The sequence below is a fragment of the Cyprinodon tularosa genome, unplaced genomic scaffold (assembly GCF_016077235.1).
Source record: "Cyprinodon tularosa strain WSP-4 unplaced genomic scaffold, ASM1607723v1 ctg64, whole genome shotgun sequence".
Lineage (NCBI taxonomy): Eukaryota > Metazoa > Chordata > Actinopteri > Cyprinodontiformes > Cyprinodontidae > Cyprinodon > Cyprinodon tularosa.
The window spans coordinates 21,159-165,337 of NW_024039385.1; the positions used below are offsets into that span (position 1 = coordinate 21,159).

At 40.3% G+C, this 144,179-nt stretch overlaps 4 protein-coding genes across 8 annotated transcripts in view; 2 read left to right on the plus strand and 2 right to left on the minus strand.

Annotated features, from left to right (window-relative positions):
* Window positions 1-16,975: 16,975 nt before the first annotated feature.
* hmbox1b (homeobox containing 1 b) lies at window positions 16,976-44,067 on the plus strand. 2 transcript variants are annotated; one of them, XM_038308571.1, is made up of 10 exons: window positions 16,976-17,255; window positions 21,779-22,432; window positions 33,778-33,863; window positions 35,661-35,771; window positions 38,400-38,553; window positions 38,682-38,764; window positions 40,496-40,591; window positions 40,710-40,801; window positions 41,070-41,153; window positions 42,430-44,067. In XM_038308571.1, exons 2-10 carry the CDS (start codon window positions 21,780-21,782, stop codon window positions 42,571-42,573), a joined length of 1,503 nt encoding a protein of 500 aa, XP_038164499.1. In that variant the 5' UTR covers window positions 16,976-17,255; window position 21,779; the 3' UTR covers window positions 42,574-44,067. The 2 variants fall into 2 exon arrangements, with proteins under 2 accessions (XP_038164499.1, XP_038164498.1); XM_038308570.1 differs by having other exon boundaries at window positions 16,977-17,255; window positions 40,707-40,801.
* A 3,178-nt stretch (window positions 44,068-47,245) lies between these two features.
* Window positions 47,246-91,123, minus strand: LOC119798900 (kinesin-like protein KIF13B). Of its 4 annotated transcripts, XM_038308569.1 has the most exons (42): window positions 90,833-91,123; window positions 90,582-90,667; window positions 80,539-80,632; window positions 72,851-72,863; window positions 72,713-72,773; window positions 72,343-72,435; window positions 71,491-71,671; window positions 71,288-71,375; window positions 71,065-71,199; window positions 70,864-70,976; window positions 70,596-70,707; window positions 68,819-69,031; window positions 68,634-68,744; window positions 68,403-68,537; window positions 68,201-68,328; window positions 65,997-66,083; window positions 65,698-65,888; window positions 65,240-65,444; window positions 64,999-65,161; window positions 64,419-64,565; window positions 64,202-64,348; window positions 62,919-63,032; window positions 62,663-62,836; window positions 62,427-62,584; window positions 62,220-62,352; window positions 62,007-62,144; window positions 61,902-61,931; window positions 61,726-61,825; window positions 59,744-59,870; window positions 59,249-59,304; window positions 59,038-59,156; window positions 58,781-58,957; window positions 58,605-58,697; window positions 57,693-57,845; window positions 57,421-57,498; window positions 55,466-55,525; window positions 53,272-53,365; window positions 53,110-53,189; window positions 51,109-51,162; window positions 50,499-50,564; window positions 47,708-48,893; window positions 47,246-47,615 (listed from the first exon to the last, which is right to left on the minus strand). In XM_038308569.1, exons 2-42 carry the CDS (start codon window positions 90,649-90,651, stop codon window positions 47,371-47,373), a joined length of 5,922 nt encoding a protein of 1,973 aa, XP_038164497.1. In that variant the 5' UTR covers window positions 90,652-90,667; window positions 90,833-91,123; the 3' UTR covers window positions 47,246-47,370. The 4 variants fall into 4 exon arrangements, with proteins under 4 accessions (XP_038164497.1, XP_038164495.1, XP_038164494.1 ...); XM_038308567.1 differs by lacking the exon at window positions 51,109-51,162 and having other exon boundaries at window positions 47,708-48,881; window positions 50,499-50,570; window positions 90,582-90,664; window positions 90,833-91,121; XM_038308566.1 differs by lacking the exon at window positions 51,109-51,162 and having other exon boundaries at window positions 47,708-48,881; window positions 50,499-50,570; window positions 90,833-91,121.
* A 3,137-nt stretch (window positions 91,124-94,260) lies between these two features.
* Window positions 94,261-135,218, plus strand: elp3 (elongator acetyltransferase complex subunit 3). The gene is made up of 15 exons (XM_038308584.1): window positions 94,261-94,282; window positions 94,505-94,604; window positions 95,974-96,112; window positions 101,533-101,603; window positions 101,772-101,835; window positions 101,964-102,032; window positions 105,358-105,512; window positions 117,134-117,295; window positions 117,380-117,506; window positions 129,585-129,778; window positions 131,062-131,152; window positions 132,037-132,102; window positions 132,183-132,410; window positions 132,494-132,575; window positions 134,499-135,218. Exons 1-15 carry the CDS (start codon window positions 94,261-94,263, stop codon window positions 134,588-134,590), a joined length of 1,662 nt encoding a protein of 553 aa, XP_038164512.1. The 3' UTR covers window positions 134,591-135,218.
* Window positions 135,219-141,557: 6,339 nt separating this feature from the next.
* si:ch211-63o20.7 (uncharacterized protein LOC566836 homolog) overlaps window positions 141,558-144,179 on the minus strand; it is a 19,707-nt gene continuing 17,085 nt past the window's right edge. The window contains 2 exon segments of the mRNA XM_038308526.1: window positions 141,558-142,338; window positions 142,340-142,440. Of these exon segments, the coding sequence (XP_038164454.1) occupies window positions 142,201-142,338; window positions 142,340-142,440 (239 nt within the window). The 3' untranslated portion in view covers window positions 141,558-142,200.

The window sequence follows — 144,179 nt, forward strand, 5'->3', positions numbered from 1 at the left end:
AAGAGACTTATGAAATACTCTGCATATTTTACTGCCTGATACGGGTTTTTACGTTCTGGACAAAGAGAAGCCAGTCTGACCTTCTCAGGCCACGACTTTGAAATGTGAATCCTGGGTTGCATTTCATCCTTAGTGAAAGCTAACATATTTGTCTGGTATAAATCTAAATCCCAGTCCTTGACAGGCTTGATAGCGAGAGGCTCTGTCCAGGGACCCGTCAGGCCGAGCTGTCAGCACTGGACGACACAAATCCATGCTTTGTAGCAGTTTCTTGTCTCCACAAAGACAGACGGAGATTAGCGACGCTGGTGCCACAGGGCTCCACAGGATCCACCGGCGTCTTCGTCCCTTTGGCTCCACATCAAAGAAAGCTGCGCCGCGGTTTGAATTATAGACAGCAAGTGTGCAGTCATGCTTCACGCGGCATCCCAGCTCCCAACGCGATTAACCCGGAGCAGGGCGGGATAAATTACTAAACCAACAGCTAAGATGTCAGCAGCAGAACAAGAGGTCACTGGTTTCGTCATGGTTTTTGACAGCTCAATCTGTCCGGCAACTCCAGAGTGTGAACACGAACAGTAAAAAAACAAACACACTGAGTTTAAGCCTTGGAGAGCATTGGAAAATTAACCCGATTTCTCTGCCTGTCCCACTATGTTAGAGCAGCAGGATAAATCGGTGTTTTCACACATGCATTGAGAGGTCTGCACAGTAGAGAGGACAGTGAGGGTTAGTAGAAGCAGTCACACATTCTGGATAGAGCTGCTGCCATTAGTCCAACAGAACCACCATGAGCACAAGATGTTTCCAAGTCAACCTTAAAGATATTGTCGGGGATTTTCGACCCGCTCTCTCCACTTTAAAACAAAAAAAAGCACAACCCTGTACCCGCTCCCAAGAGGGAACACCTATTACAGACATCCAAAGTTCCAAAAACCAATTTCAGGGAGTTGCTTACCCCCCCACCCCTTTTCAACAACTGTTTTCTAAATAACAGTAATTTCTTAAACATAAAACAGAGCAGTATTGGTCTTTTATTTTCAATACTTTCAATCTTGTAGCTTTGGACATCAGTTGCGCTTTCTGTTTTTCATGGCACTTTAGCATACAGTGCTCCTCGCCTCTGTGTCATCTTTCCTCACCATGGCTGGTTCTAGACAGGGGCCAACGGGGACCAGTGCCCCAGTAGTTCATGTCCTGGCCCCTGTTATGGCCCCTGTACTGAAGACATTATACTAAAAGAAATTCTACTGATGATCTGCACTGGAACAGACATGATTACTGATGGGTCCTTTAGATGTATTTTATTCTTTTTCTTTACCAATGTTTTACTAATTATTAAAAAACAATAAGGTGATAGCTTCTGTTGGATTGAGAAAGGATCCCAGTTTTCATCTGCTAAATGGTTTTTTCTCACAACAAATTAAAAAAAGCTCTATTTTTACAGATGAATTTAACAGTTTTTCTTGAGTTCTAATCTAAATTTTATAGAAAACGTTAGTTTAACTGAAATTAAGTCAAAAATATGTAAAGTTCATAAATAATAAATGTATATTGACATCATAATGCTACGTTCACACCGGACGCAGCAGAAGCAGCGAGTTTACATGTAAAGTCAATGGTTGACGCGCGTCAAGGCGCAGCAAAAGGTCCCGCAGCGAGATCTGAGCTGCAGCCGCAGAGCGTCTGAGCAGCTGAAGCAGCGCATCGGGAGCGTTCAAGCATCTGACGCGCACGACGCGCCACAAACGCGCTGCTGCTCGAGATGGAAAAATTGAATTTTTTCTGCTCGACGCGCCGCGTCAACCAATCAGAGAAGCTGATCTGGGAGCCGGCAGGGAGAGAGACACAGCACTGATGATGCAGAGCGCTATGATCACTCCTCTGAAACAGTTTATTGACGCCTAAATTAACTTAAAATGCTGAAACCTGCCGGCAGAATATGTTCGCTTTTATTATCCTGGTGCCTGCAGTTTGGATTACTGTATGTACATGAAAACCACCAACCAGAAGAACTGTCCTAATTAGATTAAAACCTCAGTTCTGACGCACACCAGGCAGCCCATACCAGGGTGTAATAAACTCACACATCTTCAATAATAATTATCCTAACAATTTATATAGCAACTTTTACAGACATAGGGCCGGATCTATCAAAGGTTTGCGTGTATTAAAACGTGAGCTATTTCACTGCGCACGCTAAAAAATGTACAAACTGATCTATCAACAGCGTGCTAAAAGGATTTGGTCTTTAAAACGTGCTAAATAGCGCCTCTTATCCATTTAGTACTTTTTCTGCTATGAATATGCAATATGGGGCGTTTACACGCAAAAGTGCGTCTTGTGGGAGGAGAACATGTAAATATATTAATTTAGCACTCGCAAAGTGATTTATTAAACCTGAAAGCAATTTTGCTAACGGTATCTGACTCTATATTTAACACGTTTCAAAAGAAGGTGCAAATGGTCTGTATGCGTAATTGCGCACACATGGCAGCAGTTATTGTCGCAAGAAGGAGACATCGAAATGAAGCAAGGAGACGCAGAGAACGCATTTTTTCTCTCCGTGTGAATATTTTTGGAATGAACGAGGAAACAATCATCAAAACATATCGTTTATCCAGCATTGCCATTTTGGAGCTGTTGGAGGAACTCCGAATGGATTTGGAGCCAGCCACAAGGAGGACCCACGCAATACCAGATATCACGAAACTCCTTGCAACATTGCACTTTTTTGCATCTGGGTCATTCCAGCGTACGGTTGCAGCGAGAGCTGGGATCTCCCAATCTCATTTTTCAGAAGTGCTGTCCGACGGGGTCGGGGTTCTCCCCCTGCACCTGTGGAGCAACATGCCAATGCTGCGGGGATGCGTACACGCAGCACACATATTCAGCCACATACCACCTTAGGGAATAAAGGTTGCCAAAGTTTTTTCTATATATATATATATATATATATATATATATATATATATATATATATATATATATATATATAGATATAATTATTATTTTATTTTTTTTGTTGGGGGTCACTGTAAGATTTAAATTTCTTAATGCACTAGTTTGTACAAACTACTTTGCCGCAAACCACAAAACGCGCAAAACCAAATAGGGTGTCTCCAACAGTTTTGCACCTGCCACCAGTTACGCAATCGCTCTTGTTAAATCACCCGCAAACCATGGTTCAGCCCCTCGCGCAAAATTCCAGTTTGCGAGCGCAAATTACTGCACGCAAAATTGGATCTTGATAAATCCGGCCCATAGAGGTCGCAAAGTGCTTCACAACATTTAAATACAAATAAAATACATTTACAGTCACAAAACAACATAAAATAAGCACCTAATTTACAGCTTTTTCTGCCTCCAGAAGCTTCATATTTTTACTTTTGTCAAAATGATCCATTTTGTATCATTTATATATTATATATTTTAGTCTCAATTTAGGCAAGTTCAGTTTCACACATCAGTTTAAGTGTCGACTTAAACTGATGTTTAAGGTGAGGTAATTCAGAGAACTGATTTTATGCCTAGTTTACCCAACTCAGATGTTTCCTAAGTTAGAAGTGAAAACTTTTCAAAATAATAAAAAAAAAAGCAGCTTACCTGTCAAGGAGAAATAAAATGCACAACAGATCAGGAAAGGTTTTAAAAGGTCAATTTGGTCTTAATGGTCTTAAAAGGCCTGAATGTGTCCAAAACTGCAGCATCAAACCCCATTAAGTGTGTATTCTTCTTATCAACTGTAGAGAAATATGTTCAGAACTCCTGGTTTTGTTGTATAAATGAGAAAAATCTTTTAATCCATTCATTTTCTGTTGGGTTTTAGAGAGTCCCATGAGAAAAAAAAAAAAAAAAAGTGGCCCATTAGTTTTCTCGTGCATTAAATTTTCTGTCCTTTCAGAAAAAAAAAATCTACTTTTTAAAAAGAAAAACAAATCTGTGCATCTTTCCTTTCCCCCCATTTTAACACTAGTTTCTAGAACTGAAACACAAACAATACAGCTTAGTTTTACATAAACCAAAAAAAAAGATAACTTAATCTTAAACCATTTCATTATTTGAATTTATTTGATGTAAACAGAAATCATTCTACCAGTTACTACATTTTTCCAGCATCTTCCCCAAACTTTCATCTTGCTCAAGCGCTCACTTTCCTTTCATCATCACAACACAAGCATGATCTTCGTTCAACCACAGGAAAAAATGCAGCAGGTTATCAGAGTATCAGATAAATAAAGTATGATTCAGGCCAGGCTATTAAAGCTCAGGAGACATATGGGATGAATTTTGTGAAGACGAGGACAAATACCAGAGCTGTGAGCTAAAGGTAACTAAAGAAAACTGCCTATGATATAAAAAAAAAACATCAGATCATCAAAAAGAAGCATGCATGCACAGTTGATTAGGCGGACAATTTGCCTGAAATGACGGCGAAGATAGACATTGCCCTGCAGAAGGAGCAACCTGCCCAGATGCAGGCAGCAGCAGTGAGATAGCGAGCAGCTGTTACAGACAGCTGTCCTGGCCAGTTGTTTGCGAGGAATGGGAGGCAAGGATGAGGAATTCGACCACATTTCCAGGGACGGGGGTTCAGAATGGGACAGACCTGGCTCTTTTCAAGATAACCGCTCCTATTCTAAATTGCAGGGTAAAAGCAAACACGCTCACAAGCATTTCATGTTGTCATACAGCGTTTGATTAATCGCTGCGGAAAGAAATTAGGGTAAACAAGCTGCAGATGGAGTGTTTGTTAAACAACACCTACAAGACGGCTGAGAGACCACACAGGGGTCTGAGCAGAAAGCATCCCAACGATAGAGCAGAGGTCTCTTTACTCAGATCATCACTGAAATATCAGCAGAAAAGGATGATTAGCTGCTGATGGACAAGTTTGGTTCAACAGGAACAAATCCAACAAGGAAGCAGGGGATCCTCAGCACCCTGAGGGGCTGCTGGGTTAACAGAGGGAATAAGAGGAGTTAGAGCGACCCCTAGTGGCTGCTCCTGTAACACACAGGCATGAGGAAGATGCAGAGGAATGATGGAGATAGAAAAACATGCCTTCAGGCTATTGTTTGCTCATCTTAAAACCTAGCTCCCAAAATGAAGCATTCTCACTGCAATGAGGGCGTTATGCTCGACACTATGGCTGCGTGTTTGATATTTACTTACTGGATATTCCGCAAAGGACCTGTCGTTTCCACTTGTATGGCTGTAGGATGAGCTCAACTGGCAGCTTGTGAGGAGTCCTGATGAGAAAAAAGCAGGAAAAATAAATAAATTATTAGAGCATAAAGAAATAGATCACATTCAGGTTAATTTGGTTGATATTTAGGAAATGATAGAGTTAAAGATGCATTAAAGTTTCACAATGATCGGGGCACAAAAAATGGACGAAAAGAAATGATATGAAATCCAAAGGAAACTCAGAGAACCTGATTTGTTTATCTTTTAAAGGGCCCAGGAGCTGCTACACCTGGAAATATATCCAGATTGGTTAAACCAACCATATCATTTCTTAAAGGCTGTAAAACGTTTAAATATATATTTGTTTGTGTCTTATTGTTATTTTTTTTTATCTTAAAGTGAGCTGCAGTGTAGCTAACTTTAGAGTCCTGCTCCTCTGATGCTGGGGAGATAAATGAAGGATAGTTCCCACACTAAAACACAAGAATTAAAAGAGAATAAAGTCTGCTGTTAAAATGGAGAGAATTGATATATAATAAATAATCGATTTTGATTTTAATGGAGATACACTGCTGTGATAATCCCAGAAAATATTTTAAAATAGATGCAGTTTTGTTTACTTTTTGAGGACATAGTCTGTTCCCACAGTCAGATCTTTAAATCCTCTGTAAACATGCAGCTTTAGCCTTATTTCAGTGAACATTTAACCAGCATTAATAATGCTGTCTGGGTAGAATAGCAGCGGATCCCAAAACACACCGGTGGGTTTTATGAGGAAAAAGTTGCTTATTTGTTGTCCATTGTTTGAGTCCTGTAGTTTGTGGCTCTGTAGCTTCGGCCTCATGTCAATCCCAGCTGACCCAGTCCCAGCTAGCTGGCTCGGTTCCACTAAAGCCCAGAATAACTTAGAACTCATCCACAACACTTCTCCCATCACCACACTCACAATAACAGCTCAGGTTCAGCTTGAAAACAGCTCAGAGTTCAGGTTTTATCCTCCACCTCGCTAGCTTGGTCTGTGTTCGCTGAGTGGAGCTGCTAGCCAGCTAACTGCTGACCAAAACAGCTGGAAGCAACAGCGGCTGTTCGGACGCTCCTCTAACCGCAGAGCTGCATACTCACACGGGCAGCAGCGAGCTGGGAGAGCCCGGCTCAGAACCGGGAGGGACGGGGGGAGGTAAATCCTTTTGGTCCGGTGAGAGTTTTATTTCCCGGGATGTTTAACTTCCAACTGTTCAAGCATCAAACCATCATAGGAGCAGCTGCGCACTGAGCTCTGATAGTGGAGAGGAAGCACTGGAAGGTGGCCTGGAGGGCACTAGGAAGGCTCCTAGGAACGACACTAGAAAGGCCACTAGGAAGGGTCCTAAGTAGGGCACTAGGAATAAGGTGACCAGTAGGAATAAGGTATGACAGAGTATTAGAGCCAGTTTGGAGATTTTCCTTTATTTCTTATTTTGACAATAAAGTCGTAACATTACAGGAATAAAGTCGTAATATTACGGGAATAAAGTTGTAATATTACAAGAATAAAGTCGTGACATAACGAGAATAAAGTCATAACATTACGAGAATAAATTCATAATATTACGAGAATAAAGTCGAAACATTAGGAGAATAATGTCGTAATATTAAAAGAATAAAGTGGTAATATTACGAGAATACTGTTGTAATATTAAAAGAATAAAGTCGTAATATTATGAGAATAAAGTCGTGTAACATTACAAAAATAAAGTCGTAATAATACCAGAATAAAGTCCTAACATTAAAAGAATAAAGTCGTAATATTACGATAATAAAGTCGTAACATTACAAGAATAAAGTCGTAATATTACAAGAATAAAGTCGTAATATTACGAAAATAAAGTCGTAATATTACGAGAATAAAGTCGTAATAATAATACCAGAATAAAGTCGTAACATTACAAGAATAAAGTCAAAATATTACAAGAATAAAGTCGTAATATTACGAAAATAAAGTCGTAATATTACGAGAATAAAGTCGTAACATTACGAGAATAGTCATATTTTTACGAGAATAAAGTCATAATATTACAAGAATAAAGTCGTAACATTACGAGAATAAAGTCGTAACATTACAAGAATAATGTTGTAATGTTAAAAGAATAAAGTCGTAATATTACGAGAATAAAGTCGTGTAACATTACGAAAATAAAGTCGTAATAATACCAGAATAAAGTCGTAACATTACAAGAATAAAGTCGTAATATTATGATAATAAAGTCGTAACATTACGAGAATAAAGTCGTAACGTTATGAGAATAAGGTTGTAATATTACGAGAATAAAGTTGTAATAATACGAGAATAAAGTCGTAATATTATGAGAATAAAGTCGTAACATTGTGCGAATAAAGTCGTAACATTACGAGAATAAAGTCGTAACATTACGAGAATAATGTCGTATTATTACAAGAATAAAGCCATAACATTACGAGAATAAAGCCATAACATTACAAGAATAAAGTCGTAACATCACGAGAATAAAGTTGTAATGCCTGGATAGGAGAGCATTAGAGATTCCAGCTCTGTAACTCTCAGAGATCCTTCACTCTTTATGTGATGATAAAGTGGTTCCATGTGAGCTATGCTTTTGACACAAAGTAGTTTGTAGAATCATGTTATTTCTGATGAAACATTATCATTAATATTGATTAAAACATTTAGATTAGATGTAAGTTATTTAAAAGAAAAAAAGTTCAGGAAAAAGAGCTCTGTCTCTTGTTTGGTTTGCTCCAATTTTCTAAAGTGGAAATATTTTGTATACATACTGTATAATGAAAAATTTAATTGTTTTTTCTTTCCATTGAAAATTTCAAATCACTAAGTTCATTCATTCATTCATTTGAATGAAAATGAAAATACCTGGAAACCAGCCATTTATGGACACATGAATGCACTGTCCTGTATGAACTTGTTCATTTTTAATAACTGTCACAAGGGGGCAGTATAATTACATAGTCACCCTTCAGAGTTATATCTTTTGCAAACCAGATAAAAACTCTAAAGAATATGTGCAGGTTTAAAGTTTTTTTTTTTTTTTGTCTATGTATCACAAATATAACCTTAACACATACTTAATTTTGTTTTTACATATTTTTGACTGAGAAAACGAAACTATTAAACCAAACCTGTGAAAAAGTATCTGACCTAATGAGATGGCAGGAACTCAATGTCATCAGGCATTGGAGATAATTTGCTATAATCTCTTCTTTGCAGAAGTTGTTTGCGGTTTCAGAACAGTCTGGCTGGATCATACAGTCCAATTGATTCAAAGTTTTCTATCTAGTGAAAACCAGTTGATTGCATCGACTCATTGACCCGAAGGCAATCCCTCACACTAAGCATGCTTGTAGCGACAGTGGAGAGGAAAAACTCAGTTTAAAAGGAAGAAACCTCCAGCAGAATCAGGCTCAGTGTGAGCGGCCCTCTGCTGAGGCCGACTGGGGTTCAAGAAGACAGAAGCAGAGATACAAAAAGCAGCTGTAAAAGGCGGCCCTAGAAAACACAGCCAGGCAGATGAGCTGCGAGCCGGCTCCAATGTCAGAGTCATGATCTTGGCACCGTAGGCTGGGTTTTACTCCTCTTCCTATTATCTTGTTCGCTCCACCCCAGCTAATTATCTTTCATCTGATCAACCTGTTTCTCCTACTATTTATTCCACTGGTTGCCAGCCCATGGGGCCAGATTATTCCAGCGTTTTGGCCTATGTAACTCTAGCTCTCTGACCTTTGTTCTGATTATCTGATTCTGACCTGTTTCTACCCTGTGGATTCTTTGCTTTAGTAGTTTTCAGCCGTTTACCTGATCTGAGTTTGTGTTTCTACAGAGGATCGGGTTTATCCGTTAGTAAATTAAACACTTTCAAACTCATTTAGATCTGTCTGTTTTGAATATGGGATCCAAGGTTTCGAGCTTCTGACAGTCAGAGGATGAAGAGAGCACTTCCAACCAGTCAGTCAGAGAAACAGGACTACACTTAAAAACAGGCCGGTCTCCAACATCTATAAACAAAGGTGTTTATGGCAGCAGCACAGCTGATATTTCTCTCTAGGCTGGTATTACAGCCAAACGGGAACAGATGACGTAAATTTACTGTGAGAAAAAGCAAAGAAAGCATAATGTTAGAGATTGAACTAACAGATTCTGCAGATTGGGAGAATAGAGATATAATTAAGGAAGCAGAATGATGAAAAAGGGGTCCCTATGTCATCCAGCAGTCTAAGCCTATAGCAGCATAACTATAGAGATAGATCAGGATAACAGGACCCACTCTAACTATAAGCTTTAAATACAATTTTTAGGGGGAGGGAAAACTTATAAGTCCTCCTGCAGCACATTTCTCAGAACAAGTGCAGATAACCAGTTTTATTAGAAGGAATCTCCATTTCTGCCTTGAGTCTCCATGCAGGACATACTTTAGTACAACAAACCAACTGGGACCCTAGTTTATACTAACACTGCAAGAAAAAATGCAGACTTCAGCTGAACCAGCTCTGCAAAGCCAAACTAATGGTTAACAGGAGCGAACACTGTTTGTTTTAGTTAAAGTCTGCCATTTATGCATCTGCTAGGATAGCAATCAGGTTCAACCCGGGTCTTATTTCTCTTTAATAAGGCCACATCAAACAACCTGGTCCTTCCACATCTGTAACAAATGTAAAATTATTATGTTTACAAAACAGCAAAAGAACACAAGTGTTTTTTAACAAACCTGATCATCCTCAATCGATGAGGTGAAAATGATCCCATGGGTGAATGAATGAAGGGAAACAGGTGAAACAGCAGGCTGTGCTGAAGTTGGACAGGTGATTTATTAACCTGGATTAAACATGCTTCAATGGGGCATTTTATCATAACCTATAGCTACAGTGGTCGTTCTATTAACTTTCTCTAACCTTGATCCAGTGTGTCATGGGTCTGAATGAAACACCTGTATTTCTTTTACTGTAGCAAATTATAATTTAGATCTCAGCTCTGTTCTTTAAGTAAAAAACACTGCTCTGAGTCCTGATTGTTGATGTCATTTATCTCAGAAAGTTCTTCAATTAAATAAACTACAAACACTGATCCATAGCTGGACATTTCCCTATTAATTATTTTGTTTGATACTGTTAATAATTTTATTTTTCTGTCCAGTTTATTCCAAAATAAAGACATAACCTCAAGGCCTTTAACACCTACAGCTGTTTAGAAAAAAAAAAATGTTAGAGATAAGAAAACATTTAACTTCCTTTGATGATCAATATTTTTGTATCACTTTGATATAGAAACCTTCCCTTCAGAAATGCCTGAGGAGACAGGGCTATTTTTTATTTTATTTTTATTTTTTTTTGCAGGTTTTAGCTGTTTTTGTTATTTAAAATTTGCTTTTGCAAAAAACGGGACAGCCATAAGCAAAATATGCTCGGTGAAATTGAAAATTGCTGCTTTTTTATTTCTTTGTAAACTTCAGAGGTTCTTTCCCAGGATCTCTCTGTACTAGTTCCACCCATCTTCCTGTCAAAAACACCTGTATGCCCTGAGCATGATGCTATCACTACCTTGTTTCATGGAGATTCTCAGTCTAATTGTTTTTTTTTTTTTTTATCCAAAGTGGTCTTCCACATGTTTTCCTTTGCATGTTTTATGGCAAACTGCATAAATGAACTTTTTATGGTTCTTTTAACAATAGCTTGACTAATAATTTTTCTGTCCATATATTTTCCTGAGCTTCTGATCTCTGCAACTCCTCCAGAGTTACCATAAATCTCCCAGCTGCTCTTTGATAATTGCAGAGGTCTTCAACAGGGGGTCCGTGACCCCTAGGGGGTCCACGGAGGTACTGCATGGGGGTCGCAAAACTTTTGGTTGATTCATTTTTTTTTTTTTTTATAATCCCTCCTGAATTAAAATGTCTTTAAATCCACATTAACATGAATTCAACACACTGTAGTAAACAGATAAATGGAGGCAGAAGATGTCTTTCAGTCATCAATGCACACATTCAGAGACACACAGGAGCTCTTTCAGTCTGGGCACCGTTTCATTCACAACACCTGTCCCATCAACCAGGAATCAGAATCAGAAATACTTTAATAACCCCAGGGAAAAATTACTTTCCTTACATTACTATATCTGTAATAGAGTGACTATAGGACCAGGTTGATAGAGCACTATTTCATACAATATATATAATTAGGGGGTCCCGCTCCATCTTGTCATCAGTTTGGGGGTACTTAGCCTGGAAAACTATGAAGACCCCTGGATTAATGCTCTCCTTGCTAAGCTTTCCATTAAATAAACAGCTCAGTCACCATCCAGCAAATACCAGCACCTTTATGAGAACACTGTGAAAGACTTCCCAGCCATTGATAATGTCAAAGATTCCAGCTCTCCAACTTTCACTGATCGTTCCCTGAAAGTCACAGGAAATGTTGCAGTGACTTTTTTAGGAACCCCTGAGGAAACGCTCTGTAAGGACCCCCTGAAAGGTTATTTTTCAGTCGTACCTGGTCTGCTCAGCTTCTGAAGTCGATTCTGCAGAGAAGGTTCAGGCATGAAAGCCTCTCTGCACCTCTGCTGCTGCTCAGCCATTTAAAAATAAAGGAAATCATCTAAACTAATCTCAGTCCCAGATACTGTACTAGAACAGCCTCTATGTTCAAATAGGAGGCAAAAACTCCCTATAACTTTCAAATGCATCAAAGCTATAGAAATATTAAGGTACAGATGACAAAAACAGAAGCTGATGCATGTCTGACTCCCTTTCTAATGCCGCCCTGGGCAACTGCACATATAGCAGAGAAACCAATATGTGCTGCTGAAACTGGAAGAAAGCAGCTTTTATTATGTTAATTAGATAAATAAAACACAGCAGCTTGTTTTTTTGTTTTGTTTTTACCAGATAAAGCTGTTTTACCCAGCAGGTTGTTTATATTTTTACCCTAAGCTGTCAGAGGTACGTGTCATCTTAAAACGTCTGCTTTCCTGTCTGCAAAAACACACGTTTATTTCAAAGAAAAACTCCTCTCATACCACCAGGTGGCCATTTCTCCTGTGCAACAAAACAAAATAAAACATTATATTCTGTGCTAATGTTGCAAACTCTGCACAAGACAATCATTGCACACGGTGAAATAGTTACAGTGATAGGGACGTCACTGACTGAAAGAGAAGAGTCCAATTTATTCTCTCCTGTTTGTTGAAAATTCAAGTATGAAATGATAGGTTAGCATTGTGGAAAGATGTGTTGTAATCATAGAAAAAAAAGATGTTTTACAGGCGTCTTTAACCTGTTGCTCTATGGACCTTTTGCAGTGGCTCTTAAGAACTTCAGACAAAGTTAATGTTTTTTTTTTAGTTTGTTTTTAAACGTTGAATAACCTTAAAGGCACCAGTAATGTTTTTTAGTAGGAGTGATTGCAGATTTCTAGCCGATCTCCGATCATTAAAAAGCCTGACATGCTGAATCTGATTTTGACCAATATTTATTTTTATTCATCTCAGTCTTTTAGAAGATCTCAATAAATTTTTTACAAATCTAATTTTATTTTGTTGAAATAGAGAAAAAAAACTGCACTAAATGTAAAGGTCTTAAATTCAAAGAGTGGCCTTTGAAGAGGTATATAAGACGGATGGATAACACACAGATTAGGAATCTCTAAAGATTAAGGAAATCGAGACGAAAGGATCTGCAGATTGATCAGTGTTTCTTTGGCCACTGTTGGAAACAATTACATCTGCAACACCAGTTTCCACAGATATCAACATCGCTTAGAGGAAAATGTATCCACCCTTTTTTGTTAGTTTGCCAAAAAGTTTTCCGTTTTTAAGCCTAAAAAAACACATGTCCTTGTAGATATTTATAAAAAAATGTCTTTAATCTCTAAACTCAACATTTGCTGCAAGTAGCGTTTATTATTATACATCAAAATAAAAAAAGACTTTGGCTGTCATATATATATATATATATATATATATATATATATATATACGTGTGTATATAAATTTCTACACAGATGTAGAAATTTTTATAAAGTAGACTTATAGTAGTCTACTTTTCTTGTTGTTCTCTTGTCACGATTTGGTATTGGATTGAGGACCCAAAAGCAGAGGCAAGTAGGCAGAAGTGAATTTAGGTGGGTTTAATGAGGTTCACAGGTACAGAGGCAGGAATCAAAAAATCCAACAAAAATAACAAACAAACCAGAACCAAGGAGACATCAGGGGAAACCAAACTCTAGGAGCCAGGGAGAGACGAGGTAAGCAGACAGACATTAGACGAGGATCCAGCAAACAGGAACCGAAGAGGGAGGCTTTTCAAGGGGACAGAGACAAAGAGAGGGCTAACGACAGAATTGGAAACTGGTGAGGACAGAGCAGAAAACAGAGCTAGGGATAGAGGACACAAGAGGGCAGCAGAGGACAACAAATGGAAAACCTGGAAGACAGCAACTAACAAGAAAACAACATAATAATAATTAAACACTAAAACAAGGAGCAAGGAGAAGTAAAACTGAATACTCTAAATAAACATAACAAAACCAAGACTGTGACACCTCTCTATGTTTTCTTTTGTCCCTTTTCTTTTGAAATACATGCTGGCTTGCTGAGCCTGGTTCTGCTGGAGGTTTCTTCCTGTTAAAAGGGAGTTTTTCCTCTCCACTGTCGCTACAAGCATACTTAGTGGGAGGGATTGCCTTTGAGTCAATGAGTCGACGCATTCAGCTGGTTTTCCTTAGATAGAAACTTTAAAATAATTTGACTGGATGATCTGGTTGAACTGTAAAGTGCCTTGAGATGACATGTGTTTTGAATTGGCGCTATATTTTATTTATTTTATTTTCACAACAAAAAGCATAAAAACAGAATAATATTTCACTAAAAAAGAAAATGTGATGGCAAACTGCCGAAAAACCCTCAAGGGGCTTAATGAGTGGCAGTCTCCATAAAAACAAATATATTTTACCATTTCAGACATGTATATGATATTTTGTAAAAAAAAAAAAAAAAAAACTGCATTTCTTTGTAAAAAACAATTTAACATATCATTTAGACCACAAATCCATATGGAAAGTTCAGATAACTTAGTAGCAGCAATTTTACTCTCCGTTTAAATTGTTCTTTAGAAAGATCTGTCAGTGATGTGGGAAGACTGTTCCATATCCTGGATCCTCTGAATAATACACTAAACTGTGTTTGAGTTGTATGAGAGTAAGGAGGCCTGATAAGACAACTACTACGAGTTGGATACTGGTGAAATTCATTATTAAAAGTAAAAATATTACAAAAGTGCTGGGGAAGTAACTTTTTTATAGAGCTATAAACGAATGAAGCTATTTGAAGTTGATTCACCTGACAAACACTAAGAATACTTGCCTGAGCAAACAGTGGTTGGGAGGGGTGTCTACGATTTACATAAAATATTAGTCTTAAAGCTCGCTTCTGAAGTCGAAAAACAGATTCAAGTTTAGTTGGGTGGGTGCTAGCCCAAGCAACATTACAGTAATTAATATATGGATATAACATTGAATAATATAACATAATTGCAACTTTTTTGTTTAGGTGCCGGATTTTTTCTAGTATACCGACCACTTTGGCTATTTTTGTACTTATGACACTAATGTGAGTGTCCAGGATAAAGAATCATCTAGAATAACAGAGAGGAAACGAGCAGATCTAACATTATTAATAGAAGTATTATGAATTTGAATTTTCATTGGAGATTTAAATGTATCAAACTTATAACCAAAAAATATATAACTTTTTTAATGTTAAGTGACAATTTGTTGGACTTGAACCAAGAGGATAACTTGTCAAGTTCTTCATTAGCTACCTTTATTAAAATATCAGGGTTTTTATGGAAGTAAAACACACTTATATCGTCTGCAAATAAGATTTTAGAAAGTTTATCTAAAACATTGGGGAGGTCATTAACATATATAAAAAATAACAGGGGACCCAAGATGGAACCTTGTGGTAAACTGCACTGAAGTGGAAGGAGAGGAGATTCTGTCCCATTATTGTTGACAGTTTGATACTGGTCTGAAAGGTAACTAGTGAACCAGAGTAGTGACTTATTTCGAATACCATAATGTGAAAGTTTTTTTAACAGAATAATATGGTTAACGGCATCGAATGCTTTTGAAAGATCCAGAAAATACCTACAGTGTTTTCTTTTCTATCTTTTGCTTTGTATATTTCAGTCAAAAATTGGACAAGTGCCATGTACTTAGAGTGTTGCTTCCTAAAACCATACTGGTGTGCATATAGAATATTATTTTTGTCCAAATTTTGAATTAATCTTGTGTAAACAAGTTTTTCAAGAACTTTGAACAGGGCTGGCAACACTGAAATTGGTCTATAATTGTTAAAAGTAGCAGGGTCATCTTCTTTATAAACTGGTGTAATTTTTGCTATTTTTAACTCTACAGGCACAACTCCTTGGTCTAGAGAAAGGTTAAAAATATAGATTTATGGTTTGATGATATCAGGGTAAATTTCTTTTAAGATTCTTTGTATTCTTTTATATATTTACATGTCAATCATATCATGTCCACATATATAATAAACTGAATTGAATTGAACTGTTCATATTGGCAATGTACTCGGCTGACTTTTCATGCTGTCTTAAAAGTATTTATCTTTTACAAAAACATAATGTGCACAAATAAGAAATAGATATATTAATCATAGATTTAAAAGGAGTTTTTTGGGGGCCCCCAGGAACTTGTATACTGTATATACCCCCATGCACTCCACCCCATGTAACTTTCTCCACTGTGAGATCCAGAGGTGTCAAGTAACGAAGTAGAAATACTTTGTCCCTGTACTTAAGTACACTTTTTAGGTATCTATACTTTACTCCGTTACTTATTTTTCTTCCTACTTCTACTCATTACATTTTCACACAAGTATCTGTACTTTCTATTCCTTACACTTTTAAAACAAACGTTACTCGTTACATTTGGCTTCAATCCGTGTATCATTCGTTCTTTCTATTTTCAATTGCCAATCAAAAAACAAAAAATAAAAAATTGACTGGTTATTTTGTTATTTGTTTTTATGTTTATAAATATTTATTTCAGTCATGTGCTCCATCCAATGCAGATCATTGGCTCCATCCACATCCAGTGAAAACTAGTGTGATTGGATGAGTCATAGAACGCAAACACTCATTGGTTAGCTAAAGGAAATCATCAGAAGCAAGCAGGTGTTCTTCAAACTGCAAACATTGTCTATGCCATGCTACAATGTAGGATTCATAAAAAGATGTTGAAATGTCTGAAAGGTCGGACACAGGGGAGAGCGTATCGGGAGATGGAGACCAACAAGACCTCCCTCATTCTTGGACCTATCTCAAAGAATTTTTAGAAACAGTTGAAAAATTTAGCTTTCAATTCATATAGTGGCATTTGGCTGATTTTTTTTTAAGGGGTAAAGAGGTCAAGCTGATACTTCAACTTTTACCAGAGTGTTTTTAAACTGCAGTTTCTATACTTCTACTTAAGTAACAAATGTGTGTACTTTTGACACCACTGTTGAGATCAATAAAGTCAATAAATGATATAACTGGGAAATAAAAGACACAATTGAAAAAAATGTGGTAAGAACTGTATTTATTAATATGTCTAGCAGGGGCACTGGCCCTGTTGGCCCCTGTTGGCCCCTGTCTAGCAGCGGATGCTGTGGCCCCTAGATGCTGCGCCGCCTCTGCCTGACAGCTGGAGATCCGCGAGCCATCAGTTCCCTCTCGCTCTCCTTCCAGGGATTTGTAGTCTTTATCAGGGAGAACGCCGCCGCCTGTTATAAAGGCCTTAGCGGGAGTAAAACTACAGTTCCCTCTGCGCTCCTCTGAGGTGGAACTTGTCAATATGGCTGTTGTCAGACAGACAAAGCGGAGAGGCAAATAATTCGCCTCTGATTAGAAATCCTTGGGAAAGGGGTCGCGCGGGGCACCGCCATCCTGCTGCCTTATTGTTCGGCGGCTGTTAAACGCACCGCTTGGCTCGTGCTTCACTTTTATTTTTGGAGTTAAATTGTGAAGCGGACTGTTTGAGCCGAGGTAAGTCATGTAGTTTGCTGTCTCTGCTCTGAAAGTGATGTTATTAATATGAAAGGCTCGCTAGCGAGCGACAGCTGCTAACCAACGGCTGCTAGGAGGGGCTTTGGCAGCTAGCTCACTATGCTAATCACTCCACCTCTCCGCTGCGACCCAAATAACCCGGGATGAGCTGGCTGTCTGCGGCTGCGGTGCCAGCGGACCGGTTCACGAACAGGACAGCTTCAGACAAGTACCGTCATTCTGTGCACAAAGTGTCGCAATGTGTCCGACATGCTGTTCGCTGCCTGCGGTTCTGAAACAGTTTATAGTGTTTTGCTGATTATTCAGGGCGTGATAAGTGGCTGCTTGTTCTGCCTCTGCAGCCCTGCCACGGAGTCAGCAAAACAACACATGAACGGTTCGGTTCGGATAGAACCGGAGGAGGATGATCGGGAGCGACCGATGCGCCCATCATGAACAGGGGCGCATCCAGAAAGTTTCCAATAGATGGGGGGCCTCTATGCAATAAAGCCAGAAGCAGTGATGGTTTGTTTTTATCCTGCTGCTGCTGCTTTACTCAGGTGTACAGAAGAGGATTAGGGCCACCGAAAAAAAAAAAAAAAAAAAGTTACCTGATTTTTTTGGGTTTAATATGGGTGGGGGGGGGGTTGGTGGGGGGAGTCAGAATCCATAGATTAGAGTCAGAACCCTGAGATTAGAGTCGGTATTCACAGATTATAGTTAGAACCCTGAGATTAGAGTCGGTATTCATAGATTAAAGTCAGAACCCTGAGATTAGAGTCGGTATTCACAGATTATAGTTAGAACCCTGAGATTAGAGTCGGTATTCATAGATTAAAGTCAGAACCCTGAGATTAGAGTCGGTATTCACAGATTATAGTTAGAACCCTGAGATTAGAGTCGGTATTCATAGATTAAAGTCAGAACCCTGAGATTAGAGTCGGTATTCATAGATTAAAGTCAGAACCCTGAGATTAGAGTCAGTATTCATAGATTAAAGTCAGAACCCTGAGATTAGAGTTGGTATTTATAGATTAAGGTCGGTATTTATAGATTAAGGTCGGTATTTATAGATTAAGGTCGGTATTTATAGATTAAGGTCGGTATTTATAGATTAAGGTCGGTATTCATAGATTAAGGTCGGTATTCATAGATTAAAGTCAGTATTCATAGATTATAGTCAGAACCCTGAGATTAGAGTCGGTATTCATAGATTAAAGTCAGAACCCTGAGATTAGAGTCGGTATTCATAGATTAAAGTCAGAACCCTGAGATTAGAGTCAGTATTCATAGATTAAAGTCAGAACCCTGAGATTAGAGTCGGTATTTATAGATTAAGGTCGGTATTTATAGATTAAGGTCGGTATTTATAGATTAAGGTCGGTATTCATAGATTAAGGTCGGTATTCATAGATTAAAGTCGGTATTCATAGATTAAAGTCAGAACCCTGAGATTAGAGTCGGTATTTATAGATTAAGGTCGGTATTTATAGATTAAGGTCGGTATTCATAGATTAAGGTCGGTATTCATAGATTAAGGTCGGTATTCATAGATTAAAGTCGGTATTCATAGATTTAAGTCAGAACCCTGAGATTAGAGTCGGTATTCACAGATTATAGTTAGAACCCTGAGATTAGAGTCGGTATTCATAGATTAAAGTCAGAACCCTGAGATTAGAGTCGGTATTCATAGATTAAAGTCAGAACCCTGAGATTAGAGTTGGTATTCATGGATTAAGGTCGGTATTCATGGATTAAGGTCGGTATTCATGGATTAAGGTCGGTATTCATGGATTAAGGTCGGTATTCATAGATTAAAGTTGGTATTCATAGATTAAAGTCGGTATTCATAGATTAAAGTCAGAACCCTGAGATTAGAGTCGGTATTTAGAGATTAAGGCCGGTATTCATGGATTAAGGTCGGTATTCATAGATTAAAGTCAGAACCTTGAGATTAGAGTCGGTATTTAGAGATTAAGGTCGGTATTCATGGTTTAAGGTCGGTATTCATAGATTAAACTTGGTATTCATAGATTAAAGTCAGAACCCTGAGATTAGAGTCGGTATTCATAGATTAAAGTCGGTATTCATAGATTAAAGTCGGTATTAAAGTCAGAATTCTGAGAAAAAAGTCAGAATTCTGACTTTTCCTCATATTAAACTGAAATGAAATGTAAAAATCAGTTAACTTTTTTTTTTTTCCACTGGCCCTAATCCTCTTCCGTACAGGTGCACATGCTCAAATCTGGGAAACTTAAAAAAAAAATAATGATTTGATTGAGAATGTACAATTAAAACAGCTAACATATCTTAAACCTAAAGACCTAAAGTGGTACAGAGGCTTGGAAAAAAAAATTAAAAGCTCTATTCATAAAAATCAGGAAATCATCTTAATCGTCTGCTCACTGGAGAGCTTTTTTTTTACAGTGCTTTGGAAAAAAATGCTTTATTTTCGTCATATTAAATAGATATAACTGGTTTAGCGTGTTTTGCGCAGAACTGCTTCCGGTTGATCGTAAAGCCGTATGTTCGGGAACGAAGCTCGATGCAGAGAAAGACCTAGAGGAGTGGTAAAAATGTTAATAAAAAAAAAGTGGCTGGAAAACAAGGAATTCAAACACACATTTTTATATATATATATATATATATATATATATATATATATACACATACATGAGTCATGGGTACTGATAAATTATTTTCTAAGAGCGTTAAAAGGGAATTAAAAAGCATTAGATTAAAGTTACTGATTCCTTTATAAACCCTTTTAAAACATTTTTTGTGCTTAATGGTTATTTTTAGTTTATTTTTCCAGGTTTGTTAATTTTTGAATTAATTATGAAGCCTAATAATCATAGAAATGACTGAGGCTCGTCTTGAACTGAATTATTGATTGGGAGGTTTAATAGGTTCTGGTACTTGATCAACCCAAATCCAGCTTACATTTTAGTCATTGAAATTAATCCCTCATTTATCTTGCTGTAAATCAACGGCTATGACTTGCAGATCAGGACCAGAACAATGGACCCAAAATTAAGCAGAATCTGATTGGATGTTTTTCCTCATTTCACATGAAGTTTGACCTTTTTTTTCCCTCGGGAGTTTGTTTGTTTTGTGGCAGTCCTTCTGTTTTGACTAGTTTAACCAGTGAATAGTTAACTCAGTTTAATGCTTAACCAGACTGCACACAAATCCTCCGCTTTGTTCATTTATTTAACAGAAGCAAAGCTATTAAACCAGGAATGACCTGATTTATATGCAACAGAGGATGATGCTGTACCTGCTGCTCCTACTGGTCCATTTCTGTCCAAATATAGGAAAATCTTAAAAGCTGTATGTAAGGAGTTAATACTCAGTGAAATTTCGCTTATTATTGTATGTATTCATTCATAAAGGATTAATTTTTACTGCTAATCACAAGTCTGATTACCTGTGCTAATTGTTTTGCTAACTAGTGTTTGCACTGTGAGCCCGAAAGATGGATATCTGACAGTTTGTTTGGTACTGGATGGAGAATTGGTTCAATGAGCTGTAAACTGTGGGGCATTCTCATTGGTTATTTATCCCTGCAGCTCTCACTGCTCATCGTAATCACAGCAGCCATGATTTGGGCTCCTTTAAAAACTTAAACCTTCAAAGCTGGCGTTTTGGTTAAGATCAACTGCAACAGGCAGGTTGTCCCACCTGAGCTGCGGATGTTAGCAGCTCTTCCAGAGTTACCATCAGCTGCTGCTTGTGGGAAAGCCAGTTAGGAAAAATTGGGTAAAATATATTAATTTCAAAATTCAACTTTTAATATTTTCTTATTTTTTATAACTGAGAAGAACCTGGTGTTTTTTTTTCATACAAAGTCTCCAAAACGGGTGTGAATACTTTAGTTTTAGGATAACTGAAGTTGATGTCTTTGCTAAGTCATTTGTTCCCTCGTGCCTCTTGCTTCCTAGAGTCAGACAGAGCTGTAGCAGAGAGCCCGTGACCCCTTTAAAAGCCGTCATCGTACCGACATTAGCTGGGCTGCCTCCCAAAGTGGAAAAATCTGCCGCAGTCTGTTTCCAGAGGCATTGATTTGGAGTACAGCAAACTGCTTATGAAAAACATCCCGCGTGGGTGGCGTGCAGCGCGGGGATTAGAGAGCAGCTCTTAAAGAACGACAGTCTGAATGTTAAGATAGCATCAGCTGTCAAGGTGACTCTGGCAGTCTGAGCGTGTTGCCTGCTGCTTCCCAAAAATAGCTGATTTTTATGCCGTGCCCCTCCCTTTCTTTTCCTTTCACACTTCTTTATCTCGCTCTCTTCTTTCTTATCTGCTGCTTGTTTTTTTCTATTTTCTCCTTTTTTCATTTGTCCTGTAACTCCTGCATCATTCTCCTTCCTTCTCTGTGATGAATCTGTTTCTTCCTTTTTAATTCCTCTTCAATTTGTCTTTGCTTCCACATCGCCCGCCTCTGAGTTTCCTGAACTTCTGCCTGTATTTCCTGTCCCTGTCTTCCTTCTCACCGGCTCTTTCTCGCTGCCCGTCTGCAGGATGTCTGACTTCAGCGAGGAGCCGCGCTTCACCATCGAGCAGATCGATCTGCTGCAGCGGCTGCGTCGCACCGGGATGACGAAGCAGGAGATCCTGCACGCACTGGACACTCTGGACCGGCTGGACCGGGAGCACGGCGACAAGTTTGGCCACCGCACCGCTTCCTCCTCATCCACCTACCTAGTAGGCGGGGCAAACAGCTGCACCAACAACTCTGCCTCCAACACAACCGCTACATCCTTCAACAATAACAACACTGCCTCGGCAACCACCACCACCTCCTCGGCGTCGTGCAACGGCAGCAACAGCGTTGAAGGACGCGACCACGCCCCCGCCGCCTCGTCCACCACCTCCAAAGTCTCCACTGCCACGCAAACGCTGTTCAACAGCGGCGGGGGGCTTTCTCCTTCTCCAAGCAACAGCTTTGACACCTCCCCGCCTCCAGGGCGTCCGCCACCCTCCGCTGTCCTGCCGTCGCCAGTTTCATTGGTGGCGCTTTCTCAGAACGGCCGGGACAGTCTGGCCGCCACGCCCAACGGGAAGGTGTCTCCGCCGCGGTATCCGGTGAACAGCGCAGCCGCTTCACGAGCGTTTGGGTTCGAAGCAGCAGAGGAAGACCTGGATGTGGATGATAAGGTTGAGGAGCTAATGAGGTGAGTGGCAGCAGGTTCCTCTAGCTGGCTTCTTTCCCGGACGCTTTCTCAATTCAAAATGTCAGGAATAGCGTAGAGTTTGGGGCTTTATAGAGTGGACCAAAAAAAAAATTATTTTTGTTTTGAAAACATGCAATGAAAACATGTCTTTTCCAATTTACATATTTACAATTAGCAACAATTGAAAAAGCTTCCTGGATGGGAAGCAAAACGTCTTCAAACTTGGTAACGAAGTCCAGCGGATTGTTTTTAATTTTCTTTTCTAAATGGAAACACTGCAAAAAAAAAAAAATAATAATAATAATTTTTATGTATATTTTTTAAGCTTTTATGCTTCCATGAGGGAGTTTTTCAGTTGCATCGGAATTATATTTTGCAAAACTATAATTAAAACCCTTTTATTTTTGTATAACATGAGTCCCGTGATCTGCAGCTGGATCGTACTGCCTTGCAAAGAGACGAACTAAGCAGCTGGAGGATGATGGTGTGGCGTATTTTCATGCATGAGCACTAGAGGCATAGCTGAAATATGGATGCATCTCATTTGTTTACATCCTCCATGTTTTCTAGAGTCATCACTTGAACCGAACGTATTAACCTGCAGTTTTAACTGTATTCCTTATTTAATAAAACTGCAATTATGACAAGTTGCATTTTGTCATCAGCAGAAAGTCGTCATAGTTTTTGCTCGTATTTGTAATGGAAACACAGCTGCTAATAAAACAGGGTCCATTGTCTGGTATACTGTTAGTTTTACCTACATATGTCATGGAAATGTAGATATTCTGTCATTCTCATCTAAAAGAAGGAAGATGAAGCAATATTTCTTTCTTTGCAACCTGCAAACTTTCTCTCTGACCTTGATGGAAAATCAGCTGAAATGTTTTTAATTTTCTCTCAAATATTGCCGTAATTATTCTCTCCTATAGAGCCCTGATTTCCTTTGACCCTGTAGTAGCTGCTGTCATGTATTAAACGCACACAAAGTGCTTTTAGAGCAGCCTTAAAAGCCTTTTATTTATTACCAAGCTTTTACTGAGGTGCATTTTCATTATGAACAGTTTGAAACGCCTGGATCTGCTTTATTAGCTTAAATGAGAAGAGAAGCACATTTTCTTTCAGGGTTTCTGAGATGGAGCAGGACAGAGTCTGGATGCTGTGCTTCTGCTGTGGGAAAACATTTTGTTGTTAGAATTCATCCTTGAGCTTGGAAACATTAAGCTGAAACACCAGGCTGAATCAAGTCACCCAACACCGTGTGGATTAGATTTGTTTTTAAGGAAATCTACGGCATAGAAATACACCAACCAGAGATCTATGCCTGAGTTATTATAAAGAAATCCACGTCTAGATTGACATGTTTTCCTTAATGTGCTATAATTTTCATAATGGCTTAAATATTGACATTTATAATACATTTAAAACTCATAGCTTCTTCCAAAGTTATAAATATACATGAGCTATCTGTCAGAAAAAACAAACATGATCAATTTGTGATCTACTGTATACTTAATTAGCTAGAGCTAATGACTGCTAATGCTAGCACAAGCTCCAAATCAAACTCAAGTTGGGAGATGATGATGATCAACTGTTTAAACTGACGGCGAAACATCTTTCACTCATGGTAACATGTTCTAATATATAAACACTTAATTTTTTATGCACTAAATCAGTAAATGTTTCATATAGTGACGCTTAAAAGTATAATGATTTCACCTCGAACAACAGCAACACAAGAGAACTTTTATCTTAATACTCTGAGCTCTGTGAGCGCGAACCTGGAAGCTGCTGCTGCCGCGGTGCATGCTGGGACAGCTGTCGATTTTAGGAAAATGTCTGATCCTGATGCTAACTGTAAACAGCCTCGGTTAGAAACTGCAGCTCTTTGTAGCATAGCTCTCCTTCTGGGTTAGCTTATCCCAGCAACAGCCACTCAAACACCAGGGCTGTTTCTCAATTCACTAGAAAGTGAGTACGGACTCAGTACGGTTCTCGCCAAGTATGTTCTTGAGAAAAACACAGGAAGGTATGGACTTGGGGAGAACGGGAGCATGCAGCATAAATATGGGTCAAATGGAACAGAAGCTCATGACGTCACCACAAGCTCAGCTCGTCTGGAGCTGAATTTCACCTGCATTTTAATAAATTCTTACTTTTTTCATTTAGTCGGGGAATAATAATTAATACAGTCAGATAAACCCAAATCAAATGAACATTTTGCCAAATAAAACAAAAAATCTGAGGCTGATGATGGTTCACGAGCGCATGAGAACACACAAGCAAACATATTGACAAACATCCCAGCTTCTCTGTCCAACTCCCCTCTTATCCTCCTTTTAATTCCCTCACGTTGAAATTTAAAATGTTAGATATTATACATTAGCCGTTTTGGCCGGACAGAGCTAGTGCTACAAGACCTAGCATACATCATTTACCCAGACTGCATTGCAGCACAAACATTGCTACATCAGTGTGACAGTATTTCATATGAATTTATGAAAATGGCCTACAGTATTTGTACTGTATTTTATTTAAATTAAAAGAATAAATTCTGTTAGAACTAATCATGGATCCCTTCAAGCTTTGATCAGATATTACTGATTTAAATAAAAATAATTTATTTCTAGCCCAAGAGACAAGAGGTGATAATTGAGAGAAGCGGAGAGTGTCTCTTTCATTTATGTTAGCTATTAGCATAGTTAGCATTAGGAACTATAAATGGCTGTCTCTGTGGGAACTTTCTGCTGTTCCAAAAAAAGTTAAAAAACAATCCACTGGACTTTGTTTCCAAGTTTGAAGATGTTTTGCTTCCCATCCTTTTCTTAATTCAAAGTCTCAGAATTAGCGTTGAGTTCAAGGCTTAATACAGTAGCCCAAAAACTTGTTTTGGCTTAGAAAACATGCAAATTGAACAAAAAGAAGCGGTCCGCCCCTTAGGAATGGGGAGTCATTTGGGTTCTTTATTAGCCTGCAATACCTGATGCTGATCCATGTCTCTGAAGGGGGGTCGTTAGGGGGAATTGCTGGTCTGGCTGACCAGGCAAGATGTTTTGTCCCCTGCATGTGTAGATTCTTAAGATTCCCAAACCTGGCTTATTTACAACTAAGGTTTCACTGATCTGATATCGCTATCAGTCCCATATTTGAAATTCTACATCACATATCAGTAAAAATGTATCTCTTCTATAGAGGCATAGTCAGTCTACTTCTATAGGAAATGTAATAAATATGGGCAATTTCAACCCTTACAGTTTGTTTTCAGGCTGTAATTTATGCTGTTACCATAATTATTTTTATGACTTCCTTTTCTGACCTTAAACGGATCTCAAGTCGCCTCTTTGGACGTCCATATGTATCATACCTGCTTAGAGAGGAAGTTTATAACAACCATGTAAAAAAGTAAATCAACCGTGGAAAGGGTTGAAAATAAACAGAGCTCTGGTACCAGAAAGGTATGAGGATCAGTAGAAATCTAAATGTAGGTGTCAGAGTCAGATCGGCAGTGAAAGAAGGTGGATCGGTGCATCCCCAGAGCCAACCCGATCGCTGCCTTCATGGTTCCTCCTGAAGTTGACTCGCATCCCATCACAATGCCCGATTTCTCCTTTTCATATGCGGCTACTTCTTTACCTATACGACTACAAAATAGCAAAATAGAATGATTAATTTTAGCAGAAATGCTTATTTTATTCTGCTTGCTACTGTAACCACATGATGATGATGTGACGACTCATCTGGTGGCTTTTGGAGGTGCTGCCTTCACTGATCGGAGGGAGAAAAGATGACTGCCACAGTTTCCATCCAGTTAGACAGAAAACCAAAAACAATGCTTTTTAAGAGGATTTTCTATCTCTGCTTTCTGCGGTGAAGTGATGTTGACTAAATGACACTGAAGCCTACGATCTCTAACCTAAATGCACTAAAGATTCATCTTAGACACGAAATCCTCAAGGATTTCTGCAGGGGTCATTAAAGTCAACATCAACTGGTTCTTTGTTTAGCTTGTTGAAATAATTATTATTAAGGTATTGAAAACAGGAGATTTCAGCTTTTATTAAATTATATCTGCTTGAAGCAGACAGATGTTAGACAGTTAAAGATGTGCAAAAACTCTACAGACGAAATGGATTTTATTTTCAATGTCTAGTGAAGAAAACAAAATTGTTCACTATTTCAGGCCCTCTCCATTGTGGCTCCTTTTTTGAATAAATTTAATGTGAATGTTTGATCCAAACATTTAATGAGGGATTCTAATTAAAAGAACATGACACACACACAGGCCCATTTTCCCTCCTCGTCTGCTTTTCCATATCAGGGTGATAACAGCGTGCCTTTCAAGTAAGGGAGATGTCTGGTGCTCATCATAAATCATGAAACGGATATTAGATAATAGCTGGTTGCTTAAACAGGAGAGAATCTGTAGTCTGGTCAGAAAGTAGGAAGATTTAAGACGGCTGGATGTCTGACAAACAGGCTGGAAAGGGAAGGCTGGCCTCAGTGAGGAGAATGGAGCTGCTTCATCAGGCTTTAGGTGCCATAGCTGCCCTATGGAGGGAAGTTTGCTTCATTATTGTTGGAAAAATGGACCGCATTTTGTAAATTGACATAAAAAAAAATGTTTTTTTTAGTAAGATTAGGAAAAAGGCAATCTAGAAATTAAACTTAAAAATTCTTAATCAAAAGGTTGTGGGTAAAAAAAAAAAAATTGAAAAAAAAGTGTAGTATTTCGGCTGTTTCACCAGTTTTTTTTTCTTTTTTCTTTTTTTTTCAAGCAAAGAAAATAATTTTTTTATTTAATTTTTTTTTCAACTTTTTCAATAAATAGCATTTTTTCCCCAACTCTGTTATACCGATTACATTCTTTTGGGGGCGGGCTTTTCTATAGGGTTCATCACAAAGACTAATTTCTATTGGTCTATATGGTTGTCAGCCACAACATTTTTATTTGTCAAATGTTTTTCAGAGTTTCGTTTCTGGATTGCTGGATATTTTATTTTTTGTCAAATATCCCTTTACATGGCATGTTCTTTCCTTGCAACAATAATGAAACAACAGTTACTCCATACTGCTGGTTTGGCTGTTTCCAATGAGCTCTAACAGATGTGTAAGTAGCATTTAGATGTTTAAAATCCTAGAGCTCTGCGTATGTTTAAGCCTTGTAATTGATCAACACTATGAGGTTTTCATCATATGGTTAGAAAAAGGAGGGATGGAAAAAGTAGCTCCCTTCCAGCCCTCCTAATCCCCCCATTATTGGCAGCTTTGCTCAAACTTGGAAGCAAAAATTCTCGCCTCAGATTCTCCATGAATGTCGGTCTGTACCTTGACTAGACTATTCTGACATACCTTAATAGAAAAGGAAAAAAAAATATTTTTTATATATATTAGTGCTGTCAAATGTTTAAAAATATTAATCGCGATTAATCCCATATTAATCAACAGTTAAATTGAGATTAATCGCAAATCAATTGCATATTTTATCTTTTTATTTTCGAAAGTGTAAAATCCTATTTTGGCATTTTAAAAACGCAAAAAATGACATGTAAAAAACATGCTTATACAAAAAGTTTTTTTTAATTATAATTTTTTAAGCACTTTTAAGAAATTAGAATAAAAATATCCTTGTTTAAATTCTGGCCAATAATTATTCAAAAATTGTAAAAATTTGGTGTTATACTTCCATCAAAACTGAACAAAACTACACAACAGTAAACAGTACTTCAAAGTACTCCGTAAACGTACGTTTTTTCTAAAACATAGGACAGAAAAAGATGTATTGTTAAAATAAAGTTCACATTACGTTATGAAATACAGACTTAATTCAAATAAAATTAAGTTACTCACAAAATAATAAATCAAACGAAATTACAATAACTGGCTTTTGCAGTCATCTCAGCAACATAACATTTTACATGTAGAACATTTTCAAAATACTTAAATATTCCTTTGCTCTGAACAGGAACTGCAGCAGCAGCGCAGTCCACATGACTTACTTCATTTCTTTGTCTTGTGGCACTAAGCCAGTGAGACGCTCGTTTTTTCTGGACAAAATAGACAGAGACGACTTAGGTTTTTTCAAGAGAGCATTTTGGCATAACTTTAAAAAGAAATGTATCATTCAGGATACCTTATCTGCTGGCCATTTTTGCCCATTCAAAGCACAGGTCTGTTATGCTGCGGGCTCTCCCGAAAACTTAGCGTTCCTGGAACTACAGAAAGCACCGAGGGCAAAACGAACAGTGAGCGCTGCGGGAACAAAAAGAACATAAAGTAACGGTGTGTTTGTTTTGATGCGCGATTAACATGCCTTTAAAAAAAATGTCGCCGTTATTGTCTAAAACAGTTAACACGTTATTAACGCTTTAAAACTGACAGCCCTAATATATATATATATATATATTTTTTTTTTTTTGCCACAGAGTTTTGCATTTTGGTCCTGTAAAAATACATCTTTATGGTTTATGCCATTTTTCAAACCTTATTTTTCTTTCCTTTGTCTTAGTTTATTAAATAAAAAAATAAAAAAAGAATCCTCCAAAAAATACAGTTTTCCCTTCTAAGATCAGAACATATGTGATAAATGGAGCGAGCTTAGCTTGTGTGTGCTTTACTTCGCCGTCAGCAGCAGGAATAATAAAGCGACCTGCCTGCTGGTTAACAGTAGCTGGAGATGCTTGGGGTTAATGTGTGAGTGTCCCTAAATGGGGATCATGCAGATCAGCAGTAGCTCCTGTGAGGCCCCATGTAGGTCAGGTAGTTACATTTTGACATGGTCTACACTCTCCAAGGACGCTGAGCTTCATGCAAGTACAGTCTTGAGCCTTGAGCGCTCATTAAATATTAGTGAAACAAGTTATAACTCATTTGAAACAGTTTCAGCTTCGAAGAGATTTTTTTTTTTTTACAAATGCAGCTGAACGCATAAGAAAAAAAACAAACGATTTAGAGCCTCGGCTCTAAAATGAGCGACTGGGGGAAGGAAAAAAACCTAAGAGCTGCTGGTTGCTTGAGAGGATTCTGCTCTGCACCTAGCAGGGAACAATATATGAAATTACATTTAGTATCATCATATGACATGCTGAGGAGTTAATTAGGCCCATTAGCCTGTCGGCTTCAGTGTTCCTAATCTATCATGGTACACGTGTTTGCCATTTCCTGCTTCCTTTGGAGGGCTTCACACAGTATCCTCCTCACAGTGGGTTCACACTCCTTCACAGTGGGTTTAAGTCCGGGGTGCTGATCCGTCTGTCCCGTCGCTCGCTTATCGATTACACGTGATGTAGATACGAATCCAAAGGTTAATTTGACAACAATGCCACCGCTGCCTTCTCTCTCCTCTTTCTCCTTAAACTGCACATTTCCTCCTCTGCAGGGGTTTGGCCTTTGAGCTCCCCTCCTCTTCCTCCTCCTTGTAAAGCAGCTTGTGCTACATTGATTCGCTGGTGTCAATACAAGCAGCGTTTTCAAGCTCTAATTTTAGCCGCACCGCTAGAGGATGATGTGGAGGATATCAATGCTGGATGTCGAGAGTCGTGACGCATTCTCGTTTCAGAAATATGCCATCTTAGCGTTTAGGTGGGGGAATGAGGCGTGTGCTCCGTTTTGACTGAGGCTGTAACACTGTTGAGGCTGGGTGGGGGCTTTCCTGTGGGAAACATTAACTTCATACACGTTATGAAGGATAAACCCAGCAAACACATTCTGTCCCTAAGGAGAATCAGGCAGTCTTAAGCCTGCAGATTTACATTTGTGTGTGTGTGTGTACCTGCATGTATACACTTACGTATGTACAAAGGAGGGGATTCGGCTGGATGCCAGAGAGCAGGGTGGGTACACAGTGTTTCTGCACATCCTCCATTCCCGCAAGTCTGTGCTTGTTTCTATTTTTTTTCTATTCTCCCCATTAAGTAGGTTCTGTGAAAACATGCCTCCTTGAAGATGATTTTGCAAATCCACACAGACTGTGCCTCCATTTATAGAGCGGCTGCCTTTGTGCTCCAGTGAAATGCGGCGCTGATTATGCAGGAGTTATAAAAAGACAATGGAATATGGCGGGGAAGCTGTCAAAAGACAGCTCCGAATGAAAAGGGAGGCTTTAATAGCTTATTCCTGCAGAGCTGACATGATGCCTTTGGAAAGTATTTGCATCCTTTATTATCACAAACTTGGTCCTTTTACTGTCACAGACTATTGCATCTGGAGATGAAGTCTGTATAAGTCTTTGCAAAATAACAAGCTCCGATTTGATGAATCTTTATAGATGTGATTTTTTCAGTGGTCTGGACTTTGACTGGACCATTTTGACTTGTGAACATCTTCCCTGGTCTGGTTTTCATAAAGAGCTTTACTAAATCCTCCGTGACCACTTTTCCTTTCCATGGCAATGAAAGGGCTCCCCACAGCATGAGGCTGTGTTCACCATGTTTCACTATGCTTTGGGATCAAGCAGCCAGATCATATTCTGTGTTGGTCATTTAATTAATGTATCCCCTATAAACAGTTCTTGCTACTGTTTCAAAGACAAAGCACAGTCACCAATCTTTTTTTTAACCTGCACATTAAGTAATTGGAGCATTGACTGGTTCTTCGTTTTTTTTTTTTTTTTTTTTTTAAAGACCTTTTGTGGCGGTAGATAAGGTTGTTTTCAAATGGAAGTATCAAATTACCCAAAACTAATGAAGTTGGAGCCAGTGGATGGGTGCAGCCCAGTGCATAAATAAAAGTTGTCCTGTTTACAGACTCACCCACCTGATATCTACAGGTGCTGGTCATAAAATTAGAATATCATGAAAAAGTAGATTGATTTCAGTAATTCCATTTAAAAAGTGAAACTTGTATATTATATTCATACATTACATACAAACTCATATATTTCAGATGTTTATTTTGTTTAATTTTGATGATTACAAATGACAACAAATGAAAATCTCAAATTCATCATATCAGAAAATTAGAATATTGTGAAAAGGTTCAAAATTGATGGCCCCTGGTGCCACACTCTAATCAGCTAATTAACTCAAACCACCTGCAAAAGCCTTTAAATGGTCTTTCAGTCTAGTTCTATAGGCTACACAATCATGGGGAAGACTGCTGACTTGACAGTTGTCCAAAAGACGACCATCGACACCTTGCACAAGGAGGGCAAGACACAAAAGGTCATCGCTAAAGAGGCTGGCTGTTCACAGAGCTCAGTGTCCAAGCACATTAATAGAGAGGCGAAGGGAAGGAAAAGATGTGGTGGAAAAAAGTGTACAAGCAAGAGAGATAACCGCACCCTGGAGAGGATTGTGAAACAAAACCCATTCAAAAATGTGGGGGAGATTCACAAAGAGTGGACTGCAGCTGGAGTGAGTGCTTCAAGAACCACCACACACAGACGTATGAAAGACATGGGTTTCTGCTGTCGCATTCCTTGTGTCAAGCCACTCTTGAACCACAGACAGCGTCAGAAGCGTCTTGCCTGGGCTAAAGAGAAACAGGACTGGACTGCTGGTGAGTGGTCCAAAGTCATGTTCTCTGAAAGTAAATTTTGCATTTCCTTTGGAAATCAAGGTCCCAGAGTCTGGAGGAAAAGAAGAGAGGCACTTCATCCACGTTGCTTGAAGTCCAGTGTAAAGTTTCCACAGTCAGTGATGGTTTGGGGTGCCATGTCATCTGCTGGTGTTGGTCCATTGTGTTTTCTGAGGTCCAGGGTCAACGCAGCCACATACCAGGAAGTTTTAGAGCACTTCATGCTTCCTGTGCCTGACTAACTTTTTGGAGATGCAGATTTCATTTTCCAACAGGACTTGGCACCTGCACACAGTGCCAAAGCTACCAGTACCTGGTTGAAGGACCATGGTATCCCTGTTCTTAATTGGCCAGCAAACTCTCCTGACCTTAACCCCATAGAAAATCTATGGGGTATTGTGAAGAAGAAGATGCAATACACCAGACCCAACAATTCAGAAGAGCTAAAAGCCACTATTAGAGCAACCTGGGCTATCATAACACCTGAGCAGTGCCACAGACTGATCGACTCCATGCCACGCCGCATTGCTGCAGTAATACAGGCCAAAGGAGGCCCAACTAAATACTGAGTGCTGTACATGCTCATACTTTTCATGTTCCTACTTTTCAGTTGGCCAACATTTCTATAAATCCTTTGTTTTTATTGGTCTTCAGTAATATTCTAATTTTCTGATATGATGAATTTGAGATTTTCATTTGTTGTCATTTGTAATCATCAAAATTAAACAAAATAAACATCTGAAATATATGAGCTTGTATGTAATGTATGAATATAATATACAAGTTTCACTTTTTAAATGGAATTACTGAAATCAATCTACTTTTTCATGATATTCTAATTTTATGACCAGCACCTGTAGAGTTACCATGCTCCCCATACCTGCTTCACTGATTAATGCTCTAGTTGCAAGGACAACCGTTTTAGTAGATTTGGTTTGTTCATCCTTTTTGATTATGATGGGTAAACGGATAACTGGAATGTGTTTAAAAGTTGGGACATAGCTTTATAACCAAGTTATACGTTAAACATCTTAACTTAATCCCTGATCTCTCTGTTTTGCTCCATGGTCTTCCTGATTAAGGCCTTCACAAAAATAGCTGGATTTACACTCAGATTGGACCATCAACAATAGATTTAACGTTATTGCTGTATTTAATTGGACACAAACTCCTTCCAGCTGTTCTTTTTTCCCCAGTGCCACCATACAACAGTGATTTGTTTACTTAAACTTGAGACAAAAAGAAATAACTGATCCAAACCGGAGACTAGCTGTTTTTTGTTGTTGTTTTTTTTAACATCCTAACCAGAACCAGAGCGGCAGTAGTTTTTGTTTTGAAGTGTGTTGAAAGGCTGCTCCATCTGTTACAGTTTTGATTTTAACACAAGTACGAAATTAATGGAAAATTAAAAGAAATTTCTCTCCTCCAGTGAATCTGTGAGCTTTCAATTGAAAAAAAGTCTCCACCCCAGTTTTCAGTCTCTTTTGCAATCAATTTTCGAAATTCATAAGAGCAAATTATAATTATCAAACTATAATTTCTCATAATGTAGTCAGAACAACTGGAAAAGAGGAAAGTATCAGCACTGGACGAACTTGTATATTTTTGTCAAGTAAAACAAGTGTGTTTACCCTATAGGTTTTAGCAGTGTGTGCAGGGGGTTAACAATATTACCAGCAGTTCAGAAGATGCACTCTGAGGATGTGCTTGTCTTTGCCCACAAAGTCACCTGCACAAATGTTTTGTCTGTCGCCAATATCTGTAGGAAAAATGTAACATATCGCCCAACCTTCATTTACACTGAAATTTACTTAGCTTTTTTTGTGTGTTTGCAGAAGGGACAGCAGTCTGGTGAAAGAGGAGATCAAAGCTTTCCTGGGAAACAGGAGGATTTCTCAGGCAGTTGTGGCTCAAGTAACTGGTTAGTAGCACTGGAACTCACACTCCCACAGATTAATGGTATTAATGTTGGCTTTTCTTGTGCTTCTCAACACTCAACTTCTCTGACACCCAATTTTTAAGAATGATGCTCTGCTGAAATCCAACTGTGAATCAGAATCACTTAACTTCTTGTATAATCAAAATTTTCTACACCTCTCCGTGGTTTTAAAGGGAAGAGGAACACCAAAATCTGCTAAACAGTCTATCTCAAGGCTTTAAAAAAAATTTTTTTTTAAAAATGAATAAGGGTTGAATCTCGGTCACACAAGAAAATCAGAGGGCGGTTTAGGTTGACACACAAGCTATGTAAGGAAACCTGAGCACTTGGAGGACATATGCAGATCCCCCAACATTGACCCACAATATGGCGTCCCGGGGTGGGTCAGAACTACCAATCCGTCTCTTAACCACTTGTAAGAAATTGATATCTAGTGATATATGAGAGATGTTTTGAATTTAAGGATAAAGTACTTATTCTTTGCCTTTAAGAGAACTTTCTCATCCTTCATTGTTGTTTAACAGCATATGCACATTTTAATTTCTACAGCTTATCTGAACTCACATCTACAGTTTTTCTATTTACGAACAATGGAGTGTTGTCATTTTCATGGTATGTTCACTTTTTCTGAGAGATGGATTCTAAAAGAAAACATAAAATATAACTTGATGTTTAAATAAGTGATTCTCATTTATATAGCATGAAATAAGCATTAGATAAAATAAACGGGGATGTAAAAACACTTTTGCCACAGTAGCTGAAACTCATTTTTAAAGCACTTTGTGTTCATAACCGTTCTGTTGTAAAATAAATAAATTAAATAAATGTAGAATTATTTAATAAAATGTGGTAGCCCAATATCTCCTTAGAAAGGGAACTTTGATATCTTCTATTTTATGATTTAATTCATTTGCCTGCATCAAAGTCTACTTTCTATAACTTAGTACTGTCTATAACTTAGCTGCCCTGGCTGTGAGTTTAAGGTTGTCTTGTTGGAAGACCCAGCCATGACCCATCTTCAATACTGAGGGAAGTGGGTTGTTGCTTAAATTTGGGCAGGATGCAAGCACCCCCAAATTATGTTTCCACCCACCATGCTTTATAGTTGGGATGATTTTCTTAGGGTTGTACTCTCTTTGCCTCTGTGGAGTTTGTACCAGAAGGTTCTGTTTTGCTCAGTTATGCCTCCTCTGGATCATCCAGATGTTCAGAGTCTAGAACTGAGGAGGTGGTTCTGATGTGCACTGCAGGATTTTTAATCCATGCTGTTGTCCTTTGAAACCATGGTTCCTATCCTAACAGGTGGATGCAAATATTTATGCAGTTTTTTTAGATTAATTAGTTCATGTGATAAAATGCAAATTGACTTTTAAAAATATGATCTAATTTCCTGATTCTGTTTAACACATCTGAATAAAATTAAAGACCCCTCCATCCTTTGCATGTGGGGAAACTTGGAAAATTGGTATTGCATCAAGGCGGTTTTCCCACTCTATGGTGTCTAAAAGCTGATGACAAATAAGATTTATACATAATAAAAATATAACAAAATTATTTCAAATGAGAGGTATTCTTTGCAAATGAGTGGAGATGATGAGCTGTATCTCTGATTGCTGCCTGCGGTTGGAGATGGAGTGAAATCAGAGCTCAGACACGGAGAAAACACTTCAACCTCATTCATGTTCTCTGCTTCGCCCCTTGGGTCTTTCCTTGTGATTATCTACACATTGTTCGGCTCTGACTCGCAGTAATTCGATGTGTTACTGCTTTGATTTCCAGGCATCAGCCAGAGCAGGATCTCCCATTGGCTGCTGCAGCACGGCTCCGACCTGAGCGAGCAGAAGAAGAGGGCTTTCTACCGCTGGTACATCCTGGAGAAAACCACACCAGGTACTCGCAGCTTCATAAGAGCCTCGTCAGCGAGGTGCAGAATTCACATCCATCACATAAAGAGAGGTTGATGAGGAATAGGTCACGTCATGGTGAAAGTGGTGTTTGTCTCAGTATCTGCTTCTCGGCTCATTCAGTGAAGCATTTTCTGCATTACAGATGCCGTTTCCCATGTTTAGATTAGCCTTTTCATACCAGACGGTACAAAATGTCTTCATATAACAGGAAATGTTTTCCAAGAGTCATTTTTTTTCTTTCTAGCTATTAAAATCTCACAATTAAAGACGGTTGAGGTTTAATAACTTAAATCAACTTGTCAACATTGACAGCATTGCTCCAGCATTTCTGTATGGATTTCAAGTTATTGAGACTTTTTTTGAGGGTAGCACTCTTTAGCATGTTCAAAAATGTATGACTAACTATTTTACCAATTATTTATCAAGGAAGATGATGGAAAAATTCCAGTTTTGAGAGTGCTGGAACTGAAATGAAACATATAAGCGCATAGGCAAGTTCTGCTCAAATGTTTCTACACAGTTTCCTGATAACAATATGTTAGGTTTAAACACCAAACACCTTATTCAGCAACCTGCACAAAGAATGACACAGAGAATTTAGTATATTTTACTTGCAAGGAGAGGGGATCAGAAACTGCATTCAGTTACAACTTCAAACCCACTCTGAAGCAGTATCTGCTCTCCAAGCCCTTTATTGAAGAAACGCCCTGATTACAATGTGGTTTCAACCGCTAAAGGGGGAGGGAACAGAACCCAGTTGAAACCAGAATTTTCGTACAACATCATACAACATCATACAACATCAGAGGATAAGGAGAACCCCTCTCCTTATCTAGTTGCACAGTTCTCCATTCTCCTCCACACCCTTAACGACATCTGTTAACAGCAGTCGCAGTCAACATCCCTCCTGCACAGACTTAAAAAACATTAATGACACAGCAAACAAAACTAAATGTTTTAACACTCTTTGTAATATGAGTAAGATAGAGATAACAAAATGTGTAAGTATAATATGATTAAAGTAGAATAACTTATGTACAATTAATTAACCCAACACAATAGATTTTAATCTCATGTTACGCCATCCAGTTGCCCTGTCAGTACTGTTGAAGTTTCCCTCCCCTCTTGTTGCTGAATGCTTTTTTTTTTATTTTATTTTTTTTAACTGACTCTGTTATATTATTGACCTTAAAAATAGAGAGTATAACACTGACTCTGATACTCTTTGTGTCTAAATATTCTCACTTTAAGCTTCGTTTTCTTAATTTGCTTCACTCTGCTTAAAAAACAACATTTAGATGGCCCTGAAATGCCCCGATAAATGTGCAGCTCAGGGTATGAGGAGGTTTTTGGTTTTATAAAAGATGTTGCTTGAAGCCACTAAAACTTCTCTGGCATCTCTTAAAAATGACTTAAAACCAAAAGGTGGAAGAACCAAAGTAAAGCAGTGGTGCCCCTCCCCAGCCTGCTGCTAAGCTCAGTAAGACTAGCATACATAAAGACAAATGTATCTATTCTTAGAAGCCATGGTGGTTCCACCCATCACTCTTATTAAGGCGACACCTTTCTAAAACTGTAGTGGGCAAACTATCTGCAGCATCATCTACCAGTTAGTGGCTGACGGTTTGTTACACGTTTCACTCTAAAAGGAGCTGAAATTTATAATCTTAAAAAAAGGGAACTTCTAGATATGTTTAGCAGGTGGTTGATCACTATTACAGTATTCCTATTAATATTTCTCAATAGAAGAGCAGCACTAGGAATAGCTTGCATTACTGTGTTGAATAAAAGCTACTAGAGATCAATTGATACATGTCCTGGCCAATATTGTTTGCCATACCTCTACATCATATGTAGCGCATCGCATTGCTGCTCCCGCTAAGGGCAGTGGTGGCCTAGTGGTTAGGGCATAGAGCTTGGAATTCTGAGGTTCTGAGTTCGAGCCCCACTCCCACAGACTGACGCTCTGAGCAAAGACCCCTAAACCCCGATTGCTCCCCAGACGCCCCACGATGGCAGCCAACTGCTCCACAAGGGGATGGGTTAAATGCAGAGGTACATTTCTCCAATGTGAGATCAATAAAGTTCAATTATTATTATGATTATTATTTGCAATCTGTTTTTAATTTATTGTATAACTTGGGCTTTTTTTTTTCGTTAAAACGGACAATTATAACATTTATTATTTTGTCATCACACGCAGACATATCCACCAAAGTTTGACCGATGCATGCCTTTTTAAACAGATACTGATTTTTTTTGGATAGCATTCTAAACGATCCCAGAGATTTGCTACCATATTTTGCTAGCAGATCATCCATCCCCCTAAAATACCATATTTTGTGGGGATGGATGGAGGACGTGCTTCACATGATCTTAAGGCATGGCTGCTGATCACACTAGTAAATGTATTGATGGAGCTTCAGTACGTACCCCTCAATCAGGGCTGTTACAGTTTAATGATGCAAATCCAACTGTTTACGTGGATCACGTATCTGCTTTAGTAACTGCGCCCCTCCAGTTACCAGATCTGTATTTCAGTTTGTGTCCCACAAACACACCTTCAGACAGACTGCTCTCCTCTGACTGATCAGTGGCTCTGCTGCTCCAGGTGCTACTCTGAACATGCGGCCTGCTCCGCTGCCTCTGGAGGAGATGGAGTGGAGGCAGACCCCGCCGCCCCTCGCCACCGCTCCAGGAACCTTCCGGCTGCGTCGGGGAAGCCGCTTCACTTGGAGGAAAGAGTGCCTGGCTGTGATGGAGAGGTGAGTGGGGAAGGAGGCGCCGTTCATAAACCGTTTCCTCCATGGTTAAAGGCATCTGGACGGTGATGCAGTTGCTCCAGCCTGTTGATGGTGTCCTCGTGGTAAATTAATGGATATGTCCTTTACAGCTACTTCAACGACAACCAGTATCCAGATGAAGCCAAAAGAGAGGAGATAGCTAATGCCTGCAATGCTGTTATTCAGAAACCAGGTGAGCTACTTTGACTGGAGCGCTAATGGTGGATGCTAATCTATGCTAACGGCTTTATTCCAACACTCTGGATTGAGCCGTCTTAGTGGGACTTTTCCAGGCTCCCATCCTTCAGCTGCAGATCAGACGCTGAAGGATCAGGGCAGCCGCACAGAACGTTTCAGCGCGGCATCCTGGAGAAAATGTGGAACAAAAGGCACGTGCCAGGAAGCTGGTGCTGCTCTATAAATCTAATAAATATTTGACTTTAGAGACTTGGTGAGCTCTACTGAGTTAACCTCTGGTAATAAAGGCATTTTGAATATCAGCAGAAAGCCTTTCTCTTTATATAAATAGAATATAAATATAAATGGAGAATTAAAAAAAATCTAAAAAGGCAAGAAAAAAAAAAATGGAGGCAGAGATAGCCACTGCAGCCGTTTCCTGTTTCACATTGATTCAGAGGCCTCACCTTTGGTTTCCATTCTGTTTTTTTTTGTTTGTGTTTTTTAACAGAATGGAAATCAAAGGTGACGGCCCTGAATCAATGTGCAACAGAAAACTTCTGCAGCTAGTTTCTGTGTATTTCTTTGTTCCCCCCCATCAAGAAGTCTGTTTTTCAGTGTTCAGAAGTCATGGTGATTCTCTGCCCCTTAAATGAACCACATGACTCCAAATTGGCCCTCTAGAAAAATGCATCCACAAAAATCAGCACAAGTCTTTTTTTTTCCCTTTAAAATGTAAATGTTTCTGAGCAAAGACTGTTTTATTCTGCCATTCCTGCCAGCTGCATGGTTCTCTGGCTTTATTTTCACTTTAAATAATTATCGTTTTTAATCATCATTATTCTCACCTAATCTTATTCTGTGACTGACATATATACATACAGTTTTTGTACCTGAGGACTCGAGGTTTCAAAAGTTTTACTTTTATTAAAAGAGGCAATTAGTTAGCTTTTACAAATGACCCAGAATTTAATGTTTTCTTATCGATTCTGCTTTAAGGAGTTTTTTTTTTTGCGTTTTTTATAGAAGGAGGATCTGAATTCCAATAGGTTTTAAAGTGGTCAGTTTCTGGGATGCAAATCCTTTCACTAAACAGCATGTTCTCTCATATCTGATTTTGAAGAGCAGCTTCAAGAAACGATTAGACGCTTCCTTAAGCTTTGAGTGATTTGAAAATAAAATAGAAATGAAAAAAATAAATGCTTAAATTTCTTCCACCTGTGATTCTTGTCTTTTCCTTTTTTTAATTAAATCTTTAAGTTGGGAGGAAATAAATGTTTCACCAAAAGGTTATTTTACTGCATAACTTTGGTCATTGCGTAGAAAAGGAGAAAATGTTGTCTGGAAACCCAAACATTCTCCTTATCGATGATTATTCCCATGGATATGGGAAGTCAGATTTAAATATCAAATAATTCTGGCTTAAACATAAATATAAATTTACTCTTTATCAGACGATATTATCCCAACATTTAGAAATTTTCTCTATAAAAAAATAGAGAAGGTTCCTCAACATTCTCATCACCCTCAGTTCTTGCAACTGGCATTTTCTTTTTTTCTTCACAACCAAACTGCTTGCGAACCTTCCACCACAACAGTCCCGCCCCTTGATAATCAACCAATCACATTCACTTTATTCACTGGTGTAAAGTCGCGCACCACTCAGGAGAATTCAGAAATGCAACGGTTGGAACAGCTGCTTCCCTACGACTTTAAATCGGGGCTTTGACAGTGTTTTTCTCCACAGGGAAGAAGCTGTCAGACCTGGAAAGGGTGACCTCCCTCAAAGTCTACAACTGGTTCGCTAATCGGCGCAAAGAGATCAAGAGACGAGCTAATATTGGTAAAGAAGGTGGCAGAGCATGCGTGTTCTCTGATGCCATTTTAAACATTTAAAAGCCGTTTTGTGAAGAACCAGGTTGTCATCATAAGACTGATGATCTGCCTCTTCTTCTAAGAAGCAACAATCCTGGAGAGCCATGGGATCGACGTCCAGAGTCCAGGTGGACACTCCAACAGCGACGACATCGATGGGAATGACTTCTCTGAGCAGGTAGAGCGAGGCGCTCCGTTTATACGTAGATCAGTTCAGGACCCAAAGCACGGCAGTAGATCTCAGATCAGTGCCAGGGCATTTAGAGCTGCACTCAACAGGAATAAACCCATGAATATAGAACTGAGGGCTGCAGCCTTTCAGCTGTAAAACTCTGCAGTCAGCTCTGACTAAATATAGAGAAAGCTGCTTTCTGCAGCTTGATGCATCGGCCTCATTAACAAGCCTCTGTTTCTGGAGCGGTTTGACTGTTTGACGTCTCTTCCAGGCCTGTGACCTCCCATATTTTGACAAGAGACCCCTCAGCCGACCGTTTGGCCTTTACCGACTGGAGCCCACCTCACCTACACAGGTAACACAATGATAATAGGGCTGCTGTAGGAGCTGGATTCACACAACAGGAGGGAATAGATGCTGACTCCTGATTGGCTCAAAGAAAAATGTCAATAAGAGATTTATGGTAAAATTTAATGTAAGGCTGAAATAATCTAATCCAGATTAGGGTTAGTTAAACACAGGATAAAACTCTGAGGTTCTTGTAAAAGGCGGTACCTCTTTGAATCAATTGTATGCTCTAAAGCCGGACATACACCATGATTATTTATTTAGTGCTTTTTTTCCTTTTTGGGCCGAATGTCCAGTGGTGCGAGAATCCTGATCGTGCGTTGTTTAGAGTCGGCCATGTCTTTGTCCAAACACGTCGTTGCCTTTTCTTTTTAGGACTTGCAGCACAAAATTGCACAAATTACCAAGGTGACATGTTTCTCTCTAGTGAGCTTCATATTCTTCTTCTACTTGTTTGGCTTCCGGATAGACGAGTCAGAGTAGCGCCATCTCACTGCGGAGCTGAGTGTGACGTGGTTTTTAGACTTAGAGTGTGAGCAGGTAGATCGCATCAGAGCATCTGGTCGTACCGTGTGAGAACGTGCATCGTGAGCTGTGAACTTTTAAATCCGGGGGTTTCGTTGTACAGTGTGAGCTGTAGCTGCGTAATCGGACTCCGCCAGATGGATTTGCTCCACATATCCATCTGGAAACCTTCCGTTGAAGTAATTTTGGGAAGGGGCGAAAATACTGGTTAGCTGATTGGCCTATGTTGGTGATAGACGGGCCAAATAAACCAATCAGATCAACGAAGCATATGACGTACTAACAGAGCAACGACGAAGAGGAGCCAATTGATAGATCAAACTCTTGCCAAAACCAGTCGGGAGAAGAGCAAAAACATCTTTTCCTCTGAGAAAAGCCTCCAGAGCAGTGTTTTGCTCTTCTTTCAGTGAAGAAATACTCTGTAATTCTGATAAAACTTGCTCGATAGCCACGCTAACGCTAGTTTCATCGGCTGAAGCCGCCATGTTCTTTAGACTGAACTGTCGTGCTTCTCGTTGCGTCACACCTCAACCCGCCTCAAAGCCCACGCTGATTGGACGTTCGTTTGGTGAACGGCTCCAAATTTTCTTTAACAGAGAGTCTCCAGACTGATTAGCAAGTGAAACCTTGAAAGCTCGCGAGATTAGGATGGTCTCACGAGGCTAGTAGCTGCGTGCAACGATTGAAAATATCGTGCCGTGTATGCCTGATTTAAGGTTCACCTAAAGAGGAATCCTTGTTTCCTTTCCTTCCTGCAGGACGACAGCGCAGCTCACAGCGAGCACCAGGACCCCATCTCCCTGGCTGTGGAGATGGCCGCCGTCAACCACACCATCCTGGCGCTGTCCAGAACCGGAGGCGTTCCCAACGACATCAAGACGGAGTCACTGGAGGACGAATGAACTGCTCAGGAACTGGGACGGAGCGAGGGAACAAAGCAAGGCAGAGGAATGGGATGGTGGGTTTGATAAAGATCAAAATGATCCTTCTTAGTAACAAACGAACAAAAAACCTTCAGAATCTGCTCCCCCTCCTCCCAGAGCCTCCGTATAAACAGTAACCACCCCTAAACCCTCTCCCTGTTCTACTCCATGTATGGACACAGCTGGTGGAAAAAGGAGGAGGAGCCAAGCAGCTGATGGTGGCTCCTCTCTGGGACCGGGTCTCCCAGGAACTCCTCTCCCTTTCCAGCACAGGATACCTCTTCAGTTTTCTCCTCTTCCTTCCCTCAGCAGCCTGGTCGTCTGAGCCGCTCCTCAGCCTCTCACCTCAAACCTCAGAAAATGACGCTCTGTATATATAAGGAATATACCTACAAGGTTCTCAGTCACCTCATGAACGCTACCTACCTAGATACCGACGCCCCTCACCTGCGTGACACGAGGAGCCTGCAGCCAGCCGCTCTGGGAACGCCGGTGAAGAGGGCTTCCTCCTCTTCCTCTGTAGTGGTCATCCCTCAGCAGCAGCTTCTCTTTTCCTTGCTTCATGTCTGAGAAGTAGCCTTAACTTCCCGTAGACGGCTGCTTTTTATTTTCCAACCGCACACATGCAAACCGTCTGCACAGATTAGGAGGGACGATTCAGTCCTTAAAGTAAACATTTCAGTCCAGCTATAGCAGTTTGTTTTCCTGTCATTCCTTTTAGCCGAGATTAAAACAGCAGTTTGGCTTTTTTTTCTCCTGCCTTTAAGTTGATCTAACCTGTAACCCCCCGAGCCGTCCAATAAGGACGCGGGGCTCTACCTTCCAGATCATCCATATCAAAGGAAGCGCCTACCGGATCCGCCGGTGAACCCAAAATGATCTCTTTCTCCTTTGCTCTAGTTATCAGCGACGCCTCTCACACCCATGCTAGGTTTGACACTACAGCGGGCCTGTATCAGTAACGGTAGGTATCTGCAGGCTAATATAGCTACCCCTAAGCTATTTACTACTTCTGTGACGCTGCCTCTTTATAATAAGAATGATAATACTGTAAGCTGTGTGCTTTGTTTTTATACAACAGGTATCAAATTAGACTGAATCCACACTGGAGATGAATATCAAAAAACTATACATTTATTTTCCTGTTTCACCTACAAATAACCTCAAAAGGAAGCATTGAAGGGAATCTGATTTGGTTTCTTTTTGTGTTGGATGAGAGTTCTCCAAATCCATCAGCCTCCATTTAAAAAAAACAAAGATGAGCCCACTTTGTGCTTTTAGATGCATAAGCTGGGATTCATTCCTGCTCTTCTAAAAGGAAACAGCTAGCCTAGCATTGTCCAAAAGTGCTGCTTGAGCGGAAGTACAAAGCTCTGGTCTAATGGACCATCTTCCATTGCTAAACCAGAGCATGTGGGGCTAATTCCAGCTCTGACTGGGTGAGAAGCATCGTACTCCCTGGACCGGGGGGGGGGGGGGAGTTGGTATTTAACTTGACTGTCATGTTTTTGGACCGTAGAAGGTAGTAGTACCTGGGCAGAACTCACTCATGTGCAGGGAGAACATACACACTGTTTATAGTTTCTATTTATAAACCCTGGCCCATCTAGCAAGCAACAATGCTAACTGTGTTTCCTGCTATTATATTTTGGGTAGAAATGAAAAACGGCAGGGTTTCCCCTCTATTTCTAATCATCTGACTCTGCTCAAATAAAACTCCCATTCTAGACCTTTCCCTGAGCAACACGCTAATGAATCCTTTAAGCTGATTCTTGGTTTATAGATGCTGGAAATGATGCTCGTGAAATCGAGCATGCTTTAGGTAGAGCAGTTAGTTAACAGATGGGAAAAATACCCAAAACACAGTCCTATTATGGAGCCATTTTACAGATCAGATGGTAAATATTGACATATCACCTTATCGCACTATTATTCTAGGTAGTCAGCCCATGCCTGTTTTACTGATGCTTTGAAAGACGTCGGGCACACATGATGGGCAAGTGTACTTAGGCCATAGAATGGACAGCTATACTTCTGATACAACTCTACCCCACCTTCACTTTTGTTGCTTGCTGTCTGCCGTCTTGACCCAACTGGTCACTGGTATTTGCTGCTTGTCCGTCGCACTGTCAGTGCACAGACATAAATTGTTTCGAAGTGGCCATTTCCTTTGTCCACAGAGTGGAGCTGTGCTGACAAGGGTAAATGGTGTGTACAGATGGTGAAAGGAGAGGTACAACCGACAGCACCAGGTGTACGGGCAGAAGCGTTCCCTCAACCATTCATCTTTGCGGTTGAATATCTCCAGAACGGAGCGGGCTTGTGCATCGGGGGGGTCCTCCGTCACGTCTGAAGGAAGCTGGGTCCTCTCTATCAGCACCTGCTCTATTTGGTCCCTCAAATGTCAAGCTGTGGGGATTTATTTCATTTGATGCAGATAGGATACCCAAAGGCTAGTAAATCTATACCAACTCCAGCTAAATTCAGCTGTTTTTAACAGCTTGAGCTCATTATTCTAAACGTTGCACTTTCAAACCCATCTGTCAAGCTGATATCGGCTGGGTAATTAAATGGGTTTTCTGCTGTGGTAGAAGGACTGGTTGACATAGTCAATTTAAATTATATATAAATATTTTCTAGTGTTGAATGTGCAATTATAGAAGCTGCAGGTGGGCTCTCACAGTCAGCTGACTTCTAGTACGCAGCAACATCGGGGGGGATCCAGGAAGGTGAAGCTAGGCTACGGTAAAAATTTTAACCCTATTCAACCAAATATTTAAAGTAGAAAAACATTGTTTAGTTTACCTACACTGCTGTAGGTATTTTTGTATAGTTACAACTAATACGTTGCATGGATAACGGATTTAAACCTGACCTGTGAAAATACTGCTGCTCTTTGGGGCCCCCTGTAGGTTTGGGAGGGCTAGTGCACCTGGTTTCTCTGACACTTTTGGACAAAGACGGGCTAGCTGTGTGCTGCACCTTTATGTTAATATTGTAGCTTCTCCCACCATGAATAAAGGTGGAGCACCAAGTTCATGAACTAATGGTTTTGGAGAACTGTCGTTCGTCAAGCAGGACAGAACAAAACATATCTGTGATTCCTCGTGTCTAAAAGGACTTTTGATGAACCAGGTTACATGTTACAACACTGAAAGTGTTCCAACTTTTTTTTTTTTTTTTTTATACATCCTGTACTCATAACTCCCCATCCTGGCTTCCTGTCTAAAGGCTAATTAAAGCTTCTGTCTGTTAGAAGCTACAAAACCTTCACTCTGAAACTGTTTAAAAGGAAAGGGTAACAAAAGTAAAATTATAAATGTATTTATGCTCATTTTTATGATGTACAGATGAATGAAATGCTTTGAAATGAAACATGCTTTATAGTTAAATTAATGCTTTCTCATTTGACCAGACTTATTTTATTATTTTAGCGTTTAGGCGTCTCCATCCTCTTAGCAACAGCTTCATGAAAAGGCCAACAATGATGCACCTTAAAAAAAAAAGTATTGATAGTTTGAAATGTAACCTCCACCTGGAGTTAATGTATAAAGGTGTAAAGAACGGGGCGGATGTATGATCACTCTGGTGCCGCTACTTCTCATTAAATGATTTTCCATTAAGTTGAATGGTTGAGCTTAATGTGAGGAGCACTGCAGAGTGCATTTAGACATATTTTCTCCCGTTCAGATGGCCTCGCTTTGATTAACGGGTATGAACTGGTTTCAACCAGTTTGTTTCCGATCTTGACCAGAACGATGGCCCCACCCAGTTCATCCCATCATAGCTAAGAAGACTGAATGCTGTATCGATCTCAAACAGTTTAGGTTCAGAATTACTGTATTGCCCATTTCAGAATTTAGTGCCTTTTTTGGACAGTAGACTGTTCTGTAATTAAGATGTAGTATATAAACATTTTTTGTACAGTTTCTTTGTCAATTTTTTTTATCTTGCGTTTATTTTAGTATGAGATATATATATATATATATAAAATGTACAAGAGAATAAAGCTATATCATGATATCCATTCGACTGGTTACTTAAGAGAAAATTGAACATCTTTATTTTCAAATAAATAAACATTCTAAGCAGTCAGCTTGATCTTAAATGCTTAATAAAAAACAAAACTAAATAGACCAGACAATATTTCTTAAATTTCCCCATTCCAGACATGTTCATACACAAAAAAAACCTAAAAGAATCAACACATTCTTGGCAGGAAGACGAAGACATTTAAAGCTGATGCATTAATATTTGTATAATTGGTGTGCAAATTTATCTATATTTAAGAACAGTCTTTGAAAAACCAGGAAGATCTCATGGGGAAACGCCTCCAGGGTTGCATATGATCAAGGCACACATTTGAGCAGTAGTCAAGGCACAAGAATAAGGCTGCAGCATCGACTCGCATGCAGCAAATACACAAACGTCATCAGCAAACAGAGCAATGTAAAAAGACAAACGCACCTTATAAAAACATTGCTTTAGAGTTTGAGTTGGTGTCTTTCAATGTGCTCATTCCACAGTATGAAACCTTCAGCCTTGTGCCAAGTTGAGTTCTGAAGGTTCCTCAACATTCTCATCACCCTCAGTTCTTGCAACTGGCATTTTCTTAAGGTTAGCCGTAGTTAGAAGAACGCGCTTTTGGTTTTGGTGAGGCTTTCATCATCTCCAGAATACTTGTCTGCAAATGTCAGTTAGTGATAGCAGCTCTCAAAGCGAAGGGCAAGATCCTGAATCTTATCCTGCCCCCCTCCCTCCTTTACAGCAGATCTTTCAAGAGTTCCATGATTTGCGGTTCTCTCCTCTGCCCCGGCCGGATGGACCGGTCTCACCTTTGGCCAGAGCGGTAAGGGCTGCCAGGTTTGGACTGGATCCGGACAGGTTGGCACTACGCCGCTTCTGCTTCTGGCGTTGTCGTTTGGTTCCGCTGCGGGTAATTCTGTCAGGTCGGACGAGGACTCCGTAACCAGGGTTACAATGGAAATAGTGCTTCCCGCCCACCGAACCATCATTCTTCCCTGAAAAAGAACCAACAGAGATCCTTTAGAGATTTTTCTGACAAGAATAAAGCAGGTAAGTAGGTAATAAAGTAGATCTAAGCGTTTCTCACCTGCTGGTACCTCCAGTTCAACTCCAACCCAGGTACCATCTGCAAAATCTGTGGGCCCCACGTAGCGCACCGTGCCGCTCTTATTGGTCCCAACGGTCACAAACGCCCCTTCTTTCAACCAGTCAGGAAGAACACTGGAAGCAGCTTCGTCTCCCTCCTCCAAATCTGAGATGCTTTCCAGGCTCTCTGCCGGCACAGAGAGGTCCAGTCCTGTGCCGAGGCTTCCAACCCGCCCCATCTGTGCTGGTTTACCACCTTCTTCTTTCACAATCTGCTGGAAAGACTTGAGGTCTGAGGACTTTACTTTCTGGATCTTGAAGGGGTTGACTGCTGTTGAACTGGACTTGGAGGGCCGAGCGGAACCGGTGGCAGAGTTAGTGGAAGAATCAGAAGGCGGTTTGGGTTGGACAAGGACACCGTTTGTATCGGAGGGATCAGACGATGATTCTCCTCTGGGTGAATTAGGGCCAGACTCTTGATTTGGTGGCGCTGTCGTAGCTGGGTTGGCGTTTGGAGCCAGTTCTTCAGTACCCTCAGAGGATGCACGGTCTTGTTCCAGGTGTTGTGAAGGGACAGATTCCAGCAGGACTTCATCCTGTGGGTCAGGTGTTTTAGTAGTGAGGGACCGCTCACAGGTGTCCTCATTTATATCGGACATATCAAGATGTGTTGTTGGAGAACCAGAAGGACCCGTCTTCTGGATTCCTTCTTGTTTGTTTCCATGGTTTTGTTCGGCCACTCCCTCGGTGTGGTTCTCTAAACCTTCAGACTGTTTAAGTCCGGATCCATCACTCGTGTTTGGGTTTAGTGTGAGCTGGTTTTCTGTATCTGGAGCAGCTTCCTCCTCACCCTTTACTTCCACTGACAGAGATGAGTTTGGCTCCTGCTCCCTCAGATCTGACTCTATCAGAGTCGTCTCCTGACTGAATGGATCCTGGTCTGGCTCTTTAGTTAAACCTAGACTCTCAGCTGAGATCTCCTCCGCCTCTTTATCGTCTTCCTCCAGCTCCAGGTCCCAGCTTAGTGTGTAGACATCCGAATGCCTCGCTGCCGACATGTTGGACAACCTAGATGCTTCGCTAACCGAGCTGGGGTCCTCCACGTTTGGGATGATAGGAGGTGGGAGCGGGACGGATCTGTGGATCTCCATTTCAGCATCTGCTGGACCGGCTTCCTCACTGGGAATCTGTAAAACCCATCAGAACAGTTAGCCTGACAGTGATATTTGGAGGTATCTTTGGGTCTTATTCACACTTTTTATCCTAAGGTCCTAAGTTATAAAAAAAAAATATGATTAAAAACAGTAACTTTAATACTTCCACTTTAATTAGATTGAATATTTTTATGTCAATTAAGACATTAACAGAAGTTGATTTATTGTTTGCAGTTCTACACAGAAGTATGTAGTGTTATGGTTTGGGCTTGCTTGGCTAGAAGCTATGTAGAACTGTGTGATAAATAATCCTGTTGTATTTCTCTTATTTATGTTTTGGACAGACATTAATAAAACATTTTTAAACAATTAATTTGTGAATCATTTCAGGGATGGTCCGCCAACCAAAACTATTCAAAGACCCAATCAAACACAAAAGAACAAAATCTAAAGCTCTCCAAGCCTAATTTTTCTCCATTCAGGTCAGAGTTTATGGTTAAACAAAACTAACTGGGATCCATGGACGATGTCATAGATAATCCCAAAGACTGAGAAGACTAAAAGCCCCTAATATTAGTAGTCAGACAAGGTGGAGGCGGTGTGTTGATCTGGGCCTGTGCTGCTGCCACACAACCTGGAAAATGTGTCAAAATCCACCATCAGTTTGTGGTCTTCAGCCCAAACATACTGTACAATGTTTATGATCTAATCAAACCAGCAAGAGAACCCCAAAATGATGACCTTTGACCTAAAAAAACAAAACAAACAAACACTGGAACCAGTTCACTTTTTTAAATGGTCCATTCCAAGCCTGGGCTTAAATTTAATTGTGAGGCCGACCAGTCGCTATGAACGGACCACTTATGCTCAAAACCCCTCCGATGTGTGTAGATTATTAGAATTATCCTGTAAAGAGCAGACCAAATAGAAAAGACTCATTACCAGTTATCACCAATGATTGATGGCAGCTTGTGGAATAAGGCGCTAATTAGCTTGAGGGGTGAATTCCTGCATCACATCTATTCAGGCTGGTTTAGATCTCTGCTTTTACTCTATAAACAAATTCATAAAAAAAAAAACAATCCTTTCCCTGGAAGTAAAACTACTGGACTCCTGCCCCATGGATGAAGCCATTTCAGAACTGGAGAGCTCCTTCATGGACGCCATGAAGCTCTAACCCAGAGGTTACCCAATTTTTTATCAGCTAGACGCAGGACAATGACACTCCAATTAACAGAGTTCTTCCTTTTGTTGACCTCTTAAAGAATGCCCTTTAACAAAAACAAAACATCACATTCTGCCATTTTGTTTTTTCTTTCTTTCCATTTTTGGGAAACCACAGCGATGTTAAAAAACTCTAGATGGAGTTTTAAAGCAGTATAGAAACTAAATCCAATGTAATTTACAAAAGGCAGAACAGACAAGCTGCTGTACTTTAGGTGCACAATGAAGCATCATCACAGATCCTTCTTCCTATCATCATCATCCTTTCCTATCATTAATCTCTGCGTCTCCCAAACAATAGATATGTTCCTGCTGTGATTCAAAGTATTTTGTTTTTATTCCAAATAATCGGTTCCAATTTTTTTGATGTTCATCAGACCTGAAGCGCTGTCTGGGTTAACATGAGGAACTCACCAGCTGCTGGTGCTTAGACATGTCCTCTTCCACACTGGCCGACTGCACCACGATGCGGGGAAGACTCTGGGACTGAAACAAAGTAGCAGATGTTAACATCTGTTCAGATAAGAACATGGCAGGGCCTTGAACCTACAGCGTTCAACCATCCATATGAAACTCCTAAGCTGCCGTTCTATATTGAGCTCCGATCCGGCCGTGCCTGAGGCGTGTACTAAGGAATCCATTATTTCCCTCGTTCCAACCATCAGCAGGAGGGACGCTGATATTAGACATTCGAAGTGCAATTAGGATATTTGCTGCTTAAATCACGGATAATCAGAATTAACTGGCGAATCAGTCGAGATAATTGCATCCTAATGATAATTGTTTGTATTCATTTATCTCATTATAGAATTCATGTTTCATGCAACTTCCCTGATTTGCTCCCCAACCGTTTCCCCAGAGAATGAAGCAATCATTTTCTGTCTCGCCGTCGTTTGAAGCTAATAAAAATCAAAGCGTAGAGGAGAGGCTGATTGGTCTGCCCACACGCTGCACTCCACTCATCTGCAGTTTGATTTAGAGCAAAGTTTTCATCTTGAGGAGAACATGGACCTACGAATGGGACATCAGAGAGCAGGTCATAAACTATCCTACCCGCCAATGGCTCTGGACCAGAAACCTGCAAAGTAACAACAGGTGAGGATCACAGCAGCTGTTTGTCCTCTGGATTCCTTAAACATGAAACCGACAAATAAAATTCAGAAGAACACAGCTGCAGAATAAATCAAATAATTGTCATCAGTTCTATTGTTGTATATTCATCCTTTAGCATGATGATGACGGAAGGACTCTTCCTGCCCTTCAGCACTTCTGGAATCATTTGCTGCTCTATACGTTTTACTTCTAAAGTCAGGTTTCACATTCCAGCTCAATCCTAGTAATTAATGCGGACCCCGATATCCTCTAAAGGCAATAAGTTTCCGTCAGAGAAAAGGGTCTGAATACTTTAGCACACATCTCTATATGACATTTTAAATGTATTGTTTTCCTACTTCACCGTACACCACTATGTTGGTCTTTCAGATTAGATTCTAATCAAATAGATCTATATTTGCGGTTGTGAAAGTGAAAAAGTTTAAAGGGGTGTGAATACTTTTGAAAGCTTCTTTATTCTCATCTAATGAAAGCATAAAGGATTAGTCATGCTCTGAGCTGCCAAACCTGACTGCTGACTAGATCCTCTATATGTGGACATTTTTCTGCCATTCTATGTTTATAAATCCTCCTATCAGCTGTAAAACTGATCAATTAGCTGTAATCAAAGCTTCAAAGTGAATCAAAATGATAACCCAGTCCGTGCGTGGACCTCAGACGCTGTACCGCCGCCGTCTGGCGGGTTTTCACTCCAACCCGACGCCTCCGCCTGGCGTTTCTATCAATAGGCTCCCACCATGGCTGAAGGTGCTAATCAGTCAAACCAGCTGCAGTGAGAAACGCTGCAGACCACCATGTTGCAACGAGACGTGATTCTAAGACGGCGAGCTCCTGATGAGCCGCTGAAGCTCAGCTGGGAGCACAAACACCTCCAACCTGTGAGCTGATTACATCCCTTGCTCTGCTCCCACCGTCCTCCGCTGTAGAACTAGAGGAAAGAGAACTGGATCCAGATAAATGGGACTCTGAGGTTTAGTCTTAGATCTACAGAGTGTTGCTAAAGTATTCACACCCTAGAGGCCGAAGAGTGACGTCCCTCCCAGTCTGGAAGCCTTTTTTTAGGCCTCTAACATTTTTAACGTGGATTTATTACAGCAAACATTAGCTTCCCCATAGCATGACGCTGCCACTGCCATGCATGCTGTAATGGTGGGTGCAGGTTGATGGTTTTGGTTGAGGTTGTTTTTTTTTTTTAAACAGTTATACTTTTCTAATTAAGGTCTATATTAGAAATAATGTTAAACACTCTACAATAGTCAAAATGGTGATTTTCTTTTTTTTTCCATTACAAGATTCAGAAATTAAAAGAATATGATTAACTGTGGTTACTGTGGGATGCCTAGTGTTAGAAATCACACTTCTTTATGTAACTGATGTCCTGAAGCCTTTTTAAATGTGAAAATATTTGATTACTGTGACATGCAGACACAGCTACCCAAGAAAGGCTAAAGAAGTAAAAAAGAGGCTTTTAATCCTCACGTTCACCATTATCACCATACCGTCACAGAATAGGTCTGAGGCCTTCAGAGAATAGCTGAGTATTAATGAGTGGACATTAAGAGACGACTGGTTGCAGTGGATTTTATTTAGGGCCGTCAGAATAGGAGGATTACCATCCAATGATGTGGGTGTGAATACTTTTGGAAGCTTTAAACGCCCTTTATTGTAAACCTCTAAGGTCTCCTGTTTGTCTTGGAGTCAGAGATCCACCTTTAAATCAGGAAAGGCTTCACAGGCTTTAACGCTTTGATACAATTTCTGAGGTTTAATCAGATCCTCATCTACATAAGCCTCGTTTCCATGGCAACTGAACAATGACACCAGCTGCTGATCAGATGAGGAGATGTTTTAGATCTGGGCTGTGGTTTGAAACCTTGGGTTTCATCGGGGGGGGGGGGGGGGGGGGGTTTACCTGCTGAGGGACGGCGGTCTGCTCATGGTCCTCCTTCCCTCCAGGAAGCAGAGACTTCAGCAGCTTGGGAACGGCCCTCACTGGGGGGAGACGAGAGGAAAGCTCTGAGGGGAAAGTGAAGTGGAGTGGGGCGGGGGGGGTGAGTGCTTTTATCAGGCGTACCCGTCTCTGCGTTCAGGTTCTGGGACACGCTGCTGGCCAGCGTGCGTCTGGATGGAGGAGGCGCCGCCGACAGGTCCTGATGGCTCTCCCAGCCCTGGAGGAGATCAGGAAGAGGAGGTTTCAGCTTCTGTAGCCGCTGACAGTCCAGCACAGACTCATGATGTCACAAACTCAATTATCTAGGTCCTAAAATAATGATAAAATACATGAAATTAAATCTAAGGTGTAGATTACTACTCAGCCTCTCTGATATCAGAACATAAAGCACAGCAAGTCTGGTATGGAGGGGACCAGGATATGTTCAAATATGGCGATTCTGGACCAAATGTACCAGGGGGGCCAGGAGGGGGCAGCGTGTTTTCATGGGGGAACAGAAAAGCATGAAATAAAAAACAGGGCAAAGGATTCAAATATATTAAGAGATCTGCATGATGTAAAATTTCTATTCAATTAGGTAAAATTAAAATTCTATGTCTTATTAGGTTAATATGCATTCAGAATTTAGGAATTTTAAGTATTTTTGGCTAAATTTAAGTTAAAATAACCATCTTCTATAAAATCTGAATTAGAACTCTGGAAAAAACTGAAATTCAGCTGTAAAAAGTTTTTTTTTGTTTATTTAGCAGATGAAAATTGGTATCCTATCTTAATACCACTGAAGCTATCACCTTATTTTTTTTAGTAATTAGTAAAACAGAATTTGTAAAGTAAAAAAAAAATGAAATAGATCCAAAGGAGTTATTAGTAACCATGTCTGTTCAAGCACAGATCATCAGAATTTCTTTGAGTATTACGTCTTCAGTACAGGGGCCATAACAGGGGCCCCCGTTGGCCACCGTCTAGAACCGCCCCTGTGTAAACCTAACCCACTGAAGCACAGCGGTGGAAGCATCATGCTGTCTGGATGCATCTTTCTGTTTCAGAGCTGAAGGGAATATAAAGTGAGCTTCTGATGACGTGTGATTGCAGACAGAGGGAAGGAGGTGAACTGATAATGGTAACCGTAGAAGAGAGCCAGAATCACAGGGATTATTTATTTATATATAGATATGTGTGTGTGTGTGTGTATGCATGACTTGTATTTCATTAGAAATGTGATCGTCTTTTTTACAGGTTTTTGAACGGCTGATTTAAAGCCTCTACGCCTAGAGGAGAAAAGCTGTCAGCAGGAGTGGGAGCAGAACCTCAGCGATGGTCTACAAATGATTAATAGTTCATTCTACCTACTTAATGATAATGAAAAAGCTCAGGGAAACTTAAAAAAGCTTGTTTGAGTGAAGCATCAGACAACCTGATTCTGAATGGAGAGCTTCCTACCGATGAAGTGTTATTACTCCACCAAGGTCATGTTTTCAGCAGGATTCCATGAAACGCTCTGAAAAGATTTTAATGATTTATTTATTTTTACCAGATGTGCGCCTCAAAGAGATATTTGGTGGAACAAGCAGTTCCCCCTTAAACCAGAGGGAGGCAGCAGTGATTATTGACAGCCTCAGCTTCAGATTTAAAGAAGTCCAGAAGTATATATAAAAAAAAAATAAAGATAAGCCATGCCTCGCATGAGCCTCAATCAAAGAAAAATGAATGAATGAAGGTGAGAGCAGAACAGACACCAGAGGCTGCACACACACACTATACCTTATTTATAAATTTTAATTGAATTTTTACCAGATTAATTCGTTCAAATTTTGTAATGAATGATCCAGATCATTTAGCTACAGGCTTAAGTCACAATATGGGTCAGAATCTGCTGCTTGGAGGAGATCTGAGTCATCTTGTTTTTTAAGGTTTTTACCATTTTTAACCATAAGAATAAAATTTGAACCTTTTTCTGTTTGAACCAGCATGGCAGCTCAAAGGTCGGCCCTACTGTAACCATTCAGGACCAGAGAGACGAGTAAAGACGGTTTCTACTAAGTTTTTCTCCTTGTTGGGTTTGATTACTTTAGGATAAAACGTTTTTAATAAAACAAAACATACTAATATGTTTAGCTTCTTATATAAACTGAGAAGATAAACAATATTAAAACATGTTGAGTGTTTGCAACTAAATAATTCATAATTTCATTACCAAGCTGGAAAAAAATAAAAATAAATTAGATCTTAATAATTTGTGTTTTGTCAGATTTGTAGGTCAGTGAAGAGATCTTAAAGTTCATAGAAATGACAGCGGTAGCAGCACGGAGGTTCTCACCTTGAAGTAACCGAGCCTCTGATTGGAGGAGCAGTAGAGGTCCAGACTGCTGGCTGACAGCTGGTTAAACAGTTAGATGGAAGCATGGTTAGGAGTTAGTGAGCCCAGATAGAGTGAGAAACAACAGAGCAGCACCAAGTTTAAAAGCCCACAGTCCGATTCAGCCTAATTCTGGTGAGCCAAACTTCTAGAGTCAGACAGGAGTTCTGGTGAAAGCTGAAGAGAACCAGAGCTAACATCAGATGTGTGGTGAAAACGGTCTCTAACAGGCTGATCTGCTAAAAGGCATCTGGGTATAATAACACTAGCCTGACGTAGTCCGACTCAATTCTAGTCAGAATATGAGTCTGATACTGCTCCATAGAGCTGTGATTATGGGGCGTGTTTCGAACGAACCAGGAAAAAAAATGCCTCTGCACTCAATTGGATAGACCTACAACCAATAAGAGCAACGGAGTGCGTGACGTATCTTAAGCGAGGCATAGTTGTTGTCAACAAAAATCAAAGCGTGCAGTTGCACGCCTAGAATAAGAAGATGAGCCTTGATCGCGTTTCTCTGTTCCTCTTTTAAAATTAATTAGCTGTTGATATCTTCTAGAAAAGACCTAATAGCAGAATCTACACACCTCAACTCTCCGGCGGCAGCCATTGTTGTTGTCACCCAAGTGCGCTTTGGTCACATGGTTGACTACGTTATTGTTGATCATCTGTCCATCATCGTATAAAGCCCGCCCTGACAATTTGATTGGCCCGCCAGATATTGTGCGAGCATACTCGCGCTACTATTGAGCAATGCCAGACCGAACTTCCCGACCTCAAACGTTGTGGGCGGGACTAAGTTCAGAATGGCACCCAGGCTAAAAAAACACCAGAGAATCAGAGAAAAGCTGATCTAATAACCAGCTGTGAAATGTAAATGTTCAGCTGATCAACAGAACGGGCAAAACGCGGGGAGGACGAAATGCAAATGTGATCACCTACCACCCTGAAGGAGATTGATTTAGTGAACACAGTTAAAAGTCAGAAGTGGTGCGGAGACGACATAGAGGTCCAATGGCGAACAGGACAGAGAGAGGATAGACAGAGAAGATAAATCCTAGAAACTTAACATCATCAGAAATAACTAATGTAAAAAAAATGCAGCACTGATTTTTATGAAGGTTCTCTCCTTCCACAGAGTGGAAACATCTCTGTGTTCCTGACGGGTAAAATCTGTTATTCCATAAACTTATTTTATAAAATAATTACATTTTCTATCAGGTGTGTTGCTGGAAATCTGCTTCTGCAGCTTTCAACAAGATAAAAGCAGAGTTTCCTCTTCTGTTTTTTTCTGTATGGCAGTTGTTATTTACGTTCTCCTAAAACCTAAACACACTAACACCTTTAAATGCAAAAAATAAAGGAAACTGAAACTCTCCATATGTGAAAAATAGAGTTTTGTGCATCTTGGAAGGTGACGGAGTGATGCTGCTTTCAGAAAACGGCCTTTCTAGAGTCGTAACCTGCACTGCAAAAACGATCTAGAAATCAGCAAAAATGTGTTAAATTCAGTGTATTTACCATTAATTTGAGTAGGTAAAAAGGATTATGTGCCAATGGAATGAGCATTTTTACTATTAAAATAAGATAATTAGATAAAATGCACTTGAAATAAGACAATGAAATTGTTTTTTTCTTATTTATATGTCTCACTTACCTCCTCAAATCAAGAAAAAAAATGCACTTATTGTAAGTTTTCAATTTTGTGCAGTGTGACTCTCTAAATCCTTACTCTACGGGGGCCTTTCTGCACCACATTCACACCTGTTATCTGTTGCTCCTTATCTGATCAGGCCCTATAGCTCCTGCTAAAGCTGAAAGGTTCAGGGAAACTCAGGGAAAGCCTCGTTCTTCCTGTTCAGTACCTAAGGTGATTTGGGTTTAGGTGTATGTTGAAGCAGAGTTCGAGGTCTTACCCGGTCTACGTTTGGAGAGCTCAGGCAGCGTCTGGCAGGCTTCCCTCTGACCGCCAGCTGCTCCCTCACAGTGACCTCCTGCTCACATTCACACACAGGAAGAGGATTTGGTTCATTAAAAACCAAATGGCCGTTATTCTTTCACAGGATGGATTGAGGATGAAGTCGAATAGACACTAATCACTCAGGGTTTGAGGGAGAAGCTGGAGGACAGGCTGCAGATGGAAACAAGGTGAAGGACCAACAGAGAAATGTGAAACTGAGCTGTGGACCTGTCTGAGTCGATCCAGGGTCAGGATGTTCTCCACAGCCAGGACGCTGCGCAGGTACTTCTCTATGGCCGCCTCGCTGTCTGCCGACTGCTCGTCCTCGGCGCTGGCAGCCAGCCTGGCCAGCATCTCCCTGTCCTCTGGACCATGGATGTCCTACAGGAAGGAAACCAGTTAAACAGCTCTGCTAACTAGATCTATGTAGGCTGTTTGTTAAAACGCAGCACCAAGCAACAGGGGTGGACCAGAGATTCCATCCAGGCTACGGGGAGAACAGGTGAACAACATATGGAGGCGCAAATGGAGAACTTTAAGTGACTAAGCATGGTGGAGGCAGCGTCATGGTGAGGGTCTGTTTTACTGCTAACGTTAGGTTTAGAGACGGTGAAACACGCTAACATTTAGTTGCTACTGATGCAAACATTGGTCACATATCGAGCAGCAGATGCCTGGTTTCTCGGTTTTAATTCTAGCATCTTTCTTTGTGAAGCTGTGAAAGATACTGCGTGAATAAAATGCTTTTTTTTTAAATTGATCCCATATTGAAGAAACTGACCTGTGCATTTAACCCATCTCCTCTGGGAACGTTGGGCTGCCATCGTGGGGGGCCAGGGGAGCTGTGTGGGGTTAAGTGTCTTTGCTCAGTGACCCACAGTTGCAGTCTGTGGGAGTGGAGCTTGAACCTCATGATCCAAGCTCTATGCCCTAACCACTAGGCCTCCACTTCTCTCTTACTTAGGTTCTTAAAAATTATTTAAATGTGAATAAATAAGAAGTTTGGGATGTTTAGCATCGACTCTGTCCTCATAGATCCCAGTGGAAGTGAAGGAATGGGTCAGGGAATAGCTCTGTCTCCTGGTATCAGACGGACCTTGTTACCAGTCTAGATTAAACAGTTTCGGGTTTCTTACTTACTCCTGGGATGTTGGAGACGATTTCAAAGGTGACTCCACAGCCTGGGATGGTGCTTCGCTGAGACATCCTCTTCAGGAGGCTCTGAGCGAATCCCTGCCATGGATACACAGCCTTTATCTCTCCGCTGGTGGATTCCCTAACATGACTCTGGGTCGGCTTATCCTCCGTCCACCCACCTGCTTCCCCGTCACGTTGACACATATGCGCTTCCTGAGGACCAGCTCCATGTGTGCCGGGTGGCTCAGCCCCACCACGGTGCGGACGGTCAGGAAGACCCTCTGATCGGGGGACGCCGCGCGGCTAAGCTGAGGACACTCGTGGATGGTGGAGTCCCAGGAGGCCTCCGCCTTCACCTGCAGCACAGTCAGGTTGGCGATTCAGGAGCAGAAGAAGAAATTAAACAGAAGAAAGAGGGAGAGGGGGGTCCGCTCACCTCTGGATCAAAGTGTTTAACTATTTGAAGGTCAAAGAAGTCGTCTTCATCTTCACCACTGAGCACCGCGTCCAGCCCCCCCGCCAGAGGGGCCGACAGCCTGGACTGAAAATCATCAGCTGGGGGCAGGAAAACAAAACAAACATTTATTTCCCTAAAAATGATGGATTCATTTAGATTATTTGATGTAAAGAAAGGGAGACGAACCCACCGCTCAGATCTAGGAACAGGACAGGAATGTGGGTTTCCATTCCAGGAACAGGAACCCTGTGAATGAAACCAGATCAAACACCTGAGACGCTGCAGAGCATTTACAGACGCTTTGGTCAGCATCGCATTTAGGGACCTCTAAAGGATTCTTCAGGATCAATTTCTCTAAATTCAAGGACAACAAACAGCAGCATGAACCCACTACTACTACTGACATGTCCCCTAAAAAAGATTTAAAAGGAGAAACTTTGATCAGAATGGAGGAAGCAAAGGAAACATGCAGCTTTCATCGATATCATAATATTAAAAATTTAACAGATAACATTTCAACCCTCATTTATATCAATATTCATCTATAACATCTATATTTATATGTCTAGAGATGGTGATATTAGGTATTTTGACTTGAATCATTTTCCTTTTTCTTTTTTTTTCTTTTTTTTATTATATGCTGTTCCAGCACGACTAATTAAGGTAACCAAAGTGGGACCCCCACCTCTCTACCGGGGCTCCTGGGATGCCGCTTCCATCTGACGGGACGAGCACCGCGTTCCTCTCCTCTGTCAGGGTCAGGCGACACTCTAGCAGCTGGGACTCCCTCTCTACATCGTCCTCCGTCTTGTCTGCAGATGAGGACAGATGGACGAAATGTTGAACAAAAAACTGAGCCGAGAAACTGGTTCAGACTCTGCATGGAGGAGCAGACGGGATCTTCCAGCGCAGGAAGGGTTAGGCATTATGTTTAATAAACAATAAAACACAGAATAAATCCACTGGTTTAAATGGAGACTGGGGAGTATGGGGTTAAAAAGCACAATTACCATTAACTAAAGAAAATAATGAAACCTAGAATTAAACATTTAAAAACTAGACCTTGCACAAAAATAACAGAAACAGTGACAAATTTAGAAATTTAAAGCTACATTTGTAAAGAGAATGGGATTAGTTTCTGTTTTTATCATAATGCTTTAATACCAGTTTTCTAGTATGTACCCCATTACGCCAGCAGAGGGCAGTACAGCAGTCAGGTCATTAGTGTTGCAGCAGGGGTCTGTCTGTCTGTCCTTAGAGATTCTATTTCTTCTTTTAGTCATGCTTCCTGTATTTAAGTCATATTACATAAAAGGCTAAAACTAGAACCAAAACAAAAAAATTTAATATTTTCACAAAATAAAAACCTAAACTAATGAATTCTAAAACAAAATTAGAAATTAACAGAATTTTAAGTCAAGTAAATAAAAATAAAAATCTATGAAAATGTAAAAACTATTTAAATCTTGCTACTGATAGTTTCCATAAAAGTTTTAACTGATTACATGCAGAGAGATGTTTATGTTTGCATCGATTCATACATTCAGCTGCCATATCTCTAGAACACGTGTTCATGTTTTCTTTCATCAGCGATCAAAGGTTTGTTTTTCATGACATTAATTTGACATTTATGATGTTTAGGTAGTTTTTAATCATGAAATCAAGGGAAAAAAAAAAAAAAAAAAAAAAAAAAAAAATCAGCTCCAAAAATGTGTCCAAACAAAGAAATTAGCCGCATATATTGGTGATTGGACGGTTAGACTGATGTAAAAATAATCAGCCTGAAAAAGCAGTAATGGTTGATCCCTAGTACAGACATTTAAACGTTTTATCCACACTAATCAGAAACACATTCTGAAAACAGCAATAGCTGCGTTTCCATTATCAAATTACAAGAAAATTAATGGGCAAAATATAAACACTGCAAATTGAAAAATAAATACATGAGTTATCACCTGAAGAAACAAATTTATGTGCATTTTTAATCATATTTCTTATTAAATTGAAAAACCGCACTTAAAAAAAATATGCATTTCCAAATGAGCAGAATATGGACATCGCTTGACTTACATTTATAATGGAAACAACTGGTCCTCAATTCTAAAACCAGCTCAATATAACTAGTATTGATCTAAAAGAACGACTCGACACGTCATAGTTTAGAGCAGGGGCGGGGACCTGTGAAATATATATATTATATGAAATTGTGTTATATCAAACTGGTCCTATAGTCACTCTATTAAAGATGGAGTTATGTAACCAAAGTAATTTCTCCCTGGGATTATTAAAGTATTTCTGATTCTGATTCCTGGTTGATGGGACAGGTGTTGTGAATGAAACGGTGCCCAGCTTGAAAGAGCCCCTGTGTGTCGCTGAATGTGTGCATTGATGACTGAAAGACATCTTCTGCCTCCATTTATCCGTTTACTACAGTGTGTTGAATTCATGTTAATATGGATTTAAAGACATTTCAATTAGTGGAAAAAATTGCAGGGGGGAATATAAAAAAAAGTCTAATCAACCAAAACTTTCGTGACCCCAATGCAGTACCTCCTGTTGAAAACCTCCGGTCTAGAGTTTAGTTTATAGCGGGACTGGAACTGCCCACCCCTGGTTTAAAGGAACAGTTTGAATTGTGCATCGCGTATCAGAGATGTCTGTTTTTACCCGGCTTGGAGACGATCTTCTGCAGCTGCTGGTCCAGGTACTCCTGCCTCTCGGTGAGCGCGTTCAGCCACTGTTCCCTCATCCTCTCCAGGTCCGCCTCCTGCAGAGCAGGACGCACATCAGCAGGAAGGAAGCCATTTCCTCTGTTTTAGTTTTGTACTGAAATGAACACTGACCTGGTAGCTGTCCATGTCTTCCCCTTCATCCTTAATGACAGTTCAGTAGAAGGTTAGAAATCAGTGGAGTGGAAATATGAATGCTAGGAACTAGAAGGGACTCACCCGATTGTTTTTGGAGACGGACATCTGGCGAACCTTTACGTCCCCAACCGACACAGATAGGATGGAGGCAGCGATGAGCGGCATTGTTCCGGAGTCTGGTACCGGCCTCACCTCCACCCGGATCCGATGAGACTGACCCTGTAAGGTTTATTCACACAGCCATGAGAACAACTTCTACTTCTCTCCCCCTCAAAGCGGCCCGGTCACCGTCACCTGTTTGAGCTGGAAGACGCCGCCAGTGCGGACGTCTTTGGCAGGAAGAACCTCCACGCCAGCGAAGTCTCCCGCCTCGTTCAGCTCCACCAGCTGCACCCACAGCTCCAGGCGCCGGGTCACCTCGCTCCACCTGCAGGAGAGAACCGGACCGTTCATCATCCCAGCAGGGCTCAGGGTTAGCGCACCAGCGGAGGCGGTCTGGACCTCTCTCTGAGGGATCTGGTCTTAGCCTGAATCACTCCCAGGTCCCACAGCGCCAGGTTCCTGCGATGGTTGGCCTGTTTGTGTCCGTAAACTTCAATCGCCACGGCGCCGTCAGCCAGGAACTCCAGCAGATCTTCTGTCGCTGGAACCGATAACTCCTGAACGCAGAACAAAGGACCGTTTTAGCTCCAGGTTTCTCACTCATTTCTCTACTTTCTGGACTTTTTTCCCACCACCTTGGTGCTGTCGAAGACCACAGTGCACTGAGGGTCTCTGGAGGCAGACGGCGTGCTGGACGACGCCACCTCCGGAGCGGTGAAGACCGGCTCCTCCAGGCCCCAGAAGTGATACTGGCAGAAGACGAAGTTAGAGAGGTGGCGAGGAAGACCGGTGGCCTGGAGGATCTTCACCTGCGGGAGATCAGGAATAAACTTTAGTGAAAAAAAGAACAAATCAGAAAAACTAAGAGCCTTAAATCTGCCATCCTCTCACCACACAGTCCAGTTTGCGCTCCTGCTGCTCTGCTGTCGGTTCGGGGGGTCCGGCGCCGCTGTCCTCAGAGTTTTCAGTACCTCTCCACACTTCCACATGCAGACGGCCCGCAACCTCAAATTAAAAAAACGTTCTTTATTGTAATTTATTTCTAGTCAGAATAATAATTTGGATTCAACATCTAAACAATAAATATTTAGAAATTCAATTTCTAAATGACAAATATTTAGAAATGATTAAAAAAAGCGTGAATTGTGGATTTTTTAAATATTTTGCTTCTTTTTCAATCATTTTTTTTCCATTGGGGCATTAGCAAATTGGAAGAACCTGAATAAACATTACTACCTTTAGTGATATAAATCATGTTTAATGATAATAATTACACTTCTTTATGGCGGCCTGAAGTCCATTTTAAACGTTTTATTTGCAGCATTAATTGTAATTATGGGCTATGATTGTGTGACATGCAGCCACAGATACACAGTTACCTGATAATCGCTTCAAAGAGTTAATAAAGTGTATTTCTATCCTCAATTTTATTTATATCATGATAGTACCACTAAATATTGTTACAAGATATTTAGGCCATGGTTAAGGGTCAAGTTCACAAGAGGAACAAAATCAAATTTTAACATTTAACTTTTCTGCCAGGGCATAAGAAAATGTATCAGATTAATCGATTATTGAAATAATCCTCAACTAATTGAGCAATCAATAAATAATTAACTGGATTATAGAGACCTTAAAAATGCATTTAGCTGACAGAATGAACCACTTAGAGCATTAATTATGTCAAAGTTATGAAAAAAATATATAAATATATATTTTCAGAACTCCACAATTGGAAAACGTTTCCCCTGGTTTCATTTGGTATAAATCTTCTTCAAGGAACCCTCCGATTATTAATGATGAATCGACAAATTAATCGAGCTGCAAAATAATAATTAGTTTCAGCCGTAATTTCAGCATTTTATTGTTTGATTGTACCAACTTGTCGCCACCAGGGGGCAGTATCTGGAATGCGCAACCCCTTTTTTCCTTTGGTTTCTATTGGTTCTATGTTTCTAAACTGCAAAGCAAACATTTGTTCTGTGCTAAAGTCAAACCCAGCCATGTAATATCATCCGTATTGTTTAATCTGTGTATTTAATCAGTATTTACATGCAAATCCATCTGCATTAAAATAACCAGTCCTTCTGTAAACACAGTGAAACATGAAACCACATCATTTACTCCAAAAATGACAGAAAGTGTGTGTTGGTGATGCTGCTCATGTATCCTACCTCTCCTTTCTGGTTGATGATGGGCACTGCATACTGCAGCTTAATGTCATAGAACAAGCAGGCCAGGAAGACGTTGGCCACACCGATCAGACTGTGGTTCTCCTGCTCATCGAAGAAGGGGTCTTCATGCTTGAAGTATCTCATCATCTGAATCAGGAAGAAAAGGCTGTAATGCTGTCGTCCCGATTCCAAACGTCAGCCTGGCGTCTCTACTCACAGGGTTATCCTCATCCATGACCTTCCACTCCTGGTACAGGTCCCTCATGTCCACCAGCCGGTTTTCCAGCTTCTCCAGGGCCCAGATCTGCTTCCCTTTCCCTTTCCTACGGACCTGGATGGCCGGCTCACTCAGGACCGCATCACGCTGCAGCGACAGAGAAGCATCACTGCTTTTAACAAAACCACTCCTGAATGGGAGATCAAACTGCACTGCAGCGGCAGGTGGCATTACCAGCTAACTCAGGCTCCATTAACCTGAGTTCAGTCTCCATGGTAACATATGCAGTGCAATAGGTGAGCTACAAAGGAGCAGTTTCCTTAAAATAAGTGAATTATACTGAAATCATGAAAGTAAACAAAATTATCTTCCAATGAAAAAAGATTTTTGACCTTAGAATAAAAAAAAATACAATTATTTCAATTTAAAGGCTAAAATACTCATTTTAGTGGAATGCTCCTAAGAAGGGGAAACGCTTGTTTCAACAAATGTTTACTTTTATTCTGATCATTTTATTTTGATACAACCTCCCATCTGACCAGGAGGTTGTTTCCACGTCTCTGATAAACGCAGGTGTTACCTTCCTGTTGGCGTCCAGGTTGGCAGCGGGTATCTGCAGGGTCACCACGTACTCCGTCCTCTTGTTTAGCTCTTCGGCAATGAAGCTGGCCTCTTCGGCCAACATTTTGGCCCGAACTATCTGCTGCCTGAGGCGCCGCAGGCTGCGGGTCATCAACGCTTCTCTGCAAAACAAAAGAAAATAAAGAAATAAATAAATGTTCCTTCGTGGGATCATTTCACATCATATAGACGTGGTTTACCTGTCTTCGCTCCAGCGCCGCAAACGTTTGTTAGACGACGGGGCGGCGGCTGATGCGTCTGAAAAATGGGCGGGCCTTTCAGGAGTGAGGCGCTGTCTGAGCTGCTGCAGCTCCTGTTCGTACATCAGTCTCTGTCGCTCCAGAGCGCAGCGCTTCTCCTCCTCATGCTGCCTCTCCAGGGTCTGAAGCACCGACTGCAGGGGGTCTGGGAGAGGAAGAGGAGCCACAGGATGACGACATGTTTGAAAGACATCTGCAGCCTAAAGCTCCCCTCCTAACGTGCCTTCTGGGAGGCAAAGTGTGCAGACAAAATGCTGCACAGCCTCTTGTTTAAACTGGCATATATAGTCGAGCCGTTTGGCCTCTAAATATTTGCACAAGCTGCCTGAGGACGTTTGATAAGAGCGATTCTTTTCCAGCCCCTCATTCCAGCACTGAGGAGGTTTGCTGTGACTCACCGTTGGTGCCCATCCCTTTCATCATGACCTCGGTCTGGGCGAACTCATAGCTGAAGCTCAGGTCACTGGAGACGTCACTGGTCGAGTCCAGATCTGCCTCCAGCTGTTCGGCGCTCAGGCGTTTTTGCATGGCGGCTCCACCGCCCTCGTCCTCGCCTGCCGCTCGCCCTCTGTGCCTGGGGAGGCTGATCCTGTAGATAGAGGAAGTTCATTAAAAAATATAGGAAGAAAAGCCGTTTGTTCTACCAAGAGGAAATAAACAAAAAGGTGAGATGTCAGAGTAATGAGCTGAAACCAACCGGAAGTAGTGGTTGTTTCCCCACAGGATTCTGTCACCATGATGCAGCTGGATCTGACTGGTGACTACCGCGCCATTTACACAGGTTCTGCATCATCAACAACATTCACAAGTAAACAAGATTCAAAGGACAGCAGTCTGTGGTGTGGATGGAGAATCAATGCTAGACAGCCCATAAAGCGAAGGAAGAAACTTTTCTATACGTCATACATGATTGCAGTGCATTTAAGTTTAGGGAGAGCGAGACTTTCAAGAGATAACAGGAAGGCAGAAGAAATTAATGTAAGGATCTGGTTTCTCAAACTAACAAACGTGAACCAAAAGGATAAAAATACAGGAACCTTTTCCTCTGAATTGGGGTAAATTCTACCACCGATGACCCAAATGTCCGAATCAATTATGCTAAAGCAGAGCGCGGTTGAAAACTACCCACATATAGTTTGCCATTACTAATGCTAACCTAAACGCAGATGAAGTAACTAAATCTCACTAAACCCCAAATCAATTTTCTTTGATGATAAATTGGACAAATCCGCTTTCTTCACATCATTGCGAAAATTTTTATATAATTTTGACTAGGCCTAAAACCATCTCAACACTGCCCTCTATGGGTTTGTAGATGGCTGCTGCATGGGAAATTTTCTATTAGAGCAACACTGTGACTTTTGACCCAAGTATAAGCTTAATTTAAAATACTTGATGTGTATTTGTGAGTTTATAAAAATGAGAATTGAAATGGTACAGCTTAAATCACTTGAGTTGGAAAACCACGTTGTGGCATTGTAGTTTAAGGCAGGACATATAGTTTAACTGAAAGCAAGAACGGTCGAACCAAAACAAACAGAAGTGTTGGAAGACGTACGTGAAACCAGGAAAAGTAAATCGTTGTGGTTTCTCATGGCGTCTGCTGCCATTTCATTTGCCATCATTGGCTAAAACAACATTTATAGGCCAGGAATCCGGTGTCGCTTTGCTCAAACATGTGAGCAGCCCCAGATTAATAATGTTTAAAACTAAACTTGGCTTCTACAGATGATCAATCTGGCTTGTCAGATTAGTGACTGTGGCCTCATCTTTACCAGCAGATCCCTAACGTCTCGATCTGCTGGTCCACAGTGGTGCCACCAGATTCCAAAACATTGAGGTAAACCATTTAACTCCGACATTGCACTGTTGTCAGTTGCTTTTAAGGAAGCCGAACCTGGTAGTTACAGTTCTAATGCCCCGAGTGGCTAAAAGTTACATAGTGTTGCTTTAAAGATGTAAAGCTTGGTTTACATCTACGTCAAAGCCTGACATTCAGGTTTAACAGACGTTAGTTTCCCTCCAAGTTGGGAACTGGTTACTTAACTCTGTGGAAACTTAAACATAAACGTATAAGTTATGAGCACGCTGAAACACTTTGGCACACATCGACATACGGAGAGTGCGTCGAGAAATGTTCAGTATGCTCAAACTTTCTCGACATATGCCAGTGTATGTTCATACATGGGCTTAAGTTACAGGTAAGGAGTCTTATCGTTGACATACGGTAAGTCTAAATTACTGGTGGTGTCTGGCATATCCAAAACCTATGAGTAACTTATCAAGAACTTTTCTCCAACCCATATTAAAGGTATTTGACGTGTTCCAGACTACGACTGGACGTTTTTCTAACTCACAGCTACTGTATAATGGCGTATTGGCAGCATTTTGGTATGAAAGGGAGTTCACAGGAGGAAACTCTCAGTACTCCTCCAGACTTCATCCTGATCATAAGGCAAGTGTGAAGGGGAGTGTGATGGATCCTCTCTGCGTTTACGCCCAAGGCCAACAAACCTCCTGGCAGACATGATGCTGAATCTGCAGCGACAGCACACCTACTTTCTTTTTATTTATTCTTTTATTTTTATTTTTGTTGTATGGTAAACATCAGCTAGGTTACCACTATCAAAGACATCTTTTTATTGAGGCCGGGCATCTCCCGGTGCCTCGCTGGCCCCCTTCAGAACACTGGCTTATGACATTTCATGAGCATTATGCATAAGTTAGACTGTCGTTGGACATAAGTTCTGGACTCCTTATGAATATGCTATGTATACACCCTAAAGGGAAAAAAATACATAGAAAGAGAGATTCTGTGACACATGCTAGCAAGGTGTGACAGGGCCCTGATTCATGACAACAAACACAAGAGGCTCTTTTATTAGTGACCAGACAGCATACCGTGCCCCGCGGTGAGGAGTGAGCACCACGCTGTTCTCCGATATGTCGATGACGCAGTGCTCTGGCTGGATGGCCATCCCACACAGCTGGACATCCTGCGAGTCGGCTGAGCCCACGCGAGCGTGATCCTGGCAACGGTACACAGCTGGAGGGTTAACTTTCTTTTATCTGAGCGGAAGATGTGCGTGTTCGGGTGGCGTACCTTGAGGTAGTAGACCAGCAGCTCGTTGAGGGCGGGGTCAGCGTTGAGGTTGACCAGGAAACACTTGTCTTCCACCACTCTGATGCCGGACGACTGAAGGGAGATACCCAGACTTTCCAGCTGCTTCTGACGCTCCTACAAGACGCAGAATTGACTGAACAGGTACTTTTCATAAGCGGAAAAAGGGAAACAACCTTGATATTAAGAAACGTGGAAAGGGCAAAATTTTACCTGAGCAACAGCTTCTGTCTTGCGGAGCTTCTCCTCCCAGGAGACCGTCATCTCTTGGATTAACTTCTCAGACTCTTCCAGTCGCTCCTTCAGCTCAGGAGCTTTCATCGACTGTAGAAACACAGCAGCTGTATTTAATCTGACTAATCCTATGGCTCACCAAGTCTATGTCCAGCGATGTGCACCTCTGCCTCTGTGAGCTGCTCCTTGAGTTTCTCCACTTCCTCTCGGAGCTCACGGATGATCCTGGCGTTGGGGTCTTCGTTGACCACGGCGTGGTTGACAATGCTCTTGGCCCTGTCTGCGTAGCGCAAGGTGGACAGCGTCTCGTCGTAGTTGTCTGCTGCCGGGCTGATGGTGGCGACCATGACGGTGCGGCTATTACCTCCAAGGCTGTCCTGCAGATGCAGAATCCAAGCTCTCAGCAAATATGCTACAATGGATCTCATCCTGCATTGTTCAGTCTACAAGCATAGATGTTCTTTTAAAACTTGTGTTATAGAAGTTTTATTAGTATTTAAAACCGGAGCGAAAGGATTTGGGGCAGAACGCGCCCAAAGCATCACAGATCCGCCCCTGTGCTTGATAGAGGCATCCCAAGTGTTTCTTGGCCCCACAGACTGGGACCTGCTTCACTGTCTAGAGTCCAAGCAAGTCCTCCAGGCCAAGAAGCAGACATATGCTGGGCAGGTCCATGTAAAAATCAGTTTTTACAACAGCATACGGTTATGCGGCATTACAGAATAAAATGCCTGACCTGAAATGGTAGTCTATCAATCTAGGGTGGCCAAACGTCCGTATTTCCCGGGACATGTTCGTATGCAAGGGATCTGAAAAGCCAATTGGACTCCGAAAGTAAAGATAGTCTATTGATATGTTTGTTCGTTTTTGGTACATTTTCAGTTATTTTTGCTACACAAGAGGTATTTTTTGTTAATTAGCTCATTTGTTAAATTATTTTTTTCCAATAGCCTACAGAACAGACATTATTTCCTTCATTGCTGAGGCTGAGTATCATCTGTGATTGGGAGTTGAGTTATTGTTAACTTTTATTGTTAAGTGAGGGATGTTTAGATGAGACATTATTTCTTTCATTGTGCTATTCATTCATTAAAGGAATTGTTAAGCATTTTTAATAAATACATTTTGAATAAAATTATAATTTGTTATTGAAGTTACTGCTGTTGACTTTTACTAAAAAGCATTTTTAATAAATCAACTGTAAATGTAATGTTATTTTAGGATTACGTAGGCCTATGTTAAGTGAGTGCATGCCACAGACATCTCTATGCATGGGAACAGAGATCCCCCCCGCCGCCTTTTTTACAATATCTGCAACTAACAGCTCTAAGTGGATTTCTGTCACCTAAAAGCATGATTTATAGTCTCTTTACTACAGTTAACGATTAATCGATTACTAAATTAGTTGATTATTTCAGTAATCGTTTAATCCGATTAATTGTTTCAGCCCTAGCTAAAAGACAACTCTCCACATCCTCCAAACAGTTAACAGTTTCAATAATCAGCATCCAGCGCAGTGGCTTAAATTGGCTCCAGTGTCACATCATATTTACGGCCTGAAAATGACAGAAAGTCACTGCTTTCTAATAAGTTCCTAGAAACTCTAGAAACACCAAATAACTGGGCTGGAGCTGTGAGCAACTTCGGTTCACAAAACTTTTGAGTCTTTAAGGCAATCCGAGGCCAATTTAAATCTGACTAATTTAAATAAACATTAAAGAATTAAAGCAAGTGGGAAAAAAATGTTTGATTCAGCAGAACTGTGAAGAATAAAGCAGCAGAGCTTTTGACGGTTTCCACAGCTCTGCAGAAAGTTAATTACTCTGAGATTAAAAAAAAAGGCTTATTGTGCTTGGATGGAGGAGGGGTGCAGTGAAACAGGAGCGGCTGTTTTTGCCTGCTGTGTGTGTGTGCGTGGGGGGGGGGGGGTCGTGTCCGTACCTTGAGCAGCCAGGTGAGCACAGAGTCTCTGTAGGGAACAAACTTGCTTCTGTTCTTTCCGGCTCCTTGATCAGCCAGAGCTGAGATAACTAAACCCAGAGTGCTGAGAGACCTGATGGGAGGGGCCGATCGGTGGGGGTTATTTCAGGAGAGAGAAAGGTTAGCAGATCATCAGCATTTATCAAATGAATGATCCAACTAGAGACAAGCATCAGATAAACTGAGGGCAGCGTGATTCAGCCTCCTGAGCTGAAACCTGGTCACTAACTTGTTGATGTTGCTGCCTTCTTTCAGCCTTTCCCCAGCTGCTCCGGTTTTGGTCGCTCGCTCGCTCCCAGCAAGATCCACCAGGCTCAGCTTGCTCACCTTCTCCCCACGCGTCTGGAGCAATCAATCAGACAAAAACATCAGTGTGAGCTTCCTTGTTAACAAAACTTTAATGCTTTTCTTCCCTTTCCTCTTTTCTCACCCCGGACTGCAGATCCACCAGCGTATGCGTGAGGGTGACGTTGAACACGGCGTGGGACCTGCTGCTCTCTTCGTTCATGTTTGTTGCTGCCACGGTGCGAGATTTATTTCCCTCTGACATCAGAGTCTCGATGTCCTGATGGGGACGTATGGCACACATCTAGTTACCAGTTTTCCTTTAGCAAAGCGTCACAACAGGAGGAATGAAGCGGCCATTCTGTTACCTTGTAGCTGGCCACGGCCAGGCGGGACAGACCGTCCACATAAGGACCAAGAACATTGTGCTCTCTCACTCTCAGCGCCTGGCGGCTCCTGCAGAACCAACAAAAGCTGATTATTTCAGCACTGCTGTAAGTTCAGACATAACATGGGGATTTTTATCAACGAGCCTTAAAAAGTCTTGAGGAAGATGAAGTAGAGCTCTCACCCTTTGGGGTCCAGCAGGTCTCGGACCTTCTCGTTATAAATCTCCAGGTAGGACACCTCCACGGCGAAGGTCTCTCCGTCTCGGACCTCCTTCACCGTCCTGTTGAACAGCGAGCTGCAAAGACGAGGGATCAGGCCAGGCTGCTCCGCTGAACCCATCATGGTGTAAGACTTCCCAGAACCTGGAGGGAAGACGGAACCAAACCATCCAAATCCAGCCAGAACCAGATATTTATACAATATAAAATAGGCTGAATTGCTTCCTGGTTTTATTTCTATTTGATAAATTCCTTTTCATAGTTAGTCTAAACTGAGTGGGTTTTCGTTCCAGAAGCTTCACTCATAGTTTCGGCCCATTCTTCCTGCTGTAACGGAACCAGAATTGCAGAACTTGTCAACTCTGCAGTAATTTCTGCCAATAGTACTTTTTGTGGAAGATCCACTTTAAAAAAGTTTAATAGTCAATCAAAATCAGGGGAGAAAAACTGACATTTTTGTATAGTAGATATATAAGAGTGGACAGTTATTCCAGAAAAGATTAACTTCTTTTACACTCCTAAAACTAATTCATAGAATAGAATAGAAAATCTCTTTATGGTCCCAAAATGGGGAAATTCCGGATGTACCGATGTATGGATGCATGTACTGATGACATTTGCACATTTATCACATATGGTGAATGCAAAAGTTTCTTTTTTTTTTTTCTTTAGATGATAGGATCCATGTAAAAATGTATTTTATATTAACCTCTTACCAATGCCTCCAGCAGCAGTCCAGTGTGATGCTTTCAGCCCCATACTTTACAGTTTGGTTGAAGATCAACCTTTAAAGTAATTAATTATGGCGTCTTTACCCGTCTGTCCGTAAGCGAATATGCAGGCGTTGTAGCCCATGAAAGCGTTGTTCAGAAGGCTCTCCCCAAGGCACTGGAACACCACATCCTGACCTGCAAAAGGAGAAGAAATCAGACATCAGAAATATCCTCACTAGCTGGAGGATGAAATGCAGAGCAAAGAGGCCAGGGATGGATATGATCAGTATTAGAGTAAATGAAGTGCTTCAGTCTGGCTGGTCTGTCTGTTGTTTTGGAATAAAGCGGCTGCAGACAAATGCTTCCATCTGCTCCACTTGCGCTGCCTTCCCGGAGCTCCAGAAATACATCAGTGTATCAGGGAGACATTGTGTCGGGACTCGGCCAACGGGCAGCATAAAAATAAACCAACCTGCAAACTTGTCTTTCTGGGACTCGTCCATGGACCAGAAGCAGTAGTCATAGGCAAACACCTGAGGAAAACATGGGAGCCGATTAGCTCAGTGGACAGTAGGCCACTTTATTAATAAAAATATATACAAACTGTTACCTTAGGCTGGTTCCTGGGATCAGAGCAGAGACAAAAACAACAGTTAATGAGTGCTTTATGAAGAAACCCAACCACATTTATAATTTCATCATAAAACAAACTCAGCATCAGTTTTATATCTCTGGTTACGTTTACTGTAGAAGCTTTAGCTCAAAAAAATAAAGTTAAGATTTGATAATACAGGAATCATTTAAGCAATCAACTAAATGTACCAAACTGACATAAACATGTGATAGAACCAGTAATAATGGGATGAATAGATCCCATCAGTAAAAATGAGCGGTTGGTCACTGATCTATGATGTTTCCATCATTAATCCAGCATCCTGTCAGACCATCATCCCATTTAAATCCTTAATTTCACTCTTAATCAGGGTTAATCCCAACATATTCTGGTCCCTATCTGTTCAAGAAATAAATAAAATAAAAGCTGATCCTTGTTGAGTGACTAAAAAGTTTCTCATCTTAGTCCTCATTTACCGTAAAAGGAAATGACAGCGACATGAGGAGACCACATTCTACTAAATCCTGCTTTCTGACACACTAAGGCCGCCTCGTTGTTTTTAACCTGGACCTGGGAGGAGGATGTAAGAGGATCCATTAGGACCAGTTAGAAAGAATCAGTGTGACGGCAAATTATGGCTGAATGTGAAGAATGACACAATCTCAGTGGAGTTCAGCAGGTTTTTCTAGACCCATAGAGCTGGTTGCCTCTTTACACCAGATCTGATGCTCTGTTCAGTTAAAACGGACATCTGAAGGAGGCCTTCTGACATCCGATTCAACAACGGCAATGTTTCTGTTAACAGTAGAAATGTTGGTCTTTCAGTGACTGCAGAAATGAGTCGTCATAGTCTGGGTTTTTGGAGGTTTTGGTCAGACAAGCTTTAACGGGAAATTTTTAAAATACAATTTTTTTTATCTTTATGTCTAAATATCATTTGATGAGCAGACTGACACCTCAGTAGTTCAGCGCCGATGCATCTATAAATGTTTAGCCTATTTTTTTTTTTATGCACTTTGGGTTGGAAGTTATTATGCTGTTCGGTGGATGTGACTTTAAGCTCGTCCCTATTAAACATGTCTGACCTAGCAAACAATCAATATGTTATGGTCAAGATGGATTTTATGGATACTCAAGCAACCGGCATCCAGCTCAACTCAGAAACCAACTCTACACAAGGTGAAAAAAGTAAACAAAAAGGAAAAACTTGTTGAGTACGAGTAAAGGCTGCGGGGACGAGCAGAAGAGTACTGCCGCTCTGTGTTTTGGCCACAGGTGGCAGTATGATTAGAAAACTCCATCATTCCTCTTTAAAGGTATAGAGGACGATCTTTTATTCCTGGGTGGATCATCTAAATAAATGGTCCATGGATAAACAATCCATGGCCCCACTTTGGGCCATGGATTGTTTATCCATGGACCTGTATCCGGCCCACAGGGTGGGCCTTGACTTTGACATATGTGCAATAAACTATAAAAAACAATTTAATTATGCTGCATTTTAAAAGCCGACCAGAATTATGACATTCTTTTAGTACATTTCTTCATAGGGACTCAATCCCTACTAAACATTTCATCTTAAATTCAGCAGGAAGTTATTATGGAAAACCATATCTAATTTCTCAGTGGAAGGTGTTGTAATCAGGATATTAATCCTCTCTTGTTGCCTGTAAATAGAGTGAGGAATGTTGATCAGTCTGCAGCCAGTCAGACACAGCAGTCATCCATCACAACACTGCATTCCAGCAAGTTAGCCTCAAATTCACTTATCAAACTCATTCTAAGCTCCAGTCATTTGTCACACTCACAAGCTGAGCTCCTGAGCTCCTTACCCTAAATTCAGGCAAGCTGATTTTTCCGTTTCACAAAGAGAATTTATTCAACCTGTGTTTCTGTTACCATAGTAACCTCAATAAACCGTCCTCTGTCTCCACCCTCCTTAGAGCCAATCATGGTATTTTATTTCCTAATCTAATCAGTAGAGTTCTTTCATAGTGTGAACAATAAAGACAAAATCAGTCACTAAGTCCATTAGACACATTAGGTGTTAAAAATAAAAATATAACATCTCTTTTTGATGAGGATCCAATTAAACTATTAGCGGTATTAATTCAGAGAATTAAATCTCCACAGGGAGAAGGTTCTTAGACTGTGTATAGATGTCATTTATACTCTGTTATCTCCTGCATCCTACCGTTTCATCTCACAATCACATACATCCAGACCCCATCTGTCCTCACATTAGCAGAATTACAAATACCTCAGGTATTGAACAGAATCCGATTTCAGTGGGAGCTTATTGATGGGTGATAACAGCAATATAGTAACAGCTGCACGGTCAGACAGCCACTTAGTATTTATTGTGTAATAAGGACAGAATTAAGATGAGGAGGAACCCTATGAGATGATGCACAGGTTCTACCTGTTAGAACATTTTATACTTCAACCTTACCTGCTGAAAGGTACGCTTCTCTACCATCAGATTGCACAGAAGTAGAATAAATTGATCCACTACCATTGAAATAGAAAACCCTTTACCACGTAACGTTTGTCATCAAAACAGACTATGGCAGTCTGTTGTGATATTTATTAGTTTGTCTAAAAATGTATTTCTGATATACATTTTCAAACAATATTACATTCTTCACATCTAGAATAAAAATTTTGCAAGTCTATAAATTAATTTCAGATATCTATATTTATTGTGACAGCATTTGTATTATTTGGACTATGAAGAAATGTATTTCGGATATATTAAATACATATCAAATCAAGCTGATGAATGTCAAAAAGGCCACCAAATGTGTAAAAATTTCTAGGTTTATAAGACTTAAATCCCTTTTTTTTTTTTTTAGGTTTTTATGGTCCTAATGTCTCGTTTATTGAACAGTAGGCTGACAGGAAAGGGGGTACAAGAGAGGGGGAGAGACATGTAGCAAAGGACCACAGGCCAGATGCGTGCATGCTAACCACTGTACCACCAGGGCATGCCCACAATTTCTTTTTTTAACTTTCGGTTTTACCATATTAGTACCGTCCAGGCCTTTTTGCACCTCCCTTTCTTCACGTGTTAAATGCTTTTTCCCTGTGCCATTACACTTTGTTTTACACAAATTAATTTCTGGACATCTATGGTTTGATTTGTGTGCATGTGTGGATTGCATCGATTGTTACCAACCTCTGGTGAAAATGTCATGTCAATAAAACCTCTAGAAATTTATTTCCTAAGACAAAGGGTGGCGTGATTAATACTTTTTTTTTTTACTTGCTGTATGTATGTATGTGTGTGTATATATATATATATATATTAGGGGTGTGCAAAATAATCATGATGATGATGCATCGTGATTCTAATTTTCGTGATCTACTGCATCGATTCTTGATGCCAAGAATCGATTATTAATTTAAAAAAATGAATAAATAAAATTGCATGAATGGTTGGCGAACATCAGCCAAAAACAAGTGCAATACCACTTCCAGTCCAGTAGATGTCGCTGCAAATGTGTTGACGCACACTGCCTTGTGTCACAAGCATTTCCGGCCGTGGGATACTGTGCCGAGTCATTAAAAAACAAAACATGGAGGAGAAAATATTGCAATGCATCGCAATAATTCAAGTATCGCGATGCATCGTGATAGAATCGCATCGTGGCCTGTGAATCGTGATTCGAATCGAATCGTGACTTCTTTGGCAATACCCACCCCTAATATATATATATTCTTTTTTTTTTTTTTTATATTTTTTTATATAAGTGTCTGTATACAGAAAGATATAAATTCCAAAAGGGGCAGATATGGAGACGCTGGAAAAATGTCTGAAACAAACTATCCTCTAATTTTCAGAGATAGGGTCATCTGTGTAAAATACACCCAAATTCTCATTCAACTGCATAATTTTGCAGAATTCGAAGTGAATGGTTAACTGAAGCGCTGGTTGCATGACAGGCAGGATGGCTTCACAGTAATCTGAACTCCAGTTTCCATGAAAACCGCTGTGTGCAGTCAAAAGATGCAGTGTCGCTGATGGAGAAACAGTCAAAAAAGCACAACTTTGTGTGCAGAAATAACACTTCTCTGCACCCTTAAATGCATCAACGATTACCTTCACCCAGGCAGAAATAGCTATTTAGGGCTTGTAGTCCTGGCCACACAAACAGATGAGCTGTAATGAAACAAGGCCTCTGTGTGAGAACTCACTGCTCTATGAAAGAGCAACATTAAGTCTTCCTTTCTCCTGCGCTGGCCAGAACATTCCTGAGATAACTGGCCGTGCCTCGGATCACCGAGGAGTCACATCAAGGGGAGGAGGAAAGTCCCTGACCACCAGCATGCAGCCCTGAACAGCTAAACTGGATTCTGCCCTCCCTAGTATCCACAGTAGTTTACAGAGTCAGGTGTTAATGAGTCGCTTCATGTCAGAACATCCGCCAAACATTCAGGTCAAACCTGTTAAAGGAGACGACTCGGTATTAATCCCTCTTCTTGTCTGTAAAAAACTCTAATGGACTCGAAATTCACAGACAGGAAACAAACTCATTAGGTCACCTTTTATCATCAACCAGATCTTATCTCTCTGCAGATAAAATCCTAAAAACTGGCTCAACAAAGCAGTTCACCTTTCAGTGTTTTTTTCTTTGACCTTTGTGCTGTTCTGCAACCATGAAGCTGCATGTTTTGCCTTGAGCCTGCAGGACTTGTTCATGTCAATCCCCAAAGGGAGAAACATACCTCTGCAGGAGCATGTTGTGGCAGATAAAACTCACACGCACAGCAGAAAAATGCAAAGAGTAATTATGAAATTCAAGGCTTTTATGTTTGGACAAAGAGAGTCCCACCCTTCTGCCTGCAGGAGAGAGTCCTGTAGGAAATACTGAGCAAGGAGGTGTGAGACTGGATGATAAACCTCCAGGGGAAAATCTAGCTCAGCTGCTCAGTAAAGGAGTCACCCTTGTTGAGCGACCGGTTTAAAACGCGCTGATTTTACAATTAGAATGCATCATCAGGCTCTGAAAGATATAAGCAAATCTAACCAGATTCCTTGCAGCGTTTTTCCTCTCCTGTACTGAAGGGTTAATAGTACCTGAGCAACAGACACACCTTCTGTAAAGAGAGGGAAGATAGAGAAAAATCCTCCAGGCTGCTGGATCTAAACCAAGCTACAGTTTCCACCAATCAGAGGAAGAATGGACTGGGACTAATCCTTTAGCTCAGATGTGATATAAAAAACCAGAAACGGCTATCAACATTGAAAAATAAAAACTTCTAGTGGGATATTATGTGACCAACTGTGAGGGTGAAGTAGAAATGATACACAGATTTAACAAAGAATCTGAAAAGTGTGGCTAGAAGTCCTTAAGGTGGTGTCTATAGCTGCTTTCTACCAGACATGGGTAATGTGGAGTCAACAAGTCATCTCCATGTCATGTATTTAATCTCCCCAGTCAATTAACCAGGTGAGTCCAATCTGCACAGGTTAATTCACAGTGAAGATTGGACTCATCTGCTTCAGTGGGTGGGTAGAACAAATACATGACATGGAGATGACTTGTTGACTCCACATTTCCCATCTCTGCTTTCTACGTCTAAAAAAATCTAAATCTGAGCAAGTTCTTCTTAGAAAGCAGCTCTGGTCCGACCAGACTGAACAGAGAACTTCTGAACAGTGATTTTGGGGTTCTGCCAAAGCTACCCAACTGGATTTGGATCTAGACTTTGACTGGACAGTTCTAAGATGTACCGTATTTTCCAGACTATATTTGCTCAGGAACCAGGTCGTAACTGTGTGTGTCACAGTTAACGCAGATATGCCCCCTCCTTCCGCAGACACTCTGCTGCAGCTCTCCATAATTGGAGGTGACCACAGACAGGAGGCCTCTGATTGGTCAAAACTACATCTGCTCTATGCTATGCGTATTTCCTGTTTGTTTGTGGAAAATGACTAATGGAGTTGGACCAGCTAGAAAAGTGAGGTGCGCAACAACGCTGGGACCCTTTTTTCCACCTGGATCCCTGCTCTTTTTCGCCCTCATGTCCCTAGGTTGTCGCACAAACTTGCCCCCAGTTCCTCGCCACCTCGGTCATATCTAGACCCACAGCTGGTTCCTGATTGTTCCTCTTGCGTTGTGGCGTGGAATAACATAGCGCAGACCACGCTTCACAATTGAGCATAAATAAAAAAAAACTGCATCATACTTGAGATAAGCTCACTGCGACACACTGCTGCTGGAATATAACCAGCCCTTAACCCACTACTTTTTTCCCACGCTTTGAACCATGTGGCTTTTAAGAACGTGAGATTTTTCTGTTGACTTTTCCATAACCGCCAGAGGGGGAAAGGTCAAAGTTGGAAATAAAAGAATAAGGGGCTAATTTTCATTTAGCACAAGAACATGCTAGCAGCACGCACCACGGAGAACAAATCTCCTGAATTCACCCACTTTAGCATTTTATTTTCTGCATTAAAGCTTCCAAACCAATAAAGAGACTGGGCTCAACTGAAAATAAATAACTGAAATAAAGAGGCGACAAAAGCCCATCTTTCAGTAAAAGTTCCTAATGCTGCGAGCCACCACGCTAACAGGAGCTAGCATTCTTCTTCATCCCTACTCCAGGGGCTATATGTAGAGCTCCCCCTACAGGTTTGGTGGGGGACAGTTCAGTAGATATTAGCAGCTTAAATGTGTCAGTTTTTTTTGTTTTTAAATTATGGGCACGGCTTATAGTGAGATGCGCTCTATAGTCCGGAAATACGGTGAACACGCCATTTAGTGTTACTTATACTGGTTTATGGCTTTGTAAAGGACTCGATAAAACTTTTTCCATTAAGGTGACCTTTATTGACCTTAAACATCCCCTGAGCGGAGGATCTCTGCAGCTCCTCCAGAGTCACCATCCACAGCTTCTCCTCTGTCCTCCCTGCTGTATGGCTTGGTCTCCATAATTCAATTTTTTCTTCATTAAACCTCTTTCACAATGCAGCTGGATTCAAACTGAGATTATATTGCTCTTATATAGATATTTTACAGGTGGGGCTTTAACATCCAGCTAGGAAACAGACCTCTGGCTTTTAAATGATTGTAAAGGACACTTAATTGCTAATGCTGTTCTGATCAGAACGTTATTAAAGATACAATGAATGAAGAGCAAAAAAAAACACCCATCAATTTAATCTGAGGTATTAATTAGTCTTAGAAAAAGCGCTTGGGGATAAAATATTTCCTGCTGAAAGCCACCTGAGAAAGGTTTGGACGTCCATATAGAACATTTATGTATAAATAAGGTAAATTCCCTTCTTTTCTTATATTAACACACTGACATTAAGCAGTAAGAACAATCGATCGCTGTTTGATCCTGTGCCTTTGGTTTTATGCTCCCAGCGGACACCTGGTCTGGTAATTTCAAAGGCCTCACAACTTCTTAAAAGATAAAAAAATTATTGGGAAAGATACTTTTTATTTATACTTTTCTGTACTTCTAACCAACATGTTTCTATATTATTCAACTGAATCACTGCTTTAACAGAAGGAACAATAGTCTATATATTAGGAAACAGCTTCTAAACATAAAGAATCTAGATTAAGGCTTCCGCTGCAGTCTCTCCTTTCCATTAATCAAGATTCAACATCATTCTCTCTTTTCTACATCTAGGAGTCACTGGAGGAGCAATATAAACTTCTGTGGCTTACCTGGGGTCTCCTTTGTTCACGTTACTGATGGCTGAATGCAGAACGGTCTGGTTCCCCTCCATCTCCACCACACATTTGGTTTTCAGCTCTTTTTCTGCATTTAGAAAACAAAAAGAACTCTGACTCAGACTGGATGAAGACATTCACTGACCTTTTTTCTATGGATTGGGCTTTGTCTTAATTCTAACACATTAACCTTCTATTGTAGCATCTGGTTTTTTATTCAGTCCATCTTTTCCATCCACACTGCCCCACTTCATCTTTGCTGAAGCAAAACATCCCAACAGCATGATGCCAACACCACCGTGCTTCATATTCTTTTTTATAAAGACATAAGAGCGAATGAAGAATGTAGACCAGAGCATTACAGCTAGTGGGGTCCATACATTTCTTGCAACATGGTTATAATAACATGAGAAAAGTCGTTGCAGGCCCAAAAATACTTTTTTTTTGTAAACAAAACTATTTTAATTACCATTTACCTGCTCAACATAAACCATTTTAATAAAACCATTTTAAAATAATAGCAGATCCAAAGAACATTTTGTAGGTTTCTTTATTTTGCTGGTCAAGATTCTATGTCATCCAGGTCATAGTCACTCCAAAAAAGTTGAAAAATAATCTACTACACTTTGACTTTTCGAGTTCCATCCAGAAAGCTTTTTCAATTCAAAATGTCAGAAATAGCTTTGAGTTCGAGGCTTTATAAAGTGAACCAAAAACAAAGCCTTGTTTTGTCTTTTCTGCACCTGAAAGAATGGATCCGCCCCTTAGGAATGGGAAGTCGTTTGGGTTCTTTTTTAGTCTGCAATACCCGATACTGGACTTGAATGAATCCCGGGATACCCAAGGCTAAGTAGGATACACCGGACCCACCCTTCAAAACAGGCAAAAGGACGATGCATTTGTAGGCCAAATAATGTCTTGGAATCCAAACAGATCTTGATGCAACGCTATGACATAATTGGCCTACGAATCTGCCCTCGAAGGACGCAGCCCCTGAATTCAAACTCAGCAGTTACTTCTCCACATGTACTCTGTGGGACACAATGTTCACATCTACATATATTTTTGGTTTCATAACAGAGAGCTTCAGCCCTTCTCTATATTTGAGCAACTTTCCTGGAAGGTTGCAGATCCAATTTAACCAGCGTCATTCATGTGCATGTCTGTGGCAACGTCTGTAAGGCTTTCTGGATTCAGCAGAGCTCTGAAGTTCCTTTCCTAGCCTGGATAGCGATCTTACAGTTGACCCTGGGAAAGCTGAAGGACAGGAGCTGCAATATTAGATTTTTAGAAGGACCCTCCATCTCATGTGACTTTGACCCTGTATTCCTATTGGTGCAGAATCCTTTCCTGCAACATTGACATCGTAACAAGTACATTTATATATGTGGGACCCTTTTCTGTATAATTATTACAATGAAAGTGGGTATATCACTTTTATGTAATTTTTATTTGATAAAAAATAGATATGACCTTTAAAAACAAAAGTTGAATATTTGTTTTCCTTAAAATAAATAAACGGTCCTAGAGGACTTAAGCCTGGTTATGCTCAGAAACCAGGTTGTCTGCATGTGTCTCAGTTAACGCAGATATGCCCTCCCCTCTCCAAAACTGTAGGTGACCGCAAACAGTGCCGCAGACAGGAGGCCTCTGATTGGCATATTCTACATCCGCTCTACGCTATGAGTATTTCCTGTTTAGCACTAATGGCAGAAACTCTGGCTGTAGTGCCTTCCACAATGCCTGGCACGCCTTGGATGCTATCCCAGACACCATGCAGGACGCTAGTTTGTAGCTCTGTCATTCAGGAACACTTGCAGGCGAACTGTGCGTTGTCCGGCTTTGGATGAGGGTTTGTAGACGGCGAACAAGCTCGTCAAAATGACACACAGACACCCACAATCCTGGCTAGTTCGCGATTGTCCCTCTTGCGTTGGGGATAGAATAACATAGCGCAGACCGTGCTCCAAAATTGGGCATATCTGCATCATACCTGCGACAAGCTAACTGCGACAGACTGCTGTGGGAATATAACCAGCCCTTTAATGTGAAAACTTTGTCTTTTCTAATAGAGACAGTGGTATTTCCCTGATATAGCCACATTGTTGTTTCCATTGTTTGAGTTCAAGAAATTAATAAAAATGTTGAAATAAGAAAAGTCTCCTTGTTAGAAATATTTTATTTTTACTATATTTATATTTGTGTTTCATGGGTTGTGTACTAATGAACTATTATGATGTATAATGTGTGATTCATCGTTTATTAACTCTTGCTAAAGATCGTTCCATATAAAGGTCATGCAACGGACGGGTTGTGATAGAGGCCTGAACACGTTTCTTCTAAACATGTGTTCTTGGAACAATTCAATTGTAAAACAACCACATGCTTTGTTTGAACATATGTGCTGAGGTTTAAAGTAAGATAATTTTGTTTCCCTTTCCCTTAGTTAAACCTCAGCTTGTGTAATTAGGGACATCCCCTGACTTCAATAAATAGCGAGGAGAAAGCTGAAGACCGGCAGAGTGGGTTGGAGATTTTTAAACTCCGCAGTCTCTTCCTACTCTCCTCACGAGTAAAGCTAAATTAATTGTCTCTCTGCCTTCTTTCTTTCCCAGTATGTATGTATGATGGTTTAGGTGCTTAGACCTGAAACTCCTCTTGCAACAACCAGCCTCGCATGGGAACCAAAAATTCCTAAATCAGCTGGTCGCACTAAAGATAAGTATTTTTTTGATTTTTTATAGCTTGCGCAACTTTTTCCCGAGTTCTGTCAAAGACGATTTGAAATTTTTGGTTCCACTTGTAATCTCTGCGTGTTTTGATAAACTTAGACAAAACATATATAAAAAGAATTAATAAAGAGTGACAGCATGACTTGGGTAAAGCACACAAACTATGCAGGGATAAATGAAGCTGAAGTATCTGGAATAGAAGCTGCTGAGTCAGCTCAACAACCCTAACATCAGACGGTCATCTGATGTTAGCCACCACTAATGGGAAACATAATGAAAAAACAACAGCATACATTTGGTTTTTCTGAGTCAGCATTAGTCCTAAGTGGAACCATTATATAAAGGTTCGGGCCTGACTCTCGCTCTGCAGGGTGACAGGTGGCAGTCACTGAGGTGTGAGCCAGTTCCTCGTTATCCCAAAACAGACACACAGGAAATAGCAGCACTGCTGATGATTCACCCAGGACCTGCCTGAACAAACAAACGTTCACTACTGAGTCTGGTCACACCTTCTCTTCCTCATTCCTACCTGAACCAGGAGGCGGAGTCAGTGATCACACTTCCTGTCATTGCTGGATTTAAGCCACGAGGCCTCAGCGGTTGGATGTTAGATGAATGGAAGGAGAATCTGATGCTGCTGATTCTGGGAATTCATTAAATAGTGCATTAAACATGCAGCACCTCCTGAAGATGACGGCCTCATAATGTTTTTATTGCTTCGAGACTGCAGGCCTCCTGCCAGACCACGCTAAACCTGCTTCTAACTTTTAAGAGCAGAAAAGCCTTTAAAATGGTCCCAAATCCATAGAAACTGTCATGGAAGCCCAAGGTGGCCCATGCTTGGCTGCTCCCCACTGGGAGTGGGTGTGGGATTTCCTGAACGCTCCTCACAGGCGAATGATAAGAAAAGAGGGGCGCCTTATTTACAGTAAAGATACGATCCAGTGGTGCTTATTTCACTCACTAACAAAACTTTTGTTAGTGAGTGATTTTTCAGCTGCTTTTGATTTAATTGACCACCATCTGCTATTAGAAAAACTTTCCTGCTATGGTTTTGAACAATCTGCACTTACTTGGTTTTACAGTTATTTAACTAACCGGTCACAAACGGTATATTTTAATGGTGCATTTTCTGAAAAACAAACTGTAACATGTGGTGTACCTCAAGGGAGCTGCCTGGGTCCTTTATTATTTTCAATATTTACAAATGACTTACCATACATACTCAAAAGAACTAAAATAATTATGTATGCAGATGATTCCACTATATATACATCAGCAAGAACAAATAATGAATTAGAAATTATTATGAATAACGAACTAATGGGAGTGGATAAATGGGTGAAAGCAAATAAGCTGGTATTGAATACAGCAAAAACTAACAGCATGATTGTGAGGTCAAATTACAACGTAAACAGTAATCATATATTGAATATTAATATCAATAACGTCTCGATAAGGAATGTGCATGAGTCCAAGCTTCTGGGAGTGACGGTGGATAACACGTTATTATGGAGAAAACATATTAATAACATGATTGCAAAGATGGGTAGAGGAATCACAGTCATAAGAAGACATGCAACCTTTATGTCCCCACATATTCTTAAAATGATAATCCAATCATTGATTTTTTCTCAAATGGATTACTGCCCAGTCGTCTGGTCAAATGCCCCTGGAGAGATGCTAAATAAACTACAACATGTACAAAATAGAGCTGCCCGAATAATATTGAAGTGTGATTTAAGGACAAATATCATAACAATGCATAAAAAGTTAAACTGGTTGTTGGTTAAAGACAGACTTTCATACTCATTGACTGTTATGATTAGAAACATATCTGTATTAAAAACACCTTATATTTTATTTACAAACCTTACTTTTAGTTCAGAGAATCACGAATACAGGACTAGGCATGCGACTGAAGGAAACTTTAGTTTGCCTAAAGTAAAGTCAAATGCCTTAAAAAGAACTGTTATGTATAGAGGTATGAAAGCATGGAATTTACTGCCGAATTACATTAAACTGATAACTGATTTAAGGAAATTTAAAAAATCATTGAAAGAACATTTATTAAATATAGAGGTAAAACATGATTAGGACTGTCTTCTTGACTTGCTGTGCTTTGTAGTTTGTTTTGATTAGTTTGGATTGTTTCTGTTTATGTATATGGGTATATATGTATATGTATATATGTATCTGTATATGTGTGTATGTATATATGTATATGTATAGATTATGGGAGATGTTGTTTTAATGTCCACATAATTTTATTTCATTTGTAATTTTTTATTTTTTATTTTTATTTTTTTTTTCTTGTTTTGTTGTTGGACCCCAGGAAGAATAGCTGTAGCTTGCTACAGCTTATGGGGATCCTAAATAAACTAAACTAAACACAAACATAGATTGAGAGAAAAATTCTGGGTTTCACAAAACACTTTTTTCCTGAAACTACTGGTACGGTTTGTTTGTATTTGGGCTGATGAATAAGGCTGGGTTAAAAAAAAATAAAAAATCAATTTAATCAATTTTTAATCTATTCCTTTACACTTACTTACAAAATAGATGTCTAGGGAATGAGATCGATTAGTTTTATAGTGACACGTGTGACGTTCACATTCAGATGAGCAGGAAAGATGCACTCAAGATGACTTCAAGCCAGACAGCTGCAAATATAGCCAATAGGTTGACTGAAGAGATTAACAAATGGGGGCTGACCAGCAAACACCCTGTAGTTGTTACAGACAACGCTGCTAATATGGTTTGTACAGTGGAGATAATGCAGCTCATGCATGTCTGCTGTGTCACGTCTGCTTGCTCGAGTGAGGCCTTTTCACTTTGCACAAACCAGTTTGCACTCTTGAGGTTTTGTTCACATCTCAAGTTTAAACTGTCTGATTTACAAGTTTGCACTTTGTGTTTAATATGACAGGAAAAAAAAAATACATGAGTGTTTTGAAACACAGCTTAACCCTTCATTATTGTAAATAAAGATCGAATCGAAATTAATCGATTTAGAACTGTATGAATCAAAATCGAATCGATTCAGGAGTTTGGAGAAAACACCCAGCCCTACTGATGACATCACAAGAGGCCAATCAGCTGGAGTTTACAATTTAGAGCCAGATTAATTCTGACGGCCTTCACAAAAGAGATAATCCTCCCGATGATTTTAAGCACTTCAAACCCCCTCATAACCCCCTCATCTCCACATTTTCAATAGACCCAAAAGCAAAGCTGACCGTCCCCCACCTGTTGCTGCACATGATCACTCAAAAACTTGAATCAAGCTGGTTAAAAAGCAATGGCACGAGTTCCTGTGGGTTTTAGAGGTTAAATTTCCCCATCAGAGGAATGATTTAATGTCAGACAATATTTCTGTAGAAGGTAAAACAAAAAAGTTTTGATTATTACTAATTTTTAATAGATTGGGGGTGTAGAAGCGTAAAGCGTTGTTCCCGACAAACTTCAACAGTTAGTGATAGGCGGGTTTAATGGAGAGAATTTGGTCATTTTTCAAAATAAAACACCATTAATAAGTTAGTTGGAAATAATGGAAGTTAGTTATTCTTTTTGTGATGCTCAGTACCAAATGACAGACATCACTTGACTACATTCTGGGATCTCACAAACACAACAAATAATTAGCTACCGGTGTTCAGAATACAAGCACAGGAATGTTCTTTTCAAAATGAAAATGAAGATGATAAAAAAAAACAAATTGACTGGTGCAGACTAAGTAGGAAAGGGACAAATTTTGATAAGCTGCATATCTATCCATCCTACTATGCTTTCTTTGCCTTTCATGCATAAGACTTCAAATTACATCCATGCAGTTTTCCCACCAAAAATATCCGAATAAACACTAAGATTGAACATATTGTGCAGCTCTTGTTCCATCAACCTAAATAAAACATGGATTTAGAGATTATTGTGGCCTTTCTAGACCAATTTTACCAGGAGGCAACGATGGGGCTCATGTTCTTTCATGGGGACTTGGATCTAAATAACACACGAGTGCATTGTTTAGTATAAGAACTGAGCCACAACGACATGGATGCACACTTGCTATCTAACAGACAAAACTGTGATAGTGTGCCTACAATTTCTACATAATCTTTAAAGTAAACTGTCCTGGTAAAGCATTAAATTGGTCCATGAATCAGTAACGGTCTCTTCTGTCATCACATATGATCATAAGAAATGGATTTAGTTACACGGGAAAAAAATGATCTAAACAAGTAAAAATGTTCTTAAAATATGTGCATTTGCCCTTAATTTGAGCAAGAAAAGAAGATGATCTGTCAAAGGAATGAGTATTTCTGCTCTTAATGCAAGATAATATGCACTTAAGATAACAGAGTTTTTTTTTTTTTTTTTTTTTTTTTTTTTTTAAACATAAACTATCCTATTCCATCTACAAATTTTCCTTCCTCATTAAATTATGGTAAAATACACTTCAAGAAAAATCCAAATATTGATATTTAATGTGTTTGCTACTTTTGCTTTCAGTACAGGGACAATAACGAGGGTTTGGACCAGTTCAGTACAGGGCTACTGGCCCCTGTTGGCCACCCATTTAGAACCGCCCATGATTGAATTTTTAATATCTTTTTTAATTACTATTAAAACAAATTCTCCACATGAACATGATCATTTTGTAAACCAAAAATTATTATTCCCACCCCCCATTTTTTTTAGACGATCAGTTCACGTGGCTATTTGGGACGTCACCAGAGGCATGAGCAAGCAGAAGAGCTCTGGTTTTGGAGAGTTTACATGGGAAGCTCTAAACAGGGCCCAGTGCCCCTGTAGATAAAGTCCTGGCCCCTGAAACTGGTGGAGGAGTGGAGATAGATGAAGTTGGTCAGTCTGTAGACTGCTGGTTAGTTAGACGGTCTGCTGAGCTTTATGGGGAGATCCAGTGGACTGCGTGAGCTGATACTAGAGCTTCACTCAGGGACCTGGAAGATGGAAGTCCGGTTTGGATAACACAGGTTTAGAGAAACTGTCCATAATGAGCAAGCATGAAGCGACAGTGGAGAGGAAAACTCCCCGCTGGGAAGAAACCTCTGGCAGAACCAGGCTCAACACGGCGGTGTTCTGCCAGACCGGTTGAAATGAGACGTGAAACGCAGTAAGATACAGGAGGAATGAAACTCTGATGAAGTTTTAACTAAGATGGAGGAGGAGGGGCTGGAGGAGGGTTAAAATGGGGTCATCGGAATGAAGTCACACAGCGCATCCACCGCCTGCGCACAGGAGCAGACGAGTTGCAGATCGGAGGCCTTTTAAGATGAACTTTGGATGCTGATTGGCTTTCGTGGAGGCATGGTTCACAGCTGATTGGCTCAGTCGTAGGTGGATATAGGGGAGCAATCAGTTTATTCAATTGAACTTCCGCCTAGGCTCCATGTGTACAAGGTGACGTATAACTAACTGGCTTGCATAAGATAATGATTTTAAGACACTTTTTTTTTTTTAAATGGACATTTTCTAAATTTTGGAACAATATAGTCTGATAACAGGGTTTATACAGGAATGGGTAACTCTAATTTAATGCTTTTTAATGCTCTTAGAAATTATTTTATGCCATCAACAACTACCCATGATTCTGTTTTTTCCAGTCACTTTTGTTGAAATTTGCATTTTCCCCCAATTCTCTAGCTTTTCATCCGCCTCAAGCTTCTTTTCAGGAGCAGTTCCACGTAAATATATTGCAATATAACATATCTGACGAAATTGTTTTCCTTAGCCTTATTATTATAATTTTTTTTTTTAAATAAAGCATTTTAAATGCCATGATAATCACATTTAATTAATTTTAATGCCAATTAAGGCCTTAATTGACTAATAACTGAATGACTTTTAATCATTTTTAATGACCCTGCGGAAACCCTGGATAAAGAGTACATTTAGGCCACGTTCACATTGCAGGCCTTGATGCTCAATTCCGATTGTTTGTGAAATCAGATTTTTTTGCGTTGCCGTTCACATTTCCAAATAAATGAGACTTGCAGTAGAGGACACAATGACATCACAGGCCAGCATGCTTTGTGTTTACAGAAGTAAACATGGATGGTAGTGCTGGAGAGCATCTAGTGATATTTCCCTACCATAAAAACGCACAATCTTTTCAAGATGGTTCAACATAAATACTGCTCTCCTCATCATCATCCGCCATGGTTGTTGTTTTTCTTGCCGTTTCTTCATAGGAAGACGCAGAATAGTTACCTTTGTCGGGTATTAATGGCGTTCAGGTCGGATGAATGCGACCAGGTTGCATTTGAAAAGATCAGATTTGTATCGGATTCAGAACCACAGAGTCAAGCGGCCTGGGTCGCATTGGAAAAAAATAAGAAATTGGACCTGTGTTGTTCAGACAGCCACAAAAGGATCAGATACAGTGTGTGAATGTAGCCTTAGGGGCAGATTAGACTGCTGCAACCGCACGCATCAAATGTTGCTTGGGTCTGGTCGCGAACCAGTTTTGCTGCTATGCTTCTGCACCGTCGGTCTAGAATTTCTAGGGATGCACAGCAGTTTCTCATCAAAGCGCAAGGGGGAGCCTATTCAAGAACTTGCAAGAACTTTGGATGATGGTCACAAGTACTTGTGTGGCGCTGGCGGGAGTGTTTATCTTCCAAAGCAACAATGGTAAATCTGCAAGATATCACGGTCACGGAGAGGGATCTAGAGTAGCTAGACATCGAAGAGGAGCAGGTTCTGTTAATGGAGTTGGCAAAAAGACAAAGGAGGACGCGTAGGTCATCCATCGTAGTTGTTCCTTGGTTTTTAAAAATGGCTCGCCCCTGAATCGAGAAGGACGACCACACAGACAACCGGAAAGACATACCAAGGACCAATCACAGCTGCCTTTTGTCTGCACACTTCCGCTTGAGGTCTGCACAGGTTTACGACAGTCTGACTCGTAGTCAGGATTTTTTTGAGGTGTGCGACGCCGGTTGCAAAACCTCTGTGTGGGGGGCGTGGTCGCACATAGAGACAGATTTGACGGTGGGGAGGCTATGCATCAGAAGCATAAATAGGCCTTTATATACATGTTTAGGCCAGAATGATTTCACATTTAAATATGACTTTCCTACGACTTTAATACATTTGAATCCTTCACCCTGTTTTTTGTTTTCTGCTTTTCTGTTCCCCCATGAAAACAAGGTGCCCCCCTGGCCCCCTGGTACATTTAGTCTAGAACCGCCCCTGGTAGTTTAGATGTTTTTTAAATAGTGATTTCCAGTAAAGCTGAATCAGCAGCTGGTGTTCTTTCTAAAAAGTTATTTTCCAGCTCACCTCTCCTGTTCATGGGTCGCACTCTCACTGCGACCTTAACGTTGGAGTCAGTCAGGCTGCTGTCATCCATGGTGGCACCTGACCTGCTGGAGGCAATCACCACCAAAACACTCTGGTTAACTTTAAACAATTAAATACACGGACAGAAGGTCGCTCTTCTCAACATTAACGTCTCATTTCCTGCTGGCGCATAAAACTTGTTCAGTAACTTCATTGTGAGGTAAAGATTCGGGGGAAAATAACCGACCAACCGTCAGATAGTTTGCCTCCTGGTCCGGTCGGTTCCTGTCGGCGGTGAGTGTGGATAAGAGCAGCGGTCTGACACACCGTTCACCGCTTCACCTGCTCGCCCTCCCTCCTCTATTAAAAACACCGCTGACTTTACGGGAGGTTGTGGAAACTCTGACTGCAGTCCACGCTTTATTCCCCACGGCTGCTCCACCTGTTGCATTTCCTGAAACTTTCCGCAGAGATCATTCAGGCCATGTCACCTCCGGGCTAAATGGATTTACTGTCAGATTTAGGTCTGAGCCTCTCCAGCTGCCTCGGTTCACACTTAAGACATGGCGAAGGAGGGGATTTGGCGCCACCGTGTGGATCTGTGCCGAACATGCAGACCTCCTCCTCCTCCTCCTCCTCCTCCTCTTCTTCTTCTTTGTTAGATTGGCGGATGGCAAACAGCTTATAGATGCATACCGCCACCTACTGTACATGAGTGTGTAGGTCTATAGTACCACCTACTATATTCTTTATATTTTTTATTTTTGTGTTATGTAAAAACAATGCTTTATTAACAACCAAATTTTCCTCCCTATCTCCATCTGTCCCTAAAATTTATTTAATACTCCATTCTCTCCCTTTTTCCATAATTACTTTCCTCATCATCTCTTTCAGTTGCATATTTAATGCAATCCATCAAAACATGATCGACATTCGACATCACAACCCTCACATAAATCATTATTTCTCTTCCCTTGTAGAAACAAAAACCCATTCAAGTAGGTATATCCAATTCTTAATCTAGTATAAATTATATATAATTATTTTTTCTCCATAATTTTTTAACAATTACAGATTTTGAACCCTATATAATTTTCTCCCTTTCTCATCTTCATCCCATATTTTTTTGCCATAATTCTGTTTCTTTCTTTTTAATTATTAATTTATCTTCCCCTTTTCCAAATGGAATCTGATCTATATTCTGCTTTCTTAAAGCCTTTTTAGCTATCTTGTCTGCTATTTAATTTCCTCTCACCCTTCGTGTGCTGGAACCCAACAGAACTGAACATCTATTTAATACCTAAATAACCTAAACAAACTCTGATGATTTTCTAATACAAGGTTTCTCCTATTATTTCCTCCTGAATGAATGCTTATGCAGATCTCTTTCTCTGCCTGTTATATTAAAAAACCAAAATATAAACCTCTACTAACACTATGTATGATACTACTGAGGAGGGTTAGCACCATCGGAAAAAAACACAAACTCGTGAAACAAAAAAGGCTATTGATTTCTGGATTAAATCTCTGAGGTTTGACTAATTTTGACTTTAATCTCAAAATTCTGGTTTTATTATCAGAGTTTTAAATTTAATCTCAGGATTATTCTGATGTCATTATCACTACTTGTAATATTCTTATTAATTCAAAGTGATAATCTTGGATCTTGGCAATAAAGTTCCACGTAATTTGGCTTTTAATTCTGAGTTTAAAGTCAGAGCTACGTTTTTTCTTTAATGGCCCTAACTCCATACTTTGGCAATAGAGTCCTGTATAATTTGACTTTTAATTCTCAGATTAAAACTTAGAATTCTGAGATTAAAATCAGAATTAATCAGAATAAAAAAAAAATAAGGTCAATATTCTACTGCTTTATTTTCTTTAATTGCCCTAACTCCATACTTTGGCAATAGAGTCCTGTATAATTTGACTTTTAATTCTTAGATTAAAACTTAGAATTCTGAGATTAAAATCAGAATTAATCAGAATTCAGAAAATAAGGTCAATATTCTACTGCTTTATTTTCTTTAATTGCCCTAACTCCATACTTTGGCAATAGAGTCCTGTATAATTTGACTTTTAATTCTCAGATTAAAACTTAGAATTCTGAGATTAAAATCAGAATTAATCAGAATTCAGAAAATAAGGTCAAAATTCTACTGCTTTATTTTCTTTAATGGCCCTAACTCCATACTTTGGCAATAGAGTCCTGTATAATTTGACTTTTAATTCTTAGATTAAAACTTGGAATTCTGAGATTAAAGTCGGAATTAACCAGTTTTTTAAGCTATTGTTCTTGTTTTTTTTTTTTCTAATGTCCCTAACCCTCCTCTGTACTTTAGGCATAGAGTCCAGAGTATTTTGACTTTTAATTCTGAGGTTTAAGTAAGAATGAAGTCAGAATTCTGAGAATAAAATCAGAATTTAGTAGTCTCTTTTTTAATAATAATAATGAAAATCTGCTGTAGGCTCAAAAGTGAAATTTTCCTCTCCACTGTCACTACAAGCATGCATGGTGCGGGGGATGATTTTCGAGTCAATGGGTTGATGCAACCAGCTGGTTTTCCTTAGAAAACTTTGAATGAATTTGACTGTATGATCTGGTTGAATGGTCTCTGTAAAGTGCCTTGAGATGATATGTGTCGTGAATGAACTGTATATATATATATATATATAAAATGAATTGAATTAAAATAATAATTAATAATACCTTGACAGCAATCTAAGAAGTAGACGATTTCAGTTTTTCTTTATTTATGCCTTTGTTAATAAACACAGAATATAGATCATAATCAAATGTCAGCATGAACATAAATAACATTAGAAAAAAAAACATGGCAGGTTGTGATTATTGTCATTTAGCATCAATCAAAGATACATTTTGAAGATGCAGTAACATGACATCCACTTTCATATTTGCAGTTAACTTTACAGTGTTTAGATATTAATAGAAGACTGCTAAGAAGGCAAAGAGGTTTGTGAGAAATCTAGAGGACTTCCATTTTATACGAATTTACCTAAGAGAAAAAGTTACTTAATAATGAAGCTCAACATTTGATCTCTACATTCAAAACTTTATTTTACTACCAACAGGTCAAATTTGGACATTTAGTTTATCCTTGACAAGTTGCTCCATGTCCTTCAAATCCTGGATAGAAACGAACAGCTACAAAATACATGTATTATAGTCTCTGACTTGACAAAAAACACAATTTCCATCCTATTACTGAAACTATGATAGCTATTTGTTACAAATATTGTACAGAATTCGGAGGTTAAACTCCCTCATTGTAAACAAAGTATTGAAAGTAAAGCAACCATTTCATTCACTGTCACCATACTTGAGCTAAACAAAACCTTCCTTTTATTGTAATTCCTGTCCATTAAATAGATTCACCCAATTTTAAAAAGAGGTATCTGCAAAATAAGCCTTCGATATACAAACTGAGCTTTTACTCATTACTGAAGGAATTGTTCTCGCTACTGTGAAAGTATTTCAGTTGCGCATACTAGTTTACGTCTTTTTACGACACCTTTTGTTGCGGTACGGCAGAATCCGTATGCTCGTAACGTGGAGTTGTTTACTACTGATTTTAGTGTTTCTGAGCTAAAAGGCAGATGTTTAGGCTTTAACTATCAGCAGCTGGTTGGGAATTTGACAAACTGTCCAGGGGAGGATATGGGGAAGCCAAAGAAAAAGAGTGAGTGTGTTGTAAAAGGTGTTACGGAGGTGGAATTACTTTGAAATTAGCCAAGCTGGTTGTAGCTTGTTGCTAATGCTAACCATTATCGTGGTTTTAAAGTACACAGAATGTCACGCAAGACGATGCTGCTCAGACTACTTGTTTTTATATAGAGTTAATATGAAGACGTCGTTATTTTAAAGTGTGAAGTTTAATAAAGCCTTTTAAACATGTTTCCAGGTGACATTAGCCGAGCAGAGCTGATGATGATGACCATCGCAGACGTCATCAAGCAGTTGGTTGAAGCCCATGAACAGGGCAAAGACATCAATCTCAACAAGTAAGAATTGTAAACAAAAACAACATAGATCCTTTTTGTCATTTCACTGGTTTCTAAAACTATGAGCCTCATTTGTGTTTTACTCATTTTATTATGAAAAAATATAAATTGAATCATATATTGGTGTGTTTTATGATGTTTATGATAAAACCTACATTATCTGGGATGAATTTATCAAGGATTATTAATCTGGAATTTTCCGGAAACAAATTATTTCAGAAACTTACTAGAGCACAGTGAAGAAAAGAAAAGTAATCACTTTTTCAGATTATCTATCCTTGTAAATGTTGAATTAATCTTTTAATCCACCAGTTTAATCTGCCAGGTATGAGGAACTATTGGGCCAGGCTACAGATTTAATTTTTATTCTATATGTAGAATAAAGTCGTAATGAGAACAGTCATAAAATCACAAAACACAGTTGTAAATTTACAAGAATAAATTCGTAAAATTATGAGAATAAAGTTATAAAGTCGCAAACTAACGAGAAAAAGTTCTGAAATCATGAGAATGAAGTTGTAAAATTCTGAGAATAAAGTCGTAAAGTCACAAGAATAAAGTCGTATTATTACGAGAAAAAAGTCACATTGAGATCAGTCAAAATTACGAGAATAAATTCATAATATTAAGAAAATAGAGTCCTAAAATTACAGGAAAGAAGTTGTATTTTTTGACAACTCTTACAAGAAGCCCTTTCTTCCCTAGAATAAAGAAGGTTGAGCATCATGTGAAGTTATACTTTGGCTATGGTTTGACAAATAAGGAAATCTTTCAGCACCAGCATCAAATTGGGCAGGATGTCAAATTGGACTCAAGTTGCTGATTGGTGGAGCTGGTCGGCCGTCATCTGCTGGTCGGAGCTTAAAGCTTTCTTTCTGAGACGGGTTGTTGTATAATGACTCCTTTCTCATAATGTTATGACCTAATTCTCGTAATATTATGACTTTATTGTCATAATAATAAAAATAAAAAACAACTCTATCCTGGCCCTAATACTCCGTCGTAGGTAAGCCCTGGTCATTTGAGAGATTTTGGTGAGGAGCAAATCAGCCAGTAAGGTTTCTGATTTACTGATTTTGTTGGTTGTTTCCTTGGTTTCAGCTCCGCCCTTCTTGTTCTAACATAATTGTGGGGAGTGGCGGCATAGTGGTTAGGGCATAGAGCTTGGAATTCTGAGGGCCTACCCCCACAGACTGCCACTCTGGGACCCTAAATAAAGACTCTTAATCTGACGCTGCTCCCCGCCGCCCCACGATGGCTGCCCACTGCTCCCCAAGGGGAGGGGTTAAATGCAGAGTTCATTTTGTTGCTCTTTACTTGTGACAGTATAGTGACAATAAAAATTATTTGCATCTTTTTTGTCTCTCAGGGTGAAGACGAAAACCTCTGCTAAGTACGGACTGGAAGCTCAACCCAGACTGGTCGACATCATCGCAGCTGTTCCACCTCAGTACCGTCGGGTTCTTGTACCCAAACTTAAAGCCAAACCCATCCGTACTGCCAGTGGGGTGAGGATCTTTAGCTTCTATATAACTTTATAAACCGTATTACCATGACTTATTAGATATGCCGACTTAATGCTCCAACAGCATCACCAAATTGTTGTCTTGTGCTTAAATATTTCAGAAACTAAATACCAAAGATTAGTATTAAAACAATAACAACATAATGTGCACATATTTACAATTAGGTTAATTACTAGAAACATCTAAAACGTGGAAATATAACTGTGAAAAACCTCTAAATGAACTTGACCATCTGAAACTGTTTTTTTATGCAAAACGCACATGCAGATGACTTCAATTAAATCATAGCCTGATGAATTTGAAATAACAAAATGAGATACCTTTAAAAAAGTGGAAAAAGTAAAAGAAACAAATACACCCCCCCACACACACACACACAGTGCCAATGTGAGCTAGGGGGAAGTGTCAACAAGTTTACTCAAACTTTATTGACAAAAACCCAGAATGTGAACCTTTTCTGGATTGATCAGGGAACGTTGTCGAGTTAGAACTGAGACGCCGTTCAGGCAGCACATTTCCACCACAGAAGTGTATCTTTGTCTGCTTATTTCAGCTCTGACCTGGTCCTCTAAGCTGCCGACAGGACCTGCCGCTGCATTGGCTTGTTTTTAAAGGAGGCGTCCCAGAGTCACCTTCATTCCTGCAGCTTTGTGTTGAGCCTCTTCCACTCTAACAACCACTGGACCTGCTGGCGCTTGGCTCTCTAAGCTCACCATCTCAGCCGATGTGTTGGCATGAGACTCATAATCTCCATGGTAACAAGGGTCGAGGAAAGTGCATATTTGCTATAATTTGTGCACTGAATCGGGATCATTCTTAACCTCTAGCTTTTTTACAGCTCCTCTTTTGATTGACTGTGTTAGCTGGAGGTCATTTTCTGCCAGAACCAATAGCTTGTCCCTGCATAGCTGGAGTATGAGGAGGATAGAACTAGTTACATAATGTTCTGCTGACTAAATATCAGTGAAGTCACGGCTGGTTTCAGTGCATCGTGAACAGCTTTGAACATATCTGTGTCTTCCAGGCTAGGGAAAGGCTTCCTCTTCTGTGGTCAGATAACAGCTCCAGGATTCGATCCACTGTTGCCAGTTTGGAGTCCCAGCAAGTTGCGCAGTCCTGCACATGGATTAATTCATTAGCTATTTAATAAACAAATTCATTAATAGATGAAAAAACTAATGAATGGATGAAGAAATAATGAAATAATAAATAAACCCCTTAACGTATATAGTTATATTCCTAGTTCCCTACCTTGTAACAGATTCAGATATTTAGATCTAAATTTTGTCTTACTGTTATTATATCATGTTCTGCTTCTTGTGGAGTTCCCTCTTATGTGGCCGGCTGTGTGAAAAGGCTCCATCTTTACCACAGCACACTCAGACCATCTGCTCCGGTTTTTGCCTGTTCTCATGCAAAGCATTTGTGACGGCTAGTTTTAGATGTTGACCGAAGCAGGTAAGCCACGCTCAATTCAGGAACCTAAAGCAAGGATCTGCCATAGGATTCTCAGCAAAATACGTTGTTTAGAGGCATTTGGATTGAAGTTTCCTCTCAGGTGTGATGATGTGGACAGTCAGGGACGTATATGGAGCCATAGGAACTGATGAAAACATCAGTTAAGGCACAACTGTCAGCCTCTGAGATCCGGGCTTGAACCTCGTCTCTAAGTTTACTATATAAATGTGGTTTGGCTGTTTAGGAGAAATATTTCCATCCAGGTAGCTCTTACTGGACATCTAGGACCTTTAACATGGTAGGTCTTTACCATGTCCTTAAAGGCCTTTTTTGTCCTTCGCCATGTATGGGTTTTTTAACAGATCCTGACTCTTTTGTACTTTGTGGTTTTCCTGAAGGCCCCCATTGTTGTCAGCTGTGTTAAAGTGGTGGTGGACTTAGATGTGGTCTTGGTCCTGCATCGGAATCAGTGTGAGTTGTTGAAACTGTTGAACTTCTTGAACTTGGTGCCAAATGCATCCTCGCAGCAGAGTGGACGGTTAACTCTGAGATGTTTCCTTAGCTTCACTGTGTCTCCGTCTGCCACGCCCCCCTTTCTGTTAGATCATTTACATATTGCCTCATCACTATTTACTGGCTTCCTCTTCTCATTTGCTACTAACCAAAAATATTACCAGACTGCAGAAGTTATGTTCTTCGTATTGTGAAATTGAGGAGAAACTGAGACTCTTGCAAAAGGAATTTCCCATTTATTTTACATCGATAGACGGAGAGAAAAGCTCTGACTGGGGCAAGCCCAGCACACACATCTATACTGTACAACACACACTCTCTCTTGGGACTATCCCACCCCTGCATAAAGAACTTTCTCACACAAGAACATTTGGAGGAAAATAACTCCAGTTCATCAAGGACATTCCCTGTTAGATTAATTTCTCTTTCACTGGCCAGATAAACATTTCACAACTGTCTTCTGTTCTCGGCATGAGGGAGCACCTTAAGCACCTTAGAGGGCATGTTATCGATATTTCATCCTTTTCTAGAGTAAGATGGAAACAGCTTTCTGTCACCCCTACCTTAAATATTCCAGCATAAAGACCTGGCACATGGTTCCTCTAAAATTGCTCCTATTTAGGCAGAGAAAAGGCACAATGTAAATATTTCTTTTTTTTTTATACTTTATGTTTAATGAATGTGTTTCATTTATCAATCACATACAGAACACAGAACGGAACCACTGTCGACAACAAGAATTACTTACATTCTGACAAAGATGAACAGATACAGGATGAAAATAGCATACAAATTTACATTTCAATCTTGGGATTTTTGAGCAGCTTTTGCACAATGTAAATATTTCATCTCACAAACAGGCCGATGATAAACAAGCTTTCACATTATCAGTGATGTCACTCCGTGTGCGTCTCTCCACCTTTCTCTCTCTCCTCCATGCTGTCACATGATGACGTCACGTTCATAAACCTTTTCAAAAGTCTCTCTGCTGTGGAGGAAAAACGGAAAATTAAAACATATATAAGTTCTGCTTGACATAGAAAAAATTTGGATTATATTTAATTCTTATCTCCTTCATAAGCACATTGCATTTTTTGATGATGTTAAAGACTGTAGTTAAACTGATTCATTGCTTTTGCAGGGTTCCCGCTGGTCCTTAAAAAGTCTTAAAAGGCATTAAAGGTACACTATGCAACCGGTGTTGATTTTCCAGCGAGGCTCCCCCCAGAGGGCGAAAGTAAAAGTGCACTGTCGTAAATATACACAGCTGTTCTCCTGGTTTCTCCGTCAAGCCAGGCGCGGTTGTTTTGAGCTTAGCAGACAGGCGAACGCAACGAATGACTAATGCTGCGTTCACACCGCAGCTGGCGCGACAGAAGCAGCGAGTTTACATGCAACGTAACGTCAAGGCGCAGCAAAAGGTCCCGCGGCGCGTTTTGAGCAGCAGGCGCTCACGTCTGAGCAGCTGAAGCAGCGCGTCTGGCGCGTTTAAGCATCTGACGTAGGGAGAGAGACACAGCGCTGATGATCACTCCTCTTAAACAGTTTATTGACGCCTAAATTAACTTAAAATGCAGAAATCTGCCGGCAGAATATGCAGTTTGGATTATTTAGATGAAAAACACCTACCAGCTGCCGCGGTGAACCGCGAGGAGGCGACCCGGCCAGAGGCTGCTGATGAAGGGATACCTACTGTCGGCGCCCCGCTGGTATGTGGGGGTCTGAGCGGCTCCGACAGAAAAAATATTGAAGGCAGGATAATAATCTGAATGAACTGACTGCACTGATTACGTTTTCAGGTGTATTTTCTCACTTAAACACATATTAAAACTACTTTATTCCCACTGATCACAGCAAATATAGCTGCAAGGCAGAGAAAGGATAGTGAAGCTCCGCCCAACGCGCGTCAGACACACTTTTGCACCGCGCAGCCAGAGCAGCAAAGCTGCTTCAGCCGCGCGTCAGAACTAACTGGTACAAGCAGTAAAAATGAAGCAGCAGACGCGATTTTGCTGCGTCCGATGTGAACGTAGCATAACTGCACAAAGATCGCCACTGTGCTAGCAACGAGCATGCTTTTAACTGGGAGGTGTAGCAGTTCTCGCTGTAAAGCAAGACCGACTCTCACGAGACTTCTGAGCCTGTGGGTGCGGGTCGGTGCTCCTGCAGTTGCAAGTGCAGTATTTCCCCCACAGACCACCAGGGCGGCCGAGAATACCTTTGTTCAACCTGAAATGACTCATTTAGTCATCCATAACGTTATGGAACACATTAATTAACTGAAAAATGTTGCATAGTGTCCCTTTAAGTTCTTCAAAATAAAACTAAGGCCTTAATTGGTATTAAAATGTCTTAAATCAGTCTTTCGTAGGTCTTAATTTTTAAAACATCATAAATAGGTTTATTTTTATTATGATTTATTTGTGTAATCTAAATAAAACATTAAAATTGACCTTTTTTTTTGTATTTAAAAATAATAATGACTCGCCATTATTGGTTCCGTCCCGATAGTGGAACCAATAAAGCGTTGTTGCGGCCCGGACATTTGTGAGATGCACCATTAACTTTTTGTCTGGAAAATATGAGCAAGTGTAAATGTAACTGAAATTGTCTCCAGCCAAGAGTTTCCTCCATGGCTAAAACCAGGGAACATACATGAGGCTCAGTGGATTTTGTGCAAGAAGTCATTCAAGCTCAGAGCGATGGAAATTAAGGCAGTGGAGTCGCACATGCGAAGCACGAAACACAAAGCGTCAAAAGTTTTGTTCCACCCTTGTTTCTGAAACGCCTCCACTTATCACTAAATCAAACATACTAAGAAAACGATACAAAGAAAAATAGCTGCAAAAAGACTTAGCACTGGTTATGTTGTGGCTTTAAAACTGATTTGTTTTGTTCCCTGCTAAAATAAAGTTTGTGAATTCAGTTAAATAATTGTTAAAATATATCTGTCATTTGTTTGTTTTTAGCTTTCTTCCACCCTACTCAGTGATCATTTAAGTGCACACACCCTGATGTGTGTAGCACCTACGGTTACATCTGTAAGCACAGCGTGCTTCATGTGTTATTGCATCGGCCTTTGCTCACATTGGTCACTTTACAGAAGGAACAATCCCATAAAATACTAGATTAAAAGAAACCAACTACATTTACGATCAAGTTGAGTATAAATGTTGCTAAAACAAGCTAGGTGCTTAGCACAGGCTATCAGTGCTACTTTTGCATTAGTTGTACATTCGTTCTCTCATCTACGTTAGAGCAGTGAGTCGACTTCAGCCCCCCCTCCCGTTCTGTGTTAATACTTTAATCTAAAAGTCGAGGTTAGCAGTTGGTTAAATGTCTGATTTATGGAATGATTGGATGATAGCAGCTCTTTGTCGTCAGAAAATGAACAAAGGCAAATGTTCATCTCCTGGGTCTTGTTTCCACAGATTGCAGTGGTGGCTGTGATGTGCAAACCACATAGATGTCCTCACATTAGCTTCACTGGAAACATCTGTGTGTGAGTATTACTCTGTACTCATGTATGCAGTATAAACCTCTGTGTGAAGTAAAAATGTTTGAGTAGCTACTTGTAGGTTTTTTTTTGTTTCTATGTCTCCGTTTAAGAATGCCTTGGTTTCTTAATACTGCGTTTATTTACATGTTTGTCTGTTTTTGTCTTTGGCAGCTACTGTCCCGGTGGACCTGACTCTGATTTTGAATACTCCACACAGTCGTATACCGGCTATGAGGTCAGGCTCTACTCTATAAGTCAACCTTAATCTAAAGTTCTTGTTTTTAGGAATTATTCTCAAGAGTTTGACTGAAAAATGCTGCCATGTTCTTTCCCTTTATTGTTTTTATTCTGTGTTTCTAAAAGCCAACGTCCATGAGGGCGATCCGAGCACGTTATGACCCCTACCTACAGACCAGACATCGAGTGGAGCAGGTCAGACAACCCCAGCACTCTGTATAGATACAGGACCTGCAGTAATAATGTTGGACGCTAAATAATAAAACTGCTTCCTCTTAGTCTGGGGAGGCAGAGGAGGAGCGATGGAAGGTTGATGCAATTCTGCTCTGAGTTGATCGGATGCTTTAAATGTGCAATCGGGTCCAAAATCAACAGAGATGGGCTCACACTTGGTACAGACGCCATCACATCTGCTTCCTTCCTTAACCCATTTAGGCCTAAAACGCCTGGAAAAAACACCTTAAAAACCTATGGCCGATTTTAAAAAATACCCCTAAAACCTGAAGTTTTTCTGTAAATTCAGCAACTGTGTCAACGCCTAGTAAATTATTGATATCTCAGCTTCTGTAGCAGATAGAACTCAAAATATATTTTATCTTTGAAATTCTTCTAAAAAAAAAATGTGAAAAGCAGCAATCAAAAAAAAAAAATTCAACCTTTTATTTTTTCCATATGTGATCATGTCTTCATTGAGAATGTGCAATATAAAACGTTTTCAAAATAAAGAACAAACATTACATAAATAACTATCTGATGATTACTTATTAACAGTATTATTATGCATAATAATGCATATGTCTGTGTTATAAATTGCATACAACCTACCTCCAGATGGCCACAAATCTGTCCCGGGACATATTTTGGGGGAACTGCGTCCTGAAGAGAGGTTTACATACACAGCCCAATAAATGTCTTCATCTCCGTCACAGTCACGGGTGACCACTTTGCCATCTTTGCTCTTGTTGGAGTTTGGTTTGTTTGGTCACTGTACCTATTCGTCTCGGTAACTAGATGCATCCAAAGTTCTTCATTAAAAATATGCTCAAATGCCTGCAGCGGTGTGGCGTCTGCAGGCAAATCAACTTTCACTCCAGGTGTGCGGTTGAAAACACTCCGTGCATTGCGGTGGTAGTTCGATTGGTTCAGCGCGTTCAAAGTCATCATTTTCATCTATACCGTCATCAAAGCCGACACACTCCTCAAAATCACTGCCTTCCGACAACTCTTCTCTGTCAAACTCCTCCATGTTTGCTTGAAAAAAACTTCTTTCTTCTTGCTTGACTTATATGCTCTCCCGGCGTCAATGGTAGAATGACGCAACAGCACCCCCGGCTTAAATGGTAGAAATGCGGTAATGCTTTCCCGGCCTAAATGGGTTAAGATAAAAAAATTCACCACCAGTCAGCCTATATTGCAGCTCATTAATTCAAAATGCCATCATTAAAGTCGTAGGGAAGTCATGTTTAAATGTCAAATCATTCTGTCTTAAACATGTATATAAATGTACTCTTTATCAGACAATATTGTCCCAAAATTTGGAAAATTTCTATAAAAAAAAAATCCTGTCTTAAAATCGTTTTTTTTTTTTTTTTCCGTTATCTTCTGCAGGCCAGTTAGTTATACATCAGCTTGTACACCTAAATTTGGTCAATCATATGACAACGGTCATCTGTCAATCAAATTTTTTCAGTCATAGCATCTTGATTCATATGTTGCAGCTAATATACGCAATGGTTGAATTAAGAAATCAGAATCATTTCCTTTCCCACTGAGTTCCGTCCCAGTGTTCACGGGGATGGACGTCTCTATCTTCAGCAGGCGTAGAGCTAACAGAACTGGCAGCGTTGCGAGGCAAGGGCTCAAACGGCTGGAAGCCTTCTACACCAAACCAAGCTTGTGCCGCCCTGGCGTCCTCTTCCACAACATCTTCCTCCCCGCTTTCCTCCTCTAAATAAAAAATGTATGACGGAGGAGACTCATCCACAACCTCCGACACTAAACTCTCCTCCTCTTGCATGTTTCCACTGTCCATAGCGTTCCTTGACAGTGTCGTTTCTAAGTCACCAATTTAGTGCTACTTGGTCCCAATGGAATTTCCCATTGGGAACCTACTAGCACTAAGTTGCTAACTGGTTAGCAAGATGCTTCCAATAAAGCAACCACAATCAAACTTGCTTGCGAACCTTCCGCCATAAGAACCCCACCCCCTTGATAATCGGCCAATCACATTCACTTTATTCATTCGTGTAAAGTGGTGCACCACTCAGGAAAATTCAGAAATGCAACGGTTGGAACAGCCGCTTCCCTACGACTTTAAAAGCTGCTTTAGTTCAGGTAGATCTGACTGTCCTTGATTTGGAAATGGAAGACAATTCTGTTTTTCTACATATAGAGGACAGAAAGGTGATGAAGAAGGTGCTCTGGGCACTGGAGAACAAAAAAGTAACTTTTTAACCAACCTGAGAATATTTTGTGTTTTGGATAACATACATAAATTCAGCTGGTGAAACACGGTGGTTACAGTATCATGCTGTGGGAATACTGTTCCTCAGTTAGAACAGAGAAGCAGGGAAGGCCTTGCAGGAAGGTGGGGGCAGTTAAATAAGAGGAGAAGGTCATCTTCTTGAAGGAGAACAACTGATCATTACGGAAAAGCTGCAGTAGAATGGTGTAGTTTAGAGGTCACAACCCCTACTGGGCCGTGGGGGTACTGCAGGACATGAGGCATTTGGTTCATTCCTTTTTTTCCAGCACATTTTTTCTTTACTTGGTTTTCATTTGTTATAAATCAGCAGTATCTAGTGATAAACTTTCACATTCATTCCCACTAATGATTGACATCAGGGTTTCATAGTTTAATATGTAAAAGCACTAAAAAGTGACTGTTTTTTTTTATGGCCAATAAACAAAATCAAATCAAATCAAATTTATTTGTATAGCCCTTTACTATAACCAAATGGTACCCAAAGTGCTTTACAACAAAGCCATAAAAACGATACATAACACATATAAAAACATACAAGATACAATTAAAAGTGCTGTAGTGGTGCAGTGCTGCAGGACATTAAAAGCCTTCCAGAGGTGCATAGAAAAGAGCACACAGAAAGATGACATCTAAGAGACAGTATTATAGTCAGAATTAAAATCTAAATTAAAAATGTGGGTTTTAAGCTTTTTTTTAAAAAGGCTGAGGTCAGTACACAGAAAACATCCCTGTCTGTGCCGAAACCTCAGATTAAACCTTACAGCTGCTCCAGCCGTCCACCTCAGCAGTGCTGCTACTGCTTCTGGGTATTGATGATGGATTGATCAGACTCTAATGGGGGTCATAGCTTTCATCACCCTACCAAACCTCGATTACAGCTGAATGAAAATGAATGGTCACCATTTCTCTCGTGCATCAGAGCAGAACCATTCATTAAAGCAACACCATGAACATTTAGAGGAACAACAAACCAAAGGGCTGCATGTTTTGAATAGATGAGGACATTTGTTTGAGATGTATTTCTGCTGTGTGCAGCTGAAGCAGCTGGGCCACAGCGTGGACAAGGTGGAGTTCATCGTGATGGGCGGCACCTTCATGGCTCTCCCTGAGGAGTACAGAGACTACTTCATCAGGAACCTCCATGACGCCCTGTCAGGGCACACCTCCAACAACGTGGCCGAGGCCGTCAGGTAGTCCACTGTCTGCCCTTTAAAGATTCTCTGGGCTTTTCTGTTTTAGACCATTGATATAACAAAAATATAGAAATGAAGACCACTTTATAGAGCTGCAACTAACCATTATTTTGCTAATCTATTAATCTGTCAATTATTTATTTTTGATTAATCAATGAACAATCTGGTAGCAAAAGGGTTACATAAAGAAGCATTTTCAGAGAATGAAACCAGGTGAAACTAAAACTTTTCCACTTGAGGAGTTTGGAATAGAGCATATTGACAGATGAAAAAGTTTTTATTGTCTTAAATGATAAATATTAATATATTTGTTTTACAATTTTGTTATATTTACTGCTCTAATTGGGTCGCTTTGACAGCTAAACGCATGTTTTAGAGGCTCTACATTCCAGTCAAAGATTAATTGATTACTAAATTAGTTAGACGAGTATTTGCATAATCAATCAATGCAATTCATTGTATCAGCTCTACTACTTTTATTTTATTATATTCTGTGTTACAGAGCTTTGATTTAAATAAACCTGTTGACTCTGAATAACCGTCACTTATACGATGTTCTACCGTACATATTTTCACAAATGCAACCTGTTAAAATGCTTGATGATAAACTGGATAATTATCTTTGTCTCATCTGTTTATGTATTTCCTAATTTTGGTAAATACAATATACATTTACCATTTTTATGTTACCAAAATAAAAGCCTCAGAAAGAATGCCCAGAATGTCAACAACAGAACCAACTCCTTTTACATGTTTTAGAAAAATGTACTTTTAAAGACAAAACACATTAAACCCAGAATGTCAATCAGTGACAAATGCTTTGATTGGAAATGTAATATCAGCGTTAATGAATAATATTATACTGCTTTATATATTATGCATGGTTAAATGTGAAAAAATTAAATAAGTAAATATAGCATGAAATAAATAGGTATTAATATGTTCTATAATACATAAGTGTACCATAAAATTTGAAATGTAAAATGAAAGAAGTATGTGAAGCACTAAATTGATAAATGAGCCATTTATTTATTTCATATATCATTTACCAAACCATTGAATTATGAAATTTAAAATTAAGTAATTTAATGTGCCATGAAATAATTAAATATACCTTTTAAATGATGACATTAGATAATTGTTTTTTTTTATCAGTTCATTTACATTATTTATTGTAATTAGTTTAGATTAATTATTTATTTAAATGATTTAAACTGTCAAGTGCTCCCATCAAAATCAGTGGGCGGGACTAGTGCCGTTACCATAGAAACCCTGACCTTGAACGTCTGCGCTTCAGTCAGAAACGCGTTACCACAACTTTCTGAGTTTCTTTTGGCACATTAATTAATTTAATAATGAATCCACATTGATTTATTTTATGATACATTTATTTGTTTAATTTTATTCCTCCTTAACGCCTGTAATATATTAAATTATTTTCCAGCTCTAATCTTATCTGGAATCCAGAAATATTAAGATAAAGAAGAAGAATGTATTAAGATGCTGATTAGTCTTCTTTCTCCCTTTAATTTAAATTAAGATTTTTTTTTTTTTTTTTGTGTTGTTGAAAGTTTATTAAAATCATCTGTATGTTACAGTTTGCCCACTAGAGGGTGCTGTACTATTATTTATCATTTTCTCTCCCAGTCAAGGAACCTGGCTGGTTCTTCCAGGCATACCATAAACCAATCTCTGGAGGAGTAGGATTGTTTCTGAGCTACCTCATCTCCATTTCCCTGTTTTCTACAGAAAGAAAAATATATATAGGTTAAAATTTAATCTGGCTGCTAATCTTTACATTAGTGGATATTTCCATGTTCCCATCCAGAGGACAAAGCTTATAATGTCCAGACAGTGAAAAACAAGACAATAAAAGCTTTTCCTCAGACTCTACAGCACCTAGCATTTAGTATTTTATATTTTATAACAGAAGGAAAAGATTGAGGCAGTTCAGAGAAGCTGTCAGCAGAACATATATAATGTAGGAAGGATAGAGGTAATCAACCACCAGACCCTGGAATCATTTTCTCTTTTCAGGTTAAACTAGGGTAGAGAAGTTTTTCCCTAATTCATAGAACCCGGTTTGCTCAACATGATTTAACATCTTTTATATTTTGGGTTAATATTAACATATTAATGGTTAGACAGACTCTCATGGTTCCCTTATGTACAAACCTTCCAGCTCATGTCTCCATCTGTGCCTCTAAAAGCTACAAACAGCTACATTTTATAAAGAATTAGAGTCGAAAATGCCCAATGCTTTCTGTCACTCCTTTAATTTGGTAAAACTCATACCCGGTATATAGATTTGTTACGCATAGGAAGGTCTATAGTGTCATAGAAGGATGTCATCCATTAGCAGGGAGAACAGCAGCCATGATCCCATCGCTGCACTAATTCATGCAAAAGTTTAATATATATATATATATATATATATATATTAGTGCTGTCAAAATTATCGCGTTATTATCGCGTTAACGCGAGGCCATTTTAATGGCGATAATTTTTTTAACGTGAGATTAACGCTATGTGGTTTTATGGTACAATTTTCCAAGTACATCCCGCTGCAGCCTGCGGGAAGGCGGGGCTATTTTCCCTCAGTCTATGCATTTTCCATAGGCTTCGAGAGCGGAGCTCCTCAGGGAAAAAAGACGCTCATACACTGGGTAGCGCTAGTGCCTTTTCTTTAAGCCCCACCACCAACAAACAAGTTGAGTGTCTGGTAACTAGTAGCAACCTGAAATACGCTGAGAAAACAGATTACTGAGGTGAAATGGAATCTGCTACGGCATTCTGTCTGTCTGTGTACGCCACAGGTCGGTATCGTGTGTGTGTGTGTGTGTGTGTGTGTGTATGTGTGTGGGTGGGTGGGTGTGTGGGTGGGTGTGTGGGTGTGTTCTCATTTTTGTTAAGAGGCTGAAAAGTAACTTTCTAGAGCATAGACTACCTCCATCTAGTGATGTCAGTCTATTGATTTTGATGTATTGATGGAAAATTGTTCATTGTTACCTTGGTTAATTAACATCTAATGTTAACTCTACTGCATTTTATAGCAGTAGGGTAAAATGCTTGTCTTTGTTCAAAAGACTGTATTAACTGTAAAGACTGTCTTTTACATCAGCCTGTTTTCAGGGCCTTTTTTTTGGCTACATATTTGTTATTTTTTGCTACATGCCATCTTCTTGCCATATGTTTCTATGGCATAAATCAGTGTCTGTGACCTGTTTTCATTTAAAAAAAAGAACATTGGCACAAACCTTTTTTGTATGTCATCGAGAGTATTTAAATGATTGTCAATCAGAAAAAAAAGTGATTAAAATGCGATTAATCGCAAGTTAACTTAGGCATTGATGCCTAATCGATTGACAGCACTAATATATATATATATATATATATATATATATATATATATATATATATATATATATATATATATTTTTATTTTTTTACCAATCCTATTGATTTTTTCCATTTCTAAAATGCTGGATTTTGGGTTCTCATTATTTTAATCCAGAAGCACGGATATAACATTAAATAAAGGCTTAAATATTTTGCGAAGGTCATCTGTATAACAGTAATTTAGCTCTCTGAAATAAATTGCAAAAAAATATTAAACATTTTCATACTATCCAAAGATTTTGATGTCCAAGCGATCATGATATTAATGGAAAAACTACAAAAAAAGTGAGTACAACATCAAAACAATCCACATTTGTGCTATTATGCTTGAAATTTCCTTGATGATTCTGTTTCTCTGTGAGCTAAAGGACTTCAGCCTCTGCAAATAGACATCAGGTGAAGGTTTTAAGGCAGTAAAAAGAGTAAAACCAACTGGTTGAATGAATGTTGAAAACCTCAGCAGTCCTTAAATGTGTCATATTACATAAACACGATGATAATTCTAGTGAAGCTGTGAGCTTATTACTGATTAACAATGTGATCATAATGTTTTCCATACATTTGCATGCGTTAATGATGTAAAAAAGATAAAACAAAGGAACAATTCAGCCTCACCGTTTATGCAGCTAAAGTAGTTTTCAAGCACAGAGTGGAGGGGTGATGCTTTGGGCTTGTTTTGAAGCTACCGCTGGCTTGTAGTGATCCGGTCCGTGTATTCTGCTGTCAAATGTAAGGCAAAGTTCACACGGTAAAATAATCATGTGGATTTCTGCCCCATTTTCTTCCTCTGAGAGGTTCTGATCATTGTGATGGTGAATAGATATTTCTGCTATAGATACCAATAATCACAATATATCATGAGACGATGCTGGTTTGATTCTAAATGTGGCCAAATGGATCTTACATGGAAAATATTTTTATAGGCAAAAAGCCTTCAGCGACTGGTTGGCAGCACACCGCCTGTGTTAAAGGTCTAGAGGAGGATTTTTGTGAATTTTTGAAAAGACCCACCCTCTCCACTTGTGAGGGCGTGCATGAGTCCATTTCTCCTCATGCATGCTTTGTTTAAAAGTTGCTGTCTGCATCGCTCATACAAGCTGACTTTCTAAAAGATGATTTGCAATTTTTCCACTATGTCAGACTCGCCACGGCTAGGTGAAAATGGGGACGAGCACGTAGGACGGCCTTAGGTAAACATATCACCAGAATGATTGACAATTAGGAGGACCACTTATTTTGATGATCTACCCAGAAAAAAAAACACCTCCATTATACCTTTAATGTATGGGAATAAATCGTATCATGATGCGTATCGTATCGCCAGATTCATGCCAATTCACACCGCTAGTTGTGTCTGGACGTTTATTATTATTTTTTTTATTATACTCATCGTGTGTTGGGTAAAGCCGGACATACAATGTACAATTTTTTTTTTTGCCCTTTTAAGGCAGATTTTCCAGTCAAGCGAGAATTTTTTCGATCGGGCCAAGTTTCAGCCTTGGCGTGCATCGTGTAGTATACAAACATGTTTGAAATTCAGTCGGCCGTCGTGAGGCGTTCGTGGGCAAAACCTGCTGTTGAAGCAGAGCTATGAGCCGATTTACCACAACTTCACGCACTGCACATCTCCAAACAAGGGAGTTCTTCTTCTGAGTCAGACGTGTGGTTTTTGGACCTGCAGTGTGAGCAGGTAGATCGCATCAGAGTGTCGGGCCGTATAGTGTGAGAACATCGTGAGTGGTGAAACGGTTGAAAATATCGCAGTATATGCCCGGCTTTACATAGGTTACGAAAAAATATGCAACAATTTTATAATCTTTCCTTTTGAACCCAGCATTAAGCTTGGCCTTAATTAAGTTGGAAAAGGCAATGACTAAAGTGTTATTGTCTTATTTTCTTTCTGCTTAGACATTTTCTTTTTTTTCCTGATTGATTATAGATTGATAAACTGACTCCTGCCTCTTGTTTGATTTGCTGCACTGCAGTCCATCCTGAGCAGCCTGTAGGAGGACGTCTCCACAGCTCTCTCCCTTTAAAAGGGCCTCTTTGTTTATTTCCATCGATTCCTCTCTAGTTGAGTGGAAATCAGGCACAGTAAGTTTCAAGAGCTGTTTCGTTAAAGTGACTGACTGAAAAAAGGCGCATAACCAACTGATTTGTCAAAATGAGCTGATTAAAAGCCTAATAAGAGCAAAACGCCTTGCTTATTTGAGCAGACTTCTTTTACTTTTTGTCACCAGTGTGTGTCACAGAGTGTGTGAGCAAACCTCACAGGTGTGTGCCTTAATTTGTCCTTCTCTGCTGCCGTCATGCTTTGTTAAGACGCTCTGATTGCTGTAATTGTGTAGAGTGCTGCTCGGTTTGGATAAGCCTTTGCTTGGCTGAAAGGCGCTCCGGCTTCAGCGCGAGTGTGTGATAATTGCAGTGTTTACGTATCGAAGAAGCGCGCAGCCATGAGGCTCACGTCTCTGCCTCTCGCCGCGGGCCCCGCCGCTCTCGATCTGATGGAAGCAGTGAGATACCTCGAGATAATCGCCTGAGATAATAGACTTTTTATTGATTCATCTCCCACAATCTGATCATCCTCTGTGGAGCATAAACTCTTGTAATTAGAGTAAATCAGCCAGCGGATTGTAAAAGATGGACATTTATTGCCAGAAGATCCAAAATCGGGGGAAAGGGGGCCTGGCATGAGGGGAGCTAATGGTCATTGGAGCAGCTGGAGTGGAGAGAATGACATCTGGCTCGTGTGCTGAGATGACGCATTTCTTGGGTTGTTGTGATGATTTTGATCAGTTGGTGAGATGGCTTTGAAAGTGGTGGATGACTCAGATTCAGGGAAGAGGAAGCTGATAAGAGATCTGCCTTGAAATTCATTTTAAAAGCACAGCAAAACAAGTTTTACTGAACTATGTTACAGTAGTATCCATTCAGAATGTCTCCACTTTTCTAAATGGGTCCTTGGCTGGTCCCCTACAATGCCTTTTTAAACATCAATCTTTGTACTAAAATACTCTTTCTGTCATAATTAATAGACATTTAGATAAAAAAGAAGCGTTAAGCGTTAAAGGGTGGGAACAGAGTAAAAACATATGCACGCCCATGAAAAGACCAATGGCTGGAAGTTTGAGAGGATTTGGCTGGGAGCTGAAGGGAAGTGGGCTGCCATTCACCTGACGTTTGACTGGGAAGGGCCATTTTGAACTTCACCAGCTGCTTAGACATCTTCCAGTCCTGCTTCCTTACTCGCCACAGTGCAGAAACCGGCTGTCCATTGTCGTCTGTATCAATCCTGTTGATCACTTCCTTCTATGGGAACGCTCGTAAAACTGGGTCAGCCTCTGCGATACGGCACTGGACCGGTTTAAACGCGACGTTAAAGACAGAAGTTCACTGTGGATCAGCGACCACCAAACAGTCATTTATGGCGTTCCAGAACGGCCCCTCCTCTGTATCTACACGCTCTCTCTAACTCTTATCTTGATAATCAATGACATTAGTTATTATAACTATGCAGACGACGCACAGCTGTACATTAACGGCGTTCAGGCTGTAAATCTGGGTGCCGTGATGGACTCAGTCCTGAACCTTCAGAGGCTCATAAAGACGGTAATATCTGCAGGATTAAAGGACTGATGTTGGTAGGACCTAGATAAAGGAATTCCTGCTTCGTTCATCTTTAGTAGAATTGATAAATGCAGCTGTGTCACAGGTCTGCCGAAACAGACAGCTGCAGCTGATCCAGAACGCTGCTGCCTGCATCCTCACTAGAAACAAGGAATTGGAAATCGTCAGCCCAGTTCCAATGTCCTTCTAATGGCTCCCTGTATCTTAGAGAACGGACTTTAAAATACTGCTGTTAGTCTCTAAATGACTGAAAGGCTTAGCACCAAAGTGTGTTAGACGTGTCAGTTTATCACCTGTCCAGAGCCCTCAGGTCTTCTTGCTCCAGTCTACTCTGCTTATGCAGAACCAGAAATTAAAAAGCAGCGTTTTGTTCTTATACTCTACTAATCTAGAATAATCTTGACATCATTGATCATGTAAATCAAGCAGCAGGATCACAGACCAACATGTTTTTACCATTAAAAAGTCAGATTTCTGGCTTATTACTCCTTTAAGTTTCCTTTATCATTCTCTATTATTCACAAATGTTCTGTTTATTTACTGTGCTTTGATTTGTCTTGCTACTGAATTGCTATATTAATAAACCATCGTTTCATTGTACTGAGAACCACTTAGATAACTGTCAGAGAGCCAGCATGGCCGTGGTGTACAAGTCCTCCGCAGTGACGCACCTGCAGGGCTACAAATGCCATCACTTCATCAAACCCGTCTACAGGAGCTCCATCTAACAGCAACATATGGTGACATTTTGAGCTGTGACTGTATGTTGATACCATTCAGTCCATTTCAACCTGCTTCAAACCAGATATGATGCACAGAGGAAGGAAAGAACACTTTTCAGGCTTGGATTTACAGTGTTTAGCATTTAAGAGACTAGAAAACTGAGGTCTGCCTAGGGGATGAATCTAAAGTTATCCTGAGGATTTTCAATAAAGAAAACTTCAGATCACTTATGTGGTATTTTTTGAAATACACAAAAAACAACTATAAGCACCTGATGATTAATTTGATCCTTAAAAGATTCCATACTTTCATATTGTTGGTCTTTTTAAATCTGACTGTAACACAGTCGTTATACTCCATTTGGCAACCAATGCCGCAAAGTTATTTTCTAACGCCTATTCAGCAGAATTTATCTATATACACTATATTGCCAAAAGTATTTGCTCACCTGCCTTGACTCACATATGAGCTTAAGTGACATCCCGTTCCTAATCCATAGGGTTCAATATGACGTCGGTCCACCCTTTGCAGCTAGAACAGCTTCAACTCTTCTGGGAAGGCTGTCCACAAGGTTTAGGAGTGTGTTTATGGGAATTTTTGACCATTCTTCCAGAAGCGCATTTGTGAGGTCGCACACTGATGTTGGACGAGAAGGCCTGGCTCTCAGTCTCCGCTCTAATTCATCCCAAAGGTGTTCTATCGGGTTGAGGTCAGGACTCTGTGCAGGCCAGTCAAGTTCATCCACACCAGACTCTGTCATCCATGTCTTTATGGACCTTGCTTTGTGCACTGGTGCACAGTCATGTTGGAAGAGGAAGGGGCCAGCTCCAAACTGTTCCCACAAAGTTGGGAGCATGGAATTGTCCAAAATGTCTTGGTATGCTGAAGCATTCAGAGTTCCTTTCACTGGAACTAAGGGGCCAAGCCCAGCTCCTGAAAAACAACCTCACACCATAATCCCCCCTCCACCAAACTTTACACTTGGCACAATGCAGTCAGACAAGTACCGTTCTCCTGGCAACCGCCAAACCCAGACCCGTCCATCAGATTGCCAGATGGAGAAGCGCGATTCGTCACTCCAGAGAACGCGTCTCCACTGCTCTAGAGTCCAGTGGCGGCGTGCTTTACACCACCGCATCCGACGCTTTGCATTGCACTTGGTGATGTATGGCTTGGATGCAGCTGCTCGACCATGGAAACCCATTCCATGAAGCTCTCTGCGCACTGTTCTTGAGCTAATCTGAAGGCCACATGAAGTTTGGAGGTCTGTAGTGATTGACTCTGCAGAAAGTTGGCGACCTCTTCGCACTATGCGCGTCAGCATCCGCTGACCCCGCTCCGTCAGTTTACGTGGCCTACCACTTCGTGGCTGAGTTGCTGTCGTTCCCAAACACTTCCATTTTCTTATAATACAGCTGACAGTTGACTGTGGAATATTTAGGAGCGAGGAAATTTCACGACTGGATTTGTTGCACAGGTGGCATCCTATCACAGTTCCACGCTGGAATTCACTGAGCTCCTGAGAGCGACCCATTCTTTCACAAATGTTTGTAAAAACAGTCTGCATGCCTAGGTGCTTGAATTTATACACCTGTGGCCATGGAAGTGATTGGAACACCTGATTCCAATAATTTGGATGGGTGAGCAAATACTTTTGGCAATATAGTGTAGCTCCAATTCACAACAATTCCTCTCAAGACACTTTACAGAGCCAATTCAACCAGATCATACACTCAGATTGGTTCAAAGTTTTCTATCTAAGGAAAACCAGCTGATTGCATCGACTCATTGACTGGAGAGAAATCCTTCACATTAAGCATGCTTGTAGCGACAATGGAGAGGAAATTTTAACAGTAAAAAAAACCTCCAGCAGAACCAGACTCAGTGTGAGCGGCCATCTGCACAGGCTGATAGGGGTTCAAGGAGACAGAAGCAGAGATACAGAAGGAAATAATCTATGTAATGGGTTAGCTTCACCAGGATTCATAGACAGATGTAGCTGAGTATCATCAGCATAGCAGTGGAAATTAATCTGTTGCTGTCTAATATTTCTACTGATTGGGAGCATATATATAGTAAAGAGAATTGGTCCAGGTGCTGATCCGTGTGGTACTCCACAGGTAACCCTGGAGATAAAGAGGATTTATCATTAATGTGAACAAAATAAAATCTCTCAGATGAATAAGATTAAACCAGCCTAGTGCAGTCTAAACACGTTTCAGATTCTATGGCTACTTCTGATGCTGCTCACTTTCCGGAGTTAAACCAATCATATTTCGAGGGTTGCTAATGATCTTATTTTTTAAAGAATTAATATTATTAGTAACAAATCCCATAAAGTCATTTATTAGGGTCTGCTGTAAGGAAAAGTGCTTATGTGACTTCAATAAGTCATGTATTTCAGCAGAAAGTAGCTTTGAGTACAAAATGGGTTTAACTTTGTGACTTGGAGTCAAATGCATTTCAATTACAAATGTGCAAAACAAGAAAGAAAGGCTAACATTCTGGTCATTTCGCTATTGCGGTGTTTGCAAAGGGATCTGTTGTGCAAAATTCACTCTTCGGATGTTTTTTCACTTGCTTCTGATTCTCAAATGCCTCTATAAAAAGTTTCAGTTGAAGTTTTGTGGTTGGGGAAAAAAGTAAATGTTTTGTTGGTGTCTGGAAAACATGCAATTCCAAAAAAAACATCCTGATTTTTACTTTATAGTCTGGGCATTACAACTCTGAGAGCCTAGCCAAGCTAAGCCAAGCCCAGCTAAGTAAAACTGTGCTAACATCAGTGTTGTATAAAGTACTGAAATCTCGGAGTCAAGTCAAAGTATAAGTACCTCTCCAAAATATGACTTTGGTAAAAGTCCAAGTCACTGACTGAAAGGTTACTTGAGTAAAAGTCTTAAAGTATCTGAAATGGCTTGTACTTAAGTATAAGAATTACGGTAAAAATAGATGTACTATAGTAATGTAGTGAAAAGTATAAGTAAAAAGTAAGTGCAGTTTGAATTACATTGTTTTTACATTTTGGTAAACGTTGAAGGGTTAAATTCACTTATAATAATATAAACAACCAAGTGTAGGATAAATTTAGAGTGGCTTTGCGAAACAGGCGTATTCTATTGGTGTTGATGAACAAGACCTGACTTTGTAATCAGTAGGCGGAGTCAAAACACTTGCGTTTCTCTCGCGCTCTCGCTTGTTTGTTTTTTTTAACTTAGTTACTAAACCAGACATTGAAAATGTATCGGAGTAAAAGTTTGCAATTAAGTTCGTAAATGTAGTGAAGTAAAAGTGAAAGTTCTCAAAAAAATGTATACTCTTGGAAAGTATAAAGTACTCCAAAATATACTTAAGTGCAGTAGTGAAGTATTTTTACTTCGTTACTATACAACACTGGCTAACACTGTAACAAACTCTAAAGACACCCTTCACCTGTTCATGCACCGTAGCCTGCATGACCCTGACAGTTGAAATGGTATGATTTTAGCCTTTGTTCATATTTAACTGAATAAGGCACCAAATAATGAATTGACTTAAATAAAAATGGACCCCCCCTCTCTCCCCAAAATGTCTTATTTAACTTTTTAAAAGTTGTGTCTTCCATATCTCTAGCATTAATGTGTCTTTAATGTGAGGTTAGTGTTAACTATCTGGGTAATGAGCCGTTTTAATTTACAGCATGCAAATCGTCGTTGCTAAATGATGCCTCCCATATGTTTTGTTCTCTTCCAACCTTCTGATATACATTCTCATTGGGTCAAATTAAAAAGCCATTAGCATGTTGCAGGAAGAAAGCCATCCACAGACACAATGGTGGAGAAGTGAAACTGGCCCAAGTGACGCCAACAATCTCTGCCTCTCTGCTGCTGCAGGTACTCGGAGCGCAGCAACACCAAGTGCGTGGGAATCACCATAGAGACGCGGCCAGACTACTGCCTGAAGCGCCACCTCAGCGACATGCTGAGCTACGGCTGCACCCGGCTGGAGATAGGAGTGCAGAGTGTTTATGAGGATGTGGCTAGAGACACCAACAGGTTAGCTGTCGGTCGGAACCATAGCAGTTTTTACTGCGATGAAATAATCCAGGCAGGTTTTCTGTGTGTTTCTCCTTTCTGCAGAGGCCACACAGTGCGAGCTGTGTGTGAGTCTTTCCAACTGGCAAAGGACGCCGGGTTTAAAGTTGTTGCTCACATGATGCCGGACCTTCCCAACGTTGGCATGGAGAGAGACGTGGAGCAGTTCATCGTAAGCACATGTTCATACTGTTAAGCTATGCGCCCATTTTGTACTTAACATTTGTTGCTTTTCTTTGTAAAATAGCTTAAGCTCCGTCAAATTGGATAGATAGCAGAAGTATTTCCCCAGATTTTAAGTAGAATATTGTTTAGTGCTTTGACTAGGCCATTCCATGTCAATCTAGTCTTATTGGGCCTATAAAAGATCAATCCAGGTTTGTTTTATATTTAGCTTCACCCATAAGAACTTGCTACTATTTCCACTTTCCAGAAACGCATCCCATAGTGTTGTTTTATTGCAATGCATTGAAGTTTTCAAAACAATTACTCGCCATCTGTGGGATATGGTTTTGATATTAGGGAAATAGATGAAAGCTCTGCATACATATAGAATAAATTCACAACAGCCTGTCTTCAAAATAAAATAATTTATTTACAGAAACACTTAAGCTCAGATTTAAACATATTTTAGTCTATCATTGAACAAAAATGGGGAAGTTTTACTTAAACTGATGTTGAAAATCATCACGCCAGCTGGGACACCATAGTTCAGTGTGAAGGTTTATCTTTAAGGTCCCTAAAGGAGTGAGGGCAAATTAGCTTCAAAGCTAATTTGGAGCATCAATTGTTAGTCCGTTTTTCAACAAATTCCTAATGCAAATTGCAGCTTTAAAAAAAGATTTATGATAATTAAACAATTATTATTATTATTAATTAGGCCCATTAATGGTCAGATGAAGATGTAGATCTGAATGGCTCAGCTTGATATCGTCCCCTCCTGGTTAGCGACTTAGCTAAAACCGGGACAAATGTAGAAATTAAACAGTTTTAGGTTATTAAAACGTTTTTAGGATACCCTAAAAACCTCTTTTATTACTATTAACATGTATACGAATGCTAGTAGGGTATCAGAACAATTGTTGATTGAAAAAACTAGCTATGTTTAGACAATGACTAACAGTTGGGGATATTGGGATTAGCTGCTAATGAGGCCATTTTAGCTCCTTTTAAAGAATGATTGGCTAATTTTTAGCAGTTCAATATGAGTGGCTCAGAAAACACATAAAAAATTAAACTACCAATCATGTTTTAGAACATATTTAAATAAAGATTGTTATAACTTTAAAAGTTCAAACCAAAGCTCCTTAGCACCTGGCTCAAAGACCATTAGTAGTAGCTTATATTAGTATGTCGCTAACAGACTTATTACAACTGCCTAAAACAAGCAGTAAAGCTTACATTTTCAGTCAAACCCTGGATCCATTAGGAGCTCTGAACTACTATACTTAATGCTAGATTTTTCCAGCACTGATTTAATATGTTCTGAAGTGCTGCGAATGGTTTATCTGTATCTAACTAAATGACTCAGAATCAGTATGATCATGGACATCATGCACAGGGAGCCCATTTTTCCCTTCTCAGGTTAAAAAAAAATAAAATGAAGGTTTGTTTAACTGCAGCAGCATAATTTCAAACTGAGATAAATTAGAAAAGCTAACCATTTAAAAAAAAAATATTTCTGACATCACCAGTCCCAGATATTGTTCGTTTGGTTGGAACCCTTAATCCAACAGCACTGGAAAATAAGTTAGAAAAATAATTTTGTGTTATCAATCATCTCTTAATATTCAATGTTTTGGATTTTATGAGTCCCTGTTAAAGGAGAAGTTCGGTTTTTTACACTTTAAGCCCATTTTCTGTAGTGTCCAGGATGAAATCGAATGATCGACACCAAAAGTTTGACAATTGGTCCTGTCTCTGCTTTTTGGCTCATTTAGAATCAACCCCTGGCTGCTTTAGAATGGCTTTCATAGAGCATGTCCGATAATGTCCTTAAAACAACCTTAAACGTTCTTTTTTTTAAATATGCTACTCACCGGGTCGTCAGCGCTGTTCAATGACGTTCCAAAAAAAGTTTCGTGAAGAAAAAACGTTCCTGTAGTGTTTTATTTAGCATTTTTAAATCCCATTGAGTTCTGTAGGAATAGTCAATATTCCGCTGCCACCAGAAACGGAAATGGGGCCTGTTTACACAGTTGTAGTCTTTTCGCTTCACTCTGTGTACTCCGACGTCGAGAATCAAGAATCCACCTTTCATATTCCATTTTCAGAGTTTTTTAAAGTGTTTAACAGAGACGTTAGCACCTCGACGTCGGAGTACACAGAGTGAAGCGAAAAGACTACAACTGTGTAAACAGGCCCCATTTCCGTTTCCGGTGGCAGGGGAATATTGACTATTCCAACAGAACTCAATGGGATTTACAAAATGCTAAATAAAACACTACAGGAACGTTTTTTCTTTACGAAAATTTTTTTGGAACGTCATTGAACAGCGCTGACGACCCGGTGAGTAGCATATTTAAAAAAAAGAACGTTTAAGGTTGTTTTAAGGACATTATCGGACATGCTCTATGCTAGCCATTATAAAGCAGCCAGGGGTTGATCTAAATGAGCCAAAAAGCAGAGACAGGACCAATTGTCAAACTTTTGGTGTCGATCATTCGATTTCATCCTGGACACTACAGAAAATGGGCTTAAAGTGTAAAAAACCGAACTTCTCCTTTAAGGTATAAGGTGTTGTTCATGAACGCGTCCAATGAATGGAGTTCAATGAATACGTTCATATTTTTAGTGAACGGTGAACTGAATGGATCAGTTTTGAAGCAATGAACGTGAACCAGAGCGACGTTGACTCTGAGAATAATGAGCAACTCACACAGCTCATGTTGGCGTTCAATTAATAACGACACCCTTCTTTAGATAATGTCAGGTTTTACTGCACTTTTTATGGCAAACAGCATGACAGACCAGCATGTCTCCTGCTAGTACTAGTCTGGGCGATTAAGACTCATCTACTGGTATTTCTGATGCCAGTTTTGCAGAGCACTTCCATACTGTGATGAACTAACAAAGGAAGACTCGGGCAGAAATAAAAACTAAAAAATATGTGTTGGCCAAGTCCACTTAAAAATTAAAGCGACACATCAAGGTCACTCTAAAGGTTAGAGGTCAGAGGTTAGGTTATCCTTCATTCAATTTCAATTCAATTCAGGTTATTTATATAGCGCCAATTCATGACACGTCATCTCAAGGCACTTTACAGTTCACCAGATTATACATACATACAGTCAATTGATTCAAAGTTTTCTACCTAAGGGAAATCAGTTGATTGTATCGATTCATTGACTCGGGGTAATCTCTTACACTAAGCGAGCTTGTAGCGACATTGCAGAGGAAAAACTCCCTTTTAACAGGATGAAACCTCCAGCAGAACCAGGCTCAGTGTGAGCGGCCATCTGCTGAGGCCGACTGGGGTTCAAGGAGACAGAAGCAGAGATGCAAAAGCCATGAGGACTGACTATTGCTGTAAGATTCAGGTCTGGGGGATGAGATTCAGTGCCTTATAGAGCAACTCTGTGTTTGGATCTGTGTCCTGTAGAAAGGATTTATTCCAGTCTGCTGGGTTTTCATTCTAAAATCTCCTGGTCCAATGATTGTTGATGCAGTGTTCTCTAACATGGTTCTAATGGTTTTGGGATGAGAAACAGGCCCAGAGCATCATAGATCCTAGCCTGGGTGCCAGTCCGAACTTAGTCCCGCCCACAAGGTTTGAGTTCGGAGAAGTTCGGTCTGGCTCTGCTCCATAGTAGCGCGAGTATTAAAGCCCACTGTCAGGCGATCCAATCAAATTGTCAGGGCGGGCTTTATACGATGATGGACAGATGATCAACAGTAACGTAATCAACCACGTGACCAAAGCGCGCTAGGGTGACAACAATAATGGCTGCCGCTGGAGAGTTTGGGTGAGTAGATTCTGCTATTAGGTCTGTTCTAGAAGATATCGACAGCAAATTAATTTTAAAAGAGGAACAGAGAAACGCGATCAAGTCTCATCTTCTTATTCTAGGCGTGGAACTGCACGCTTTGATTTTTGTGGACAACAACTATGCCTCGCTTAAGATACGTCACGCACTCCGTTGCTCTTATTGGTTGTAGGTCTATCCAATTGAGTGCAGAGGCATTTTTTTCCTGGTTCGTTCAAAACACGCCCCATAATCACAGCTCTATGGAGCAGTATCAGACTCATATTCTGACTAGAATTGAGTCGGACTACGTCAGGCTACATAGATCCTCCTCCGTACTTTACACTGGGCATGAAGTTGCAGATAATCGCCACATGCCTCGTTCATGTTTCAGGTCCCCATTCAGCCAAGGCGTCACAGGCTAAAATAACAATAATAAGAACTATTTATAAGGTGCTTTGAAACAAAGCTGGGTTGAGTCTCTTCTGGACAAGTAGAAGAAACGGGAAGTTGTGGTAATGGATCATATTTTGGTTAACTGGGATAGTTCCATTGAAAAGTCAACTCACTATATCCACCAGGCTACATAAGGAGAAATCCTTGTAAAATACACACAGTGACATAAATTAAGAATTTATATCATTTATAACGTGTATGTAATACAAATCTCGATGAATTAATATATGAATGAATTTACTAATAGCCTTTAGATGGTATGAACAGTTTTCTTTTATACTCAGATTAGAACAGCTGGTTTTCTTTTTCTTTAATTTCTCCTGCTATTCATCCTCCCAAACCACCCTGGTTTATAGATATTGAACCCCACCTTAGTGAACAAAACTTTTCAGTTAATTTGACCTTCCAAGTTTTTCCTGGAAGAAACGTTTTCTTCCAGCTGGGAAAAATCCTGGGGGAAAAGCGACCATCCGGAAGAAAGTTCCAAACCTGAAACAAAGGGCTGAACAGCAGATAGTACAATTTATTTTTTATATATCAGCAACAAAGTAATCTGAACAAACAGCTGCTCAAAACTCAATGTATGTATGACTGATGGATATCATACATGATCCTTGGCTGATAATGGGTCGTTTTCCAGAAAACTGCTCAGGAATGAGGAAGGTCTGGGTGTTAAATTAGGAGTGTCGCATCATTTGTTTACATTCATATGTGTAAAGTTTGCCGTCATTCATTAGAGCATACAGCGACGAAGATCAGAACTTGTTGGAGTTACTTGGTGTGTGATCTAGTTTCCACCCTTGATCAGCCAAGTTTAAGCGGGCTAAACCGATGCTACCTTTGAAACTAGCAGGAAAATAACCCTGTGGGCTAAAAATAGCAGGAAAGCTGCACATCAAGTAGATCATTAGGTTTATTGTTTGTGACATCCATAATCATACATTCTTCCTTTAGTCGGCTTCAGAGTGCGTCAACAGCCCCTACCTCACAGCGGTGCAGCAACAAGTGAATCCTACATGTGGCGTCTTAAAATAGGCGAGCGGAAAAGCTCTGAGCGTGGCGCCGCGGCCCGAGCTGTGATGCCACTCGATGGAGCATCCTGTCAGATGTCTCTCAACAGCAGGCTGGCTCTCTGCGCTGATTAGAAACAGCGCTGACGGGAATGTGCCGAGTCAGGCAGGGTTCCCTCCCAGAAAGCCTGACTGTAGGATGTAAATGAAAGCTGCAGGAGCCCCCGCCTCATTCGGGGGATTTTTACACAACTATGAATAAAGTCTAGTAATTAAAAGTAGAAAGAGGGGGGGTTTCTTTGCTTTTGTAATTGGTGCAGGTGACATTTCCAATTAAAAATGTCAGTCATTTTATCTTTGAAAGGGTTTCATGTCAATTAAACGATTTTTGTTCCAACATTTATGCCTCCAACTGGTAGAAATCTCAGAATGTATGTCAAGAAAGAGTTTTTCATGAGTGATTAGGCAATATATTAGGAAACATTGACCCAACAGCACAGAGGATACCAACCTGACAGACTTCAGCAATGTGTTTGGACCACTGTGTTTAATTGCACAATTTAATTTTGTGACTTTATTATGCATCTAATGTCAAAAAAATTAAATAGTAGTTTTTTTTCTGAGATCTTAAACTGATTGCTGTTAAATACAATAAAAATAGATTAAAAAACCCTATAAGTGAAGCCGTCTGAGAAACCTGAACTGTCCTTGGTGCTGTTTTGATGCCAGGGACACATGGGATAAAGACAGGATCCAAATCAATGTTTGCTGTTAAAAAAATAGTTAAGATTCTAGAAGTTTCTAAGGCAACGACAAGGATTTATTGAAAAATAGTTAATCTGACTACCTCTGCTATTTCTAAGCGACTTTACCAGAACATCTGTAATACTTTAACAAGAATCACCTGCTGTATTGTTGTCTCAGAAACCCTGAATGCTTGATACGTACTGCAGGATAAACATGGACTGGAATGATTGTTGAAATAATCATCAAGGTATTTTGTCATCAAATCGTTCAGTGGAGCATGTAGACTCTAAAACATGCCATTTGTTGAAAGAATAACAACCTCAGAGCAGGAATTTAACCACAACTTTACATGAAATATAAACATTTTCCATTAAAGATGGAAAATCATCTCTGTCTGTAAATGTCTTTTAACCAGAAGTTAACCAGTTTAAGCTTCTCCTGGTTCCAACATCTGCTGCCTTACTAATTAATCTGTTAACCAAAGAATTCATCAAGTTATAAATTTGCAAAATTATCTTTTATTGTCCAAGATAATACATTGTAACATCAGTAGTGCATTGAGTTTCCATTTTTTGTGTTTAAATCTGTGATGAAGCTTTTCTAGGTTTGAATCTTTTTTTTTTCTACCTAGAAATGTTTGATTTATTTGTTAGATTGATTAATCAAAAGGAATAATCAGTAGATGAATCCATTAGTAAAAGAATGACCAGCTACAGTCCAAACGGTTTCTTTTGGCATTGAAGTTGCGTACGATAGCACTAAATGACTTCTGTATACCCAGCCTGTATACAAAAGGACATTTAGTTTTGTACAGCTTTTATGATAATTTCATCTCTTAAAGTGAAGCAGTGATCAAATGTAAACAGTGTGGAAGAAAAAACATGGTGCAAAAAAAAAAGCATTGATAATGGAAGTTCAGAGCATTGATACATATGGTGCAAATATTCAGTGTTTTGGTTTGGTGTTATGAGTTCGATGCAAAGTCTGTGACTTGATTTAGAGTTTTTTCAGCAATTCAGCTGTCTGATGATGGTGGGTAAGAAGATAAAAACATAATATATCGTCCAGCTCTAATGTTCATTATCTTGTTACTGCAGCAGCTCTGATTCAGATTTAGTTTTTGCCATTTTCAGTGGAATAAAGCGTAAATTGGAAAAAAGAAGCTGGAATGCACAATTTGCCATGTATTTATTTGGTAGGAAGTTATCAAAACAGACTGTTTTCTTATTCCTAAGTTTCCATGAGGTGATGCTATGGAGAATGCGCCACATTCTAAGCTCTGGACACTCAAATGATTTAATTTCCCCAGTTCCCCTCACTATCCTCTGCAGGGCTTTACTTTTGGCCTTATTGCAGCTCGAGCACCACAATCCCAGAGGTGTCCATGAGCTAATGGAGGTCTTTAAATGTCTGAAGCACACAGACCGAACACTGCTTGGTTGCTGCGGATGTGAAAAAAATGTGACACCTCTACCACACACCTGATACAGATGCAGCTTTGACTCAAATCTCCATGGTAACATCACTCTATCTAGTTACACTTCCTGTTTTATTTATTTCAAAGAGCTTTGCAACTTCTTTCCTATGTGGTTAGTTGGACCTTTAATAGAAAAGAGCAAGACGTCTGTGTAAAGGAACTGAAGCTGAGCAGGCTTCATATTTCAGTGTGAGAGTGACAAAGATTAAAAAAATGTGATAAAATTTGAGGCTCCATGAAATCCCCCTCATTCCCTCAGAGTTTTATTTATTAAACGCCAGCGTTTACGACAAGATGGGACATGGCAAAGACGGAGAGATGTGTTACAAACCATTTTCTTTTAGCTGGCAGCCATCATCAGACTCCATCAAAAAGCTCTGACATGTAGGAAGCAGTGAAGGAGGATTCAGGACGTTCAGGAGTCTGCGGCGTTCTCCAGAGCGGCGTCATCCCACTGAAAGAGTTCTGGATGACCTCGTGGTCAAGAATAGCAAAGAATCTCTTCCTGTAGTAGAAAAACTACAGCTTTCGGCAGACAGAAGGAATACTGTTCAGAGGAAACAAGTGATTCCACCACGAATCATTGTCATCATAGTTTTAAATCTGCGAGGAAGTGAGCGTCAACACAGTTCTTCTCTGAAAAACCAACATAAACAAGAAAAACATGAGCAAACCTCCTCTAAAGCAGCTTTGTGTAACAATCCAGAAAACACTGAGCCTATTAACATAAAGTAAAAACCCTGCAAAGCTTTTGTCAATAGAAAAGTAACATTTCACCACTTTGACCAGAGTTTTTATCGGCAGCCTGAATGCTCAGTAGCCAAACAGAAAGAAATTAGATGGTTAGAATTCACACGCATCGTCCTCATAAAGCCACCTAATTCACACCTAAAGAATGAAGTCCTCTGAAAGTGTCTGCCTCCTCACATATTACTCGGATTACCTGTATGTTTGTTTACTGAAGCTCTAGTGTTGCTGAACGTGTCTCATATTAATATGAAGGCCAGCTGCAGGTCGACTCAGTGCGGGAAGCAAATTAAATGTTTTTCCCCTCAAGCGTTTCCTCTGTCACTTCTAGACATATTTTCCTCCTCTGACTCTGCTTCCTGTCTCTTTGTTTACAGGTTTTTCTCTTTCCTTTTCCATCTCCCTCACTCTGGCCTTATCTCTTCTTCCTCCAGTCGTAAGTTTCCCTTCCCTCCCGTTCCATCAATCTCCCCGCTCTCGTCCCTTTGTCCTCTTCCAGTCACATCGCCTCCCTCTTCGCAGCTCTCCCCCTCTCTTTCTTATCACTCTGACACTTAGATTATACAAGTTCTGTGTTACTTCCCTTTGCTCCTCTTCACCATATCTAATCTTTCATGGCACGCTGCCTGCCACCAGGAGACGGGGGGGAATTTCAGTTTCGTCACAAACCTTCACTCCGAGAGCCAAAAAGCGAAGCGGCTTGGGATTTTGAAGCCGTGCCGTAAAATTTAGCTCCCCACCATTAATAGAAGGGGCGTCCAGGAGCAGTCGACAGGTTGTCAGGGGAACCAAATTAGCTGGTGCTGTAAGATATCCAGGTTCTCACCATCGATCTCAATTGATAGGGGGGGTAATTCAGAGGAAAGGTGAAATATCAGGTTAACATGGATCCAAACTTTTTAATGATTTTTAAGCATTTTCTTTAGTTATGCCATACATTTAAAAAAAATCTACTTAAAGAGTAAGAAACAGCAGATTTCATAAGTTTTTAGCTTGATTTCTCTGCTCTTTAATGTGACAGCTTTGGATACCTTCTTCCTTACCCGCCAGACGTCGTCAGGTGTTGGAGATTGTAGAAAGAGTGACTGAAACCTTAAAGAGGCTAACCGCTAGTCAGACAGAACATTTTTATTTTTTTTTAAAGATAATTTCAGCAGTTTAAAACAACCGCTGTAGATGGTTCAGGCCATCGCTCTTACACTTATCTGCAGCTTTATCACTTGAGGCAACAGGTCCAGGGGGTCAAGGCTCTCCAGTTTGTTCAGGGTCTTCTCTGGGTTTTCTCCCAGTGGGATGCACACACAGACCCTCAAATAAAGCCGTCCACCTAAACAGTCCTTTCGATGCGGGGAAGCAGTGGCTCCATTTACCCCCGTCTCTGAGACTGAAGGCTCAGTTCTGATTGACGTCACATTTGGACACAACATCCACAAAACACGTAGAAGTAGAAGCCATAGCTGTTTTTGACATTTTTAAAGTCTCTTTATGTCATCCATCAATGTTTTTCATGATCAGCAGACGGGCCAGGCACTAATTTTATATAATATTGGGTTTGAGGACACACGTCAAGCGTAAACTAAGCTTTAGTCCAGCCACCATCGGCTGGTATCCTGGATCTCATTGGCATGAAACAAAACTTGGCCGGATATACAGCTCTCATTCCCTCCCATCATGAGTGAATGAAATGCCAAGGTACTTAAAGCAATTCTGTCTGAATTTTAGCCACCAGGGGGCGCTTTGTATATAAGTTCAATTCAATTCAGTTTATTTCTATAGCTTCACAACACATGTCATCTCAAGGCACTTTACGGTTCACCAGATCATCCAGTCAGATTGATTCAAAGTTTCTATCTAAGGAAAACCAGTTGATTGCATCGACTCATTCTCTCGAAGGCAATCCCTCACACTAAGCATGCTTGTAGCGTCACATGACTCAGTCAGCGACTCCTCCGAGCCTCTTCAGTAACTTTGGCCGCTTTTAGGCTGAATTTAGCCTGAATTATTCTCAAATTTAACTGATATTTGGTCTACAGTGACCCACAGTTACTTTAAAACTCCTCCAGTTTGAGACCAATTTTCATTGGAGGGAGAGAAAACGTACTTTAAGGAGCAAAACCGAAGTTTCACAGTTTTTCTAAAAGTTTGCCCCCTCTGGTGGCAAGTTGAAATGACACCATGATGTTGTTTGCGTGGATGGAAGAGGAGGAAAACACCCCAGTCTGCTGCTGCTGCAGCTGTGTTGGTGTTTTCTTCACAGGCATAATTTCATCTGTGTTAGCTAGGTTATTAATATTTAAGTTATTTTGATCTTTTTTTAAGCATACAATAGGACCAAATCCTTTCTTTTGTCGAAAGCAACCCTGATATTTATTCTCATCTTATTCCACTGCCAATCAGACTCCAATTTGTCTCTTTTTGTTTTGATTTTCTGAAGTCAGTGATGGGGTTTGATGTGGCTACTCTTTAAAAGTTGTCGGCCATGTTCTTTCTATGGTGACAGATTTCAAAAAGAAGCAAAGATTAACGCGAGCATAGAGCAGGTAACACCCAGAGAATCAGTTTGTCATTAACGGACATGTACGGAAAAGTAAAAAATATATTAGACTTTTAAACTTGCATAATGCCCCTTTAACAACAGTTTCTTTGGTAGCTGCTCACATACTTGACATCCATCTGGTCCATGTTAGGAAATGAGTGCAATTTATTGAAACTTTTTCACTATTATTTTAATAATTTAAAAGTCTGACTCTCTTTAAATTTCAGAATATTAGATCACCTTCTTGTTTTCTCTCGGCGTCTCAAGATGTCCTTCCCTTTAAACCAGCCAGCCATAACCAATTGCATCAAAATCCACTTAAAATGCTTCAAACAGCAGGGAGAGAGATTTGTCAATATTGAGTAAGATCTGGGCCGTTAATTTTAGTCAGACGTCCCCCTCCCCACCAGGCTGCAGCTTGGTATCAAAAGGATTAAGCAGAAACAAAATGCTTTCCATTATTCCAGGTCGTACATCAAGTCGCTGTTTGTCAGCAGTGTCTAATTTGATTTTAATGTGAAATAAATGCTGCCTACATGATGCAAACTGCAGCCGACGTTACAGTGGAATCTAAAGAAGTCGTCCATTTATTGCATGAAACCGATTCACTCAGACAGTCCTAGGTTTGTGTGTGGGATTGACGCGGATGATCCCTGACCAGTTTAAGACCTGCTGAGGGGACAGCAGAACGCCGCATCCTCTCTGTGTCCTGATAATGGCTTTCGATTTCCACCTCCTGCCAACTTTAGGCCCTCTCCTCTTATCTCGTGTCCCAAGGTAGGCCTCCGTAACGCGGCTCCTCTCTGCCGGCAGACAGGAGCTGTGAGGCACAATTGAAAACGGTAGCAGGTGCAGAATCAGTAGAATAGTCCCTAGACGGGTTGTTATTGGTCTGATTAGCGCCCCCTCCCTCCCTGTGGGTTCACTTCAGGCCCATGAGGGACACGTCTTCATGTGATTAGGAGCGCTGACAGCAGAAAGATAAGAAACTGATAACCAGGCTTATTTTTGGTAACTTGCTTCGATTCCACAGCGCTGATCTTCACAGTCGTGATTGTGATAGCGGGTGCCGAGGGGAGGAGGAATCACACGGATTCCCCCTAACTTGGAAAAACCTAAACCCAAAGATCTGCTTTTTTTTATTAGCCGAGTTATCGGCTGCTTTTAACCGTCCCGCCCTGATTGGTTCCATTAGAAATGAGATCAAATAATCTTGTCCACCGTTTGAAGCAAACTAGTTAATCGTTCACGCCTCATTATGCAAATGATGTCAGATGTGCTGATTCGTCTCCTACGTTCTGTTTTGTTGCAGGAGTTCTTTGAGAATCCGGCGTTCCGGCCCGACGGTCTGAAGCTCTACCCGACGCTGGTGATCCGAGGCACGGGTCTGTATGAGCTGTGGAAGACGGGCCGCTACAAGAGCTACACGCCCAGCGCCCTGGTGGACCTGGTGGCCCGCATCCTGGCCCTGGTGCCGCCCTGGACACGAGTGTACCGGGTTCAGAGGTGAAAGGCTGCAGCATCTAAACTCTCAGTGAAGGACTCTGAGGATGGGAATGTTTTGGAGTTTTCCAGCAGCCAGTGAATCTAAAAACATAGAATATTGAGATATAATTTTGCCGTTTATTTTCGAAAGCGATTAATCCTCATAATTTTTCCTTGGAAGTTTAATTATTGTAGCTCACAGATAAAGAAAACCAAAATTCAGTAGAATAATTATTAGAAACTCAGTGGCGCCCTGATCAGCCTTTAAAGTCTCAACAGGGGAAGCTGCTGACTGCACAGACAGAGGGTAAGCCATGCTGGAGGAGCTGCCTGCTCTGTTTTCAGGCATATTAACAGAAAATTAAGTGGAAGGAAGAAGTGTGGTGGAAGAAAGTGCACCAACATCAGGGAGGGAGAAACGCAGCCTTGAGAGGATAATAAAGTGAAATCCATCGAAGAATTTGGAGGACAGAAGTTCCCACAGTCAGTGATGGTTTGAGGTGTCATGTTATCTGTTTTTTTCTCAGGTCTGCAGTCGATGCGTCTGTCTACCATAACATTCTACAGCACTTCATGCTTGCGGAGCATTGATGCAGTTATTCATCAAAGACTTCTGACATTTCTTAAGATTGATCTGAACTAATATTCAGATTTTTTGATTATTTACCTGTGAGCCATAATCATTAAAAACTGCAATAAATAAAAACTTGACATATTTTGCTAAGTGTATAAAAAATTCTGAAATGATTGGCAGAAAAGCATGAACTTTGCAGCCATTCTTGCAGTTTTGAGATATCTCTATAAGGAAAGCTAACCAGAGGGTGTTCTGGTCAGATGAGATCTAAACCCAACTAATGCAAACCACTTCCCCTGAACTCATCGCCCCCACAGCAGGTCCTACTGTTTCTGTCTTCAGCTCAGACTGATCAGTCTTTTAGGAAACTAAATGAATACTGGAAGAAAAAACCTGCTAGGAGCCAATAAAGACGGAGGAAGAAGGGTATTCCTAAACATGCAGAGCTAAGTGGAGTCATGAGTTAGAATGGCCTAGTCAAAGCACAGAGCTTCACTGGAGTGAGAATCTTTGTCTTTAGAGTTAAAAAAGTAAACTGGTAGACATAAATTTGACAGATGTGAGTTTGTTCATCATGTTTAATACTTTGATTTTAAAAGGACGAAAGAGGAAAAGTTAAAGTTAAGTTCCTCTTTCAGTGAGATAGTAAAAAGGGCACAATAGTGAGAATCGTCCTTCTAATTATGCTCTTTGTGTATGTTTTGCCGCTCCATCCCCTCCCGCCCATCAGGGACATCCCCATGCCGCTGGTGAGCTCCGGCGTGGAGCACGGCAACCTGAGGGAGCTGGCGCTGGCTCGGATGAAGGACATGGGCACCGAGGTGAGACTCAGAGCTGTTCTTGGCTGTAGCCTTAGAGATTGGACGCCGGCTCATATGGAGCTAATAGGCTTTTCCAGCTGGGCCGCCATCCGTGAAAGGTTCCAGCAGACAAGTCGCTTTCATTCATGATGGGGGTGAGATGACGGATTCAAACAGCCTCTGGGGTTCAGGAGGGGACCCCGCCCCTCCTCCTCGTCTAGAAGTAGATCAGAGCTTCAGTGACAGGAGGCAGGAAACCCCTCAGCTTCCATCAGAAACCATCCTCAGATAAAAGCGCTCTGCTAAAAAAAGGAACATGGTGGCAGAGACGTCTTTAACGGCCGGCTTCATTTAAATACCGAGCGGCAGAAACGGCGTTTGCAGCGTGTAAATCTAGAAGCCTGGTGCGACTCAGAGAGGAAACTATCCTGACCTAATTTCCTCCTCCCTCTTTCTGCTCCTTCTCTCAGCTTTTATGTCTGCATATCTGTTTCCATCCAGGCAGAGACGAAACTTCTCCAACTTAGTAGTTTCCTCTTATTTTTCTCCTCTCTACCTGTCCTTGAACCTGTTATGGTCCGTAAGATTTCATACCTGGACGGCGAGGATGGGGTTGTCATGGTAACAGCAGACACTTTCAGTTTGATCCATAAATCCCTGTTTAGCATCACACCAGGATCCCTTCACCTCTGGTTATAATGGATGTCAGGAAGTCCTGGTGTTCATCCTCTCCTTTCCATTAGAGCGCTGCTGATTGCAGTTTTCATCCTAAATCTGAGAATAAGACCTACTGTCAGTTTGACGCTGTATGTTTATAAACCGAATATGGGAATTATTTTAATAAGGGTTATGACTGTGGCGGCTTGCTGAGTCCAAAGTGACGTTTCTTGGTTCCCTGTGCGCAGTGTCGAGACGTTCGGACCCGAGAAGTCGGCATTCAGGAGATTCACCACAAAGTCCGGCCTTACCAGGTAAAATCCCCTCAGAGGCCGAAGCCGTCAGATGGCGGCCCAGAACCAGCACCAATACCAGTTCCTACCCGTCTGTACAGGTGGAGCTGGTGAGGAGGGACTACGTGGCTAACGGCGGCTGGGAGACCTTCCTGTCCTATGAAGATCCGGAGCAGGACATCCTCATTGGCCTGCTGCGTCTGCGCCGCTGCTCTCCTCAGTCTTTTCGTCCGGAGCTGAAAGGAGGGGTGTCCATCGTCCGCGAGCTGCACGTCTACGGCAGCGTGGTCCCAGTCAGCAGCAGAGACCCCAGCAAGTTCCAGCATCAGGTGACAAGGCGCACACGCCTGAGGGAGCGGGCGGCGAACCAAAGGAGGCGTTTTTAATGAGCACTGCTGCCTCTCCTCTGCAGGGCTTCGGTATGATGCTGATGGAGGAGGCGGAGAGAATCGCCAGGGAGGAACACAGCTCAGAGAAACTGGCCGTCATCTCTGGTAAGACTGAGCGATCGCATACAGCCGCTATCGGCCTCACTTTGGTTTTCTACCCAACTTTAGTCGTTTTTATCAATAAGTAGCTGAAAAAGTTTGAACTCATTGTGGATTTTCATCTTATTGGATGATCTGAATTCTGAACACAAACTGAACCATATTCCTACATCCAGACTGTTATTTGGTGAAAATCCTCCTCATCATCACATTGACAGACATTCATAAGGTTCAGGTGTAGTTCTGGCTGGATATTCCACCATTCCTCTTTAAAATCTTCCAGTTCATCCAAACTTCGGTTCTGATTTTAAAGACACATTTATTAACAAATTAGCTTTTTATTGCCAAAAATCAATTATTCATTTAATAAATGAAAATCTGTAAAAGGGTAATAATATCACATTCAAAGTGAAAGCATTCTCAGAGCTTATATTTAGTAATTAATAAACATATAGGGGGCGGTGCACCCAGCGGGAGACGACCTGCTGTGTCGCCATTTTTGATCCAAAGATCCCACTTTGTCAGCTTTACACATTTGACCAGTATCTGAAAATGTGTTGTTTGTTTGAGGAGGAGTTTAAAATAAGCAAACAACAAACATAGATTCTTCTTCCTTCCACTTCCTGTTGCAGCGGAGGACCGTTTCTACTATTAGTCCAGTCAGAGGCAAGAGAAACAAACCCAAAAAAGAAAATTACGTAATAACCAGGAGAAAACCGGAGGCTACATCGACGCCGCTTCTATCAGGTGGAGACAGTTTGAGGGGGCGGGGCTTAAAAACGACAAAAGTTTATTTTTTGATTTATTTCAGAAACAGAGCAGTTTAGTCCAGCAACTAGTCTGTCCCCAATAGAGTTCGCTAGTTTGTATGTTAGCCTTCAATGAACGAGCTTCACTGAGTAGCAGTTATCAGCTGAAATTCACCCCAGCAGACCAGCGTACGCCTCTTTCAGCTGTTTCCATGGAGATTTTCCAAGTGTTAAATCCTTTATTTTAGCTCATATCTCGAGGGCATTGTTCTCTCCAGTGTATTTCAGAGCTGCAGGTGGCTATGTTCATATATGTCCCTGCTATGCTTCTTAAATCTGAAATCCGGCCTCCTTTCTCGGGGCCTCTGTCCAGTGAATTTCAGCACAAACGCTGGTGACACTGAAAGCTGTTAAAATTGCACTAAACTCAGGTCGAAACACTGACTGTTAATGAGAGCAGCGGCTGCAGAAACTGTTTTTTAAACACATTTACCTTCTTATTTGCACATAAACATGGGAAAACCTGAACCCTGTGCTATTCAGCCTGTCAAAGAATGTAGGCGTAGAGAAATATTTAATCAATTTTATTGTTAATTTAAGCTGATTTGACAAATAAGAATGTCCTCCGTAGTAGATCTAACAATTATCCTTCATTTAGTTCACCACTAGATGGGGGTAAATCTCACACAGTGCCCCTTTAAGCTGAGCACTGAACCAGTAGGATTAAAGTCTGGGTTCATTTAACAGTATCACAGGCCCACAGCATGATGCTGCCACCATCATCTTAGACGCTGTGGAAAAACACCTCAAGCTGCTTCTATTCCACCATTAAACCGTGGAAGAAGTTCTGCAGTGTTTAAAGGGACTGATGTTGATATTTCATGGTCCATTTAAACAATTTTAGTTTCTGAACCCTGATCGATTTCCTTTGATCAAGGAGAAAAGTGATCAACGCTGCTAAAACTGAAATATAAGGAAGTATTTTTTTCTTAAATAATATGAGTAGGTAAGACAATCTCTCATTGGAATGAGACGATTTAAAACAAGAAAAAAATCTAATCTCAAGCGCTAATTTCAAGCGCTAAATGTCTAATGAACTTGTTTTCCTTTTAAGGGTTTGTCTCTCACACTTCATGATGTTGTATTCCAGTGATGTTTTACCTCCATGGTTCCTCTGCAGGTGTAGGAACCAGGAACTACTACAGGAAGATGGGCTATGAGCTGGAGGGGCCCTATATGACCAAGCAGCTCTACAGTGCAGGACTGGACTGAACTCACACCTGCTTCTTTTTATCTGGAAGATCCAAACCGAACCACAAACACACCTGTTATTTTTTTTTTTTCTGTTAATACAGTTCCTGCCGTTATTTTTTAGAGAAACTTTCAGTGTGGAAGGAGATAATGCTGGGCTTTTTTCCAGAGGCCGTCCATCTGCTATTATCTGGAGCTGCTGCATTGGCTCTGCTTTATTTAGATAAGCAGGCGTGCGAAGCGGGGCTATTTGGGACGACGTCAGCGCCATCCGATGTGGAATCTGACGTTTCAACACCTGAGGACCCCCGACACGCCTCTGCGGTTGAACTAACTCTCATGTAAAAACTATAGAGGGAGCTGGGGTTGAACGTTGCATGTTTGTACTGGTTTAGCGTCACGCTTTGAGTTAAGCATGTTTATGTTGCAATCATTTGAAAGCAAACGCGCAGCGCTCCTCAATGCTCGGCCGCCAACGGGGGGAATCCTCACCAGGGAGCTGCTGGGTAATTGAAAGATTTGAAATGATGAGGCAGGAAAGGAGTCTTAGGGTTACATAAACAGCTTTTATTAAATCTTGTTTTGTCTAAAACACATTCTAGGAATATCATAGCAACTTTTTTTAAAGAATAAAGTATTTTTCAGGCTATCTTGTTACACTGCCTTTTATTTCTGCTGCTGTAAAGGTGGAATGCTGAAGGTGGTTTCTGTAAATATTCATGGGTTCCCGGGCCCTTTTCACCTGGAGCATTGGATCCAGGCTTTTCCAGTTCCGTCTCCATCAGCTGCTGAGCGTTAACTCAGAGCTGCTGTTTCCAGAAAAGATTCATCATCAGAAAATCTGCCTCAGATAAAAGTTGAAAAGCCTGGTTTGGATTCCAGCTGCTAAACAGTGGATGAAGCTGAACGGACACGCCTAATCGCCCCCCATGCTGCTGATGCTGTCCGTGTTGCAGTAGTGACGCAGTGAGGAATTGGCTGCCCCCCCTCCATGAGCTGATGTGTGGTTTCAGCAGAGTTCGCCGTAGGCGTCACTGCAGCGAGAGCACAGACGTGAAGAGGTCTCCTAAATCTGCTGAGCTGAAGGTTACCGGCTTTATCTGCAGAGATGCAACGTTAGGAAGCCTTACCCACACAAAGATTCCACTCTAATGCTAGAAACACATTAGTTCACTTCTTTCTATGGAATCCTTGCTGGAGGTGGAGAATAAAGACGACTGTTTGTCAGAAGAAGTTAACTTTTTCTACCATCTTTGATGAATAATCGGTGTGATCCAAAGCTTAGGTGGGAGAATCCATCGACAGGATTAGTTGAACGTCATCAGAAAGATGGAAAAAAATGTTAAAAATAAGTTATATTAGCGTTTTTCACATGTGAGAAAATTATCAGGACTTTTCCAAACATTGTAGTTTTATTTAGGATTCATACATCATTTTACTTTTAACCTAAAACCAAAATTTCACAGCGAATCTTAAAAACTACCATGCAGAGATGATTTTTAAAGTCATGATTTGATCCCTGAAGGCCAAAAATACATGATGGTGTAAATTAATAAGACAGTACCATGAAATAGATACATAAACCATGAAATGAGTAGATGTGAGTTTATTTCATTCATGGTTCAAATATTACACGTACCATTCAATTATAAAATGCACAGTTAAAAGCACTAATAAATAATCAAACCTACATTTAAAATAAATTAAATGTCACAAAAAATCTGTCTAATTGGTTCACTCTATATTCATGAAGAGTTATAGACAGAAATAACTAGATTTTAAAAATTTTTTACACTAACTCCAGACTTGGTGGTTCATGACCCCCACTTTTATGGTCCCTGATCTAGCACAGAGCCTGGCCCTCTGTGGGATTAAAGTCGGGTTTTACTGCCGGACAGTCGGTAACGTTTACTTTGGTTGGAGGTAGATCTTCACCTGGAGTGACGGATGAAAACGACTCCAACCAAGTTTTGCTGCTAATGCTGGAAGTTTTACTTGAAATTCCAATTGAATGAGTCCGATGCACTGCAGCGTCCCCACAGCATCATGCTCCCACCGCCGTGTTTTATCATGGGGACGTCCACTAACGTTTTCCAGGTTGTCATTAGCGAACTTTATCTTTTTGTTCAATGCTTTAATTGTTCTGACCTGCATCTTCTGTCCGTTGCTGCATTATTGATGCTGCTATTTCTGACCTGGCTCAGTCATTAGCTATTGCCGTGGCAGTCATTTTATTTCAGCACTTTTATTATCTATGACCTTTTATTTTAGCTTAAGGCAAATATAAATGATTTGCATGTTAATAAATTATTTTGCATTTAATAGTTCTATGAGAAGCAGAATTTGATGTATTTATTCTCTTCCAAATGAGGCATTCTTACATTTTTTGTGACATTTTAATCAAATTTTTAACTATATTTCATAACCAACAATTTAACTAGTCCCACCAAACAGAACCATGATGGAAACCAGTGACTCCATCAGGCTGTTGCGTCTGTCCACCCCTTTGTTTTTGCTCAATGGTTTGGTCCTATATGCTCACATTGAAGCGATCAAAGGGCCGCCAGGACGCCAGTCAAAATAAAGGCTCTGCTACCAGTAGCTGTAATAACCTTTGTTTATCCTGCTTTTTGAGCATCAACAAGTCATCTGATACTTCCTCGATCACAGCTGGTTGCACGGCTCAAACCCTGAGCACCACCCTCTGTTTTTACTTGATTACAGGCTGGGAGCATTGCAGAGTCAAAGCAGGTGATTGGATAGAACTGGTTTGTGCTGTGGCTCAATAATGTAGTTATTTACTTTCTATCTATAAGAGGGGTCTTAAATGTTTTCCAGGCCAAGGACCCCAAAACTGACGGTGAGATGGAGCTGGGACCCCCTAATTTTTTATGTATCATAAAATTGTGTTATATCAAACTGGTCCTATAGTCACTCTATTACAGATGGAGTAATGTAATGAAAGTAATTTCTCCCTGGAATAATTAAAGGATTTCTGGTTGATGGGACAGGTGTTGTGAATGAAACGGTGCCCAGCTTGAAAGAGCTCCTGTGTGTCGCTGAATGTGTGCATTGATGACTGAAAGACATCTTCTGCCTCCATTTATCTGTTTACTACAGTGTGTTGAATTCATGTTAATGTAGATTTAAAGACATAGTGGAAAGAAAAGTCTTATCAAGCAAAACTTTCGCGACCCCAATGCAGCACCTCTGTGGACCCCTTAGGGGTTGCGGACCCCCTGTTGAAGACCTCTGTTTGGAAAAGCTGTTAAAAGTTTGTTGCTAATAGTTTTTTCCTCGAAGCACAGTAGTGGCATCATAATGCTATGGGAGTGCTTTTCTTCAGCAGCTGGTAGTCGATGTTAAGATGAGCAGAAGGTAACCTTCCAACAGAGGGGTTCAGATCAGAGCGTGTTTGGAGAGGGTCCAGGTCCAAATCTAAATCTGATGGAAATAAGTGAATATCAGATGCTCTGCATCCAACCAGCCTCAGTCTGAGGTGTTTGGGTTAGAAGAGCAGGGAGCTCTAGATGTATAGAGCTGGAAGATAAACCCAGTATTTACCTCTTAGAGCTGGCAGCATGGAGCAAAATACTAACTCAGCCAATATGTTTAATATTTAGCAGTTAAAAAAGAGAAATGCACTGGAAAAAAATCTAAATCTAGTCTTTTTTTTTTAAACTAAGTGCTTTTGTTCTTGGATTGATGAGATAAAAGAGACATTTTGCCAATGGAACAAGACAATTGCATTGTCTTATTTCAAGCATATTATCTAATTATCTTAATTTAAAAGTAAAAACACTCATTCCTTTGGCAAATTCATCTAATTTACCTACTCAAATTAAGGATAAATACACTTAATTTAATACATTTTTACTTCTTTCTAGATGGCTTTTCCAGTGTGGAAACCATTCATCATCCTCTCCTCCACTTTAGGAGTTAGAAATTATTCCTGCTGGTCCTATTTCTAACCGCCACAATTCAGCAGCTAACAAATCAGTCAGCTCTATAAAAATCTGTCACATTTTTAGTGGACATTAATAATTGATTAAACAATTATTTCACTCTCAATAATCTATCTGGGCTTGAATTTGTTTCCCCTGTTAGCCTGACTTAGCAAAGTCAGCAGAGGGTCTAACTTTGCTCTTCTCAAGGTTATTGGTCTAAAGAGGAATCTGGATGTCAACCAATTAGATACTAACAGATACTTCACCTCCCTGCATCTCAGATGCACAGCGTTTACACCCTGGACCGTATCATCAAAGAGGAGGAGGAGCTTCAGCATCCATGTCAACATCATTTCCTCTGCGTTTCATTTTAACTGAAAAAAACTTTGCCTCGGCTACACTTCTTTAATCTACATCACAACTGCAAACCAGTCCGTGATTGGTTGCTGTAATGGAATTTCATAAAAAAGTTGAGATTTTAAAGTTCAGTGGTGACCCTCCCTCCCCGCTCTCTCCAGGTGCTGCTGTTGGACAGCATCTCAGTTCTATCTAGTAGCAGGAGGTGAGAGCAGAGGAAAATAGGAACTTCAACAATAGGATTGTTGTCTGGAGACTGGCTAGGCCGCTCCGTAGACTGGCTAGGCCGCTCCGGAGACTGGCTAGGCCGCTCCGGAGACTGGCTAGGCCGCTCCAGGACCTTGAAATGCTTTTAACTGAGCCTCTCTTTCATTGCCTGACCGCTGTGTTTGGGATCCTTGTCCTCAGCCATGTTCCATGTTCAATGCTCTCACTGATGAAGGAGGTTTGGGCTTAAAATGTCACCATACATGGCCCTGTTCATTCTTCCCTCAACACAGATCTGTCCACTTTGCAGAAAAAAGCCCCAAAGCATGATGCTTCCACCCCCATGCTTCATAGTAGTTATAATGAAGCTCGGTCTTCTTTCTCCAAATGTTGACGAGTCTATGCAATAAAGTTCTATCTTGGTCCCATCTGACCGCGTAATGCTCTCCCAGTCCTCTTCTGATCATCCATCTGCTCTCTGGTGAACTTCAGGTGGGCCTGGACCTGTACTGGTCAAGCAGGGAGACACCTGGCTCTGCAGGACTACAGTCCTCGGGTCGTAGGGTGTTACTGATGGTAGCCTTTGTTCCTTTGGTTCCTGCTCTCTGGAGCTCATTCATCAAGATCATTTTGACCCCACAGGAGATCTTTTATGTGGTCCCAGATGGAGGGAGATTATCAGTAGTGTTATTTTCCATTCTCTTCCACCGTTGATTTCTTCACACCAGCCTGTTTCCTATTGTAGACCCTCCTCTTTTAACTTTTATCTCTTTTAGATCAGTTTTTACTGTGTAAAACCAAATACGTTTTTTTAGGATATAAACAAACAGAAGAGACTGAAACTGGTTTCTCCCTTGGAACTATCAATTTTACCTTTAATATTTTATCTGGAACCACAAATGGTTTCTGGGGTGTATATTCTATTTAAAATATATTTTGATAAAAAGAATTTGTAGTTATGACCTTTGAACATTTTTTCCAAATATTTGTGGATCAGTATATTTCATTTGGAGGAAAACAGGTAAGATAGTAACTGGTCAGACTGTCCCATTAGTAACCCAAATAAATAAAACCCTTAAGTTTAAAAGTTTCACCAGAAGTGAAAGTTTGCACTTTCATAAGTAGGTCCACAACACCAGGAGGGCTTCACACTACAATCTCTCTCTGTCCAGCTGTAGATTGATGCCTTCCTAATGAAATTTCAATTTTGAGTAATGGGGCATAAGAGCCTTTTGGCAAGTACAGATTAGTCAAATTAAGTTGGCGCGTCCTACAGACGCTCGGTTTAGCTCTGCATTCCCCTCTAATGCGATTCCTCCAAGCAGCTAGGGGAAGAAAACCTTTTGAATTGCGATGTTGCCAAAAATACTGAGATACCTGAAATCCAGGAAAGCATGCCATCAAGCAGTGTAGATACAAAATAATGAGGACGTCTGCAGAGATTATATTTTATTTAAATAGATTCCATTTAAAAAGACATTTCTGACAATTGATCCAGGTTTTGCAAAAAAAAAAAAAAGACATTTCTCTAGAGTGAAGGACTGAGACTGATGACCTGTAATAAATGCAGGATTGATCGGATCAGGAACAAGCTTGAAGCCCTGCTTTAATTTCCTGTTCATAGGAGGACAGTTTATCAATACATCACTGCGCTTCATACTAGCTGCTCTGACTTTAACACACAAAATACCCACACTGTACTAGAAAGAGACCACTTTAAAACCTTTCATACAAATTGCGAAAAAACAAAATTACAATTCAAAAAAGCAAATACAAACATTTGTGTGGTCATATAAAATGTAAGCACCTACAAAAAAATACTTTTATTTTTAATTTACAGGGGAGATTGAACCACTGAGCCTTTTTTTCCATTCCTAAATTGACCCTGAAATTGAAAAAAAAAAATATAGATTCCAATTTTAAACACATAAAAGAATTTAAATTCTTTCAAGGACCAGAAACTAAAGTTTAAAATTCATATTTCATTTAAATAAATTGATTAAAAAGAATTATGTGAATCTCATTTAAATACGGAAGGCCAAAGGTGCCACCATCAAATACTTTTAATAAAGTATATGATTAATTAACGGTAGCTCTTCAAATAAACATATAATACGGAGAAATAAATCACTTTCAGATCTTAGATCTTTTCTTTATGATCAGAATTTTTATTTACAACTGACTGGTCTGTAGTTTAGCTGCCATGTTTTAAAGATAAGCACCTTTTTTGTATGAATATCAAGGAAATAAACGATCAAAAGCAAAGTCATGCTGCAATAATAAAGAATTTAATATATAATCTCTCCGCCCATTCATACTTCAGATGTTAACCAACAACTTTAAATGGACTTCTTTTGAACTGGAGCAAAAATATTAATTAAATGATGAATGTATTTACAAGATTTTTTTTGTACCCTTGTGAGGAAAAAGGAATGGCTGATTAAGGTTGCTGCTTCTCCCTTTTTAGCAAGGTGATTTTTTTGCTAAATCTGCCTCCACAACATGCCTAGCTTATTTACACTTTTAAAAGTTAAAGACATTCCTGCAAAGCAGATCTTTAAAAGACAAAAAGCCCAGAGGATGCTACGTGCAGGAGCTCTGGAACAACAAGTAAAAAAACAGATCAGAACATTTCTGACACTGGTTTGTTTATTTTTAGCGGGGGAAACATTTGCTGCAGCGGAAGAATGAAATGAAGACCCAGAATGAAGTGGAGAACTAACAGACCCCGCTTCTAGCTAAAGATGAGCAGCATCTGTTTATCTCAATACAGCACTACATAAACAGATGAAAATGGCCTCCATTTAAACATGGAAGCAACAGCATAGTGCTGAAATGTAATATTAAGTCCCATTTACGCTCTCTGTGGAGAGGCTGAAGCACCACTGCATTTAAAAGGTGCTTTTTACTAAAGAATCAGAGCACTTTTAACAAAATTGATCAATTTTCCCTTAATTCTGGCCCTGGACGCTGGCAGCCACCCGTAATCACATTGATATGCATTTAGTTTGGCCTTTTCCCTGAGGCCAAAAGCAGGCTGTAGAGGAGCTGCAGTGGGAAAACAGCAGTTACTTTCATTGTGGTTTTAGTGGTCAGAGCCATTAGAGTCTGCGCCGTCCATCAGTGGGAGTCCTGTTTCAAAGCAGAGAGCACTCTGGCCTCCAGCTGCTCCGCCGAGGGCCGAGCGTCCGGGTTCAAGGCGAGCATGTCTAAAAGCAGGGAGCACATGGCCAGGCCGGGAGGCGGCGGCAGCGGGGGGGGCCCTCTTAAACTTCATAGGAACGCACAGCTGCAGGTCAGCGTTCTCCCACAGAGCTTCACCCAGAGGCATCAGCCAGCGACCCCTGCACACGTAGGCACCTGGATGGCGACAAGCAGATCCAGGTTAGTCATTGCAGACGCAGCGGTGAGAAGACTGAGCTCTGGGTCACAAACATACAGCGCATTTATCAGCAGCGATCTGGAGAACTAACCAGTGTTTACCATACACCATGGCTGCAGTTCGTTACCAAGTACAAAGCATCAGACTAAGCTTTTTCATTAGATTTGGGTGTATATATACAGGTGCTGGTCATAAAATTAGAATATCATGAAAAAGTAGATTGATTTCAGTAATTCCATTTAAAAAGTGAAACTTGTATATTATATTCATACATTACATACAAACTCATATATTTCAGATGTTTATTTTGTTTAATTTTGATGATTACAAATGACAACAAATGAAAATCTCAAATTCATCATATCAGAAAATTAGAATATTGTGAAAAGGTTCAAAATTGATGGCCCCTGGTGCCACACTCTAATCAGCTAATTAACTCAAACCACCTGCAAAAGCCTTTAAATGGTCTTTCAGTCTAGTTCTATAGGCTACACAATCATGGGGAAGACTGCTGACTTGACAGTTGTCCAAAAGACGACCATCGACACCTTGCACAAGGAGGGCAAGACACAAAAGGTCATCGCTAAAGAGGCTGGCTGTTCACAGAGCTCAGTGTCCAAGCACATTAATAGAGAGGCGAAGGGAAGGAAAAGATGTGGTGGAAAAAAGTGTACAAGCAAGAGAGATAACCGCACCCTGGAGAGGATTGTGAAACAAAACCCATTCAAAAATGTGGGGGAGATTCACAAAGAGTGGACTGCAGCTGGAGTGAGTGCTTCAAGAACCACCACACACAGACGTATGAAAGACATGGGTTTCTGCTGTCGCATTCCTTGTGTCAAGCCACTCTTGAACCACAGACAGCGTCAGAAGCGTCTTGCCTGGGCTAAAGAGAAACAGGACTGGACTGCTGGTGAGTGGTCCAAAGTCATGTTCTCTGATGAAAGTAAATTTTGCATTTCCTTTGGAAATCAAGGTCCCAGAGTCTGGAGGAAAAGAAGAGAGGCACTTCATCCACGTTGCTTGAAGTCCAGTGTAAAGTTTCCACAGTCAGTGATGGTTTGGGGTGCCATGTCATCTGCTGGTGTTGGTCCATTGTGTTTTCTGAGGTCCAGGGTCAACGCAGCCACATACCAGGAAGTTTTAGAGCACTTCATGCTTCCTGCAGCTGACCAACTTTTTGGAGATGCAGATTTCATTTTCCAACAGGACTTGGCACCTGCACACAGTGCCAAAGCTACCAGTACCTGGTTGAAGGACCATGGTATCCCTGTTCTTAATTGGCCAGCAAACTCTCCTGACCTTAACCCCATAGAAAATCTATGGGGTATTGTGAAGAAGAAGATGCAATACACCAGACCCAACAATTCAGAAGAGCTAAAAGCCACTATTAGAGCAACCTGGGCTATCATAACACCTGAGCAGTGCCACAGACTGATCGACTCCATGCCACGCCGCATTGCTGCAGTAATACAGGCCAAAGGAGGCCCAACTAAATACTGAGTGCTGTACATGCTCATACTTTTCATGTTCATACTTTTCAGTTGGCCAACATTTCTATAAATCCTTTGTTTTTATTGGTCTTCAGTAATATTCTAATTTTCTGATATGATGAATTTGAGATTTTCATTTGTTGTCATTTGTAATCATCAAAATTAAACAAAATAAACATCTGAAATATATGAGTTTGTATGTAATGTATGAATATAATATACAA

What these genes read in the sequence shown, in the direction of transcription:
- LOC119798900 (XM_038308569.1), bottom strand. Translation starts at nt 90,651, where the DNA reads ATGGATGACAGCAGCCTGACTGACTCCAACGTTAAGGTCGCAGTGAGA. An exon ending in AAGACATGGACAGCTACCAG is followed by an intron (nt 61,826 to 61,901) that starts GTCAGTGTTCAT and finishes CCTGCTCTGCAG; the next exon opens with GAGGCGGACCTGGAGAGGAT. An exon ending in TGTCTAAGCACCAGCAGCTG is followed by an intron (nt 48,894 to 50,498) that starts GTGAGTTCCTCA and finishes TGGGTTTTACAG; the next exon opens with ATTCCCAGTGAGGAAGCCGG.
- hmbox1b (XM_038308570.1), top strand. Translation starts at nt 21,780, where the DNA reads ATGTCTGACTTCAGCGAGGAGCCGCGCTTCACCATCGAGCAGATCGAT. An exon ending in CCTGGAGAAAACCACACCAG is followed by an intron (nt 35,772 to 38,399) that starts GTACTCGCAGCT and finishes CTGCTGCTCCAG; the next exon opens with GTGCTACTCTGAACATGCGG. An exon ending in CAAGAGACGAGCTAATATTG is followed by an intron (nt 40,592 to 40,706) that starts GTAAAGAAGGTG and finishes TCTTCTTCTAAG; the next exon opens with AAGCAACAATCCTGGAGAGC.
- elp3 (XM_038308584.1), top strand. Translation starts at nt 94,261, where the DNA reads ATGGGGAAGCCAAAGAAAAAGA. An exon ending in AAAGACATCAATCTCAACAA is followed by an intron (nt 94,605 to 95,973) that starts GTAAGAATTGTA and finishes TTTGTCTCTCAG; the next exon opens with GGTGAAGACGAAAACCTCTG. An exon ending in TTCACTGGAAACATCTGTGT is followed by an intron (nt 101,604 to 101,771) that starts GTGAGTATTACT and finishes TGTCTTTGGCAG; the next exon opens with CTACTGTCCCGGTGGACCTG.